The sequence below is a fragment of the Manis pentadactyla genome, chromosome Y (assembly GCF_030020395.1).
Source record: "Manis pentadactyla isolate mManPen7 chromosome Y, mManPen7.hap1, whole genome shotgun sequence".
Classification (NCBI taxonomy): Eukaryota; Metazoa; Chordata; class Mammalia; order Pholidota; family Manidae; genus Manis; species Manis pentadactyla.
The window spans coordinates 4,799,734-4,943,912 of NC_080039.1; the positions used below are offsets into that span (position 1 = coordinate 4,799,734).

The 144,179-nt window shown below is 38.1% G+C and overlaps 1 pseudogene; it reads left to right on the forward strand.

The window, feature by feature from the left end:
* The first annotated feature begins 2,159 nt into the window (after window positions 1-2,159).
* LOC130682190 (putative bifunctional UDP-N-acetylglucosamine transferase and deubiquitinase ALG13) lies at window positions 2,160-108,981 on the forward strand (annotated as a pseudogene).
* The last annotated feature ends 35,198 nt before the right edge of the window (window positions 108,982-144,179 follow it).

Genomic DNA, 144,179 nt, shown 5'->3' on the forward strand with positions numbered 1-144,179 from the left:
GCAATTCAGTAGTGGAAAAAACCCAACAAACAACCCAATTACTAAATGCGCAGAGATGTAAATGGATGTGTTTCCAAAGAACACATACAAATCGCCAATGTGCACATGAAAAGGTGCTACATATCACTAATCATTAAGAAATGCAAATCAAATGCAGTGAGATATCACCTCGTACCTGTTAGAATGTCTATTATCAGAAAGGCAAGTAATACCAAGTGTTGGCGAGGATGTGGAAAAAAGTGTTCTGTTTTGGTGCACTGTTACAAGGTAAATTGGACCTGCTGCTCTCTAAAACAGTATGGAGCTTCAATAAAAAATAAAAAAATGGAACTACCACGTGATTCAGCAATTCCACTTATGAGTATTTATCCAAAGGAGATGAAATCACAATATTAAAATGTCTGCTTTGTTCAGTGCAGCATTGTTTCCAGTAGCCAGGACATAGAAACAATCTAAGTGTCCACTGATGGATGAATGGACAAAGAAAATGTTGTATATATATATGCACAATGTGATATTATTCAGTTACCAATAAATGGAAAATCTGCCATTTATTATTACAACATGGATGTACTCTAAGTGAAATAAGTCAAATAATGTATGATATCACTTACATTTGGAATCTAAAACAAAACAGAACAAAAAAGAGAGAATTCATACATATACAGAACACACTGGTGAATAACAGAGAAGGCGGGGGTGAGGGGTAGGGGGTAGGCACAATGGGTGAAGGTCAAAAGTTACAGACGTCCAGTTACCAGACGCATTAAGTCCTGGGATGTAATATATAGCATGGTGAATATAGTTAACAATGTTGCATTTGTATATTTAAATGTTGAGAGAGTAGATATTAAAAGTTCTCATCCAAGAAGAATCCTATGTAAATATAGTGATGGATGTTATCTAAACTTACTGTTATAATCATTTCACAATGTATAACACATATCAAATCATTATGCAGCACACGTAAAATTAACAAAATACAATATGTCAATATATCTCAATTATAAAACTATTAATTTTAGAATAATCTAGCAGCTCGTAAAAAAGTACAATTGATGGCGCACCGTTTGGGCAGTGGGCACGGGCGGGTCCAAGTGGGCGCCCCGGGGCGGAGCCAGGTGGCCGCGAGGGGCGGGCGCGGGAAGCCTTCGGCGTCCGCTTGCCGCTAGGCCGCCCTGCTGGCTGTAGCCCCCTGCCTGGCGAAGGCCTTCACGGAACCTCGGCAGTGGCGGCGGCACCGGGGCAGGGGGTCGAGGCAGGCTGCCGCTTCCGGTGGAGTGAGGAGCGATTGTCTGAGCGAGGCCAGACTGGAGGCCTTCCCTCAATGGCCCCCCTAGCACGCGCCCGTACCCGCCTCACTCATCCCAGTGGCGCCGGGCGCCCGCTCCCGCTGCTCGGGGCCTGGAAGTTCCCCAAGGGCACCCAGGAGCTGGAGGCTCAGCGGCCAACGTGGCCTCGGGGTACTGAGGGTGGGAGGGAGCTAGGGCGCAGAGGGCCGGCGCGGAGCGCCACGCAGGCGCCGTGGGAAAATGACCCCAGGGGTCACCGCGGCGCGCTGCCTGATGGGGGGAGGCCCGGGAACCCTGGCGGACTGACGGCGAGAGCGCGGGAGCTCCGCAGGGCCCGCCGGGAGCTGACGCTGTGGCTGCTCTCTCCTCTCCAATCTCTCTTTTTTTTCAGTCTCACCATTATGTAGTCTGGACTATGCGGGCTTTTTTATTTTTATATTTTTTAGTGTCATTAATCTACAATTATATGAGCAACATTATGGTGACTAGACTCCCCCCATCATCCAGTCCCCCCCCCCAACATACCCCATTACAGTCACTGGCCATCAGCATAGTAAGATGCTACAGAATCAGTACTTGACTTCTCTGTGCGATACTGACCTCCCCGTGGGACCCTCCCCCACATTATGAGCACTAATCGCAATGCCCCTTTTCCCTCTTCCCCCTCCCTCCCCAGATAGTCAGCCCAGTCCCTTTCCCTTTGGTAACTTGGTTATAGGGGGAGTCTAGTAAACATAATGTTACTCATGTAACTGCATATAAATGATAAAAAATTAATAATAATAATAATAATAGATGATAGATAGACATACAAATAAAAAAATAAATAACATGAAGTCACAGTGGTGCCTCTTTCCAAGATACACAATGTGTACGCTGAGAAGAGCAGGTTTCCCCTTCAGAGCATGGTGTCCTAGACTGGAATGTGATTTCAGTGAGGTGGGCACTGGCCACGTTGACAGCATGAGGGAAAATGGAAACCGCATCCAAGGTACTGTGTGTTTCATTTTATTTGGGGTCAGTACTAAACAGTTATATGTTCACCATAATGGTTCCTATACTCCCACCATTATCTTATCAAGTCCCCACCGCATATGCCATACGAGTCACTGACCATCAGCCCAGTAATATGCTGTTGAAGCACTACTTGTCTTCTCTGTGTTGTACAGCCCTCCCCGTGCCCCACCTCCCACATTATACATGCTAATCGTAATGGACCTTTATTTCCCCGCCCTTATCCCTCCCTTCCCACCAAGCCACCCCAGTCCCTTTCCCATTGGTAACTGTTAGTCCATTCTCGTGATTCTGCTGCTGTTTTGCTCCTTCAGTTTTCTCTTTGTTCTTATACTCCATAGATGAGTGAAATCATTTCATGCTTTGTCTTTCTGTTCCTGGCTTATTTCACTGAGCATAATACCCTGTAGCTCCATCCATGTTGTTGCAAATGGTAGGATTTGTTTTCATCATATGGCTGATTAATATTTCACTGTGTATATGTGCCACATCTTCTTCATCCACTCATCTACTGATGGACACGTATCTTTGCTATTGAGGATAGTGCTGTGTAAACAGAGGAGTGCATAAGCGTTTTTCAAACGGGGTTGCTGCATACTTTTTTTGTACTTATTTATTTATTTTTTAATTTTGATATCATTATTCTACAATTAGATGAGGAACATCATGTTTATGAGACTCCCCCATCAAAAACTTACCCCACATAGCCCATTGCAGTCAGTGTCCATCAGCGTAGTAAGATGCTGTAGAATCACTACTTGTCTGCTCTGTGTGGTTAAGCACTCCCTGTGGCCCCTCCACACTATGCATGTTAATCATAATGTGCTCTTTCTTTACTCCCCCTGATTCCCCCATTCCCACCCATTCATCCCAGTCCCTTTCCCTTTGGTAACTGTTAGTCCATTCTTGGATTTTGTGTGTCTGCTGCTGTTTGCTTCTTCAGTTTTTTCCTTGTTCTCCTTTTCTATTGATGAGTAAAGTTATTTGATACTTGTCTTTTTCCGCCTGGCATATTTCACTGTGCATAACACCCTCTAGCTCCATCCAGGTTGTTGCAAATGGTAGGATTTGTTTTCTTCTTATGGCTGAATAATAGTCCATTGTGTAAATAATCCACGTCTTCTATATTCATTCATCTACTGTTGGACAAGTAGCTTGGCTACTGTGAACATTGCTGTGATAAACATAGGGGTGCATGTTTCTTTTTTAACCTGTGCTGCTGCATTCTTTTTATTTATTTATTTATTTATTATTTGTTTGTTTGCTTATTTGTTTATTTTTATTTAGTATACAATTACATGGGTAACATTATGTTTACTAGACTCCCCCCATCACCAAGTTCCCCCATGATTGATACCCCATTGCAGTCACTATCCATCAGTGTTGTTAGGTACTGTGGAATCACAACTTGTCTTCTCAGTGTTGTTGTACAGCCCTACCTGTGCCCCACCACATGTTATACATGCTAATCATAATGCCACCTTACTTTCCCCCACCCCTTACCCATACAGTCCCAACAATCCACCATAGTGCTTTTCCCTGTAGTAACTGTTAGTCCATTCTTCTGTTCTGTGAGTGTGCTGCTGTTTCGCTCCTTCAGTTTTTTCTTTGTTATTATACTCTAGGAAGACGGAAATCATTTTGTACTTGTCTTTCTCTACCTGGCTTATTTTACTGTGTATAATACCCTATAGCTCCACTGATGTTGCAAATGGTATTATTTTTTTCCTCTTATGGTTGAATAACAGTCCATTGTGTGCATGTACCACATCTTCTTCATCCATTCATCTACTCATGGACACTTAGCTTGGCTATTGTGAATAGTGTTGTGATAAACATAGGGGTGCATATGTCTTTTTGAACAGGGCTGCTGCAATATTTTTATTTATTTATCTATAATTTATGTATTTACTTCTTTATTTCTTATTAATCTACAATTTCATGAGTAAAATTATGTTCACCAGATTCCCTGCACCACCAAGTTTCACCCCAGATACCCCATTACAGTCAGTGTCTATCAGGGTAGAAAGATACTGCAGATTCACTACTTGTCTTCTCAGTTTTGTGCAGCCCTCCACATGCCATCCCTCCCACGTTATACATGCTATTCCTAATGTGCCCTTTCTTCTCACCACCTGTTATCCCTACATTCTCACCCAAACACCTCATTCCCTTTCGCTTTGGTAACGGTTGGTTCATTGGTCAGTGCTGTGTGTCTGCTGCTGTTTTATTCCTTCAGTTTTTTCTTTGTTCTTATACTCCCTAGATGAGTGAAATCATTTCATACTTGTCTTTCACTGCCTTATTTCACTGAGCATAACATGCTGTAGCTCCATCCATATTGCTGCAAATGTTAGGATTTGATTTCCACTTTTGGCTGAATCATGTTGCACTGTGTATATGCAACACATCTCCTTCATCCATTTATCTACTGATGGACACTTACCTTGGCTATTCTGACTAGTGCTGTGGTAAACATAGGGGTGCATACGTCTTTTTGCAATGGAGTTGCTGCATTTTTTTACTTATTTATTTATTTTATTTTGATATCGTTAATCTACAATTAGATGAGTAACATTATGTTTACTAGACTCCCCCATCGAAAAGTTACCTGATATAGCCCATTGCAGTCATGTCCAGCAGCGTAGAAAGATGCTGTGGAATCACTACTTGTCTTCTCTGTGTGTACAGAACACCCTTTGCCGACCCCACATTATACTTGCTAATCATAATACCCCCTTTAAGTAGCCCACCTTTTCCCTCTATTCCCACCTGTCCATGCAAGACCCTTCCCCTTTGATAACTGTTAGTCCATTTTGGGTTCTGTGAGTCTGCTGCTGTTTTGCTTCTTCACTTTATTCTTTGTTCTCCTTCTCTGCAGCTGAGTGAAGTCATTTAATACTTGTCTTTCTTTGCCTGGCTTATTTCACTGTATATAATACCCACTATCTCCATCCATGCTGTTGCAAATCATAGGTTTGTTTTCTTCTTATGGCTGAATAACATTTCATTGCGTATATGTACCACATCTTTATCCATTCGTCTCCTGATGGACACTTTGCGTGGCTATTGTGAATGGTGCTGTGATAAACATAGGGGTGCATATGTTTTATTTAAACTAGGCTGCTGCACTCTATGTGTATATATATTTATTTATATTTCCTTATTTTTTATTTATTTATCATTATCTACAATTACATACGTAACATTATGTTTACTAGACTCCACCCATCACGAAGTTCCCAACAAATAACCCATTGCATTCACTTTCCATCAGCGTAGTAACATACTGTATAATCACTACTTGTCCTCTGTGTCTTACAGACCTCCTGGTGTCCCTCCTCCCACATTATACATGCTAATTGTAATGCACCCTTTCTTTCCCCCAACCCCTTATCCCTCCATTCCCACCCATCCACCCCACTCCCTTTCCCTGTCCATTCTTGCGTCCTGTGAATCTGCTGCTGATTGCTTGTTAAGATTTTTCATTGTTTTTTTACTTCGTTATCATTAATCTACAATTACATGCTGAACACTAAGTTTTCTAGACTACTCCCATCAACAAGTTCTCCCCACATGCCCCATTGCAGTCACTTTACATCACCATGGTAAGATGCAGTGGAAATACTCCTTGTCTTCTCAGTTTTGTACAGCCTTATGTGTGCCTCACGAAACATTATACATGCTAATCATAATGCCCTCTTTCTTTCCCGTGCTCCTTATCCCTCCAGTTCCAGACATCCACCCCATTCCTTTTCCCTTTGGTAACTGTTAGTCCATTCTTGGGGTCTGTGAGTCTGCTACTGTTTTGCTCCTTCAGGTTTTCTTTGTTCTTATACTCCACTGATGATTGAAATCATTATATATATATATAGACCAGAACCAGTAATGTTTGCTAAGATGATGCAGCTACCCATGGCTGGGCCTTGACCACACCCTGGGGGTGGACTTTGCAAGAGCAGCACTCTTGCCTACAGATTCCATGATGTCACAGTGGTGCCTCTTTCCTAGAGACACAATGTGTATGCTGGGTGGATCAGCTTCCCTCTTCAGACCCTGGTGTCCTAGACGGGGATATGATTTCAGTGAGGGGGTCACTGACCACCTTGACAGCATCAGGGAAAATGGAAACCTGATCCAAGGTACTGTGTGTTTCTTTTTATTTTGATATCCATACTAAACAGTTACATAAGCAACATTATGGTCTCTAGACTCCCCCATTATTAAGTACCCACCACCTACCACACAGGAGTCACCATCCATCAGCACAGTAATATTCTGTAGAAGCCATACTGAACTTTGCTCTATTGTACAGCACTCCCCTTATCCCCCTTCCACATTATACATGCTCAGCATAATGCACCCTTTCTCCCCCGCCCTTAAACCTCCATTCCCACCAATCCTCCCCAGTCCATTTCCCTTTGGTAAGTGTTAGACCATTATTGATTTCTCTAAATGTGGTAATGTTTTGCTCCTTCAGTTTTTTCTTTGTTTTTATACTCTTTAGAAGACTGAAATCATTTCATACTTGTCTTTCTCTACCTGGCTTATTTCACTGTGTATAATGCCTTATAGCTCCATCCATTTTGCAAATGGTAGGATTTGTTTTTCTGTTATGGCTGAATAATATTTCATTTTATACATGTACCACATTTTCTTCATCCATTCATCTACTGATGGACACTTAGCTTGGCTGTTGTGAATAGTGTATTGATAAACGTACGTGTGCACGTCTTTTTAAAACTAGGCTGCTGCCTTCTATTTAGTTCATTATATTTATTTATTTATTATTTATTTTTCATTAATCTGCTATTACATGAGTAAAATTATTTTTACTAGACTTATCCCATCACCAAGCTCCCCCTAACACCCCATTACAGTCACTTTCCATCAGTGTAGTAAGATACTGTCAAATCACTGCTTGTCTTCTCTGTATTGTCCAGTCCTCCCCGTGCACTCCGTCTGACATTATACATGCTAATTGTAATGTGCCCTTTCTTCCCACACAGCCTTTGTCCCTCCATTCCCACCCATCCACCCCAGGCTCTTTCACTTTGGTAACTCAGTCCATTCTCGGATTCTGTAAGTCTGCTGCTGTTTTACTCGTTCAATTTTTTCTTTGTTCTTATTTGACAATGATGAGTGAAATCATTTTATGTTTATATGTAGGCAAGAACTACTTATATTCCCTGAAATGATGCAGAACCTCATGGCTGGGCAGTGACCACCATGTTGGGGTGGAGTTTGAAAGAGCAGCACTGTTGCCTGGAGATTCCGTGACGTCACAGAGGTGCCTCTTTACCGGAGACACAATGCATATGCTGAGAGGTGCAGGTTCCCACTTCAAATCCCGATGCCCTAGATGGGGATGTGTTTTCGTTGAGGTGGGCACTGCCCACCTTGACAGCATCATGGAAAATGTAAACCAGATCCAAGGTACTGTGTGTTTCTTTTTATTTTGGTGTCAGTACTAAACAGTTACATGAGCAACATTATGCTTACTAGAATACCCCCATTATCCAGTACCCTCCACATACCCCATAAGAGTCAGTGTCCATGAGCCCAGTAATATGCTGTAGAAGTGCTACGCATGGTCGCTGTACTTTACTGCCTTCCCCGTGCCCGCCCCTTGCCACATTATGTATGCTACTCATAATGCCCCATTTTCCCTCCCTTCCCTCCCTTCCAACCCATCCTCCTCAGTCACTTTCCCTTTGGTAACCATTAGTCAATTCTTGGATTCAGCGGGGATACTACTGTCTTATTCCTTCACTTTTTTTCTTTTTTCTAATAGTCCACAGGTGAATGAAATCATTTGAGACTTTTCTTTCTCTGCCTGGCTTATTTCACTTAGTATAATACCCTCTAGCTCCATCCATGTTGTTGTAAATAGTAGGATTTGTTTTCTTCATATGGCTAAGTAAATTCCTCTTTGTATATGTAACCACAACTTAATCCATGCATATCATGGTGGACACTTCGCTTGGCTGTTGTGTATTATCCTGTGATAAACATAGGGGTGCAGATGCCTTTTTAAATCTAGGCTGCTGCACTCTATTATTTATTTATTATATCTATTTATTTTTATTCATTCATTTATTTTTTATTTGTCATTAATCTAAAATTACATGTATAACATTATGCTTACTAGACTCCCCCCATCACCAAGATGTCCCCAGATTCCCCATTGCAGTCAATGTCCATGAGCATAGTAAGATACCGTAGAATCACTTCTTGTCTTCTTTGTGATGTTGAGTCCTTCCCGTATCCCCCTCACACATTATACATGCTAATCGTAATGCACGCTTTCTTTCTCCCCCCTCCTTATCCCTCCATTGCTACCTGTCGACCCCAGTCTCTTTCGCTTTGTTAACTGTTAGTCCATTCTTGGGTTCTATGAAACTGCTTCTGTTTTGCTCCTTCCGTTCCTTCTTGGTTCTCCTTCTCCACATGTGCGTGAAATCGTTTGATACTTGTCTTTCTCCACCCAGCTTATTTCAAAGTGCATAATGGCCTCTAGCTCCAACCATGTTGTTGCAAATGGTAGAATTTGTACTCTTCTTATGGCTGAATAGTATTCCATTGTGTATATGTACCATGTCTGCTTTATCCATTCATCTACTGATGGACACTTAGCTTTGCTACTGTGAATATTGCTATGATAAACATAGGGGTGCACATGTATTTTTTACACTGGGCTGATACATCATTTCATCTATTTATCCATCTATCTATCTATCCATCTATCTATCTATCTATCTATCTATCTATCTATCTATCTATCTATCTATCTATCTATCTATCTATCTATCTATCTATCTATCTATCTATCTATCTATCTATCCATCCATCCATCCATCCATCCATCCATCCATCCATCCATCCATCCATCCATCCATCCATCCATCCATCCATCCATCCATCCATCCATCCATCTATCTATCTATCTATCTATCTATCTATCTATCTATTTATTTATCATTAATCTACAATTAGATGTCTACCATTGTTTTTACTAGACTCCACCAATGACCAAGTTTCCCCCAGATATCCCACTGCAGTCCCTTTCCATCACCGTAGTTTGGTAAAGTAGAACCACTACTTCTCTTCTCTGTGTTGTTGAGCCCTCCCCATGCCCCCCCTTCCACCTTATACATGCTAAACTTAAGCCACATATTCTACCGCCCCCCTTGTCCCTCCTTTCCCAACCATCCACCCCAGTCTGTTTCCCTTTGGTAACTTTTAGTCCATTCTTCAGCCTGTGAGTTTGCTGCTGTTTTACTACTACAGTTTTTTCTTTGTTCTTGTACTCCAATGATGAGTGAAATCATTATATATATATATATATATATGTATGCCAGATCCACTGATGTTTGCTCAGATGATGCCACTCCCCACAGCTTCACAATTTGCTCCCTCTGGGCATCCTGGACTGGGGACCGATGTGATGCACTGGCCGAGGCCTGCGACTACTTCCCAGTGTAATTCTATCCTGTGGATAAACGTGTTCCTTCATTTGCTAAACTTGACAGCCTGCAACTGCATTTCCTATATGCGTTTCCACTAGGCAGGGGCAAGGCAGGTGGAGACAAGAATGGAATAACAATGCCATCCTGCCATCTGGGGGTGGAGTTTGCAAGAGCATCACGGTTGCCTGGAGATTCCATGATATCTCAGTGATGCCACGTTCCTAGACACAGAATGTGTATGCTGAGAGATGCAGCTAACCACTTTAGAGCCTGGTGCCCAAGACAGGGGTGTGATTTCAGTGAGGTGGGTGCTGACCACCTTGACAGCATCAGGGAAAATGGAAATAGATCCAAGGTACTGTGTGTTTCTTTTTATTTTGGTGTCAGTACTAAACAGTTACATAAGCAACCTTATGGTTACTGTAATACCCCCATTATCAAATCCCCACCACATAGCCCGTAAGAGTCATAGTCCATCAGCGTAGTATGGTAAATGCATATGCCCTGTAATATGACCTAGAAGCACTACTGAACTTTGCTGTGTTTTACTGCCTTCGTGCCCTCTCCTGGCCCACATTATGCATGCTACTCGTAATGCCCCATTTTCCCTCTCTTCCCTCCCTTCCAACCCATGCTCCTCAGTCACTTTCCCTTTGGTAACCGTTAGTCCATTCTTGGATTTGGCGTGGGTGCTACTGTTTTGTTGCTTCATTTTTCTTCATTTTTCTAATACTCCACATGTGAGAGAAGTCATTTGACACTTTTCTCTCTCTGCGTGGTTTATTTCACTGAGCGTAACACCCTCTGGCTCCATCCATGTTGTTGCAAATGGTATGATTTGATTTCCTCATATGGCTAAATAATATTCCACTGTGTATATGTACCACATGTTCTTCATGCATTCATCTACTGATGGACATTTAGCTTGGCTATTGTGAATACTGCTGTGATAAACATAGGGCCACACATATCTTTTTTAAAGACGACAGTGGCATTCTATTCATTTTTGAACTATTTATTTATTTGTTTCTTTATTGTTTATCATTAATCTACAATTACATGAGTAACTTTATTCACCAAGTTCCCCCTGCATACCCCATTGCAGTCAGTTTACATCAGCATAGTAAGATAGTGTAAAATCACTACTTGACTTCTCTGTGCTGTTCAACCCTCCCCGTGCCCCTATCCCACATTGTACATTTTAATCATAAATTCCATTTCTCCCCCACCCATTATACCTCTGTTCCATCCCATCCTCCCTAGTGCTTTTCCCTTTGTTAATTGTTATTCCATTCTTATCTTCTGTGAGTCTGCTCCTGTTTAGCTCCTTCTGTTTTTCCTTTGTTCTTACACTCCAATGATGTGTGAAATCATTTTATATATATATAAGTAGGCAAGAACCACTGATGTTTGCTAAGATGATGCATCTCCCCATGGCTGGGCTGTCCCAGCCATCTGGGGGTGGAATTTGCAAGAGCAACACTGTTGCCTAGAAGTTCCATGACATCACAGTGGTGCCTCTTTCCTGGAGACACAATGTGTATGCTGAGAGCAGCAAGTTCCCACTTCAGAGCCTGGTGCCCTAAATGGGAGTGTGATATCACTGAGGTGGTTGCTGACCACCTTGACAGCATCAGGGATAATGGAAACCAGATCCAAGGTACTGTGTGTTTCTTTTTATATGGTTTCAGAATGAAACAGTTATATGAGCAACATTATGGTAACTAGACAACCCCCCATTATCAAGTCCCCATCATGTACCATGTAAGACTCAGTGTCCATCAGCCCACTAATATTTGTTAGAAGCCCTACTGATTTTTGCTGTGTGACACTGCCTTCCCCGTGCCCACCCTGTGACCACATTATGTGTGCTACTCTTAATGCCCTATTGTCCCTCTCTTGCCTCCCTTCCAACCCATTCTCCTCAGTCACTTTCCCTTTGGTAACTGTTGGCCCATTCTTGGGTTGGGCAAGGCTGCTACTGCCGTGTTCCTTCACTTTGTTTCTTTTTTCTAATACTCCACATGTGAGTGAAATAATTTGAGACTTTTCTTTCTCTCCCAGCTTATTTCAGTGAGCATAATATCCTCCAGCCTCATTCATGTTCTAGTAAATGGAAGGATTTATTTTCTTCTAAAGGCTGTGTAATATTCCATTGTGTGCACGAACCACATCTTCTTTATCCATTTATCTACAGAAGGACACGTAGGTTGCTTCCATTTCTTTTGTATCCTGTATAGTGCTGTGTTAAATACAGCCGTGTGTATGTCTTTTTTAAACTGTGCTGAAGCATTCTTTTTATTTATATGTTATCACTTATTTGTTTGTTTTTTTAGTTTTCATTTTTCATTAATCGACAATTACATGAGTAACTTTATGTTTCCTAAACGGCCCCCATCACCAAGTACCCCATAAACCCATTGCAGTCACAGTCGATATGTGTAGTAAGATACAGCAGAATCACTGCTTGTCTTCTCTTTGTTTTATAGCCATCCTCGTTCCCAACTCTCACATTATAAATGCTAACTACAATGCGTCCTTTCTTTCCCTTCACCCCTTTGTCACTGCATTCACACCCATCCTCCCCAGTCCCTTTCCTTTTAGTAACTGTTAGTCCATTCTTGGGTTGTGTGGATCTGCTGCTGTACTGCTCCTTCTGTTTTTTATTTCTTCTTATACTCCAATGATGAGCGAAATCATTTTATATATACATATAATAAGGGCTGAACCGCTGATGTTTGCTAAGATGATGCAGCTCCCCATGGCTGGGCAGTGTCCGCCAACTGGGGGTGGAGTTTGTAGGGAGCACTGCTGCCTGCAGATTCCATGACATCACAGTGGTGCTTCTTTCATAGAGACAATTTGTATATGCTGAGAGGTGCAGGTTCCCACTTCAGAGGCTGGTGCCCTAGATGGGGATGTGACTTTGGTGAGTTGGATGCTGACCACTTTGACAGCATCAGGGAAAATGGAAACCAGGTCCAAAGTACTGTCTGTTTCTTTTTATTTTGGTGTCCATACTAAAGAGTTACATGAGCTACATTATGGTTACTAAACTATCCCTACTATCAAGTCCCAACACGTACCCCATAAGAGTCACTGTCCACCAGCACAGTAATATTCTGTAGAAGCGCTACTGATCTTCACTGTGTTATACTCCCTTCCCCGTACTCGCCCCTGGCCACATTATGCATGCTACTCATAATGCCCCATTTTCCTACTCTTCCATCCCTTGCCACCCATCATCCTCAGTCACTTTCCTTTTGGTAACCATTATTCCATTCTTGGGTTCGGCGAGGCTGCTACTCTCTTGTTCCTTCACTTTGTTTCTTTTTTCTAATACTCCACAGATGAGTGAAATGATTTCAGACTTTTCATTCTCTGCCTGTCTTATTTCACTGAGCATAATACCCTCTAGCTCTATCCATGTTGTTGTAAATGGTAGGATTTGTTTTCTTCACTTGGCTGAATAATATTCCACTGCATATGTAACAGATCTTCTTCATCCATTCATCTACTGACGGACACTTAGCTTGGCAGTTGTGAATAGTGCTGTGATAAACTTAGGGCTGCACATGTCCTTTTAAAACTTGGCTGCTGCATTCCATTTATTTATTTATTTATGTCTCTTTATTTTTTATTTATTATTAATCTACAATGTCATGAGTAACATTATGTTTACTAGACTTTACCCATCACCAATATGCCCCAGATACCTCACTGCACTCACTCTCCATGAACCTCTAAAGATACTGAAGAATCACTACTTCTCTTTCCAGTGTTGCACAGCCCTCCCCTTGACCCCCCTCTGACATTATACATGCTAATCATAATGCACATTTTCATTCTCCACCAGCCCATTATCTGTCCTTTCAGACTTACTACCCAGTCCCTTTCCCTTTGGTAACTGTTAGTCCATTCTTAGGTTCTGTGAGTCTACTCTTGTTTGGTTCCTTCAGTTTTTTCTTGGCTCCCCTTCTCCACAGGTGAGTGAAATCATTTGATACCTGTCTTTTTCCACCTGGCTTATTTCACTGAGTATAATGCCCTTTGGCTCCATCCATGTTGTTGCAAGTGATAGGATTTGTATTCTTCTTATGGCTGAATAACATTCCGCTGTGTATATATACCACATCTTCTTTATCCATTCATCTACTGATGGACACGTATCTTGGCTGCTGTGAAAAACATAGGAATGCACATTACTTTTTTACACATTACTTTTTTTACAGTCAGTGTAAAAAAAGCTCCATTCTATTTAGTTATATATCTATTTGTCTGTTTATTTATTTATTTATTCTTTATCATTAATCTACAGTTACATGGGAACATTATGTTTACTGGACTGTCTACATCATCAAGTTCCCCCCAAATACCACATTGCAGTCACTTTCCATCAGCATAGTAAAGTACTGTAGAAACACTATTTCTCTGTGTTGTAGAGGGCCCCTATAGCCCCCCCATCCCACATTATACATGCTCATCATAATGTGCAATTTCATTCCCCTCACATTTGCCCCTCCATACCTACCCATCCACATCAGTCTGTTTCCATTTAGTAACTGTAGGTCCATTCTTTGGCTCTGTGAATCTGCTGCTGTTTTGCAGGTTCTGTTTTCTCTTTGTTCTTATACTCCAATGATGAGTCAAATCATTTTATGTATATATGTAGGCCAGAAACACTGATGTTTGCTAAGATGATGCAGCTCCCCTCGGCTGGGAAGTGCCCACCATCTGGGGGTATAGTTTGCAAGAGCAGCACTGATGCCTGGAGATTCCATGATGTCACAGTGGTGCCCCTTCCTTGAAACAGTATGTGTATGCTGAGAGGACCAGGTTTCTATCCCCTACACGAGGGTGTGATATTGGTGAGGTGAGAACTGACCACCTTGACACCATCAGGGAAAAAGGAAACCAGATACAATGTACTGTGTGTTTCTTTTTCTTTTGGTGTCAGTACTAAAAAGTTTCATGAGCAACATTATGGTTACTAGAGTACCCCCATTATCAAGTCCCCAACACATACCCAATAAGAGTCATGCTCCATCACCCAGTAATATACTGCAGAAGCGCTACTGATCTTCACTGTGTTACACTGTCTTCCCCGTGCCCACCCCCACCCACATTATGTGTACTAGTCATAATGCCCCATTTTCCATCTCTTCCCTCCCTTACAATCCCTCCTCCTCAGTCACTTTCCCTTTGGTAACCGTTAGTCCATTCTTGGGTTTAGCAAGGCTCTTACTGTCTTGTTCCTTCACTTTTTTCTTTTCTCTAATACTCCACAAGTGACTGAAATCATTTGACACTTCTGTTTCTGTGCGTGGCTTATTTCACTGAGCATAATACCCTCTAGCTCCATCCATGTTGCTGACAATGATGTGATTTGTTTTCTTCACATGGCTGAATAATATTCCACTGTGTATATATATATCACGTCTTCTTCATCCATTCATCTACTTATGGACACTTATATTGGCTATTGTGAATTGTGGTGTGATAAACATAAGGGTTTACATGTCTTTTTTAACCTGGGATGCCTCGTTCCATTTATTTATTTATTCATTTACCTTTATATTAAGTCATTAATTTGTTGTTTATCATTAATCTCCAATTACATGAGTAGCATTATGTTTACTAGACTCCACTCATAAACAAGTTCCCCCCAAATACCCCATTGCAGACACTTTCCATCAGTGGAGTGTTGTATTGTAGAATCACTACTTGTCTTCTTGATGTTGTACAGCCCTCCCTGTATCCCCTCATTACACGTGTGAATCAAAAAGCCTCCGTTCTTCCCCCAGCACTTTTCCCTCCATTGCATCCTATCCTCTCCAGTGGCTTTCCCTTTGTTAACTGTTACTCCATTCTTAGCATCTGTGCATCTGCTGCTGCTCTGCTCCTTCAGTGTTTTCTTTGTTCTTACACTCCACAGACGGAAATATTTTGATACTTGTCTTTCTCAGACTCGATTTTTTTCACTTAGCATAATACCTCCTACCTCTATCCATGTTGCCGAAAGTGGTAGGATTTGTTTTCTTCTTATGGCTCAATAATATTCCATTGTCCATATGTACAACATTTTCTTTATCTGTTCATCTCCTGATGGACACTTAGCTTGGCTATCATGAATAGTGTTGTGATATAGAAATGGGTGCATATATCTTTTGGAAACTGGGCTGCTGTAGTGAAATATTTATTTATTTATTTTGGTGTCATTAATCTACAATTACATGAGGAACATTATGTTTACTAGACTGGCCACATCACCAAGTTCCCCACACCCCCCCCATTGCAGCCACTCTCCTTCAGTGTAGTAAGATGCTGTAGAATCACTTCTTGTCTTCTCTGTGTTGCACACCCCTCCTCATGGCCCCCAAATTATAATACATGCTTATCATAGTGCCCCCTTTTCCCCCCACCCTTATTCCTCCATTCCAACCCATCCACGCAGTCCCTATCCCTTTGGTAACTGTTAATCCTTTCTTGGTTAATGTGATTCTGCTGATGTTTGTTCCTTCAGTTTTATCTTTGTTCTTATACTCTAGGAATGAGTGAAATCATTTGATACTTGTCTTTCTCCCCTGGCTTATTTCATTGAGCATAATACCCTCTAGGTGATTGATACTGTTGCAAAAGATAGGTTTTGTTTTCTTCTTATGGGTATATACCACCTCTTCTTTATCCATTCATCTACTGACGGACACTTATGTTGCTTCCATTTCTTGGCTATTGTAAATAGTGCTGTGATAAACATAGGGGTGCATCTGTCTTTTTCAAACTGGGCTGCTGCATTCTTAGGGTAAATTCCTAGAAGTGGAATTCCTGGGTCAAATGGTATTTCTATTTTTAGTTTTTTGAGGAACCTCCATACTGCTTTCCACAATGGTTGAACTAGTTTACATTCGCACCAGCAGTGTACAAGGCGTCCCCTTTCTCCACAACCTCACCAACATTTGTTGTTGTTTGACTTTTGGAAGGTGGCCATCCTTCCTTTGGAAGGGATACCTCATTGTGGTTTTAATTTGCATTTCTCTGATGACTAGTGATGTGGAGCATCTTTTCATTTTCTGTTCGCTATCTGAATTTCTTCATTAGAGAACTGTCTATTCAGCTCCTCTGCCCATTTTTTAATTTCATTAATTGCTTTTTGTTTGTTGAGGTGCGTGAGCTCTTTATATATTTTCAGTGTCAACTCTTTATTGGATCTGTCATTTATGAATATGTTTCCAATACTATAGGATACCTTTTTGTTCTATTGATGGTGTCCTTTGCTGTACAGAAGCTTTTCAGCTTGATATAGTCCTTGTGCATTTTTAATTTTCTTTCCCTTGCCTGGGGAGATATGTTCATGAAGAAGATATGCTCATGTTTATGTCTAGAAGATTTTTGTCTATTTTTTTTCTAAGAGTTTTATGGTTTCATGACTTACATTCAGGTCTTTGATCCATTTCGAATTTACTTTAGCGTATGGGGTTAGACAATGATCCAGTTTCATTCTCTTACATGTAGCTGTCCAGTTTTGCCAGCACCATCTGCTGAAGAGAATGTCATTTCCCCGTTGTATGTCCATGGCTCCTTTATCATATATTAATTGAACATATATGCTTGGGCTAATGTTTGGAGTCTCTATTTTGTTCCACTGGTATGTGGCTCTGTTCTTGTGCTAGTACAAAATTGTCTTGATTACTGTAGCTTTGTAGTAGTACTTGAAGTTGGGGAGCAAGACCCCCCCACTTTATTCAACCTTCTCAGGATTGCTTTGGCTATTTGGGGTCTTTGGTGGTCCCATAAGAAATTTTGAACTATTTGTTCCAGTTTGTTGTGGAATGCTGTTGGTAATTTGATAGGGATTGCATTGAATCTGTATATTGCTTTGGGCTGGATGACCATTTTGACGTTAATTTTTCCTATCCAGGAGCATGGGATGAGTTTTCATTTGTTAGTGTCCTATTTAATTTCTCTTAAGAGTGTCTTATAGTTTTCAGGCTATGGGACTTTCACTTCCTTGGTTAGGTTTATTCCTATGTATTTTATTCTTTCTGATGCAATTCTGAATGGAATTTTCGTAGTTTCTCTTTCTATTAGTTCATTTTTAGTGTATTGGAAAGCCACAGGTTTCTGTGTGTTAATTTTGTATCCTGCAACTTTGCTCTATTCTGATACTAGTTCTAGTAGTTTTGGAGTGGAGTCTTTAGGGATTTTTATGTACAATCCCATGTCGTCTGCAAATAGTGACAGTTTAACTACTTCTTTACCAATCTGGATTCCTTGTATTTCTTTGTTTCGTCTAATTGTTGTGGCTAGGACCTCCAGTACTATGTTGAATTACAGTGGGGAGAGTGGGCATCCCTGTCTTGTTCCCGATCTCAGAGGAAAAGCTTTCAGCTTCTCACTGTTCAGTGTGATGCTGGCTGTGGGTTTATCATACATGGCCTTTACTATATTGAAGTACTTGTCTTGTATACCCATTTTGTTGAGTTTTTATCTTGAATGTATGATGAGTTTTGTCGAATGCTTTTTCCGCATCTATGGAGATTATCATGTGTTTTTTGTCCTTCTTTTTGTTGATGTGGTGAATGATGTTGATGAATTTTCGAATGTTTTACCATCCTTGTATCCCCGGAATGAATCCCACTTGGTCATGGTGTATGATCCTTTCGATGTATTTTTGAGTTTGGTTTGCTAATATTTTATGGAGTATTTTTGCATCTACATTCATCATGGATATTATTCTGTAGTTTTCTGTTTTGGTGGGTTCTTTGCCTGGTTTTGGTATTACGGTGATGCTGGATTCATAGAATGAGTTTGGGAGTATTCTCTCCTCTTCTATTTTTTGGAAAACTTTAAGCAGAGTGGGTATTATGTCTTCTCTGTATGTCTGATAAAATTCCGAGGTAAATCTGTCTGGCCCAGGGATTTTGTTCTTGGTAGTTTTTTATTACTGCTTCAATTTTTTGCTGGTAATTGGCTTGATTTCATAATTTTTGATCATTGTTTTTGTAGCCTGAGAAAGAATGTGAAGTGAAAATCGGAAAGGTTCATTTTAATTATTTTAACAATATTGTAGCTTTAGTGTGATTTGGAGAGTAATTTTTTATAAGCAGCAAACTCACATACAGATAGGATTTTAAAAGCTTACAATTTAAGCCTGATATAAAGAGATCAGACCTGTAGTGTGTCTACCACCATGCTTGGCACATCAGGAGTGTTCAGTAACAATTAGTTTTTCCCTGCCTCTAATAACTCAAGTAGTGTTGTTGCCAAACAGCTGTGTCTGGAAAGGTCTCTCCCTGTGCACTAGGTGAAGCACTTGGAGAAACCTGAACCTGGAGGGGAGCGGGTTTTTTACTCTGGTCGAGAAAGAATTCTCAAGCAGGTCAGATGAGTGTAGGTTAGGAAGGAATTCATTAACACAGAGCAGCAGGGAAGGGCAGCTGCATTTCAGGCAGCAGAGAACAGGAAAGTGCAGAGGAAAAGTTCTCGGCCTAGGATAGTTTCCCTTGCCTATCGTGAGGCCAAATCATCTGGCATCCTGTGTCCTCTTGGATCTGCATGGCATGGGGACTAGCCACTACAACTCCAGGATTTGGAGGAGCCACAGAACACAGGATGGAGTGAGACTATGTTCTGAGAACTTCCCCAAAAAGGGAGATTTCCAGGTCAGCTACCAAGAGCAGATCGCACAGTTGCAGTTTCATCCATCCAGGTCACCCAGGCGACAGAAACATGCAGGTCCAAATCAGAGCTTTCAGCACTCCCTTCCTACTTAATAGGAGTAAAGTGGAAACAGAATGAAGACTTGGAAATAAAATGAAATAGCAAGGGGACAAATTGCAATAATTTGAGCAGTGACAAAGCTTTATTTGAAAGTATGCAATGAAAGAAAGGAAAATGCAGGCATTCTCAGAGAGGAAGCACACTGAAAGTTTGGGGATTCTGTCTTTTTTACCCAGCAGGGGGTTAACAATATCACTGATCCATACAAGAGGCATATACTCAAGTAATGTTGCACTAGGAGAAATCTCAACTTCTACATAACACACTTTACAAAACTAAGTAAGTTTAAAAGAAATGTAATGCGGCAAAGGGCAGGGGGATGGTTATTGGGCATAGGCTTGACTTATGGTCTCAAGGTGTTTGTCTTTGGTGAGAGACACCATGTCTCCTCCTTTCCTTTATTATAAGTCCTCCAGCTAATTCTGCTAAATAAACCCAACACAAGGGATTTATTTATCCTGTTCTTCTCCAAGACAGTGGTTACTCTCAAGCAGTGAGGACATATCAGTTAAGACTGCTTGCCCTTCCTTGAGGTAGACTGTGGGGTTATTGTCCAATTACCAGAGAATATGTTAGGAATTTTACTTTATAACTCTCTGCTTTTGAAAATGGAATATTAGTCTTAAGATGGGGTCGCTCCTGTTCTTACAATGCTGTTTATATCTCAGCATTTTTCATCAGCCAGGAAAAGTTAACTATGATGCTTCTCTTGTGTCCTTGGCCCTACCTCATTGTTGCAATCAGCTGTCATTCATCACAGCCCATTAAAAACCCAGTTTTATACTTGTATAGTTTTTCAACCGAAGCCTAACATTTGGATCCAATTTATTTGAATTAATTGTTTCTGTTTCTTCATTTATTCTTATATATGTATATTAAATTTTATTTTGGTATCATTAATCTACAATTACATGAAGGATATTCTGTTTACTAGGCTCCTCCCTTCAACAAGTCTCCCTCACATCCCCATTCAGAGTCACTGTCCATAAACATACTAAGATGCTGTAAAATCACTACTTGTCTTCTCTGTGTTGCACATCCCTCCCTGTGCACCTCCCACTATACATGCAAATCGTAATGCCCGCCCTTTTTTTTTCCTGCTCTTGTCCCTCCCTTCCCACCCGTCCTCCCCAGACCCTTTCCCTTTGGTAACTATTAGTCCATTCTTGGGTTCTGTGATACTGCTGCTGTTTTGTTCCTTCAGTTTTCTTTGTTCTTATACTCCACATATGAGTGAAATCATTTGGTACTTGTCTTTCTCCGCCTGGCTTATTCACTGATTTATTTATTTATTTACTGAGCATAAAACCCTCTAGCTCCCTCCATGTTGTTGCGAATGGTAGGATTTATTTTTTTCTTATGGCTGAGTAATATTCCATTGTGTATATGTACCACATCTTCTTTATCCATTCATCTCCTAATGGACATTTAGGTTGCTTCCATATCTTGGATATTGTAAATAGTGCAGCGATAACCATAGGGGTGCATCTGTCTTTTCAAACTGGGCTGCTGCATTCTTGGGGTAAATTCCTAGAAATAGAATTCCTGGTTCACATGGTATTTCTATTTTCAGCATTTTGAGGTACTGCTTTCCACAATGGTTGAACTAATTTACATTCCCACCAGCAGTGTAGGAGGGTTCCCCTTTCTCCACAAAATTGCCAACATTTGTTGTTTGTCTTTTTGATGGTAGCCATCCTTACTGGTGTGAGATGATATCTCATTGTGGTTTTAATTTGCATTTCCCTGATGACAAGTGATGTGGAGCATCTTTTCATGTGTCTGTTGGCCATCTGAATTTCTTCTGTAGAGAACTGTCTGTTCAGCTCCCCTGCCCATTTTTTAATTGGATTATTTGCTTTTTGTTTGTTGAGGTGTGTGAGCTCTTTATATATTTTGGATGTCAACCCTTTATCGGATCTGTCATTTACAAATATATTCTCCCATACTGTAGGTTACCATGTTGTTCTATTGATGGTGTCCTTTGCTGTACAGAAGCTTTTCAGCTTGATATAGTCCCATTTGTTCATTTTTGTGTTTGTTTCCCTTGCCCGGGGAGATATGTTCAAAAAGAGGTCACTCATGTTTATGTCTAAGAGATTTTTGCCTATGTTTTTTTCTAAGAGTTTTATGGTTTCATGACTTACATTCAAGTCTTTGATTCGTTTCAAATTTACTTTTGTGTATGGCATTAGACAGTGATCCAGTTTCATTCTCTTACATGTAGCTGTCCAGTTTTGCCAGCACCATCTGCTGAAGAGACTGTAATTTCCCCATTGTATGTCCATGGCTCCTTTATCGTACATTAATTGACCATATATGTCTGGGTTAATGTTTGGAGTCTCTATTCTGTTCCACTGGTCTGTGGCTCTGTTCTTGTGCCAGTACCAAATTGTCTTGATTACTGTGGCTTTGTACTAGAGCTTGAAGTTGGGGAGTGAGATCCCCCCCCCACTTTATTCTTCCTTCTCAGGATTGCTTTAGCTATTCGGGGTCTTTGGTGGTTCCATATGAATTTTTGAACTATTTGTTCCAGTTCATTGAAGAATGCTGTTGGTAGTTTGATATGGACTGCATCGAATCTGTATATTGCTTTGGGCAGGATGGCCATTTTGACGATATTAATTCTTCCTAGCCAGGAGCATGGGATGAGTTTCCATTTGTTAGTGTCCTCTTTAATTTCTCTTAAGAGTGTCTTATAGTTTTCAGGGTATAGGTCTTTCACTTCCTTGGTTAGGTTTATTCCTAGGTATTTTATTCTTTTTGATGCTATTGTGAATGGAATTGTCTTCCTGCTTTCTCCTTCTATTAGTTTATTGTTAGTGTATAGGAAAACCACAGATTTCTGTGTGTTAATTTTGTATCCTGCAACTTTGCTGAATTCCGATATTAGCTCTAGTTGTTTCAGAGTGGAGTCTTTAGGGTTTTTTATGTACAATATCCTGTCATCTGCAAATAGTGACAGTTTAACTTCTTCTTTACCAATCTGGATTCCTTGTATTTCTTTGTTTTGTCTGACTGCCATGGCTAGGGCCTCCAGTACTATGTTGAAGAACAGTGGGGAGAGTGGGCATCCCTGTCTTGTTCCCGATCGCAGAGGAAAAGCTTTCAGCTTCTCGCTGTTCAGTATGATGCTGGCTGTGTGTTTATCATATATGGACTTTATTATGTTGATGTACTTGCCCTGTAGAACCATTTTGTTGAGAGTTTTTATCATGAATGGATGTTGAATTTTATCGAATGTTTTTCAGCGTCTATGGTGATGATCATGTGTTTTTTGTCTTTCTTTTCGTTGATGTGGTGGATGACGTTGATGGATTTTCGAATGTTGTACCGTCGTTGGATCCCTGGGATGAATCCCACTTGATCATGGTGTATTGTCCTTTTGATGTATTTTTGAATTCGGTTTCCTAATTTCTTTTTGAGTATTTTTGCATCTATATTCATCAGGGATATTGGTCTGTAGTTTTCTGTTTTGGTAGGTTCTTTGCCTGGTTTTGGTATTAGGATGATGTTGACTTCATAGAATGAGTTTGGGAGTATTCCCTCCTCTTCTATTTTTTGGAAAACTTTAAGGAGAATGGGTATTATGTCTTCTCTGTATGTCTGATAAAATTCCCAGGTAAATCCATCTGACCCGGGGGTTTTGTCCTTTGGTAGTTTTTTTTATTACCACTTCAATTTCGTTGCTGGTAATAGGTCTGTTAAGATTTTCTGTTTCTATCTAGGTCAGTCTTGGATGGTTGTATTTTTCTAGGAAGTTGTCCATTTCTAGGTTTCCCAGCTTGTTAGCATTTAGGTTTTCATAGTACTCTCTAATAATTCTTTGTATTTTTTTGTGGTCCATCCTGAATTTTCCTTTCGCATTTCTGATTCTGTTGGTTTATGTTGACTCTCTTTTCCTCTTAATAAGACTGGCTAGAGGCTTATCTATTTTGTTAATTTTCTCAAAGAACCATCTCTTGGTTTCATTGATTTTTGCTATTGTTTTATTCTTCTCAACTTTATTTATTTCTTCTCTGATCTTTATTTTGTCCCTCCTTGTGCTGACCTTAGGCCTCATTTGTTCTTCTTTTAAAATTTCAATAATTGTGAAATTAGACCATTCATTTGGGATTCATCTTCCTTCTTTAAATATGCATGGATTGCTGTATGCCTTCCCCTTAAGACTGCTTTTGTTGTATCCCACAGTAGTTGGGGCTTTGTGTTGTTGTTGTCATTTGTTTCCATACATTGCTGGATCTCCATTTTAATTTGGTCATTGATCCATTGATTATTTTGGAGCATGTTGTTAAGCCTCTGTGTGTTTGTGAGCCTTTTTGCTTTCTTTGTACAATTTATTTCTAGTTTTATGCCTTTGTGGTATGAAAAGTTGGTTGGTAGGATTTCAATCGTTTGGAATTTACTGAGGCATTTTTTGTGGCCGAGTGTGTGGTATATTCTGGAGAATGTTGCATGTGCACTTGAGAAGTATGTGTATCTATTGCTTTTGGATGTAGAATTCCGTAGATGTCTATTAGGTCCATCTGTTCTAGTGTGTTTTTCAGTGCCTCTGCGTCCTTAGTTATTTTCCGTCTGGTGGATCAGTCCTTTGGAATGACTGCTATGTTGAAGTCTCCCAGAATGAATGCATTTTATCCTTTTTCTTCCTTTAATTTTGTTAGTATTTGTTTCACATATGTTGGTGCTCCTGTGTTGGGTACATATATATTTATAATGGTTATATACTCTTGTTGGACTCAGCCCTTTATCATTATGTAATGTCCTTCTTTATTTTTTGTTACTTTCTTTATTTTGAAGTCTATTTTGTCTGATACTTTTATTGCAACACCTGCTTTTTTCTCTCTGTTGTTTTCATAAAATATCTTCTTCCATCCCTTGACTTTAAGTCCGTGCATGTCTTGGGGTTTGAGGTGAGTCTCTTGTAAGCAGCATATAGATGGGTCCTGCTTTTTTATCCATTCTTTGTCTTTTGATTGGTGCATTCAGTCCATTTACATTTAGGGTGATTATTGAAGGGTATATACTTATTGCCATTGCAGGCTTTAAGTTTGTGGTTACCAAAGGTTCAAGGTTAGCTTCTTTACTATCTTACTGTCTAACTTAACTTGCTTATTGAGCTATTATAAACACGGTCTGATGATGCTTTATTTCTCTCCCTTCTTATTCCTTCTGCTCCCTTATTCATATGTTGAGTGTTTTGTTCTGTGCTCTTTTTAGGGTGCTCCCATCTAAAGCAGTCCCTGTAAGATGCCCTGTAGAGGTGGTTTGTGGGAGGCAAATTCCCTCAACTTTTGCTTGTCTGGGAATTGTTTAATCCCTCCTTCATATTTAAATGATAATCGTGCTGGATACAGTATCCTTGGTTCGAGGCCCTCCTGTTTCATTGCATTAAGTGTATCATGCCATTCTCTTCTGGCCTGTAGGGTTTCTGTTGAGAAGTCTGATGATAGCCTGATGGGTTTTCCTTTGTAGGTGACCTTTTTTTCTCTCTGGCTGCCTTTAATACTTTGTCCTTGTGTTTGATCTTTGCCATTTTAATTATTATGTGTCTTGGTGTTGCCCTCCTTGGATCCCTTGTCATGGGAGTTCTGTGTACCTCTGTGGTCTGATGGCCATTTCCTCCCCTAGTTTGGGGAAGTTTTCAGCAATTACTTCTTCAAAGACATATTCTATCCCTTTTTCTCTCTTCTCTTCGTCTGGTACCCCTATAAATAGGATATTGTTCCTTTTCCATTGGTCACACAGTTCTCTTAAAATTCTTTCATTCATGGAGATCCTTTTATTTCTCTCTGCATCAGCTTCTCATTGTTCCTGTTCTCCGTTTTCTAGTCCATTAATGGCCTCTTGCATCTTGTCCATTCTATTATGAAGTCCTTCCAGAGACTGTTTAATTTCTGTAGCCTCCCACCTCAGTTCTTGCATATTTCTCTGCAAGTCCATCAGCATGGTTTTGACTTTTGTTTTGAATTCTTTTTCAGGAAGACTGGTTAGCTCTATCTCCCCAGGTTCCTTCTTGGGGGAAGATGTAGAAGATGTCGAAGCTGTCTGGGTTAGTCTTGTCTGGATCAAGTTTTTTTGCCTTTTCATGTTCATAGGTGCAGTGGAATGTTATTGACGCATCTATCAGCTGGAAGGGTCAAGACTCTTTCCACTTGGCCCCTGGCCTTTCTTTACTGGGACAACTGCGACCCCTTGTGGCCTGTGTTGGGAAATTGCCTGTAGACTGGGTCTCTGTATCTTGCCGAGCCGGTATGGAGGAAGCTCCCTTGCTGTGGTCATAGCCAGCCTCAGGCTGCTCTCTGCTATGGCGGGGCCCTGGAGGGGTAATGGACGGGGGGCTGTTTGGCTGTTTACCTCCATGAGGGGTCTCAGAGCTGTTGCCCAGGGGGTTAGTGCGCCCGGAGTTTCCTGGAATTTCCAGCTGCTGGACTGTGACCCGTGATGCTTATGTATAGCTGTGGGGTCCCTGTCCCTTTAAGACTTTCAAAAAGCACTCGCTTTTCTTTGTCTCAGGGGCGCCGGCCGCAGGACTGGCTCACAGGTCTTTCTGTCCTGCTTCCCTAGTACCCAGAACCCCACGCGTGCACTGTGTCTGCGCTCTGGTGGGGATGGCGGGGCTGGGTGTTCAGCAGTGCTGAGCTCCCTCTCCCTCCCTGCTCCGATTCCTCTCCTCCCACCAGGAGCTGGGGTGAGGGGCCGCGGGTCCCGCCAGGCTGCGGCTTATATCTTACCTCTTTCACCCGGCGCTGGGTTCTCACAGGTGTGGATGTAGTCTGGCTGTTGTCCTGTGTCTTCTGGTCTCTCTTTTAGGATTAGTTGTATTTGTTGTATTTTCAAAAATATATATGTTTTTGGGAGGAGATTCCCACTGTCTACTCATGCCACCATCTTGGCTCCACCTTCTTATATATTTTTAAATATCTTTTTGAATCTTTGTTTTATTAGCTGTTTTGCACACTCTTGGGTAAACGAAGTTCTTCATTTTACTCACTAGTATCTTTAAGAAACTAGGTAACCTAGCCTGAACTTTTAAAATACAGTTGAAATAAAAATATCGATTAGTAAAACAAAGAGGAAAAATATTTTTTGTCCCTTTATATTTCTAGGTTCTCAGCCTGAAGCCTTGCAAATTTAGACTGGCAAAAGACATATCAACAAGCAAAAAGCAAAGAGAAGTTTATTAATATGTGCATTAATGCACACATATAGGAGTACTCAACGATGAGTACCTAAAGGGGTAGTTATAACTTGAGCTTATATAGCATCTCAACAAAAAATACATTTTAAGAGAAGAGACACGAGCGGCAGAGCCAAGATGGTGGTGTGAGTAGGACAGTGGGAATTTCCTCCCAAAAACGTATATATATTGAAAATACAACATATACAACTATCCCTAAAAGAGAGACCAGAAGATACATGACAACCCCCAGACTACATCCACACCCGTGATAACCCAGCGCCAGGTGAAGGGGGTAAGATACAACCCCCAGAATGGCGGGATTCGAGCGCCCCTCACCCCAGCTCCTGGCGGGAGGAGAGGAGTCAGAGCAGGAAGGGAGGGGGGCCCTGGACTGATAAATAGCCAGCCCTAGCCATCTGCACCCAGAGTGCAGACACACAGTGTATGGGGTGCTGGACACTAGGGAAACAGGACAGTAAGACCTGTGACCGGCAGCCTGGGGACAAAGAAAAGCGTGTGCTTTTTCAAAGTCCTAAATGGACAGGGACCCCACAGCTGTACTGAAGCACCCCGGGACACTTAGCCCAGCAGCTGGGAATCCCAGGGAACGCTGGATGCCCTAACCCCCTGGGCAGCAGCTCTGAGACCCGTCACAGTGATAAACGGCCCCCTGTCTGTTCCCCCAGCACCCTGCCATAGCAGAGTAGCAGCCTGAGGCTGGCGACGCCCACAGCAAGGGAGCTTCCTCCATACCAGCCGGGCAAGACACAGAGACACAGTCTACATGCAACTGGCAAACACAGGCTGCTAGGGGTTGCCGTTGTACCCGTACAGAAAGGCCAGGAGCAAGTGGAAAGGGTCTTGGCTCTCCCAGGTGACAGACGCGTCAATAGCATACCACTGCATCTATCAACATGAAAAGGGAAAAAAATTTGATCCAGACCAGACTAACCCAGACAACTTCCACATCCTCCCCTGAGAAGGAATCTGGGGAGATAGATTTAACCAATCTTCCTGAAAAAGAATTCAAAACAAAAGTCATAACCATGCTTATGGACTTGCAGAGAAATATGCAAGAACTAAGGATAGAGAATACAGAAGTAAAACAATCTCTGGAAGGGGTTCAAAGCAGAATGAACGAGATGCAAGAGACCATTAATGGACTAGAAATCAGAGAAAAGGAATGCAGAGAAGCTAACACAAAGAGAGATAAAAGGATCTCCAGGATTGAAAGAATATTAAGAGAACTGTGTGACCAATCGCAACAGAAGAGTATTTGCATCATAGGAGTACCAGAAGAAGAGAGAGAAAAAGGGATAGAAAGTGTCTTTGAAGAAATAATTGCTGAAAACTTCCCCAAACTAGGGGAGGAAATGGCCTCTCAGACAACAGAAGCACACAGAACCCCCACAACAAGGGACTCAAGGAGGGGAACAGCAAGACACATAATAATTAAAATGGCAAAGATCAAAGACAAGGACAAAGTATTAAAGACAGGGAGAGAGGAAAAAAAGGTCACCTACAAAGGCAAACCCATCAGGCTATCATCAGACTTCTCAGCAGAAACCTTACAGGCCAGAAGAGAATGGCATGATATACTTAATGCAATGAAACAGAAGGGCCTCGAAGCAAGAATACTGTATCCAGAACGATTATCGTTTAATTATGAAGGAGGGATTAAACAATTCCCAGCCAAGTAAAAGTTGAGGGAATTTGCCTCCCACAAACCACCTCTACACTACACGGTATCTTAGAGCGACTGCTCTAGATGGGAGCACTCCTAAAAAGAGCACAGAACAAAACAACCAACATATGAAGAATGGAGGAGGAGGAATAAAAAGGGAGAGAAATAAAGAATCCTCAGACTCTGTTTATAATAGCTCAATAAGTGAGTTAAGTTAGACAGTAATATAGTAAAGAGGCTAACCTTGAAACCTTGGTAACCACAAACTTAAAGCCTGCAATGGCAATAAGTACATATCTTTCAATAATCACCCAAAATGTAAATGGACTGAATGCACCAATCAAAAGACACAGAGTAATAGAATGGATAAAAAAGAAAGACCCATCTATATGCTGCTTACAAGAGACTCACCTCAAACCCAAAGACATGCACAGACTTAACGTCAAGGGATGGAAAAAGATATTTCAAGCAAACAACAGAGAGAAAAAAGCAGGTGTTGCAGTACTAGTATCAGACAAAATAGACTTCAAAACAAAGAAAGTGAGAAGAGGTAAAGAAGGACTTCACATAATGAAAAAGGGGTCAGTCCAACAGTAGTATGTAACCATTATAAATATATATGCACCCAACGTAGGAGCACAAACATATGTGAAACAAATACTAACCGAATTAAGGAGGAAATAGAATGCAATGCGTTCATTTTGGGAGACTTCAACACACCTATTCACTCCAAAGGACAGATCCACCAGAAAGAAAATAAGTAAGGACACAGAGGCACTGTACAACACACTAGAACAGATGGACCTAACAGACATCTATAGAACTCTACATCCAAAAGCAACAGCATACACATTCTTCTCAGTGCACATGGAACGTTCTCCATAATAGACCACATAGGAGGCCACAAAAAGTGTCTCAGTAATTTCAAAGAGATTGAAATCCCACCTGCCAACTTTTCAGACCACAAAGGTATAAAACTAGAAATAAATTGTACAAAGAAAGCAAAAAGGCTCACAAACACACAGTGGCTTAACAACATGCTCCTAAATAATCAATGGACCAACGACCAAATTAGAATGGAGATCCAGCAATATATGGAAACAAATGATAACAACAACACAAAGCCCCTAGTACTGCGGGATGCTGCGAAATCAGTTTTAAGAGGAAAGGACCTAATGTCACAATTATCAAATTGGAAAAAGGAGAACAAATGAGGCCGAAGGCCAGAAGAAGGAGGGACATAATAAAGATCAGAGAATAAATAAGTAAAATTGAGAAGATTAATACAGAAGAAAAAAATCAATGAAACTAAGAGCTGGTTCTTTGAGAAAATAAACAAAATAGATAAGCCTCTAGCCAGACTTATTAAGAGAAAAAGAGAATCAACACACATCAACATAATCAGAAACGAGGCAGAAAACATCATGATGGACCCCAGAGAAATACAAAGAATTATTTGAGACTACTGTGAAAACCTATATGCTAACAAGCTGGAGAACCTAGCAGAAATGGAAAACTTCCTAGAAAAATACAACCTTCCAAGACTGACCCATAAAGAAACAGAAAACTTAAACAAACCAATTACCAGCAACGAAATAGAAGTGGTAATCAAAAAACTACCCAAGAACAAATTCCCGGGCCAGATGGATTTACCTCGGAATTTTTTCAGACATACAGAGAAGACATATTACCCATGCTCCTTAAAGTTTTCCAAAAAATACAAGAGGAGGGAATACTCCCAAACTCATTCTATGAAGCCAACATCACCCTAATACCAAAACCAAGTGGGATTCATCCCATGGATGCAAGGTTGGTACAACATTCGAAAATTCATCAACATCATCCACGACATCAACAAAAAGAAGGACAAAAAATATACATGATCATCTCCATAGATACTGAAAAAGCATTCGACAAAATTCCACATCTATTCATGATAAAAACTCTCAACAAAATGAGTATAGAGGGCAAGTACCTCAACACAATAAAGGCCGTATATGATAAACCCAAAGCCAACATCATACTGAACAGCGAGAAGCTGAAAGCTTTTCCTCTGAGATTGGGAGCAAGACACGGATGCCCACTCTCCCTACTGTTATTCAACATTCTCCTGGAGGTCCTAGCCATGACAATTAGACAAAACAAAGAACATTTTCCGAAAAACACAAGAGGAGGGGATACTCCCAAAGTCATTCTATGAAGCCAACATCACCCTAATACCAAAACCAAGTGGGATTCTTCCCAGGGATGCAAGGATAGAATCCAGATTGGTAAAGAAGAAGTTAAACTGTCACTATTTGCAGATGACATGATACTGTACATAAAAATCCCTAAAGACTCCACTTCAAAACTACTAGAACTGATGCTGGAATAGAGCAAAGTTGCAGGATACAAAGTTAACACACAGAAATCTGTGGCTTTCCTATACACTAACAATAAACTAATAGGAAGAGAAATTAGGAAGACAATTCCATTCACAATAGCATCAAAGAGAATAAAATACCTAGGAATAAACCTAACCAAGGAAGTGAAAGACCTATACCCTGAAATCTGTAAGACACTCTTAAGAGAAATTAAAGAAGACACTAAAAAATGGATAGTCATCCCATGCTCCTGGCTAGGAAGAATTAATATTGTCAAAATTGCCATCCTTCCCAAAACAATATACAGATTCGATGCAATCCCTATCAAATTACCAACAGCATTCTTCAATGAACTGGACCAAATAGTTCAAAAATTCACATGGAACCACCAAAGACCCCGAATAGTTAAAGCAATCCTGAGAAGGAAGAACAAAGTGGGGGGGGGAGGGGAAACTCACTCCCCAACTTCAAGCTCTACTACAAAGCCACAGTAATCAAGACAATTTGGTACTGGCACAAGAACAGAGTCACAGACCAATGGAACAGAATAGAGACTCCAAACATTAACCCAGACATATATGGTCAAATTAATATTTGATAAAGAGCCATGGACATACAATGGGGAAATTACAGTCTCTTCAGCAGATGGTGCTGGCAAAACTGGACAGCTACATGTAAGAGAATGAAACTGGATCACTGTCTAACCCCATACACCAAAGTAAATTCAAAATGGATCAAAGGACTTGAACGTAAGTCATGAAACCATAAAACTCTTTAAAAAAAAACGCAGGCAAAAATCTCTTACACATAAACATGAGTGACCTGTTCTTGAACATATCTCCATGGGAAAGGGAAACAGAAGCAAAAATGAATAAGTGGGATTATATGAAGCCGAAAAGCTTCTGTACAGCAAAGGACACCATCAATAGAACAAAAAGGTATCCTACAGTATGGGAGAATATATTTATAAATGACAGATCCGATAAGGGCTTGACATCCAAAGTATATAAAGAGCTAACACGCCTCAACAAACAAAAAGCATATCATCCAATTAAAACATGGGCAGAGGAGCTGAACAGACAGTTTTCCAAAGAAGAAATTCATATGGCCAACAGATAGGTGAAAAGATGATACACATCACTAATTAGCGGAGAAATGCAAATTAAAACCACAATGAGATATCACCTCACACCAGTAAGAATGGCTCCCATCGAAAAGACAAAAAACAACAAATGTTGGCGAGATTGTGGAGAAAGGGGAACCCTCCTACACTGTTGGTGGGAATGTATATTATTTCAACCATTGTGGAAACCAGTATGGAGGTTCCTCAAAATGCTCAAAATAGAAATGACCCAGAATTTACCGTAAGAATGCAGCACTCCAGTTTGAAAAAGACAGATGCACCCCTCTGTTTATCGCTGCACTATTTACAGTAGACAAGATATGGAAGCAACCTAAATGTCCATCAGTAGATGAATGGAGAAAGAAGAGGTGGCACATATACAAAATGGCATATTACTCAGCCATAAGAAAAAAACAGATCCTACCATTTGCAACAGCATGGATGGAGCTAGAGGTATTATGCTCTGTGAAATAAGCCAGGTAGAGAAAGACAAATACCAAATGATTTCACTCATATGTGGAGTATAAGAACAAATGAAAACTGAAGGAACAAAACAGCAGCAGAATCACAGAACCCAAGAAGGGACTAACAGTTACCAAAGGCAAAGGGACTGGGGTGGATGGTTGGGATGGGAGGGATAAAGTTGGGGGAAAAGAAAGGGGGCATTACAATTAGCATGTATAGTATAGGGGGGCACAGGGATTGCTGTGCTACATAGAGAAGACAAGTAGTGATTTTACAGCATCTTACTACACTGATGGACAGTGACTGTGAAGGGGTATTCGTGGGGAACTTGGTGAAGGGAGGAGCCTAGTAAACATAATGTTCTTCATTTAATTTAAATTAATGGTACCAAAAAAAAAAATAGTTGGTGCAGCCAGGGAAGGGAAGGTAAGTTTCAAGGAAAGAACTGCCCAAACTAAACCTCATCATAATCTCATTGAAATAAAATTTACATTGAAAAAAAGAAGAGAAGAGACACGACAAAGGAAGAGGACTGTGAATTTCTTGGGTGGCAAATTGTTGGAAGGTAAACAAATGGGAGAAATGGATCCTAAGTGTTAATTGGCAAAGTTTGCTATGTAGATATGTAGATTCCTATGGTATTCCTATGTAGAATTATCTCTGGTGGTTATCTTCTTCCTTCCTGGTAGAGTGTAGGGAACACCTTTATGATTACTTCTAGGCAAATAAAGGTAAGCAGAGTGTTTTTCTCATGTATCTGCTTCTTCCCAATAGCCTTCAGCTTAAAACAATCCTTATCTCAAAGCACCATATTTTGGGGTGGGGTATTTTGTTACCCTTTAAAATTAAACCATTTTCTTTATGGTTCTCCCAAAATTGACTCACAATTTTGTACTATTATTTTAATCCAAGATTTGACTTGTGTAGCCCAGAAATAATTTTGGTGTCCCTGAAAGTAAGGTAATTGGCATCAACATTTGTGAAGAGGGGGAGGAAAGGGAGAGGCAAGTTTTGGCAACTTTTCAAGAACATAATGGACCCACAAAGCAGAGATTAAAAACAAATGTTTTACAACATGCAACTTTCTGCCTGGTTATCTGATTCTATAGTGGTTTGTGTCTTTTATTGGATTTTGAAAGAGCCCTGGAAATGTTGCCTCAGTTCACTGGTATGCTCTGAACGTTATCTAAGTGATATTGTTAGGCAGAAAGACAGAAATGAGCAGGATGCAAAGGAGAAATGGCCCCCCAAAGATGACGCAGGGAGTTGATCAAATAGAACCAGAAAGAAAAAAGGACTCAGAGAGTTAATCAGATGAAGCCATAGGGTCCAAGAGTGACTCAGGAAATGTCCAGGGTCCCCCCAGATAAGAAACATCAGAAGCACAGACACAGCACAGCCCCCATTTCGCCAATCAGAACAACCTTAGAGAGCCAACAGCTCTCAAGGAAGGACCTCTCTGCCCTGCCAAAACCACATAAAAGAAGCCTCAGAATGAGCATCCTGGCCTGTCTCACCATAGGCAGGCCTGCTCTGTTACTCTATTCAGAGTGCACTGAAACTTTGCTTTCTTAACTTTGGTCTCTCATCTCACTATATCTGATTTCCCAGCGACACCAAGCCAAGTCCTTTCCTTCCTAACAAAATCGTTTCAGAACCCTGAACCCCAAGTCTATTCTTTGAAGTTCCAATCCCTTGAAGTACTTGGTATGGTTCTTTTCTATGAGGTTCTGAAACTGTTCTTTGTTGAAGATACAAATTCTAGTAGTTTATGGTAGAAGCATCAGGTAAGTTTTAGAGTAAACAATAACATTAACAGATTTAATGGCTGTAGTTAATTTATTACTGTTTCCAATGCTATGTTAATAGAGAGAAGTTAAATTCAGTATTGGAGTACAGTATATAACAGTTTCTTAAGAGTTTTGATGAGGTGAGTTGAGGGTTACCCCTGAAGGCAAAACAGTATTACCTCTGAAGGACCGGGAGGGCACTGACAAATCATCAGGGACTTCCCATAAAGCATATAATTTCTGAAATGTTTATGTAATAATATTTTGTCAAAATAAACTTAATTTAGGGGAGGTTGAATGTCTCTTGATCTGATAGCTCTTCCCATGCGACTTGATAGTAGTAATACATTAAACAAACATAACTCTTTCCCAATATCTCTCTTTATAAGGATAGCAAATCTCGGTGATTCCAGAGGCCCTCTGAGAAGTATTCATGGTTTTATGTATAAAATTGCATTTTAGGTATAAAGTATGCCCTGAAAATTTTATTTGTTCTAAATTTAGGAACTGATTTTGGGAAGGCAAAATCAAGAGTTTCCAGAGATTTGAGCACGTTATTAGACAGGCTCATGAGTGAAAAACCAATTTAATCAAAGCACAGCAGTCCCCCTTACTGGTGGGGGATTCCTAAACCTCAAGTGGGTGCCAGAAACTCTCGACAGTACTAAACCCTATATATACTGTTTCTTCCTGTATTTACATATCCATGATAAAGTTTAACTTATAAATTAGTCACAGTACAGATTAAGAATAATTAACAATAATTACAACAATGTACTGTAATAAAATTATGTGAATGTGGTCCCTCTCACAATATCTTATTGTACTGTACTCACCCTTCTTGCAATAAGTGAGATGATAAAATTCCTACATGATGAGATGAAGTGACGAGAACAATGTAGGCATAATGCACATATTAATAAACTTCTGTTTGCTTTTCTCTTGTTGATCTGTCTTTTGCCAGTCTAAATTTGCAAGGTTCCAGGAGGAGAACCTAGAAAGATAAAGAGACAAAAAAGATTTTTTCCTCTATGTTTTACTAATCAATATTTTTATTTCAACGGCATTTTAAAAGTTCAGGCTAGGTTACCTAATTTCTTAAAGATATGTCAGCAGGATAATCTGCTTCTGGACCATAATAAACAGCGGATAACAAACTGTAGAAAGTGAAACCATGGATGAGATGGGGATTACTGTACAAATAAAGATTTGAAAAGAAACAGAATAAAATACTATTGTAAGTGAAGAGCCTCTGTGCTCTGGGGTTTTCTCCCCTTAAATTATTAAGGACATGATAAAGGCAACTTATTAATTTTAATTTTTTATTGAAGTATAGTTGATATACAATATTATATTGGTTCCAAGTATAAAACTCAGTGATTCAATAGTTACACACATTAAATCCTCACCCCAACTAATGCAGTTATTAACATTGAAAGATATTACAGAACCACGGACTACATTCTCCATGCTGCACTTCCATCCCCAGGACCAACATATTACAATTAAGATTTGGTGTCCCCTTATCCCCCTTGTAAGATAAATTTTAGCCGAAGTAAGCAGGCAGAGAGAGGCAACAAAGGGCCAGGTACTTTATTTGAATGCCCTGGGGCGAGGTTCCGTGGCCTTCCTGTCACAGGCCAGGGAAGTCACACCTGGTCAGGGAGGTGGGGGCTTATAAGGGATTAGGAGGGGGAGGAGTGGGCAAACTATCCTAGGGGGTGTGGAGAGGTATGATTGGCTAAAGGTGACATAATAGACAACTAGAAACTTTTTTCCTTCCCAGAGGGAGGAGGCTGACATCCGGGTCTTAGTTGGCACTTCAGAAGGATGGAATTCAGGAAGTGCTGTCCCCTTTCCATATAAGGCACGGACCTTGGGGTCTGGTCTGTTCTCCCCCTATGGCATCTCCCTGTTCTGTTTGTATGTCCTTCTTTTTCCTTCCTCCAGCCTAACACCCTCACCCTACCCACTTACCCCAACCCCTCTCCCATGATAACCACCAGCCACTTCTCAGTGTCTATAAGTCTACTACTGATATGTTCATTCTGTTTTGTTTGTATATTTAAAGGTAACTTAAATCATAGAAAATTAGTCTTGTAAGACATAGAATCTCTATCTAGGCAAGATTACACTTAAAGAATGACCTTTCATACTGTAGGAGGAAATATTCATTACTAAATAAAGGAAACAAGACTGTTTAAACTGAGGGAGTACTGTAAACACTAATATATTTTATAGCTTTGTTTCAGCCTCAGGTATTATAAACCAAAGCAAATAAAATTCACTTTCTAAAATGTCCTTTGTCATACTCTCTCATATTCTTTTAGAGGATCTGTGAGGTCAAAATGATTTTCATTATAATACTAAAATGTTATTTGTCTTTTTGACTCTCATCCTCTCATGAGCGTACTGTATTTTCCAGAGGCTATGATAATGCAATAGATTAAGTGCAGAAGAAGATACAAGGATCCATTTCTCTTCTGTGAGCTCAGATAGTAAAGAGATTTGCCAAAAAAATGTGAAACAATGCTATTCTTTTCAGAAAAATTCTGGTTTGAATAATATAGTTATTTTTCATAAAAATTAGGTCATTTAGATTAACATGCAATGTGTTCATCATTGCTACATTCCAATGAATCAATATTTTTAAACTTTCTCATTTTTAATATCATATGGTAAATATCAATAGTTATAACTCACATTATAATACACATAACCAAGAGCTCTTTGAGGTTCTCAACAATTTTTAAGAGTATAAAGGAGTCTGGAAACCAAAACTCTGCTTTAGAAAAAAAAAGTATTCTTTTTCCTTGAAAAACCAAAGTACATACACATATACTGTTGTACTTCTCTGTCACTGTTACTGATTGAAGACCCTCAACCACCTATATTAATTCTCAATTTTAACCAATGTGACTAACTGTGGGTAAAATTGCAGGATTTCCAGAATCACTCCCCTGGCTTTAGTGCATTTCCATATCAACAGGGGTTCCTAAGGGGTGGAGAGAGGTAGTTCATCTCCATATTAATGGGTAATTATGAGGGCAACCCAGGGCTTATCTGAACCTGAGAGGCTGGAGAGGACGGGTATTTGCTTGCTTCTGACGGAGCAGGAGAGAAACGACCCCGGACCGCTGTTTGTAAACAATAAATAGGTTTTAAACTTTATTTCTCCCTTTGACTGATTTCGGTTTCAGCTAGGTATTTTGCCCCTGGATGTCCTCTCCCCGGAATTACACTAACCTTTATTATAAAAAGAAAAGTGCAGGGTACATAATTGAGAACTGTCTGATTTATGCAAGCATTTTAACAGACTAGCAGAGCTTTAGAATGTACGTGACAGAATTTTCTATAGCCACCAAATCTTTTTCATAACTTCTTATAATGGTGAAAACACATTCCTCAACTCCAAGATAATAGCTTCTCTATAGCATTTCAACGTATGAAGCAAAAGGATGTCAATTTAGCATTATGCTTTGTATAAACCAGTGTTTCAACATATTACTTACAAAGTAGCTGTGCTATGATTAACTATTAATTTACTCAGTTTAATGTCAGGCCACAACTTTTAGTTGCTTAAAGATTTTGGAAATTATCCTCAAGCTGGTATAATATAAAACAGTTGTTGTTGAAATAACTTTTGTCAGAATACTGATTTAATGTAGTTGAAAACAAATTTCTATTTTTCATAATTATAAACATTTTCAAAGTAACATTAATTTATTTGATCAGTAAGCATGTATGAGTTTAGTAAAAACACCCAAGTAAAATAAAATGCATGCTTGTATTATATTTAACACTAATATAACAGAGAAAAGACTTGCTAAAATTTTCCATTAATTATGTAATCTTGGATTCTTAAAACATTTGTGGATCAGCTTGTGCAAGATGTTTTAAGTTTGGCACATTTAAATTATAAGTTCAGTTTTCTTATTTTCTGGAAGTTGAAGCCTATTTGATTTATATATATGTTTATTCACTCTATGAGCTAATTAAAACAGTGCTCCTTTAATATTTTTCAGATATATGAAAAAATCTTACAGACACAAGAGGTAAAGGCCTTTCTGAGTTTCAGAATACTTTGGAATATTTGTTGTCTTTATAGTTTAATAAGTACTCGTGGTTTATTACTCTTATTGGGCAGAAAACATACGTATGCTTATGTTTTACTATTTAACCACAGCCTTTCTACATTTGTCATTATGAACCTTAGCTGCACTGCATCATTCGTTCTTGAAATTTGGCATCAAGAAAAGGATAGCAAAATACCACTCCTCAAAAATGCAATTAAACAAGCTACAAGATATAAAGAATCCAGCAGAAATAGACTAGGTTTTTTCAGCATATGTTTTAGCCCTAATTCACCTCCAATCCTCTTTCTCTTTCAAAATAATTTCTTCTCACAGCTTTCTTCCTGTATATCATCAGGCAGGACAAAGCATAAATATGGTTTAAAGGGAGATTTTAATCAGGAAAGAAAGAAGACATTAGAATGAAAAAGAGCACCTGATGATCTAATGCTGGGAGGAGAAGTCTTGATAAATCACCTCTCCTGTACTTGGCTACCTGAGTGTAATTATCTGTGCTGTTTATTCAGGCTAATGTATAACTTTAAATTTCATCATACTTTAACATATCCTTACATTTTAAATGGTTCAATGGATGGGTTCAATGAATGATAGATGTAGGTTTCAGGCCTTAATGCCTCTTATTTTACACACAAAACTTATTAATGGAGTTTGACTCTGCAGCTTCCCAGGGACCCCATAAGCGCTCTGACTTCTTGAGAATCACATTTGTAAGAGACCATTGCCAATTACTTTGAAATGGCATTATTTTTGGATTGCAGTCAACAGACTTGAGGCAAAACCATCACTCAAATGTATATGGGCAAAACATGTTCACAGATAAAGAATCCCAAACCTCAGCATCATTGAAAAGATTTGTGGTATCCAACCAATTATGTGAACTCTTAGGATAGGGTATGAGGCTTCACTGTTCTTGCTTAACCACGACGTTTTAAGAGCTAAATTAAGTCTGTCAGTTCCCTCCTCCTTCTCCTCCTGGTGAGGCTGCCGTGACTTATACACGCAGAGGGTTATCATCAGTGGCCGGCTGGTGGGCCATAAATAGTCTTTGACTCCACCCTCCCCGCCCCAAAGATCTGATTTCCATCGCCCTATGGCGGCCGTGGCGGACTTCCGCCTCCCGCACCCCCCGCGGCCCCTGCGCTCCTGGATTCTGTACGTCATATCCGGTCGTTGCGGTTCGGGGAACGAGCCCGCGCGACGAAGTGTTTGTTACTGTAGGGACCATCAGCTTTGACGACCTCATCGCGTGCGTATCGGCGCACGCCAGTCGGCCAGTGAGTTGAGGAGGCGAGCAGGCGGGCAGCGGCGTTGTTCGCTGAGCTCGCCGCTTGTAGCTTGCCACCGCTAGCCTCGGTAACCTCGGCCTGATTGCAGCGCTCACTCAGGTGCCACCGCCCGCTTCGCTAGCTCCTCCCCGCGCCCGGCTGGGCCCTCTTGCGGCCCACCCGGCCCTCAGGGCCCTCTGCCTCCTCAGATCGCTCCCCCACCCTTTTCCGGCGCCTTCTCCTGCCCCTGGCTTTTTTCCTCAGATTCTCCGCCTCCGCCTCTCTGCCCAATAACTTCGCCCCTTCTTCCTGAGGGCCGGGGCTGCTCTCGCCGGCTCCACTGGCTCGCTTTGGGCCGCGTGGTGGGCAGCGGCCGCCTCCGCGCGCTCCGCTGGGCCTGCCAGGCGCGTCGTCTCGGCTCAGCCCCGCCGTGCTGGAGCCGCGCCCGCGCCCGGCCGCCTGAGGCGCCCTCGCGGCAGGCGTTTTTGGGCGCGCGGTGAGTCCTGAGCGCGCCTTCTCCTCAGGGCTCATAGTTCGCGCAGCCCCATCCGGGAGGCCGAGCGGGCCAATTTCTTGGTCTCCTCACTAGTTTTCGACACCCTTTTCAGAGTCCTTGCCTGATCTCATGCCCCTCGAGTGGCCAGTTCTTTCACGGCTTGGTCAGCCAGGTCGCTTACGTCCATTCTGGCCAAGTGAGCTAACTTGCTGGGCCCAGTACAGGGAAAAGTCGTTTTGGAAAACTTACTTTATTCGGTCATTCTTTTGGACAGCCCGTGCTCTGGCCTGAACACCGACCATAGGGTTTGTTGTTACTGCTGTTTTTCACAGTGGCCTGTTGAAAAAGCCCGTTTTTTTCAGTTTTCTCTATTTAGATAATCAAGAGACTTGGTTACAACCGGCTTGTCCTGCAAATAGGTAGAGGAAAGGTGGTACCTGAGCCATTCAGTACGGAGTCATTTACTCTGGATGTTTACAGGTACAAGAATTCCTTGACAGAAGACCTTGGGAAGGCAGATCTTGTTATTAGTCATGCAGGTCAAGTGTTTTAGAATCTCAAAGAGTTCGGTTTTGGTAGACAGTCACAAATCTGAACCTTTTGAGGTACAGTAAAATCACTAGAGTAACTCACTGTAGCCCTTTTGAATGTAATGCTCGAATATAACAATTGAGAACATTTGTGGAGATAATTTATTTCTGGGTGACAGAAGGATGAGAAAAATTAAATCACCAACCCAACTTTAAGAAACCCTTAACACAGGGGAAAAAATAATTTACCTGATAACACATGCCAAAGAGTTGTCAAACTTGAAATTACTGTTTGGGCTTAAGCAGGAGTGTTCAGCCAGCCAATTGGTTGGATTGTTCATGGAGAAATTAGCTTAGAAAGATTTTTTACATATTTGTTAAGATTGAGTGTGAAATGAATGCTTTCAAAAATGTTCTTTAACGATCACATACTGTGTAACTCATTGCTAGCTTCTTAGAGAACCATCCTGTTGTAGTTAGATTGCCAGTACCTTCAAAATAACTGTTTTTGGGGAGGATTGCAGTTTTGACTGCTGGAAAAGTAAGGGAGTAAGTTTCTTGGTTTTTAAAAAGCCTAGTTTGAAGAGAGGTCTTTCAAAATAGACATTACTACTGGGTTTGGTGATTAGAAATGTATACGATACTAATAGATTTTGGTATGGTTTTGCATGATTTGTGTATATAACTTGTTGAATTCTCCCAAACAGTCCTATGAACTGTAGTGTGTGCATTTCACAGGAAGAAACTGAGACAAAGAAGTTAAGTAACTTGTCTAGTCAGTAAATGGTAAACAGTCTGCTGCTAAGAGTTTGTTTTAACTACTACCCTAGCATCACCTAAAGATTTTGCCTAGTCACTTATCAGTCTCTTTGCTCCCGCTTAAAATAGCTAAAATGATTTTAGATTTCAAAGTTGAATTGACCCAAGTATTGTATATACGAACATTAGTGGAGATTTGTTCTTGACTATTTTTAGGGTGGTACCTCACAGGCAGAATCATAAACAGTGTTAAAAATTTTTCTTTATTGGTGTGTCTTCCTATTGAAGGCTTGCTTTTTCTACTTGTGTTTGAATGGAAGTACATTCAGTTTCATGTACAGCGTGTTGAACCTGAGACTGATTTAGATTCAAGACTCATACTTAGGGCTTAGTACTAGAGGGCAGGTGGCAAAGCACTCGGTCATGGGTCATCAGTGGTGAAGAATGTTTTTCAAGTCAGTTTTATAACACTTCATTAGAGAGCAACTGATAATTACATTTTTGTCATTTTAAAGGTATATAATTAAAAGGCCGGGATTGTAGTGTTGCAACTAAGTTTTTTTTTTACTTTTTAATTTTGTTATCATTAATCTACAATTACATGAAGAACATTATGTTTACTAGGCTCTCCCCTACCCCAAGTCCCCTGCACAAACCCCCATTACAGCCACTGTCCATCAGCATAGTAACATGTTGTAGAATCACTATTTGTGTTTCTGTGTTGTACAGCCCTCCCCTTTCCCCCACCCCCTACATTACACATGCTAATCATAATACCCCCTTTCTTCTTCCCTGACCTTATTCCTCCCTACGCTTCCATTCTCCCCAGTCTCTTTCCCTTTGGTAACTATTAGTCCGTTCTTGGGTTCTGTGATTGGGTGCTGTTTTGTTCCTTCAGGTTTTCCTTTGTTCTTATACTCCACAGATGAGTGAAATCATTTGGTATTTGTCTTTTCTCTGCATGGCTTATTTCACTGAACATAATACCCTCTAGCTCCATCCATGTTGTTGCAATTGTAGGATTTGTTTTCTTCTTATGGCTGAATAATACTCAATTGTGTATATGTACCACATCTTCTTTATCCATTCATCTACTGATGGACACTTAGGTTGCTTCCATTTCTTGGCTATTGTAACTAGTGCTGCGATAAACATAGGGGTGCATCTGTCTTTTTCAAACAGGAGTGATGCATTCTTCGGGTAAAATCCTAGAAGTGGAATTCCTGGGTCAAATGGTAAGTCTATTTTGAGCATTTCGAGGAGCCTCCATACTGCTTTCCACAACGGTTGAACTAATTTACATTTCCACCAACAGTGTAGGACAGTTCCCCTTTCTCCAGTACCTTGCCAACATTTGTTGTTGTCTGTCTTTGAATTGGTAGCCATCCTTACTGGTGTGAGGTGATATCTCATTGTGGTTTTTATTTGCACTTCTCTGATAACGAGTAATGTGGAGCATCTTTCCATGTGTCTGTTGGCCACATGAATTTCTTCTTTGGAGAACTGTTCAGCTCCTCTGCCCATTTTTTAATTGGACTATTTGCTTTTTGTTTATTGAGGTGTGTGAGCTATTTATATATTTGGATATCAAGCCTTTATTGGATCTGTCATTTTTTAATATATTCTCCCATACTGTAGGGTACCTTTTTGTTCTATTGATGGTGTCCTTTGCTGTACAGAAGCTTTTCAGCTTCATATAGTCCCACTTGTTCATTTTTGCTTTTTTTCCCCTTGCCCGCGGAGATATGTTCATGAAGAAGTCGCTAATGTTTATGTCCAAGAGATTTTTGCCTATGTTTTTTTTAAGAGTTTTATGGTTTCATGACTTACATTCAGGTCTTTGATCCATTTTGAATTTACTTTTGTGTATGGGGTTAGACAATGGTCCAGTTTTATTCTCCTATATGTAGCTGTCCAGTTTTGCCAGCACCATCTGTTGAAGAGACTGTCATTTCCCCATTGTATGTCCATGCCTCATTTATCGAATATTAATTGACCATATATGTTTGGGTTAATGTCTGGAGTCTGTAATCTGTTCTACTGGTCTGTGGCTCTGTTTTGTGCCTGGAACCAAATTGTCTTGCTTAATATGGCTTTGTAGTAGAGCTTGAAGTTGGAGAGTGATATCCCCCTCACTTTATTCTTCTTTCTCAGGATTGCTTTGGCTATTCAGGGTCTTTGGTCGTTCCACATGAATTTTTGAACTATTTGTTCCAGTTCGTTAAAGAATGTTTTTGGTAATTTGATAGGGATTGCTTCAAATCTGTATATTGCTTTGGGCAGGATGGCCATTTTGACTATATTAATTATTCCTAGCTGTGAGCATGGGATGAGTTTCCATGTGTTAGTGTCCCCTTTAATTTCTCTTAAGAGTGTCTTATGGTTTTCAGGGTATAGGTCTTTCACTTCTTTGGGTAGGTTTATTCCTAGGCATGTTATTCTTTTTGATGCAATTGTGAGTGGAATTGTTTTCCTGGTTTCTCTTTCTATTGGTTCATTATTAGTGTATAGGAAAGCCACAGATTTCTGTGTGTTAACTTTGTATCCTGCAACTTTGCTCTATTCCAGCATCAGTAATAGTAGTAGTTTTGGAGTGGAGTCTTTAGGGATTTTTATGTACACTATCATGTCATCTTCAAATAGTGACAGTTTTAACTTCTTCTTTACCAGTCTGGATTCCTTGTATTTCTTTGTTTTGTCTAATTGCTGTGGCTAGGACCTCCAGTACTATGTTAAATAACAGTGGGGAGAGTGGGCATCCCTGTCTTGTCCCCGATCTCAGAGGAAAAGCTTTCAGCTTCTCGCTGTTCAGTATGATGTTGGCTGTGGGTTTACCATATATGTCCTTTATTAAGTTGAGGTACTTGCCCTGTATACCCATTTTGCTGATGGTTTTTATCACGAATGGATGTTGAATTTTGTCGAATGCTTTTTCAGCATCTATGGGGATGATCATGTGTTTTTGTCTTTCTTTTTGTTTATGTGGTGGATGATGAGGATGGATTTTCGAATGCTGTACCGTCCTTGCATCCCTGGGATGAATCCCACTTGGTCATGGTGTATGATCCTTTTTGATATATTTCTGAATTCGGTTTGCTAATATTCTGTTGAGAATTTTTGCATCTTCGTTCATCAGGGATATTGGTCTGTAATTTTCTGTTTTGGTGGGTTCTTTGCCTGGTTTTGGTATTAGGGTGGTGCTGGCTTCATAGAATGAGTTTGGGAGCATTCCCTCCTCTTCTATTTTTGGGAAAACTTTAAGGAGAATGTGTATTATATCTTCTCTGTATGTCTGATAAAATTCCGAGGTAAATACATCTTGCCCGGGGTTTTATTTCTTGGGTAGTTTTTTGATTACCGCTTCAATTTCTTTGGTGGTAATTGGTTTGTTTAGATTTTGTTTCTTCCTTGGTCAGTCTTGGAAGGTTGTATTTTTCTAGGAAGTTGTCCATTTCTTCTAGGTTTTTCAGCTTGTTAGCATATAGGTTTTCATAGTAGTCTCTAATAATTGTTTGTATTTCTGTTGGGTCCGTTGTGATGTTTCCTTTCTCATTTCTGATTCTGTTGATGTGTGTTGATTCTCTTTTTCTCTTAGTAAGTCTGGCTAGAGGCTTATCTATTTTGTTTATTTTCTCAGAGAACCAGCTTTTGGTTTCATTGATTTTTTTCTATTGTTCTATTCTTTTCAATTTTGTTTATTTCTTCTGTGATCTTTATTATGTCCCTCCTTCTGCTGACTTTAGGCCTCATTTACTCTTCTTTTTACAATTTTGATAATTGTGACGTTAGACTATTCATTTGGGTTTGTTCTTCCTTCTTTAAATATGCCTGGATTGCTATATACTTTCCTCTTTAGACTGCTCTCACTGCGTCCCACAGAAGTTGGGGCTTTGTGTTGTTGTCATTTACCGGATCTCCATTTTAATTTGGTCATTGATCCATTGAGTGTTTAGAAGCATGTTGTTAAGGCTCCATGTGTTTGTGAGCCTTTTTGCTTTCTTTGTACAAGTTTTTCTAGTTTTATGACTTTGTGGTCTGAAAAGTTGTTTGGTAGAATTTCAGTCTTTTTGAATTTACTGAGGCTCTTTTTTGGCCAAGTATGTGGTCTATTCTGGAGAATGTTGCATGTGCACGTGAGAAGAATGTGTATCCTGTTACTTTTGGGTGTTGAGTTCTATAGATGTCTGTTAGGTCCGTCTGTTCTACTGTGTTGTTCAGTGCCTCCGTGTCCTTACTTATTTTCTGCCCGGGGATCTATCCTTTGGGGTGAGTGGAGTGTTGAAGTCTCCTAAAATGAATGCATTGCAGTCTATTTCCTCCTTTAGTTCTGTTAGTATTTGTTTCACAGATGCTGGTGCTCCTGTGCTGGGTGCATATATATTTGTAACGGTTATATCCTCTTGTTGGACTGAGCCCTTTATCATTATGTAATGTCCATATTTATCTCTTGTTACTTTCTTTGTTTTGAAGTCTATTTTGTTTGATACTAGTACTGCAACACCTGCTTTTTCTCCCATTGTTTGCATGAAATATCTTTTTCCCTCCCGTGGCTTTTGGTCTGTGCATGTCTTTGGGTTTGAGGTGAGTCTCTTGTAAGCAGCATGTAGATGGGCCTTGTTTTTTATCCATTCACTGACCCTATATCTTTTGATTGGTTCATTCAGTCCATTTACATTTAGGGTGGTTATCGATAGGTATGTACTTATTGCCATTTCAGGCTTTAGATTCATGGTTACGAAAGGTTCCAGGTTACTTTCCTTACTATCTAAGACTCTAACTTAACTCACTTAGTATGCTGTTACAAACACAATCTAAAGGTTCTTTTCTATTTCTCCTCCTTTTTCTTCCTCCTTCATTTTTTATATATTAGGTATCAAATTCTGTACGTTTTGTCTATCCCTTGATTGACTTTGGGGATAATCAATCTAATTGTTCATTTGCCTTGCAATCAGCTGCTCCACACTCCCTTCCATCATTTTACTACCTCTGGTGACAGCTATCCAACCCTAGGAACACTTCCATCTATAGCAGTCCCTCCAAAATAGGCTGCAGAGATGGTTTGTGGGAGCTAAACTCTCTCAGCTTTTCCTTATCTGGAAATTGTTTAATCCCTCCTTCAAATTTAAATGATAATCTTTCCAGATAAAGTAAGGTTGGTTCCAGGCCCTTCTGCTTCATGGCATTTAATACATCATGCCACTCCCTTCTGGTCTGTAAGGTTTCCACTGAGAAGGCTAATGTTAGCCTGATGGGCTTTCCTTTGTATGTGATCTTATTTCTGCCTCTTGGTGCTTTTAACAGTCTGTCCTTATCCTTGATCTTTCCCGTTTTAATTACTATGTGTCTTGCTGTTGTCTTCCTTGGGTCCCTTATGTTGGGAGATCTGTGGATCTCCGTGGCCTGAGAGACGATCTCCTTCCCCAGATTGGGGAAGTTTTTAGCAACTACCTCCTCAAACACACTTTCTATCCCTTTCTCTCTCTCTTCTTCTTCTTCTCGTATCCCTATAATGCGAATATTGTTCTGCTGGAATTGGTCACACAGTTCTCTCAATATTCTTTCATTTTTAGAGATCCTTTTTTCTCTCTGTGCCTCAGCTTCTTTGTATTCCTCTTCTCTAGTTTCTGTTTCATTTATTGTCTCCTCCACTGTATCCAACCTGCTTTTAATACCCTCCATTGTTCTCTTCTACGATTTGATCTCTGACCTGAGTTCATTCCTGAGTTCTTGGATGTCTTTCCATACCTCCATTAGAATGTTGATAATTTTTATTTTGAACTCTCTTTCAGGAAGAGTCTCGAGGTCCATGTCATTTAAATCTTTCTTGGGAGTTGTATTAATAATTTTACTATGGGGCAGGGTTCCTTTGGCATTTCATGTTTGTATATGGCGCCCTCTAGTGTCCAGAAGCTCTATTCTGGATCTGCTCAGCCTCTGAAGCAATGTCGGGGGTCGCAGGGGAGAGGTACCAGTGCCTTGGGGGAGGAAAGAGCTGTTCCCCGCTTCCCGGCTGCTGTGCCTGTCTCCACCGCCTGAGCCAGTGGGCCGGGCACACAGGTATAAATTTTTGTCTCAGAGCAGCCAGATATGGATCCCTGCTTTCCACAAGTGGCCGGAATCCCAGTCTCCCCAGGAACTCTGTCTGTATTAACTTTCCAACCTGGTAGTCATGCGAGACTCATGAAAGCACCATGAAATGTAGGTTTGTGCTCCCAGAGCAGATCTCTGGAGCTCGGTATTCAGCAGTCCCAAGCCTTCCACTCCCTCCCTGCTCCGTTTCTCTTCCTCCAGCCAGTTAGCTGGGGTCGGGGAAGGGCTCGGGTCCCGCAGAGCTACAGCTCTGGTACTTTACCCTGTTCCATGAGGTCTGCTCTTTTCTCCAGGTGTATGCAGTCTGACACCGTCCTATTTCCTGTTGCTCTTCAGGATTAGTTGTTCCAATTAAATTTTCTCATTGTATTCATTTTTAGGAGGAAGTCTCTGTCTCTCCTCTCACACTACCATCTTTAACCCTCAAAATAGCTCTTCTTCAAGTTTTTTATCTTTTGAGTCCTAGCTGTAAAGCTTGGTGCAACACCTTCATTTTTTTAAAACTGTATTAACACATTTGATTTATTTTTGTAGGTGTGGAAAGTGGTTTGGAGACTCGTGAAAAAGGAAAGCCACTTGTGGTGGTTGTAAATGAAAAATTGATAAGCAATCAGCAGCTGGAATTGTCAAAGCAGTTCTACAAGGACGGACATCTCTTGTATTGTACCTGCAGGTATGCTAGAGACTGATGATTTGACCTATTTAATCTCTCCCTAGCTCTTGCCTACCTGCCTAACCTTTCTGTCTTTTTGACCTCCTACCTTTTCCCACTTCAACTGTCATTTATGTGTTGTATTTCTTTCAAATATAATTTCATTGCATGTGAGTATCTGTGTGTGTGTGTGTGTGTGTGTGTGTGTGTGTGTGCGCGCACATGTATGTATATTCATCTGGACATGCAAGTCACAAGAATATAGTTTTTTAATTTGCTTAGATTTTCTTTATCCAAGGAATGCATTTGCTTATTAATTGAAGTTTTGCCTTCAGTAAATGCACTGGAATCCCTAAATTAAGTTTTTACTCATTCATTAATTCAACTAAACCTAATGAGTGGCAGCCATTACTTTATGTGCTATGGATACAGGGAAATACAAGAGAAAAAGTCCCTTCTTTCATGGTGCTTATGTTCTAGTTGTGGGAGTTAGTAAACAGTTCATAAATAAGCCATCAAGATAGTTACACATGGTGAAATGTGTTGTGAAGAAAATAAGGCAGGATGATGGAATGGCTGTGGTGGGTGAAGACTAATTAGATAAATTCAGGGAAGCCATGACTTGGGTATATAACGTTTGAGGTGATACCTCAGTGACAAGGAAGAAGTAGTAATGGGAAGCTAGAGGCAGAAAGAACAGCAGCAATTGCAAAAGGCCCTAAGTTAGGAATGAACATAGAGTTTGGTGCATTTGAGGAACAGAGGGAAATTTAGTGTGACAGAAGTATAGTGAACAAGGAAGAATGTAGTGTAAAATGAGGCTGAGTGGGGACAGCTCGTATAAGAGTTCTGATTTTATTCTGTTTAATGAGAAGCCATTGGAATATTTTAAGCAAAGGCATTACTTTATGGTAAGGAGTATTATTTTCTAGAAGTATATTAGAATTCTGCAAGAACTGATCAACATCACAATAGAAGGATGAAGAAAATTGCTGTTTTTTTTCCTTACTAATGCTTCTTGAGACAGTAGAAGCTTGACAAAGGGTCAGGTCAGTAATTTCCAATTGTTTGAGTTTAAAAGCTATACTAATTTGATGTTGTAAAAAGTAAAGACCTCAGTGAAGAAGTATTACAAAATAGATAATTTTTAAGTTAAAATAAATTGAAATTAAGATAAATGAATCTTAGAAGAAACTGACTAGAACATATTGAGCTTTTCTTTTAATTTTATGTGTCTCTTAGGCAATTTAAAATAAAAATGAACACCTGTTTATCATTAAATATTTATTGCATGCCTCCTATGTGCCAGGCATTATTATAGGCACTTAGCATACATCACTGAACAAAACAGATTCCTATTCTCATGGAGAGGAGACAGATTTATTGATTGTTTCAAGAGCAGCTGTTGGTGTCCTATTCCCTATAATGATGGAGAAGAGGGAATGTCAGGGTGGTTTTATAATAATAGAAGCCATTCTAGAAAGCATTGTGAGTCAGGGGAGAAACTAGTTAATCAAAATTATGTGGGCTTCAGATAATGGACATATCTGTCCCTGGTAGTTGAGATTATTAGTGGTTAACAGGCATTTCTAAAGAGAATAAACTCTCACCTTCCTAATTGGTTTATGCAAATCAGTTTTTCCCAGTCACTTTTGATGATGATTTTCATTCTAAATGTTGAATCAGCTTTAATTTTATGTTGGTACATTAAAAAAAGAGAAAACATTGATTTCATAAACATATCCTATACTTTGGTTGAAGAGGAGAAAGCTATACAAGTCTCCACTTTATTCATTTTTTACAGTTTTTTAGAAATCTTTCTTTGTTATATTAATTTCAAGAAAGTCATACACATGAATGCCATAAGAATCAGTAATTGGTTGTATTTTTATTTTAGGTATATCATTTATTTGCCCCAAATCTGGGCTGGGTGGTTGTATGTCTATTCTAATTTAAGTGACTGGTTTAATTAAATTTCTGAATAGCTGTATGTTGTGATTTGGAACCTTATTACCGATGTGCATGGTGGCTGTGCATTGCTTAATTGTATATGTATTTATGTTAGAAAATTATTGGCAAAAGGAGTTTTTCCACAATCTTCATGCATGGTTTAGTAGTCTCCCCAGCTTATTGTTCTTATCTGGTAGCTGTTAGTTAAAGTTGCATTTATTCTGTTTTCATAAATTAATTTTACCTCCAATTACATATGCCCAGTCCTGAGAAGTGTTCCAAAGCCATGTGACCACATCAGTTGACATAAGAGAAAAGGTATGTGTTGGATTGATATCGACATATAGTCTCTTCATACTGCTTTAATCTTGGTATGTATATCTGTAGTATTAAAATACTTACTCATGTGCAGTTTGAGAAGCATCACAGTGTGCTTGGAAGTTAGATTCAGTCATCAAGTGGGTAGCAGATGAATTATGGGATTTTCTTCCATGTTACTAATATTTTTCTTCTATTGTTTTAGCACACTTCCTTGGTTATTACAGCCAATGGACTTATCAACACTGAAATGTTTTCCTCCTGGCCAGCCAAAAAAATTTTCTACATTTTTGGATAAAGTTGTTGGATTACAAAAATAAACACTTAAAACTCTGAACACTTTAAAAACACCCCACAAGTCCAGCCTATGGAATATGGTTAAGTCAAATAAAATACATAATACATGTTTGCAGAATAATATAAATTTCCTACATTTATAGAATGTATAGAAAATTTTATGGTGTAAATGTTAGCATTTGGGTCCAAATCCTAATTGCAATTTAATAAATTGATTAGATATGTTTCTCATATTTTCGTAAAAGAAATATGTAGTAAGTATTCATAGGTTTTTGTCCTAGAATCCTAAGTGGATTCAGAATCATGAAAAAAATGAACAAAGCTTAAGAACTTGGACAAGAACCTCAAAGATGGTTACTAGTTTGAATTTTAAAAATGAAATAGTAACAAACTTCTTAAAAAAGAGCAAAGAGCACCTTTAGCTTCTTAATCCAAGGAACCAAATTTTTTAAAAAAGACAAGCAAAAATGATGCATTGTGCTCTGAAATAAAAAGCTCAGTAGTTACCTAAAAGAAATGAACAAGATTAACTATCAAGTCATTTGATGTATTGTACTTGGAGAAACTCTTTTTATCCTGAAGGGTGAAGTGGATGTGTTTGTTCACTTTCCTCTAAAATACAAATAGAAAGTGACAAAATAATCTTGCCTGATGTCAAAGCTTTACTGGTTTGAGAAGAGTAAATCAGGAAAGACTTAACGCCAATAGGACTTGATGTTATTTTTTAAGGCCCTCTCTTGCAGTGGTATTGAAACATTTATTGTAACATCAGAGGAATTGATAATTTATGTGCTTAGAAAATTAGTTGTACAAATGTGTAAGTGATCTGATGTGTGTAATGCCTAAATATATCATTCAGAGTTCACACAATTGAAGATACACATATATTAAGGAATTCTGATGAACAGAGATTACCTTTAAGACCAAAAAGTAAACCAGATAAGCCATGAGTGTTCATAGTTTCCTGGTGGAAATTTTAGATATAATCCATTCATAAAACAAGAGCATTCACTATGAAGACCTACTTTCCACTGTATTATCCCAAAATGTTGAATATTCTAAACATTTGACTGGGGATGCATTATGTGATGTTTTTGTAGATTTATTTTCCTCATTGTGTTTTACTTAAGCTAATGTTTATTAAAAATAAATTCTTACTAATGGTAGAAGGTGGTGGCTAAGAAGTACTCTGGGTAGCAGGAGGAAGCCAACTTGGATTACAATTTTGCTGAGAATAAGCTTAAAAGTGAGTGAGTTGCATCTACATGGGTAGGAATTCACAGCACCATAATCATAATTGTATAGTATTTTGATGTGCTCATGTTGTAGAAAAGGCCCTATTCAAATATATGGGGATAATTTGACTTCTGTGCTTTTAAAGTGTTTCTCTGGTTTGAGAAAAACAATTGTGGCTTAAAATTTATGTTTACTCAATCTTTCATCATTTTATGTCATGAAGGACTAACCATAGAGAAACAGGAACAAGTGAAAGGTTTACTTAGAACATCAGACAGCTGAAAAGCAACATAGGGCCCCACAACCTTGGCTTTTTTAATTTCCCTAAGAATACATAACCCAGATTCAGTTTTTTTGTTTAGCAGAAGCTTAAGTCAGTGGTGTCGACTGTGTGTAATGACATCCCTTTGATTACATATTTATGAGAATTGTATCAGTTGTGGGGTTTAAAAATCAAAGGATATCTTCGCATCGATTTGATTTGGCGGGAATCCTCAAGATCGTCTAGTCCAATCTCATCATCTTCTCAGTTGAGAAAGAAGGTCAGAGGTTATAGCTTGTCTAACAGCCTTTGGCAGAGCTGCCATTAGAAGCAGCTCCTCGACTCCTACTCCTGTGCTCTTTCCACCATACCATAATATATGTTGTAAGCTTTTTGTTTCTTTATAGTTTTGTTTAGTGTTTAGTTACTTTAATCTTCAGAGGAAACTTGTTCATTTCCAGAAGCTGTTCATCTCATTTCAGTTGGAATTGAACACTTTGTGTATTTAAGTTTTCTGTTGGTGTATGACAGCCTTACCTCAGACTTATAAATCTGTCATTCCTGAGTGTTTGCAGTCTAGCAAGATGTTCTGAGTGGGATTGGTACTAGATTGAATGAGTGAGGGCTTTAAGACAAATAACTAGATTTTTGGAGTTGGAAGAGAATTTTAAATATACCAGATGGAAACCACTCATTTTACAGATAAGGAAAGAGGCAAAGATGAATTAATTGCCAAGTTTACATGGCATTGGTCCTTATGAAAAAATTAATGATAATCAAAATTCTATTAGAAATAATTTGCTCAGTGGAGTGAAATCACTTTGGTGTTATTACAAGACAGAGCTTCAGGTTCTTGAAAGCAATGAGTAAGTGGAGTGCACTTTATTTAATAGCAGCTTTCTGCTGCACGTATTTCGAGTTCCAGGAATAAGGAAGCAATAGAGAAAGGTTAGTATTTTGAGAAATTTGCATCGTGGATAGGTTCAGAGGTGGAAAAGTAATAGTTAGAAAGTTGATGTTGGAGTAGGTAAAAGATGATGTGAGGTTATAGGATGATGGGAAAGATTTTAGATTACTGTGCTTACAATTTTGGAGGAAAAGTAAGAGCTGGTAGGATTTGGTGTTAGGTAAGAAAGAGTATATGAAAGTACTGTCAGGTTTTTTTAATTTCAGGCGCCTTAGAGCACTACTTTGTATGCCTTTAATGGCAAATAATGCAGACACACAGGGAAGTGTAAAAATATGTTCATTCTGATATTTTCAGTCTGAGAAACTCTTCCTCAGACTAAGTCATTAATGACTAGCATGATCTAGATAATTTTCTTGGCCCTTTATTATGGTATAAGCACTTAATCCCACTGATTTGTTCACATATAAAATTTTCAGAGATGACCAGGAATCTTTACACAGTCTGAGAAATGAGATCTATCGGTGAATTACTAGAAATTAATTTTTGAGAACAATTTGGAATGAGTAGTCCTGATAGCTATGCAGTAATCAATTTTCTGCTGTACAATTAGTTTCACATTTCTGTGGGGGAGTAGGGAATGAAAAATAGTGCCTGTTGCGTGCTTAGTAATATATCAGGTACTATTCAGAGCACTTTACACATATGAGTACATTTAATCTTTATAATAACCCTATGAAATAGTTACTATTATCTCATTTTACAAACGAGGAGAATGGGCTCAGAGCATAATGTGAAAAAGGAGTTTCATGTTAAATGAAGTGTCCAAAAGATGGCTTTGGAATTGTAATTGGAACACTGAATTATATTTCCACCATTTGTGGGGATAAGGATAGAATATTTGAAATCCAAGAAATTTTGATGGTATGATAGCCACAGGTACTTAATATACTTCAATTTTCACATTGCTATTTAGAATTATACAATTCATGTGGAGAAATTTTCCCAGTAGGTTTACCTAGTTGCAAGTTCTTTACTGGTTCTTTTGTTTTCTCTTTAAATATTTGTGTTTTAGCTTCCATTTTTGTTCTTTAATGTACTTATATTTCCTTGGTATTGTTATCACTTCCACAGCTTGTACTACTGATTGCCCTATCTATAGTCCTCCATCCAGTTGCCTTTTGGTCTTGTTTGTCTGTTAGCTCTCTAGGCACCTTAAACGATGTGCCCCAAACTAAAATCATATTTCTCCTTTTCATCCTTCTGAGATCCTTATCACCATTTAGTGGTAATAATGGTGTTACCGTTTAGTCAGTCCCCCACGCTTTAACTCTTAATCTCCAACACTGTATTGGTCACCATGTATTCTGAGCTTTACCTCCTAAGTGTCTCATGCCCATTTATTTCCTTATTTAGTATTTTAACAAAAATGCATAGTAAGACTTTTTTGTATCACAGGACTCAAGACAGGATTCCTGGCCTGGAGGAATGCTCATACAGTGTAGTTGAGGATGAACTGTTTTACTCATTCTTGAAGCCTCTGCCTGAAACACTTTAGGCTTTCGATAAATGATAAGTGTACTTTTGTAACTTAGTATTCTTTTCTCATTATCTTGCTTAGGAGTTGGTACTGGTTTTAGGAAATACTGTCATCACGCACATACTCATTTCATACAGTCTTTGACTTGACTCCAAAGTATTATGTCTCTTGTTCAGGAGGAAGTTGTGACCCTCACATTGTATGGTGAGTTTGTAGGATCAAGCATTTACAGGAGTAGCATCTAAAACATAGCGGTGCCTATCCTGTGTAATGTCTTAATGGTGTTTAAGTGTCTCTCATAATGGTGCTTATTGGGGATATTTTGGTAAAATGTGATGTAAATTAGTTTTATTAAAAGCAGTAGCTATAGTGTTTTTCAGTAAAAGACTCTGTGGATAAAGGTTAAGGATAACTGCTGAATGACATTTAATTTGGTTCCCTGTTAGTTGATTAATTCCTGAAGTATTTTAGCACAATCTTAATATTGTATGGTCTTTTAATTCTTATAATTTTTGTAGGTGACTAGACAAAAGGCGAGCAAATCTAGTTAGCTTCCAACAGGAAAGTACAATATATGCTTCTTGATTGATACTGATTCCTGTAAAATATTTTGAGACGTTTATATATTGTTATATACCATCTATTAACATTTCAGAAACTTTTAGATCTTTATTGTCTTTATGAATTTTTACCACATTCTGGTCAAAATTATTTATTATGATTGGCACTGATTTTATTTTAATGACTACAGTCCTATTCTTTAAGGCAGTAGTTCTTAAGCTTCCTTGGGTTGTGCAGTCCTTCAAAATATTTAAAACTATTGCTCCTCTCCCTACTGGCACATACACACATTTTGCAGTGAATGACATTTCAGGGAGTTTAAAGATGCCTTGAGGCCCTAAGTAAAGAATCCTTAGACTAAGGGCAACTTCAGTAACTTCATTCCTGCTTGTAGGAATTATAGGTCATTGCTTATTATAATTATTAGACTCCTTTATAATTAAATCCTTTTGTTAAGTACATTTGAGTTTAATAATTCCCAGTTTTTAAAATAATATAGCAAATTATAAACTTTTCTCATCAAGTTTAACACATAACCAAACAACATGTTTTGAAACTAACCTTCATATTATTAACCCAGTATTTATAACCCCCAATGGCTTGTGTAGCACTGTTTCTAATTGGTGAAAGGAACTAAATGGAATTTAGTAATTAGTTTTAGGGTATACTGCATTAGGCTATTTGGTAAACCTGTACAGTAATTTAGTTATTAACTGTCAAGTGTGCTTCTAAAGTATTTGTTTCCTGAGCTGGTAGTCACTGTTGGAGCTGTCTGTGAGAAGCCACATAGTGCATCTTTTTTACTGTTCATTTTCTCTTTTGTACAGAATGTACTGGTTATTTCTCCACTGCCAGTATGAAGTGGGTGGATAATAAGTGCACCAAATATAGGAGTGAAAAACATTCCTAAATCCTTAACCTAACTAATATTCTGGATCTTAGTTTCCCCATTTGTGAATTAGTAAAACTAACTTCCTTCACTGGTGTTTTCTAAGATATAAAACCAATTATGTGGAAAGTTTGAAAATAAATGTCAAAATAAGACCTTTTCTCTTGGTTAAGAGTTTTTGTTTTAAGAAATAGGAATAGTCTTAGAGATAGTTCCCTAGAATTCACAGTAGACAGTCCTAAGTAATACACAAAGCAAAGTCCTCACTGACACCAAATTTCACATTTAAATTCATATTCAGTCTCTGGTTGGGGTTATAGAAAATTGAAGTGAATGGGCATTTCCAGCGCATCAAAACAAAAGAATGGTCTGGTCTTTATTCTCCCTTTCCTCAGTGCCCTGTCTGTCTATAGAGTGATGAGACATTGCAAATAACATAAATAAAAAATGAAACCAAAACAAAAATCCTCAGTATTTCTGTGTAAATATGATATATTTTTTAAGCAAGTACCGTTTTCCTCTTTTCTTATCTGTATAGGCATGCTTCAGGTGGAAGTGGGGAAGAGAAGAAAATGAAAGCAAGTAGTTCTTGGTAATGTTTCTTCTGTTTTGTATATCTGAGAAGGATCACTGCTTTATTGGAAATCAATTCTTCCTTGTCTCTATTGTCTTCATTAAACCTGAGGAGGAGGTTGAATAGGGCTGTGTGGCCATATTTTATTGTAGAACCATTGTGTTCCCTTACAAATAGTGCCTTACTAATTCTGTTTAAATGTCTACCATGAAAGAAAGTGACGGGTTCTAGTTGAGGGGGCTGTTAAAAAGTGTTTTTAAAGAAACTTTACCATCATATTTTTCATTAATGAAAGACATTAAAAATAAGTTATCAGAGTTGATGTATTCCCCAAATTGTCCCCATGTTTTTTGGTGCTAAAAATAATTGAAATAAATGATTTAGTATTAGTTTCTAAAATTCCGATTGTCTTCGCAGCAGGTTCTGCCACAAGTTGTTACGTACATGTGTTTGTTATCTCTTTTTTCCCCGTTTTATTTACATACAATTGACATAATACAATTGACTTATATAATTGTATCATATAATTCAGTTATATGATCAATCACCACACAGTTACAAGTTTTGTTGTCTTTTTAAAAATCTAGGTCTATTTCTTTCATTTAGTAATGCAAGATTTATTATTCATTTTTATGTGGCCGAGTCAACCCTACATTTTGCTAGAATGTTAATTCCTCTATGCGCTATTTTCATGGTTAATGTGGATCATTAATTTGACAATATAAATATATTATCCATCATTGAATCACAGAGAATCAGAGTTCCTTAGACATGAACGGGTGCTTAGAGGTCACGCAACCCATCTCCTTTATTTTACAAATGAGGAAACTCACCCAGAGAGATTGAAGGGGCATAATCAAGTTCATAACACTCTTTTCATGGTACCATGATGCCTCTCAGAAACTAAAATAATTCAAGAGCATCATGTCCCATATACATTTACAACTATACTTTGTATATTACAGGTAATACATGCTTTAGAAATATTCCAAGCGTATACCTCATTTGTTTGAAATATGAAGGAGTGTTCTTAGAGTTAAAACTGCTAGTATTCATATGTTGTACTACAAAAAAGAAATAGTTTTAGAAATTAAAAAAATTATATATTTTTATTTTGGTATCCTTACTCTACAATTACATGAGGAACATTATGTTCACTAGAATCCCCCCATCACCAAGTTCCCTCCACATTCCCCATTGCAGTCATTGTCCATCAGTGTTGTAAGATGTTGTAGAATCACTACTTGCCTTCTCTGTGTGTACAGCCCTCCCCGTGAAACCCCCCCACATTATACATGCTAATCATAATGAACCCTTTATCCCCCACCCACCTTATTCCCTCCCTTCCCACCTGGTCCTTTTCCCTTAGGTAACTGTTAGTCCATTCCTGGGTTCTGTGAGTCTTCTGGTGTTTTTGCTCCTTCAGCTTTTCCTTTGTACTTAATACTCCACAGATCAGTGAAATCACTTGATACTTGTTTGTGTCCGCCTGGCTTATTTCACCGAGCATAATACCCTCTAGCTCCATCCCTGTTGTTGCAACTGGTAGGATTTGTTTTCTTCTTAAGGCTGAATAACATTCCATTGTGTGTAGGTACCACATCTTCTTTATCCATTCATCTAGTGATGGACACTTAGGTTGCTTCCATTTCTTGGCTGTTGTGAATAGTGCTGGAATAAACATAGGGGTGCATTTGTCTTTTTCAAATGGGGCTCCTGCGTTCTTAGGGTAAATTCCTAGAAGTGGAATTCCTGGGTCAAATGGTATTTCTGTTTTTAGTTTTTTGAGGGGAACCTCCATACTGCTTTCCACAATGGTTGAACTAGTTTACATTCTGACCAGCAGTGTAGGAGGGTTCCCCTTTCTCCACAACCTCACCAGCATTTGTTGTTGTTTGTCTTTTGGATTTGTGGCAATCCTAATGTTGTGGTTTTAATTTGCATTTCTCTGATGACAAGTGATATGGAGCATCTTCTCATGTGTCTGTTTGCCGTCTGAATTTCTTCTTTGGAGAAGTGTCTGTTCAGATCATGTGTCCATTTTTTAATTGGTTGATTTGCTTTTACTTTGTTGAGGTGCATGAACCCTTTATATATTTTGGATGTCAACCCTTTATCAGATCTGTCATTTATGAATATATTCTCCCATACTGTAGGATGCCTTTTTGTTCTATTTGTAGTGTTCTTTGCTGTACAGAAGCTTTTCACTTTGGTGTAGTCCCACTTGTTCATTTTTGCTTTTGTTTCCCTTCCCCGGGGCGATATGTTCATGGAGAAGTTGCTCATGTTTATGTGCAAGAGAATTTTGCCTATGTTTTTTTCTAAGAGTTTTATGGTTTCATGACTCACATTCAGGTCTTGGATCCATTTCGAATTTACTTTTGTGTGTGGGTTTAGACAGTGATCCAGTTTTATTCTCTTACATGTAGCTGTCCAGTTTTGCCAACACTAGCTGTTGAAGAGGCTGTCATTTCCCCTTTGTAAGTCCATGGCTCCTTTATCATGTATTAACTGACCGTATATGTTTGTATTTATATCTGGACTCTCTGTTCTGTTCCACTGGTCTGTGCATCTGTTCTTATGCCAGTACCAAATTGTCTTGATTACTGTGGCTTTTTAGTAGAGCTTGAAGTTGGGAGCGAGACCCCCTCGCTTTATTTTTTCTTCTCAGGATTGCTTTGGCCATTCAGGGTCTTTGTGGATCCATTTGAATTTTCCATCTATTTTTTCCAGTTCGTTAAAGAATGCTGTTGGTATTTTGATAGGCATTGCATTGAATCTGAGGATTGTTTTAGGCAGGATTGCCATTTAGACAATATTAATTCTTCCTAGCCAAGAGCATGGGTTGAGTTTCCATTTGTTAGTGTCCTCTTTAATTTCTTTAAGAGTGTCTTGTAGTTTTCAGGGTATAGGTCTTTTACTTCCTGGCTTAGGTTTATTCCTAGGTATTTTATTCTTTTTGATGCAATTGTGAATGGAATTGTTTTCCTGCTTTCGCTTTCTGCTAGTTCATCGTGAGTGTATATGAAAGCAACAGATTTCTGTGTATTAATTTTGTATTCTGCAACTTTGCTGAATTCAGATATTAGTTCTAGTTGTTTTACAGTGGAGTCTTTAGGGTTTTTTATGTACAATATCATGTCATCTGAAAATAGTGACAGTTTGACTTCTTCTTTACCAATCTGGATGCCTTATATCTCTTTGTTTTGTCTAACTGCCGTGTCTAGGACCTCTAGTACTATGTTGAACAACAGTGAGGAGAGTGGGCATCCCTGTCTTCTTCCCGATTGCAGAGGAAAAGCTTTCAGCTTCTCACTGTTAAATATGATGTTGGCTGTGGCTTCATCATATATGGCCTTTGTTATGTTGAGGTACTTGCCCTGTATACCCATTTTGTTGAGACTTTTTTTTATCATGAATGGATGTTAACTTTTGTTGAATGCTTTTTCAGCATCTATGGAGATGATCATGTGTTTTTGTCCTTCTTTTTGTTTATGTGGTGGATGATGATGGATTTTTGAATGTTCTACCATCCTTGCGTCCCTGAGGTGAATCCCACTTGGTCATGGTGTATGATCCTCTTGATGTATTTTTTAATTCAGTTTGCTAATATTCTGTTGAGTATTTTTACATCTTTGTTCATCAGGGATATTGGTCTGTAATTTTCTTTTTTGATGGGGTCTTTGCCTGGTTTTGGTATAAGAGTGATGCTGGCTTCATAGAATGAATTTGGATATATTCCCTCCTCTTCTGTTTTTTGGAAAACTTTTAAGGAGAATGGGTTTGATGTCTTCTCTATATGTGTCATAAAATTCAGCAGTGAATCCATCGGGACCAGGGGTTTTGTTCTTGGGTACTTTTTTGATTTACCACTTCAATTTCGTTGCTGGTAATTGGTCTGTTTATATTTTCTGCTTCTTCCTTGGTCAGTCTTGGAAGGTTGTATTTTTCTAGGAAGTTGTCCATTTCTCTTAGGTTTCCCAGCTTGTTAGCATATAGGTTTTCATAGTAGTCTCTAATAATTCTTTGTATTTCTGCGGGGTCCGTCGTGATTTTTCCTTTCTCGTTTCTGATACTGTTGATTTGTGTTGACTCTCTTTTCCTCTTAATAAGTCTGGCTAGAGGCTTATCTATTTTGTTTATTTTCTTGAAGAACCAGCTCTTGGTTTCATTGATTTTTGCTATTGTTTTATTCTTCTCAATTTTATTTATTTCTTCTCTGATCTTTGTTATGTCCCTCCTTCTGCTGACCTTAGGCCTCATTTGTTCTTCTTTTTCCAATTTCGATAGTTGTGACATTAGACCGTTCATTTGGGATTGCTCTTCCTTTTTTAAATATGCTTGGGTTGCTATATACTTTCCTCTTAAGACTGCTTTTGCTGTGTCCCACAGAAGTTGGGGCTTAGTGTTGTTGTTGTCATTTGTTTCCATATATTGCTGGATCTCCATTTTGATTTGGTCATTGATCCATTGATTATTTAGGAGCGTGTTGTTTGGCCTCCATGTGTTTGTGAGCCCTTTTGCTTTCTTTGAACAGTTTATTTCTAGTTTAATGCCTTTGTGGTCTGAAAAGTTGGTTGGCAGGATTTCAGTCTTTCGGAATTTACTGAGGCTCTTTTTGTGTCCTAGTATGTGGTCTATTCTGGAGAATGTTCCATGTGCACTTGAGAAGAATGTGTATCCTGTTGCTTCTGGATGTAGAGTTCTGTAGATGTCTATTAGGTCCATCTGTTCTAGTGTGTTGTTCAGTGCCTCTGTGTCCTTACTTATTTTCTGTCTGGTAGATCTGTCCTTTGGAGTGAGTGGTATGTTGAAGTCTCCTAGAATGAATGCATTGCATTCTATTTCCTCCTTTAGTCCTGTTAATATTTGTTTCAGGTATGTTGGTGCTCCTGTATTGGGTGCATATATATTTATAATGGTTATATCCTCTGGATGGACTGAGCCCTTTATCATTATGTAATGTCCTTCTTCGACTTTTGTTACTTTCTTTATTTTGAAGTCTGTTTTGTCTGATACCAGAATTGCAACACCTGCTTTCTTCTCTCTGTTGTTTGCTTGAAATATCTTTTTCCCTCCCTTGACTTTAAGTCTGTGCATGTCTTTGGGTTTGAGGTGAATCTCTTGTAAGCAGCATATGGATGGATCTTGCGTTTTTATCCATTCTGTTACTCTGTGTCTTTTGATTGTTGCATTCAGTCAATTTACATTTAGGGTGATTATTGAAAGGTATGAATTTATTGCCATTGCAGGCTTTAAGTTTTTGGTTACCAAAGGTTTAGGGTTAGCTCCTTTACTATCTTACTGTCTAACTTAACTCGCTTGTTGAGCTATTATAAATGCGGTCTGATGATTCTTTATTTCTCTCCCTTCTTATTCCTCCTCCTCCCTTCTTCATATGTTGGGTGTTTTGTTGTGTGCTCTTTTTAGGAGTGCTCCCATCTAGAGCAGTCCCTGTAGGATGCCCTGTAGAGGTGGTTTGTGGGAGGCAAATTCCCTCAACTTTTGCTTGTCTGGGAATTGTTTAATCCCTCCTTCATATTTAAATGATATTCGTGCTGGATACAGTAGTCTTGGTTCGAGGCCCTTCTGTTTCATTGCATTAAGTATATCATGCCATTCTCTTCTGGCCTGTAGGGTTTCTGTTGAGAAGTCTGATGATAGCCTGATGGGTTTTCCTTTGTAGGTAACCTTTTTTCTCTCTCTGGCTGCCTGTAATACTTTGTCCTTGTCTTTGATCTTTGCCATTTTAATTATTATGTGTCTTGGTGTTGCCCCCCTTGGATCCCTTGTCATGGGAGTTCTGTGTACCTCTGTGGTCTGAGAGGCCATTTCTTCCCCTAGTTTGGGGAAGTTTTCAGCAATTATTTCTTCAAAGACATTTTCTATCCCCTTTTCTCTCTCTACTTCTTCTGGAATACCTGTAATTCTTATATTGTTCCTTTTCGTTTGGTCACTGAGCTCTCTTAAAATTCTTTCATTGCTGGATATCCTTTTATCTCTCTCTGCATCAGCTTCTCTGCGTTCCTGTTCTCTGTTTTCTAGTCCATTAATGGTCTCTTGCATCTCGTCCATTCTGTTTTGAAGTCCTTCCAGAGCTTGTTTTATTTCTGAATTCTCCTTCCTTAGTTCTTGCATATTTCTCTGCAAGTCCATCAGGATGGTTATGACTTTTGTTTTGAATTCTTTTTCAGGAAGACTGGCTAAATCTATCTCCCCAGGTTCCTTCTCAGGGGAAGATGTAGCAGATGCCGAAGCTGTCTGGGTTAGTCTTGTCTGGATCATATTTTTTTGCCTTTTCATGTTGACAGGTGCTATTGACTGTCAGCTGGGAGGGCCAAAATTTTCACTTGCTACTGGCCTTTCTTTACTGGGACAACTGCGACCCCTAGTGGCTTGTGTTGGGTAATTGCGTGTAGACTGGGTCTTTGTGTCTTGCCTGGCTGGAAGGGAGAAATTTCCCTTTCTGTGGGCGGAATTTGTCTCAGGGTGCTTCTCTGCTTTCGCAGCGCCGGGTGGGGTAATGGATGGGGGGGCTGCTTGACTGTTTGCCTCCGTGAGGGGTCTCAGAGCTGTTGCCCAGGGGGTTAGTGCACCCGGTTTTCCCTGTAATTTCCAGCTGCTGTACTGTGACCTGGGTTGTTTCCATCAAGCTGTTAAGTCCCTGTCCCTTTAAGACTTTCAACAAGCCCCCGCTTTTCTTTGTCACAGGGGCATCAGCTTCGGCACCCGCTCAGAGGTCTTACTCCCTGTTCCCCCAGTATCCAGGGCCCCCTGGGCACCTACTGTGTTTGCGTTCTGGCCCGGATGGCGGGGGCTGGGTGTTCGGCAGTCCTGGGCTCCGTCTCCCTCCCGCTCTGCCTATTCTTCTCCCGCCGGGAGCTGGGGGGAGGGGCGCTCGGGTCCCGCGGGGCCGGGGCTTGTATCTTACCCCTTTCATCAGGCGCTGGGTTCTCGCTGGTGTAGCTGCAGTCTGGCCACTGTCCTGCGTCTTCTGGTCTCTCTTTTAGGGCTAGTTGTGTTTGTTGTATTTTCAAAAGTATATATGTTTTTGGGAGGAGATTCCCACTGTCGTACTCACGCCGCCATGTTGGCTCTGCCTCTAGTCAAAGACACTTTCTATCCCTTTTTCTCTCTCTTCTTCTGGTAGCCCTATAATGCGAATATTGTTCCGTTTCGATTGGTCACACAGTTCTCTTAGTATTTTTTCATTCCTGGAGATCCTTATATCTCTCTCTGCCTCAGCTTCTCTGTGTTCCTGTTGTCTGAGTTCTATTCCATTAACAGCCTCTTGCACCTCATCCAGTCTTCTCTGAAGTGCTTTCAAAGATTGTTTTTCCTCTGTATTCTCCCTCCTAACTTGATCCTTTAGCTTTTGCGTATTTCTCTCCAGGTCCATCAGCATGGTTATGACCTTTATTTTGAATTCTTTTTCAGGAAGATTGGTTAAATGTATCTGCTTAGGCTCCCTCTCAGGGGTTGTCTTGGTGATTCTGGACTGGATCAGATTCTTCTGCCTTTTTATGGCTATAGAGGTAGTTGTGGGCAGTTTGTGTGTGTGTTAGCTGCAAGAGCAAAGTCCCTTCATGCTTTCTGGTCGCCTTGCCCTCCTCACTGCCTCTGCTGGTTACCCACCCACAGGTAGCAGCTTCCGGTTTTATTTCCTGAGCCGCCATGGGCGGGGCAGCCATCAGGGCATCCCAGGCTCTACAGGGAGTGGCAGGCATGCTGGGTACACTCTGATGCACGAACTGCGACCTTTAGTGCCTTGTCTCGGCTCCCTCTGTTTGTGTGTGCTGGCGGGGCCTCTGAGTCTGCCCCAGCTGGCTGCAGAGGATTCTCTGGGCAGTTGCTGTGGGCGCAGCTGCTCTCAGGCTGCTCACCTGCTATGGCAGGTCTGCCCCGGAGGGGGGATGGGCGGGAGCCTGTTTGTCGCCTTGAGGGGCCTCACAGATGCGCTGCCTCCCAGGGGGCTGGAGCGCCTGAATTTCCCCTGGATTCCCAGCTGCTGGGCTTAGTGTGCCGGCATGCTTCCATCCAGCTGTGAGGCCCCTGTCCCTTTAAGACTTTCAAAAATCACTCGCTTTTCTTTTGTCCCAGGGGAGCCGGCTGCAGGGACCTGCTTGCAGCTTTTACTGTTCTGTTTCCCTAATATCCAGCATACCACGCAACGTGTGTCTGTGCTCCCAGTACGGATGACTAGGGCTGGGTGTTTAGCAGCCCTGGGCTTCCACTCCCTTCCCGCTCTGACTCCTCTCCTCCCGCGGGGGAGCTGGGGTCGGGGGTGGGATGCTCGGGTTCCGCCGGGCCACGGTTTGTATCTTACCCCCTTCGTGAGGCACTGAGTTCTTGCCGATGTGGATGTAGCCTGGCTGTTGTACTGTATCTTCTGGTCTTTCTTGGAGTAATAGTTGTATTATTTGTACTTTCAAAAATATATATGGTTTTGGGAGGAGATTTCGACTGCCCTACTCACCCCGCCATCTTGGCTCCTATGTTATTTATTTTTAAATTTAAATATAACAAAGTATTTTTCTTTTACAGTTCGGTAAGATTTTACAAATGCATAATCGTGTAACCACTACTATACTCAAGGTACATAACTCCATATGTTCTTTCTGCCATCCCTTTTTAGTCAGCCCTTCCCTGCAGTCCTAACTAGTGACAACTGATCTGTTTACCCTTATTATGGTTTTGTCTTTTCCAATATGTCATAAAAATGTAGTCATAAAGTGTGTAGCCTTTTGAATCTGTCTTCTTTCACTTGCCACAGTGCATTTGAGATTCATGCATGTTCTTGTGTATATCCATACCTAACTTTTTATTGCTAAGGAGTATTCTGTTGTATGAATGCCATGGTTTGTCCATTTACCAGTTGAAGTGTGTTTGGATTGTTTCCAGTTTTAGGGGAATCATGGTTATGAATAAAGCTGCTATAAACACTGATGCATGGGTTTTTGTGTGGACTTAAGTTTTCTATTTCTCTTGAACAGATAGCCAGAAATGGGATTGCTGTGCCATATGGTAACTCTCTCCTTATAAGAATTGCCAAACTATTTTGCCAGAGTTCCTGTATTGATTTATAGTCTTAACAGCAACATATGAGAGTTCCAGTTGCACTGCATCCTTGGCAACACTTCAGTTGTTACTATCAGTCTTAAAAAATGTGTTTTAGTCATTCTATGATGTATGTAGTGGTATCTCATTAAAGATATGCAGATGGCCAATAGGCACATGAAGTATGCTCGACCATATTAGCCATAGAGAAATGCAAAGCAAAACCACAAAGAGATACCACTTCATATCTACTAGGATGGCTAAAGAGATAACAGTAAGTGTTGGTAGGATGTGGAGAAACAGGAACCCTCAAAATGCTGGTAAGAATGTAAAATGGTGAAGCTGCTGTGGAAAAACAGTCTGATAGTTCCTTGAACAGTCAAATGTAGAGTTATGTGATTCAGCAACTCCATTCCTAGGTATTACCCAATAAAATGGAAACACGTCCAAACAATAACTTGTCTATGACTTTATAATAGCATTAGTCATAATAGGCAAAAAGTAGAAAGGAACCCAAATGTCTATCAACTCATAAATAGATAATTAAACATAGTTTATACAAAGGGTTTAGATACTGGTAAATGCCACAGCATGGGTGAACCTTGAAACTTCATGCCAAGTGAAAGAATCTAGTTACACAGGACTAAGTACTGTGTGATTCTATTTGAAGTACCCATAATATGTATATAGAGACAAAGTAGATAGTGGTTGCCTGGAATTGGTAGGGATAGGGGGATTAAAGGTTGATGGTAATGGGTGTGTGGGTTTCCTTTTGGGGTAATGAGAATGTTCTAAAATTTGGGTGGTGAATGCACAACTCTTAAGTATCCATTACATGCTTTGAATTGTATGTTTTGTGAATTTCAAAGCTGTTAAAATTACTAGTTTTAAATGTACAATTCAGTTTTTAGTAAATATATATAGAATTGTGCAAACATTACCACAAAACAGTTTTCAAATATTTCTATCACCCCAAAAGATCCTTTGTTCCTGTTTGTAGTTAATAACTATTTCCATCCCACACCAGGCAACCAGTGATTTTCTGTCTCTTCAGATTGGTCTGTTTGGTATATTTCATATGAGTGGAATCATGTATATTTTGGAATCACACTCCTTTTGCCTCTGGCTTCTTTTAATAAGGTTCCAGTTTCTGCATGTCCGTGCTAACACTTGTACTGTTTGTATTTATTATAGCCATCCTAGTGGGTGTGTAGTGATGTCTCACTGTGGCTTTAATTTGAATTTTCTTACTGACTAATGTTGAATATATTTTTACATGCTTAGTAGCCACTCCTGTATCTTTGGTAAATGTGTGGTAAAATTGCCCATTTTAAAAATTGTTATTGTTGACTTTTGAGAGTTCCTTATATATTTTGGCACAAACTTTTTTGTCAAATATGTGATATACAAATGTTTTCTTCCAGATGTGGCTTGTATTTTCATTCTAACAATGTAATTTTCAGAGCAGTTTTTAATTTTGACAAAGTCCAATCAATTTTTTATTACATTGTATTGAAGAAATCTGCCTAACTCAAGGTCCACAAGATTTTCTCCTATGCTTGTGTTTAAAAGTTTCAAAGTTCTACAGTTAGTTCTTTGATCCATGTGGAGTTAATTATTGTACAGGACATGAAGTGCAGGTTGAAGATCATTTTTTTTTCTTTTGCATATTGATGTCAATTATTCTAGCACATTTGATGAAACTACTATCATCTCTTATTGAACTGCTCTTGCACCTTTGTTAAAAATAAATTGACAGTATTTATGTGGGTCTCTTTGTGCTTTCTCTGTTTTAGTCTCTTTTTGCCTGCTTGTCTTTTTCTTCTCTTTGTTCCCTTCTCTCCTATTAGACTCTCTCTCCCTCTCCCAGTTTTCCCTGTTATCTTCCTCATGGTGAACTATGTTGATTAGTATTGATTGAAATTTTATATATACAGCTATAAATATGCAGAATTGTATTTTTCTCTTATTGGTACATTGGTAAAAAAAAATGTCAGAAATGATTAACTTTTTATTATAACCCTTAGTTTTTCTCAGGGAATTTGTGGCCTTAAAGAAAGATGGTGGTCCCTCTTCCCAAACCGTGTTTCAGAACTTTTGCAAAAAGAGTCATTTCCCCAGTGTTACAGTTCCTTTAAAAAAGAAATTAGTTACGGTAATATCAAATTGGTATGCTGAAGGGAGTCAAGAATTCACTCTTTTTTTCTAAAATGCCTATAGTTCATCCCTTAATTATAAGGTTGATTACTGACAGTTCTCCCCTAGGCGGCAGTCATGATTACTACCGGATCCACAGATACAAGAAAAAGTTTTCAAAAAGCAGCTTAATTTTGTAACTTCTCCAAAGCCAGCTTTGATCTATGTTTTTTAACACTTAAACAAATAAAGGAATTAGAATTTTGTATTTAAATAAAAACGAGAGACTTGACAATGAAATCAAGTAATACAAGTGACCAGTCCTGGCTTTGAACCCTAAAAAGCACAGTCATATTTTATTTTGGTTTTCTCAGAATCTAGTTTTTCCAAAAAGTGCCCTGATACATTGAAACATGTCTCTTACCTAGTTTCTTAGAATGTTTGTGGGCAACATGTTTCTTTCATGCTGCTTCAGTTGAAGTTTCCATTGTTTCCATTTGTTTGGAAACACCCTCTTTTGTATTTACTCTTTTTGTTAATGCTATACAATAGTTTGGAAATACTAGTTCAGAATTCTATCAGCATTTCCTAGCATAATTAAGGAATTTAGTTTCTGTGATGCTAGCAGATGGTTATTATTAACTGTGAGAATGAAATGAGATTACATAAACCCCATACCTGAAATCTCCAGCTGCTTGCTTTTGGCACTTTGCCTGAACTGTGATTTCTGCCCCTTCAGGTTAAGAGAGCCTTTCCCCCAACCACAGTCAGTTTATCTGTTTTTTAAGATGTTCTTAATATTAAATCTTACTAGTTCATTAGTTTCAGATTTTTTTTTCTCATCTCCATGAAACTATGGATAGAGCAGGGAACTTGGCAGAGACTGTTGTGGAAAATTTGGGCAGAGATATTAAAGCAATGTAATGTGGGCCAGGCTGTGTCATAACACACCTGAGCCTTATTGCAGACCTTTCTGCCTCCTGCAGCAGTTGCCTCGAGTTAAGAAGCAAACTCGGCTTCTTTTTGGTCCACGCTCAGCTGCTTAATGCATATTTCTCAACCTTGGGCTGATTGGATTAATGTTGCCCTTCCCCTAAAAGGTAGCTCTGCAAGTACCTTCCCCCTCCCACATCTTCTCAAGTCTAACTCTCTATACCTAGGAGCTTTGGCTCTTCCTCTTCTTTTCACAGGGTCGGGACTTGTCCTGGGCAAGCCAGCCCTTTGCTTCTCCTGCTCCTGAGAAATGCCAAGATTCTACAGCGCTGACTCCCAGCTGCCTTCTCATACCTAGACTTTGGGCTGCTTTCCAGATACCTGCATAAGCAAGCCCTTGTCACTGCTACCCATTCCTACCTGCACCCTTTTTCCTCTTTGCCACCCTGTTCCTTTGTCCTTCCCTCCCACCTCCACCCTCTCGTGCACAATGTATAAAAGATGGGAAAAGTACTACGGCCAGAAGTCTCTGAGAGAGGCATCAATGGATGAATATTTAGGCAGCTTAGGGCTGTTTCGGAAGCTGACTGCCAAGGATGCCTCTTGCCTCTTTCGGGCTATTTCGGAGCAGGTAAAAGGAAAACAAATGTGTCTTCCCTATACTGAGTTTTCAGAGTTTGAGACATGGCATGGTACTGTAGCTAGAAGACCTGTAGCCCACCAGAACAAAACTCCCTTATCCCTTCCCTAGTTAAAACATCAGGTCTATAAGCCAATTATTACCTTGCTGTGTGCCTTTACTCGTTAGTCCAAATCTATTGCTTACTTTTGCTATCTTAACTTTTCTAAGTGCCACTTTGGAATGTAATGAAGAATGGGGTTAAACAATATTTTGAAGTGTATCTTGATCCTTTTCAGCAACGTTCCACTTCTTCGAAATTTTATGCCTAAGGAAAAATTTATAGGCTGTTCCCTGACAGAGTAGAAAAGCAGGGGGTGGGGGCATTGACAGAATCATCTCCCCTCATTCTCACTAAAGGAATCACAGATTTTAGTGAGGACTTAATTTCCTAATTTCCTACATATGTTCTGATTAAGGGGTAATGAAGTGTCCAGTTCACAGTCTTAATTTAGAAGCTTCTGTGTCAAATTATTGCTGACAGCTGGTCTTTCTCTTTTTTTAGTTGTTTTGCAGCCAGGTCCATCATTTGGAAATCAGGAAGGCTTGTGTTTCATATATGAGAGAAAATCCACAACCTTTTGAGTCTGTAAGTAGAAATACATACCCAAGGGAGAGTTGTGGATAGAGTATATAGCAGGTGGGAAATGAATTTTGAGCTTCTATGTATGAAAATTGTATCATTCTCTCAGTAGCAAATATTTAATTTCCAGCTGGCTTCCTTCCCCCTGGCTAGCCATGCTTCTGGACCTCCTTCTGTAATTAGATTGTTTTGTACTCCAGTTAAAAATTGAGAAGAAACAGTTAATCTGTATACTTCCAACTACTTCTCCCCCACACACCAAAAATTCCCCAAAAGTTAACATTTTGACTGCTGTTTTTTATTATCCATACCACTGTTTTCTTGCACAATTAATCATAGTTCACAGAGGTTTGGCTATGTAAGTGTATATTTAAAAATATGTACAAATACAAACCTCCTGTGCAGTAATTCTGTGCACAATGCCCTTCGGCCAGCCAACTTAATCTTATAAAACTTAATTGTAAGGAAACTAAATTAGGAAACCTATTATCATGTGACGAATTGGTAATTGAAGCACTGTCACTAATGATTGACTTTTAAAACAACTTAGAAGACCTCTTTGTGTATGTTGAAGCGTTTGAATTCTTGGAACAAAATAAGGTTTTATCAAGGTGTTTTTTGAATTGTGTCTTTTGTGTGGTTGTTGGGTGTTGTGTTTTTTTTTTTTTTTTTACTGTGTTTAGCTTTTCCAGTACTATTTGTTTTCTTCCGACTATATTTTGGGTATTTGCCTGCTGTTCGAGGTTTACTCTTAATTTTCTCAACAGGTTTTGGTGAATTTTAACACTACATAAAGGCTTTTTTACTTTAAAGCTTATTACCTTGAAATTAATTACAATCTTCACCCCACCTGGGGAAGGATTATTCCTGAAATTACTTGAAGTGCAAGACGATGGTGTAAAGCAGTGTATCTCAAGTACTCTTGTGCCTACAAATCACCTGGGGATTTTGTTAAAATACAGATTCTGATTCAGTAGGTCTGAGCAGGGCCCATAATTTCTGCATAGTTAAACTCCCAAGTGATGTTTGCTGTTGTTTGTGCATGGCATTTTGAGTAACAGAGATGTGTGTAAAATTTTAAAACTATGAGGATGAATCTCCAAATAATTATGCCAAGTGCAAGAAGCCAGAACCACCCTCCCACCAAAGTACATATCATACAATTTCCTTTATATAAAACTCTAGAAAATGCAAACCAGTCTATTGTGACAGAAAGCAGATCAGTGATTGCTTGTGGGTCGGTGGGGCTAAAGAGGGGCACAAGGAAACTTGATATTCACTATCAAGATAATCATGGTGGTTTGACATGACATGACTGCGTACATATGTCAAAACTTAACTGCATGTAAATATTTGCAGTTCATATGTCAGTTGTACTTCAAAAAGTTGTTAAAAGGGTTTGAGGAAAAATTAAAATTTGATTTCACATCTTGTGATATATTTTCATGGAACTAGTCATATATAGTCCTTGAATTTTTATTTTTATTTAGGTACTTTACATACAGTAAAATTGGCCATTTTAAGTTGAGTGTTACTAGTTTTGGCAATAATATGCAGTCATATAACTGCCACTGTAATCAAGATACTGAACAATTCCATCACCCCAGAAAGTTGCCTTGTGCCCTGGGCTTTTTTGAAATAAATTTCCTTTAAGATTCCTCAGTTTAACTTGGTAAATGCATGTCTCCTGTCAAGTATGAAATTATTCTAATTATTTGGCTTGCTTGATTCATGAAAATTGTCAGGTTACTTAAATAGGAATTTCAAAACTAAAAGGCATACTATTGGATGAAATGCACAGGTAGGTGAATAAGCCAGGATCAGTTCCGAAGATAATTGTATAGTCCATCTTTTCTCCTCTCAAAACTTTGTGTATGTGCAAATCTTCTTGAGATGCTGTGCAAAGTCGTAATTTAATACTGAGATTGTTGATTTGAACAAAAATCCACTGGGGGATAATATTGCAGAATACGATCAGATTTCGGTAATAAAATGTAATTGGTTAAGTCAAGATTTTTTTTATTTTTGAAGTACGTAGAGGGATCTTTTGAGAAATACCTGGAACAGTTGGGAGATCCCAAGGTAAGATCAAATATGGGGGTTTACACTTTTCAGAGTATTTGGAATAGTAACCTAAGTATTCATTCAGCTGTGTCACTTTAGCTAGACTCAACCTGTTTTCTTAAGTAGCTAGCTGATTTGAATCAAATAGTTCTTGCAAAAGTTTGGAGACTGGCTACAGACCTATTGTTTTGTGTCGAATAATGAGAATTCTGTGTTAAGAATTTTATCATCCATAGACTAGTAAAAGAGTACACACTGGGAACAGGACAAGCCTAAGCCTTTTCACTCTAATCGGGGAGGGGGAATGGTAATGAATGTTACTAGGAGGTTGTTACTTAGAACTCTTCTGATGTGTAGTTATCTTTTTTTGTGTGGGAGTAAGATCCACAAACACATTTATTTAAAAATAATTTATGTGATTAGTTCCATAGTTGTGGACTTAAAACACTTGTACTAAATACCCTGCTGACTTCATATTCGTACACTAATTCCATTTTTATTGTGCCTTTTAAATCTTCCATATTAATTGTCCTTGTTAATACCTAACTAAGGTTGTCTTTAGGTCTATTTTTTTCAGACTAAGTTTATGTTAATGATTAACTATCACAATATCCTAAGCCTCAAAGCAAGTTATAGAAGTTCTTCGTCTAAAGTAGTGTGCTAAGTATCTAGAAAAACAATTGTTAAACTTGGAAAAACTACCTCCTAGCAGCAGAACATTTTTAAAACTTTATGCACTATTTATGTTTAGGAAAGTGCTGGCCAGCTGGAAATAAGGGCTCTTTCTCTAATTTATAAGTAAGTTGAACCTCCTTTTTTCAAAAAGAGAAAGTGTGTGTATGTGTGTGTAAGATTTTTATTAAAGTCCCCTTAGTATTGGGAAAATTTGAGATTTGATGTATCGATATATAGAATGAAGAGACCTAAGGAAAGTCAGTTGGTACAATTTTGGGGTGGAGAACCTCTAGCATTGTGTACATTTGAATGGAAGAATAAAGGACTTTAAGAACTGCTGGTATTATTCCTGTCGAAAATCAGAATATTTATCTTAGAATTTTTATGTGTTTAACTTTGTGCCTCTTTTGCTTGCATCCTCAATGGAACAGTATCACTTCTAAAATAAATTGGTTCTTAAGGACAAAAATATTAGATATTACAATGATGGTTTGTGGTTCTTCAAAGAATTACAATACGTAAGTGTACAGTGTATCTGGTATTAAAATTTCGTAGGGAAATTAAGAAAAGCCTAAAAAGGCTTTTTAGGGAGGTGATAATGGGAAATTTGAGAAACACTGCCCTACTGCTTTTGCAAGTTCTATTTTGGTCTTTAGAACTGTAAAAGCATTTTTGAAAGCTGTGCGATTTTGAAAAATAGCTACATAATGTAGGTTAGAGGTGTGGAAATCTTGTTCATTTGAGAAGTTTAATCTGTTTTGACTCCTTAAAAATTTTTAAGATGATGAGATGGCATAAACTTTGGTAGGGTTAGAACCCTCTTCTGGGGAGTTGTTCAAGTTAGTATTTTGCAATCTTCTCCTTTCTTAGTTAAGTCCAGCAATAAGTAGTATTGAAGAGGCATTGGGCAGGCTGATGTCAGTTGTTGGCTTTTAACTCACTGGCACCCGGCTTGTAAATTGGCTTGCTTCTGTTTTTGTGTGACCCTCAGGCTAAGAATGCTTTAAAAATTTCTTTAAATGGTTAAGAAATCAGAAGACTATTTCATGGCATGTTAAAATTTCATGAAATTCAAATTTCAGTCTGCATAAAAATAGTTTTATTGGGACACAGTTATCTGCGTTTGTGCATTGTCTCTGTCTGCTTTCAGAGCTACAATGTCAAAGTTAAACCATATGGCATGCAAAAACTGAAATGCGTAGTGTCTGGTGTTTACCAAGAAAAAATTTGTCGACCCCTACCTTAAATAAATGGGAGCCCCGAAAACTCGAAAACCTACATACACTTGTTAATCTTCTTTGCTCTTTCTCCCATGTTAAGATACATATATTAAGCAATCCACTGGACTTGACCTACCTCAATTTAGCATTCTTTAGTCTTTTAAACATTTGGATTATTTTATATAAATGAAATATGCAGTTTAAAAGCACAAATACTTGTTCTTACAAGTTTCTCATTTATATACTAAGTTACCTGTTCTCGCCCACCATTGTTTTCTATTCATGTAGACGGGATTTCATTCTTTATCGCTATCCCAGAAAGCCTCCAATTTATGTCACAGATAACGGCTATGAAGACAAGGTAAGAAGATGAGTGAGTGTTTACTAAAATAAACTGAATGATACTGCTGGCTTACCAGGGCATAGGAAATCCTTTTTTTTTTTTACCTAATTAATGGAAAAAATAAGCATAGTCTAAATGAGAATTTTCTCTGCTACCAGCCTTTTCCTCTCCAGTCAGTCCTCCAACCTTAGTATACCATGCTTCCAGATAGTTTTCCTTTGTATCTCAAATGTCAATTCTCTTGAAACTTTCCCAGCTCCCCTGGAGTTATTTCCTCCCTTTGATTTCCTCTAACATGACCTGAAGTAATTATAATATTTATCACATTGTATTGTTTTCATTTCTACGTTCTCATTAGTCTGAAGAGTGTGCTACTACTGACCAGTAGGTTGCTTGGAAAATAGTAGGTTGTTTTGTTGGCTGAGAACTCTCAACAGGTAAACAAATTGCTCTTCAGCATACAATTTTTATTTCAAGAAGATTTTAAGAAAAGCCTTTTATCCAGATTATTTGATTAGTAAATATAGACTGCACAGTATTTGAGTTTTGTAAGTTGTTTCGTTCCATGGAGCAAAATTCAGGCAACATTTTTATTATGGTGAGAGAAGACTAGACACTGAGAGAACTGTTAAGATGTTTAAGTAACCTAGATAAAAGATGTGAACTACACAAATGGCATTAGGAATAGGGGAAGACCAAGTGGGCTGCAAGAGATAATTTGGAAAATAAGTATAAATTGGGGCGCATTGTTTTACTAATGGTACTTCCATCTGTTTTACTCAGCAAACATTAATCCAATGTAGTGTACCATACACTTTACTGGGCTTTGGGGATACCAAAGTAAATACAACAAAATCCTTGCCAGGGGTCTTAAGGGGTTATCAAGACAGACATGTAATAGTTAACTACAGCAAAGTAATATGTTTTATAAAGAAGTATGTACAAAGAGCATAGGAAAAAAAGCCCTTCACTCTGCTTGAGTTTAGAAAGTTTCATGGTGGTAGTGACATTTATGGGGAATACCAAAAAATGAATCCAACAAGTATGAAGGCAATCTATTTAGAGGAAACATATGCAAAGGAATGGAAGCAAGAGATCCTTTGGGACTCAAATAATTGGGTGGGGAGAGGTCAATGCTGAAAAGACAGGCTAGAGTTACATGAGGGGTGTTAGAGAAGAATTTGGCTTTTTATTGTACAGAATAGTCAATTGAAGTTTTCTTCTACTATTTTATTATTGAGCTTTTAAAACATACAGAAAACCTAAAAGTATTTTACAGTGAGCATCCATATACTCACCACCTAGTCTGCTGTCAGTATTTGGTTTCCTTGTTTATCATATATCTATCCCATCTCTGTTTACCAGTCCATCTTAATTTTTGGTGTCTGAAATGTACTTTGAAATACATCAGTACAGGTGCCCCTGAACAGTTTTTAAACAAAGGTGTGACATAGTCTGAATTGTTTGAAGAAGAGGAGTGTTATCTTTTTTTATTTTAGCAATTTTACACAGCATTGCCTGAGGAGATTTAGACATTTAGATCTTTATTAGGACGCTTTAGACCTGCAATTCATCTTTTCCCTGGACATTTTATTCTGAAAGTTTTCATATAGAGAAAAGTTTTGAAAGAGTTGAGTAGTGAATATCCATATACCCAGCCCTTAGTCCCTACAGTTACACAGCTCCATTTTCAAATGAGTCCTATACATCTTAGAGATATTACTGAACTAATTAAGGGGAAAGCATCATACATTGGGAGCCATGATACTACAAAAATGCAAGGTCTTTTGAGTATGCAGCCATGAGAATAGCATGTATAAATCTCATCCTTGAGCTGATGAGACTCTTATTAGCTTATAGAGAGAGAGCTAATACTTACCAGCATTTGTGTATTTACATGCAAAGGATTGTGTATATATGTCTAATTTGGGAGTGTTTAAGTGTGTTTGTTCATACTGAAACTTAAGAATGGAAAAGCCAGGTGGCAGCAGAGTATTTTTGTTAGGTGACACCTTGATTTGCCTTAAACTTGTACTGTATTTCATTTTAGGCTCTTAAGATTTGTGTTTGAATTGTTTGGGTTTTCAAAAATGACTATCACAGACAGTGAGCATTATCAGTGAGCCTTCCATAAAATATATTCTAGAGCAAATTCTCAAATAAATGCCTAATGGTCACCTTGGTTCCTTTCATCGTCTATATTGACTTAAGTCTGTATTTCACATAGTTATCCAGTATCAGAGAAAATGCTACTGGAAACTAGCCATCTTCACTCAGCCTATTCGTCTATCTAGAAAGAATAGAAATAAATTAATATATTAAAAACGAAATAAAACTTAAACCTGGGCATGTAGAGTAAGAAATCAAATACCCGTTCATGCTCTTAAATCTCATGCTTTAAACTAGTTTGGGTGGGTATCCCTCTGTATCGTTCTCTTTGCATTTATTTTCTAAATGTAGATGGGCTCAACTTAACATTCTGTTACTTGTTCTTTTCAAATATCTATCCTCATCAATAATGCAGATCTACTTCATTTTTTCACTACTTTATTGCCATTACATCCCACCCGCCTACCCCCAACAGACAGACCACCCACAAGTTTATATGAACGAATTATTTTATGTTGGGATACCACCAAGAACATGAAAGCCATCATGCCTAGTTTTGCCTCTTCTGTCAAAATTGAACTCATTGCTACTTGAATAGAGAAATTGTACAGTCATCTTTCTTCTTTCCTGCTTGTTCATCAGTTTTGGAACTGGCAACGTTTTTATTATGTTTTATTAGTTTATTATGTTTAGTTTTATTGTAACTACTCCTTAACAACTACCGTCAGTTATTAACCTTTCTTAGTTTGAGTTCCCAGTTCTAGTCCAAAATACAGAGGCTTCTCTGCTCAAATTTGCTTACTGTTCCTTGTGGATTAAAAAACTCCTCTTAAATGTAAATACCCCTGGGGGTGGGTAAAACTTAAAAAGTTAAACTTTTCTGTGAGTAACTTTAGCGTGACACTTGCCCTCAGTTCTCTGAATTGGATTATACTGTTGGGATTAAAGTTGTGATCTCAAACAAAAGGCTAGGGAAGAATAAAAAATCTAGAATCAGAGAATTTGATTATTGGGAGAAGTTTGCCCAGGGTAGTGTAAGAAGGTAGAAAAAAAGTAAAAAAGAAAAATAATAAAAGAGTAAAAAATTAAAAAGATTAATTTTCTGCCAAGGAACTTTGGTGGCAACATCTTCCCATAGAATCACCTTTGGTACTTCAGGTTGCTGATAACCAGAGATATCTTCAAATTAGGCTAAATCACTAAGGATTACATCTCTTACACAAGACACAGGGTTTTGAGCAAAAATTCAAAAAGGTTTTGGAGCAGTTTATAAACATATTTCCTCACATGGAACTAGGGAGCATTTTTACTGAAATAATTTGGTTAGGGAACATGGCCTTTGAATTGGTGTTTGGAAAAACTAGAAGACAAAGGAATCAACTAAGAAATTAACTCATTCTTTAGCCATCTCAGTGCCTTAATTCATTAAGGAAGTCTCTTTAGTAGTATTGATAGCTTGGTGTATTGCTATTTGATACAGTGGAAAACATATTTAATAAAACTGAAGTCCATTCCCAATCCCCCATACTGTGGGTTTGGGGTATTTGAGTATTTGACCTAATTTTTCCAGTCATTTTTAGAAGTTAAGCTAAGTCTTTTAACTTCTGGTAGGCTTTCTGTTTTATTTACCCAATTTGTAGAAGTTCCCATGTTTTGCAAATCTGTACATCAATACTTGTTTCTTGTATTTACAAGAATGTGATCGAGGCTTACAGTGAAGTCTGAGCAGGGGTTTTAATTTTAACCTCGGCATTTAAAAGTCACTGTCAGGAAAATCTCTGAGGTATAGCTTGCATTTATCTATATGTAAATTTCAAAAATCACTTTTCTTCAGCTTTATTGAGATACAATTGGCACATTATGCAAGATGAAATAAGAGACAAACACTGTATGATATCACTCATATGTATAATTTAGAAATCATTGTTTTTAAAAAGACATCAGTTTCTGATTAGCAACTTAATTTCAAGTAGTTATGGTTGTAAGATGTGTAACATTCACTTAATTGTTGTGTGTGTGGTTTTTTTCTTCAGATTCTACTCTGCTCTTCAAGTAATGGGCATTATGATTCAGTATACTCAAAACAGTTTCAGTCAAGTGCTGCTGTTTGCCAAGGTACTTGAAGACTTTATAAATGTTTTGGTGTGATTTCAGGTGATTTGTTGGCCATCTTTAAATTGAAGGACCCACCATGAATAGCTCTTTTAAAACCCTGTTGATACCTATTGAATTTGTATACTGGTTAATAGCTGTTTACATTGTTATAAAACCACCTTATTTTGATAATTTGCATTTTGGTCATTTCTTCCTTTAGCTGTATTGTATGAAATTCTCTATAAAGATGTGTTTGTTTTGGATGAAGAAGAGTTGAAGACTGCAGTTCAATTGTTTCGAAGTAGTTCCAAAAAGAACAGAAACAATGTGACTGGCAGTGAGGATGACCTTATTGACTACAGGAGTTCAACTCAGGATAGGTAATAAGGGGAAAGGGGAAGTCAATCACAAGATCGTTGATGTTCATGTTTCTATGCATCATCATTTGAAAGTGGAAGGGACCTGGAAGCTTATGCCTTAGACAACACATATGAATGTAGGTATATGTGTGTTTATAAGGATATACATTTTTTTTAATGGGGAAAGAGAAGTTTTACCAAAAAGATAGCCTGTACTGTGAGTTGCTCAGGCTTTGGGGTGTTCGGTGCAAGTTGGAATCTATTTTTTTTTTTTTTGCTAGAAGAGACTTTAGAACTATCAAATCCCATGATTCTCAAACTTCAGTTGTATACAAATTGTTTAGGGTGCTTGTTAGAAAGGCAGATTCTGGGGCCTACCTTCACAAAATTTGATGTCAGAGTGAAGTTAAGAATCTGCTTCTTTAACAAGTACACCCAAGTATTCAGATGTAGGTAAACTGTGGACCACATATTGACAAAAAACTGATTCAGAACCAGCCCCATCGTTCTTTAGAAGGTAACTGAGGTTCAGAGTGGTTACTTGACACACGTCCATCTAGTAAAGAATCTCTCAGGCTAACACAAGTTTTAGAAGCTTTTGAGTATCTGCTTTTGGTACCCCTAAGGATGTAGATTGTGGCAGCTATTAAACAGATTTAGTCAAAAACTTACATTTAAAATTGTAGTTTTCTATTCTTGATTCCTAGTTCTGTCTGGAAATTCAGATAGGTTTGGCTCCAGTAAGGTATCACATTGTCTTTTTGTCATACAGTTGTATTTCTAGGATGTTTAATGCTTGCAATTATTTTCTTTTTTTGGTAGAAGAGGGTTTTCTTGGGTGTTTTTTTTTTTAAAGCTTATATGGGAATGCAGGAGGTAGCTGCCATATATCAGGGTAAAAGTTTCTTTTCACTGATTTTGTCTTAAGGGCTTCAGGCTTACAGAAACTACAGTAGTAGGAAGTCAAGGTATATTAGTTATCTATTGCGTAGCAATATTACCACAAACTCAGCAGCTTAGAATAACACACTTATCTCTCAATTTATGTGGGTTAGGAGTCTGGGTATAGCTTATCTGGGTTTTCTGCTTAGGGTCTCACTCTAGTATGCAATGAGGATGTTAGTATTGAGTTCTTACCTGGAGTTTTGACTGGGGAAGGATCCACTTCCCTACTCACATGGTTCTTGGCAGCATTCCGTTCCTTTCAGCTGTAGGACTAAGATTTTTTTTCTGGCTGTCAGCTAGAGGTAACCCTCAGCTCTTTACTACATGGGGCTGGAGAACATGGCTACTTGTTTTCTTAGAGTCATAGAGCTACCAGCAACATAGTCATTACATTCTTATGTTAATGTAATGATACACATCCTATTGGTTAGAAGCAAACTTAGGAAGAGGGGAATCACAGAAGGGCATGATTATAGGGGCCATCTTTAGAGTGTTTCCCCACAGGGGGTATGAAATATAGGAGGTAATCTGCTGAGTATACTTTCAGAAAGGAAGCATAAAGGTAAATGTTGGGGTGAAAAAGTATTTGCCTCATTTTTAGAACTGAGCTACTTTAACCGCTAGGTGGTGCTACAGATGTCAGGCTTAAGACTTCTTAGCTTCTGCATTTATATAAAGCTCTTTGTTCTAAATCTTTTTAATTAGGACTGAAGAGTTAGGTGCCTGCTGCGATGCTGAAAATATGCCAGAGGAGTACAGTGAAGGAACAGATGAAGCAAAGGTTTGAGATTTTCTAGGGCAAAGAAATTTCATATTCTTGGCATATGGCATCATAACTTAAACTAGTTAAGGTCAAATAAGTCCATCCTAGTTAAATGGGGTGATGGAAGAGTTGATGTTTTCCTTTGTGGAAGTCTTAATCTGAAAATGTAAAATACATGCTTAATTGTTCTCTCTATTTCTATTCTTCAGGAGTTGTAGATTTTTTTTCAAAGTAAACCAAACCCTTGATAAATTTCAGCTCTTTTCATGTTACATTACAAACCCAATAGATAATTAGTTTGTAATCAGTCTTCTGATGCTAAGGTTTCTTTTTGTCATTAAAAATATAATAACCCTGTTCTGCAAAGAAAATAGTTGATAACCATGGTTGAAGAAACAGGAAAAATGTTACCATCTGTATAGGCATAAAATCAAGCAAACCTTCCATTTGAAGCTAGCTATGTAGGACATTATTACAGTAATCACTGTGCATGCTTCAAGTGCTGATAATTTGCAGAAAGAATTGAACATAGTGAAATTCTCAGAAGTAGAAGAGTAGAAGAAGGTAATTCCTTTGGAAATCATAACAAATTTTGATGAAAGCAAACTTTTCAGATTTTTTCCCAGCGATTTTAGGGTATAGAAACACTTGCACCTCTGTGTGCATATCAAGATGAGACTCGTTGAATATTTGTGACTGAATCTTTAATGCTGGTCTGTATTGCATTGATTTATATATGTCATGTCTTGAGCTGTTGGCTGCTTTAGACAAAATTTCCCTTCTGCAGTCTTTTTAGATCATTTGCATAACTGCTTCTTTAGTCTCCTCACCTTTCAGATGCAATAAATAAAATTTATTTTCGCATACATTTATTCTTTTAATAAAGAAGGAAAGGAAGCCATATGTACAAATTTTTTTTAAAAAAAGAAAAGGAAGGAAAAGAACCTAATTCTTCCTTCTTCATAGAAGGAAGACTTAAGCTAAGGATGGGGAGTTTGTAGCATGATAATTTTTATTTTAGTCTCTAGGAAACCAGTCAAAGATGCCCTTCCCCTACAAGGTGCTCAAAGCCCTGGATCCAGAAATCTATCATAATGTAGAATTTGATGTTTGGTTGGACAGCATAAAAGGTAATGACATGTCAACAGAATACTTTTGAATCCTGACAGATCCAGGAGAATAATTTCGCAGATTGTTTCTAACAAGAGATGTTATTAGATGTCAATGTACTGTTATGTTAAAAAAAACCAGCCTGGGACTTTTTAGCTTAATACATGGTTTAAATCTAAAGAGGAAACAAATAAACTTAGAAGTGAGGATGGATCTTAGAATCTGATGTTTATCTGGGACATCAACTTTGCAAAGACTGTGTGGTGATAGTTTGTAGGTAGCTAGGACTACCAGACACTTAAAACTGGAAATAAGCTTATTTAAATTGTTAAGACTTCCCTCATTAATAATACATCAGATGTCTGCAAACCATGGCCTGTGGACCGAATCTGACCTGCCACCTGTTTTTATGTGTTCCATGAGATAAGAATGGTCTCTATATTTTTAAGTGGCAGAAAAACTTGAAAGAACAGTGTATTGTGACACATGAAAATTAAATGAAATTTAGATTTCAGTATCCAAATTTCAGTGACAGCGTTGAGTAGCTGGAACAGTCTTTGTGGCCCACAGAGGTTAAAACATTTACTATGTGGCTTTTTACAGAGAAAGGTTGCCAACCCTTAAAATAGGTCATTGTTTTCTCCTTTTTAGGTAACTAAGTTGATCAAAGTAAGCCTTAAGTTCTGCCTTCAAGGTAGCCCTTAATGTTTAATATTCAACAACTTGAACTTTGCTGAACCTAGCTATTGTTAACAATCTAGAATGAGGTTATGACCTCATGGAACACAAAGTGTTGTTAACAATAAGAGACTACTTGAGGAAGCTGTGTAGTGATACTTTTTTTTACCTTTATTTTTTAATTGAGGTGTGTTACTTTTAAATGGTACCTTCTTGGTGTTTGACCAATTCTAAGATTACAACCTCCAGTTTTCACCTATTTGTGTTTTGTAGAACAAAAATATTCTGGCAGGTCTCCTTAAATTGATTTAGAGAAAAACCCATGAAGAGGAATAGTATGACTCATTAAAACTTTTTTAAAAGAAACTTAGCTTATAGTGGTAGCATTATCAAAGACCCTGATAAAATTTACAAAATCAAATGATGTAGAGCACTTGAGCTTGAATCTTCATTTTCTCTTAATAGAACTTCAAAAACTGAATTACATGGAGTATGCTGGGAGACTGTACTTTTTGGGAGACAAGTGTCAGGTTAGTTCTTTCTTTAAAGAATTAGTAATATGTTTTTCCAAATAATCTGTGGCTTTAGTTATTAATATAAAGTTTAGAAAACTAATTTACAAAGTGCTAGAAAAATGTGCCTTCTAATGTTTGTGTTAAATTTTAATTACACATGTTTGTGATTACATATAAGGCTCTTTCAGCATGTGCTGCCTCCATTGAACCAGACTGCCAGTGTTGATTATCAACTGGTTTAATAAGTACACGTCTGAACTCCATTTGGGAGAACTGATCTTTTTATTTGGCAGAAGCCAGATAATGTCTACCAACCTGAGACTAGATATATTCTTACTGTCTCTTCCCATTTCAGGTTCACTTGGATTCAGGTGGAAGATACTATAATGCTTATATTCAGGAAGTTGGAAATGAGAACAGTTCAGTAACAGTCTTCATTGAAGAACTGGCAGAAAAGTGAGAATATAAAAAGTTGTTGAATTACCAAAATCTTTGGCTCTTGATGCTTTTTTGTTGAGAATTCCCAGCATGCTAGTAAAAGAACCCAAGTTATATCTGGTAGAAGCTTAAGATAACTTACTTCAAATTGTAAAAGCATATCCTGAAGTGTATGATGTTTCAGTATACGTACTTGTATAAAAGTTTCCAAATCCTAGGCATTAGCAAACTTATTAGGAATATTAATACAACAGAATTCTGGTATAAACCTGTTCAGATGAATTAGAAAGCTGCTTTGCTAACTGAGCCTCTGCCAGTTGAGAACATTAAATTAGTTTATGCTGTCCTAACAACCAAAGAAATCTCAGGCTTAAACCAATAATGTTCATTTCTTGTTTAGCATGGTTACAGTCTGTCAGCAAAGAGGACCCAGTCCAGTAAAGTCTCTATCTAGGCCTATGTTTCCATGATCACAGTTAGGGAATGAGACCATGACAAATCATTTGAATGTTCTTCAGGTATCTGCTCACATTTTATAGGCTAAAGTGGGTTACACAGATGAGCCTGAAGTCAGTGGGGGTGGGAAAATATAATCATCTTCCAAGGAGAGGGAACAAGTATTTGTAAACTTTATATCACAATCTCTCCTCTGGAACAGGATACATGCTATAAATAGCTATGAAATTGTACAAACTATTGTTAGATTTTCTAGTCTGAATAGAAAACCTTAACGGATAGCTAGTGTCAATGGTTTAAGAGGAATACACTTGAAAATGAAGCAGGAGGGGTTGGGGTATGTGTAACTACTGAGAATCGAGTCTTGTTGCAATGGCTTCATGGTGACATCTTTAAAATTTTAAGGCATGTTGTTCCACTGGCTAACTTAAAACCAGTTACCCAAGTGTCACCTGTTCCTGTCTGGAATCCTGTGCTTGTTCAGAAAGGAAGAAGTTACCAGAAAACTTCGGGGATCTATGGCCCAGAAATGGGTTTGTATACTGAAGGTTTTATTATTTTCCCCTTCTTGTACTTGTCTATATTGTATTTTTTTTAAGGTATAACATAAGTCTTGTTCTAAGATAGGGTTTCTCAACTTTAGCACTGCTGACATTTTGGGACAGATAATACTTTGTTTTGGGACGTGATCCTATGCATTGTAGGGTGTTTACCTGCATCTCTGGCCTCTGTCCATTGAATACTGGTAGCATCCTCTCCCCCGTTGTGCCAACGAAAAATGCCTCCAGACATTGCCAAATGTGCCCCAAGTAGCAAATTTATCCCTGATTGAAAATCAGGTTCCCAGGGGATTTTGTATAAAGTTAAGCTGATATAGATTTTAGAGACAAAAGATTTCTCAAAAGAATGAGGAAAAACACCTCACAGAAGCAGCCAGGGATATTAATAGGCATAATTTCTTGGATAATAGTAATGTAAGCAATGAGAATGACTTTTTTGAGGACCAAAGTTGCCTATACAAAAGATAGAGTTGAGATGTCTATTGATAGAGATTACCTGCTCATTTTGCTCTTCCAAATACAAAATTTCCCTCCCTGTATTTATTTGGTTTGTTAAAAAAAAATCCGATAGTTTTAGGCATTTGTGAGAGTTGGGAGGAGACACTACATCTTTTGGTTTGGTTATGAAGTTTATTTGCTGCCTCTTGGTTTGCCTGAAAGCTACGTCAGACGTGAACATGAAGCAATGGAAGAAGATGTTCAAGAAAGTTAGAGGAAAGGAGATTCATATGACTATGGCTTACATCGAGGGAGACACTTCGTTCCCGCCAAGACTTCAGCAGAGTACGCATTACGGGCATAACCAGTCACAGGAAGCTGGCAGTACTACGTCTAGTGAATATTCTCATCCTCAACATTCATCTCAGAGACCCAGTTGGATATATGGGATGCCCAGGTAAGGCTTTACTGACTTTAACGATAATGTACATCTCTATTTAAATACTGTAAATCATTCCTGGACAGAATTACTGTAGAATTTAGAAATATCTTAATAGTTTACATTTCTCTTATAATATCTGCCTAAAGGGAGCATAGAGGATAGAAGTTATGTATACTTAAATTCTCATCTAATAGATGTATTGGAAGATAAGTATTCTCAGAGTCTAGGGAAATGTGGAGCAGTTGGAAGAGATGCTAGGTGATAGAATGCTATCAAGGTGAGCGCCGTAAGTGTGGCATTATATTCTTGAATGATGGATAGACCTAATACCAGTGGTGAGGAGAGCAAGGCTGTATTTGGATGATTTTAGAAAGATGTTGTTTATTCTGTTTAACTTGAAGAACTGACTTCTCAAGCACTACTGAATAAAGAATTATATTTTCCCATCCCTCTGTTCTTAGGGATTCATCTTGCTTTATAAATAGGCACGATGTGGAGGGCCCTAAAGTTGGTTTTTACTCTGGCCCAGGTAAAAGGTGCTGCCAGAGCTATGATAACTTCTCCTATAGATCTCGGTAAGTGAATATTCAGTGTTGAAAGAGAAAATGGGTAAGTTTGGCTTCATTGCTAAGTAACAAATATGTGATCGAAATTTTTTTAAAGTTTCAACATTGAAATGTTTTAATTGTTATTTAGAAATTAGAAACAAGTTACTATCATGTTCTGTCATTTTTTTTCTCCTTCTCATACTCTGAAATACTTAAGTTCCTTTAGGCGTAGTCAGCGCCAAATGCATTGTGTGAATAAGAAGAGTGAGAATAGCTTTGCTCCCGAGAATGGACAGATGCCCAGGGACTTGGAAGAAACCATTACTGTTTGTGAAGTTGAAGAAGAGAGTGGGACTGCTTATCCAACTATAGCTGTAAGTAGGTCAAAGCTTCACTCAAAAAGCTGTTTACCTTTCCCTTTTCCTTTTTTTTAAAATAAAGGCTATGTGGATAAATTTTAGCTTTTTACACAGACAACCAAATAAAGCCCTTCTGATAAACATGAGTTTTGCATCTTAGAGCTTTTAAAGGTGAAAAACTTATTTTTTAAGCTGTTCTTAGAGATTTGTTGATAGAGGTGGACAAATAATTTGGGCAGTATTTTCTGTTTTCTTGATTATTATTTCTTCATTTTTCTAATGTCCAGTACATTTAATATATTTATAACTCTCTTCTCCTGACTACAGAGGCAGAGAACTGCATGTGTATGTTTATGTGTGTGTGTGTCTTTGGTACAGAATCATGGAGGACCCTCTACAATGGTGCCTGTTCCTTCGAGACACTATGTTGCAAGGCAAGGACATAGCTCAGGCACACAGACTTTGAATTCAGAGGAGGGCAGTGACCAGAATGACAATGGTGAGTCAGTTACAATTAAATAAATTGTTTTTTTTTTTGAAGATGATTCTGTGGCATCGTAGATTCAAAGTTTTGTGGGTATATATTCTGGTTTTTGAAAGTTACCAGTTCTTGTCTTAGAGCTTAGGTTTTTGAAGATGTTTTGGTATTTTTTAGAAGAACAGACTTCTATTTCTGTAGGCCACTAAATCGTTATAACTTATTTTCAGGTCTCTGCATATGTCTTTAGTGAATTTGATTTGGTGGTACTCCAGTATGGAAAACAACTATTCCTTATTAGTAAAACACTATTCATGTTGTCCTCACAATTTGTATAACTACTGTAGGCTTTTCACATGACTAGCTATTATTTTACGAGATTTCTATGAGATAACTCTTTCATCCGAAGTAATCTGCTTTGTTTATGAACATTACTATTCATTGAATCCTATTGACCATCCACTGTACTAAGTAATTATATTGATAATTTAATAAAATACTTTATCCCTCTGATGGATGTGGTGTCCTTATTTTGTATATGAGTAAACTGAGATAGAAAGGGTAAGTGACATGGCCAAAGTCATACCCTTGGTAAGTGACAGAGATTTATATTTTTAATAATTGCTCCATTTAGATATCTGCATACCATACAATTCACCTATTTAAAGCATACAATTCAGTGGTGTTTAGTATAGTCAGTGTTGCATACCAATCATCAGCACAATCAATTTTAGAACATTTTAATCATCCCAAAATGAAACCCTGTACTCATTAGCAGCTACTCCCCATTTTCTGCCCATCTGCCTCCACCCAGCCCTAGGAAACCACCAGTCCGATGTCTGTCTGAATGGATTTGTCTATTCTGGACATTTCATGTAAATGGAATCATGTAATATGCGGTTCTTTGTGACTGGCAGAGATAATTTTGAATTTAGGTTTGTCTGGCTCTAAAATGTATACATATATGCCCTTAACGGTTGTTACAGTGCCTCTCACCACAAGTGTGCTTATTTTTACCATTTTACTGTAAGGTGGCATGACAGCTGAAGCATTTCTGGAGGAATTGGGTGATTAAAGAGATGCAAAGCAGCTGAATGACTTAATAGTCAAGTTGCTTAATTTCTTGTGATGCTCCTCTTTCTGTTACTTATGTAGAAGGAAATAGATATTTCTAGAAATTTAATAAGAAAACATATAGCACAGGATCAATCTGTGAAGACTTTGTAGGTGCATGTGCTTAAGGATATGTACTCTCTGCTCTTTTACTCAGCATGGTCCTTTTGTCTTCACCCTTTATCCTGGTGGGTACCTTCAGATGTACCGCTCACTTGTAGTGGCATAATCACAGTCTTTGTTTCTCACCTTAAATCCTGATGTTTGGAGTGGTTGCATGCATGTGTGTTTGATAAGTGATGTGTTTAAGAATCAAATCCAGTATTGACCTGTGGGATTTTGCTTGGTGGAAAACTGTCCAGTTGAAGATTGACTTTCTCTGCATTTCAATGGCATAGCAATCTTAAAGTAAAGTACCTGAGTCCACTAAGCCATCCTTTGAGAACAAACCGATTTTAAATGTATTATTTACCTGAAACAGGTGGAAAAAACAGATGAGGCATGACATATCTGTAATGTTTAACCTTCTCAAACTATGGATTATACTCAGATTACTTTGTACACCATTTATTCTTATGTCAAGCACCGTGTCCTTTTCACCCATCCCCACCTATTGATGAGCTGTTTTCCATGTCTTACGGTGAAGAAATTGAGATACAAACTAAATAACCTGCCTAAAGTAATACAGTTCATCAGGATTCAAATATAGACAGTCCTAACTCTAGAGCAATGAACTTAATCACTGGAAAAATTGGACATAGCTGTTTTTCTTTTTTTAACCTCTGCCTGACCTCTAAGAGCTAAGGGAATTTTCAGAGGAGAGATATGTATTGTTTACAGCCAATTTCTGGCTGTAATATCTCCAATCACTTGTTTCAAGGATGTATACATTTTGGCTTTGAACACGTATCAATAAAACTTGAGAAAAAGCAAGTTTTATTTGGCCATTTGGCTCTGCTGAGCTAAAAAGCCCTACACGAACATCCTTCTTCTGTCTTTTATACAATTGCAAAGAATATATGTATCCTTCAGGTCAGTGAGATCTAGATGTAATCTGACATTAATCATTATTTTATAAAATTTCAGACTCTAAAATAATGCTCACTTTTTACTTTACTTTGGCTATATTCTCTAGAACCAGACTACGAAACTTCAGATGTTCATAGCACAACTGAATCTACAGCAAACTTGGTAGGTATTTAACAGTAATGGCCAGCACCTATAGCTCCTACTGTGTACTAGGGCACAGTTCTAACAGCTATACATATAAATATATTTTAATCATAACAGTCCTGTAAGGTATTTAGGGTATCATTCCCATCCTAAGGATGAAGACACTGAGATCCAGAAATTAAGTAACTCATTCAAGATCACACCCCTTTTCCAAAATTAATCTGTTTACAGATATTCCTAATACTTGTCAATACAAGAGGAAATTAAAACATCAGGCATGATATTTTAGAGGATTTCATCGTGCTTTTGTATTAGTAGGAATGGTCCATAATCTCACTTAATATAACAAAAGTTTGCCTCTTGGTCATGCTGCATGTCCAGTGGAGGTCTACAGGAGGGCTCTGCTCAGGGACTCAGGCTGATGGAAGCTCCAACCATGATTTCCAAGGCAGGAACCAAAAGGTAGTGAATGGTGCACTGCCTCTTACAGCTTCCACCTGGAGATGCTATGAGTCACTTTCTTTGCACTTCTTTTTCATCAGCCAGAGTATGTCCCACCGAAGAATCTAACTTCTCTGTGCCTGGAAGTCAAAAAGCTGGAAATATTTTAAAAGCACTTAAGGACTAAAACAGTTCAGCTCAAACTCCCTCCTATAGGCAGAATGCTTGATTTCACCTGAAGGGTGTCAACCTCAAAATCATGTTCAGTGTAATTAAACTCAGTCCAAGGTTTCTGGGAAATGTGTAGTGCTTTCTGTATTGTGTCCACATGTGGCTCCTCTTGATCTGGAAGCCTAAAATTAAAGAGACAAAATAATTTACCTCATACACACCCAGGTTATGACAGGGGAGTGGGGACTGAAAAACTGCAGTAAAAATTCCCACTTGGGGAAAATGGGAGAAACATTACCTGCTTGTAACAAGTGTGTTATGATAGACAGACATTGTGAGGACCCTCAGCTGAGGCCTGGGGACTGCTCCCCAGAGGGGCTCCCTCGTTCACTGTTTTCTAGAACTCTTCGTTACTCAACCTACTTTTTACTTATAGGAAATTGGGGGCCCAAGGGACATTTTATCTCAGTTGCACAGTTTTAGTTGTTACAGTTTCTTCGACTGATTTACTATGCTGCTGCTTTGGTTCCTGTTAGTTTCAAGTGCCAATAGCCATACTGCTAGTTCTTTTTTTTAAATAGATATACTACTTAGATTTGCTATAATTCTTTGCTTTCTTATTCCTATGTCTCTCTCTTACCTAACTGCAGATACCTTGAGCTTATCAGGAATTGATGGAAGATCCATCTTTGGATGCTTTTTCATGAGCCATTTTGGTAAAGTTCAAGATTCATTAGGTGCTATATCCTTAGTTTGGATTCTTGCTTTGAAGCCAAGTTTTAACTGTTCTTTGTTGTTCAGAGCATTTATCAATTTTATGTGTATAGTTGTGTGTTGAAGCAGTTTCTTCAACCCTACAAGTTTCTGTATTCAAGTACTCTATTCCCTTCATTTTTGCCTGCAAACTACTTTTATATACATGTCTGTCTTAGGATACCTTATTAAACTCGTCTACTAGTAATCACAATATGAAACTTACATTGTTTTCTAAATCTCTTCCCCCAATGGCTTCAAGTTCATAATCTTCTCAAGTTAGGTTTTTGTTACAGCAGCACCCTACTTCTAGTTACCAGCTACTGTTTAGTCAGGTTAGCTGTAGTACCAACCTCCGAAAATCTCAGCAGCATCACACAGGAAAGTTTTCTTGCTGATATTGTATGTCCAGTGCAGGTTAGTTGCAGGCCTTTGTTCATCATAGTCAGTCAGGGACCCAGACTGTTGGACTTGGGCTTTCACAGTCACCTTGGCAGGGCTAAAGATAGGAAATTGAACACTGGTTCTTAGTATTTCTGCTTGTATTTCATTGGCCAAGCAAGTCACATGGCCATACCTCACTTTAGATGAGGCCAGAAGAGCAACCTACCATGTACCCAGGAGAACTGGAATATTTGTGAAGAACTTGAATAACTACCCTCCGTTCTCTAACTTTGATAGCTTCAGGTACAAGATTTTTGTTTTTACTGTTTAGGCCATCTTATGAAGGTGAAAACTATGATGTGTAATTCTTTTCCCCTTACTTCTCCTTTCCTTTCTTTGCCCCATCTAGAGAAATAGGTTTTTCCCCCTCCATCATTACTAGTCTCATATCAAGTGTCTCTTAAAATAGCCTTTCACTTAAAATAGCGACTTGCACAAAAAAATGAAGAAAACAAGTAAAAAATCTTAACATCAGGGATAATAAGAGTAGACATTTCTTTCTGTTCACTTATTTTCACTTGCCACATGTTCTCTTTTGTTCTGAATTTACTTTATCATACATCACCAGTAGCTTTCAATCTCTTCATAATGTGCTCCACTTCTACCCTCTAGTCACCAAATCCATAGCAAGTTCCTAAGTAATTTTTTCACAGCATTCTGAGGGGAGAGGACCAATGCAGAACTTAGAGATTTCTGGGCACAGGACTTCTGAAAAACTGTGAACATTTATTCTTACATCTTATTTCCATGCCCAGTTCTCAACTAAATATTTTCCTAGAGTTTTAACATTGATACTGGATCTTCAGAGCCAGGGCCAAAGATTGCTTTTTGGCAGGTGCTTTGGCTGTAGTTGAACAGACTTTAGAAACGTGCAATCTTACGTCCATGTAAGTTAGACTCACCTTTGTCACAGTGTGATTCCTCTTGTTTCCTGTGATTACTTCCCTTGATACCCTCTGAGTTATCATTATTACCAATTTACACTGCTAGTTTTTCTTTCTGTCATGACAGTTTGCCATGCATAACTCTGAGCATTTTTAAATCATTTTACTTTGACAAAGACAAGGTCTTGAACCAGAGGGGAGCAGTGTTTGCACTATACTACATCCTTCTTGGATAGGATGTGGCTGAACACCAGATACCTACCTTTGTCCTAAGTTACATCTTCGAATGGCATGCTTTCTTTTAGCAAAACTGCTGCTGGTCCTACTGATGTTGAAGCTTCTAAGGCAAGGAAGGCCACGAAGAAAGTGTTTACATTACAGTCCTCCATATTATTTTAGTATCTATGTTGGGACTAGAGTTGCATATGATCAGGATCTCTGTAGATCAGAAATAGAGCAGTCACCTCAGTCAGGCAGCAGATTGATACCTTCTGGAATATTACCTTAGTAGTCACTTCCAAATTTGAATACTTTGAGGGTATACCATATTCGCTTAATTTTAGGAGATGTTGAAACACAGCAGATTTTTTTATTAATGTGTTGTTTGTTTTCTTGATTTCCCTTCATTTAACTATATTTCTGTATTCATTAAAGTCTCTTCAGGACAGAGGACCATGTTCTATGTCTCCTCAGGACACAGTTACCTCATACAACTACCCCCAGAAGGTAATCTTCATTGTGTTATCAAGCAGTTGCAATGGTCTGTACAGAGGAGAATCATTTTTTTCCCCTTGTTCACTTTGCCCTTCATCGTACTTTCAAGAAGCTGCTTTTATTTCTATATTAAGTATTATTGTACTTTGTGGTGCCTGGCACAATGAGTAGTAAATTCATTCAACAAATTGAGCATCTATTGTGATCAAGACACGGTTCTGTGTGCTGGCATTAGACTACTCATATTCTACTCTGGATCTCTTGTATAATGAGTAAGCTAATACAAATTACCTGTCAAGTCTATGTCATTTACTAAAACTTCCCAAAACTTCCTTCCCATATAGGGTTTACATAAAGATTGACTTCTCGGTGTTTTAGTTGTCAGAATACTAATTCATGAAATTTAGGATCAGGTAAGAGACCAATATTGTTTGAAAAATTGAACTTAGAGTTTTAAACTTTCTTTCACACTTACAGGTGCTGGTAAATTCTGCAGCAGTTGCAGCTTCCTGTGCCAGTAATGTTCCAGCTTCAGTCTTATCAAACTGTGCAGCAGCTAATCAAGCTGGTAATACCACTTCAGTTCCCTCAGAGAATGTTATGCAGCCTCTATTTGTATCTCCACCTACACAAGGCAGGCCAGGTAGGTTATCAGTGGTTGCTACTTTGGAAACCTCTTTTGCTATTCACGAACATGCACATACAACAATTCTAGTAATTAGATAGGATTACTTTAATAACCAGTATTAAATTTAAGCTAGTTAATAAAGAATGTTCTATAGTTGAGGAAACCATGATATTTAAGAGCCAGAGTTTCAGTATTTTTCTTGCAGATTTGGCTTTGATATGATTTTGTAGCAATTTTGCTACTCCACTGAGAGTTTAGAGGACTTCACAAGTTTCTTAAACTTTGAGTCAAGTTTTATTGTACAGGAATTAGAGATGTTTCGCCCTTCACAGATAATTTGTAAAAAGTTTGCTATAAAATACTTGCCATATAATGAATCATTTTCCCATGAATGTTGTAATAATTATGGGTTCCAGAATTTAAGAAATCTTGGTTTAACAACATAGTAGCTGTGTAATTTTCGGTAAGTTTTTGAACCTTTCTGATCTGATAGTAACAACTTACATGTAGAATTCCATTGAGTCAATTAATTTAAAGTTCTCAGAATTCTGGAAAGGTAATGTCAGCAGCATAGGTTTTCAATCTGAGTCCCCAAATAAAAATGGAAATAGCAAAACCAAACCATGGATAATACTTACAACAAAACTAGGTGACCAAGGCATCACTCTGAACCCCCCAGATTTAAACAGGTCGGGACAAACCACAAGTCACAAGACTTGCATGCTATCAGGTCTGTGTGGGTGCAAGAAAACAGAATCACTGGGGCTGTTGTCTGATGGATCTGAGAACAGGAGAACTACTAAAGAGCTAATAATTCATGGGAAAGTGAGGCAGCCAATTTGGAAGGAGCAGCTAAGACTGGGAAGGGATTTGACCTCTCCAATACTGGGTGAGTGCTTTGGGTACATGGTAAAGGAATTGAAGGGCTTGGAACAATTTAGCCCCTAAGAACACTCAAAACTGACATTCCAAGGAGAAACTGCTGAGAGTGCAATCAAAATTGATCAGTATAGTAAAAAGAGCAGGTCCTGATTAAAGTTGAGAACAGAGTCAAGGCATCCTAGAAAGCATTCATGGTTTTTAATACTGCACAAGAAAATAAAATCCTACGAAGTTAGAAAAGCTTTCCTGTACTCATTCTAAAGTTCATGAAAAATAATTTCACTTAAAAATGAATGGAAGAAAAGTGCAAAATAAAATTCTGTACAAAGATATTTTGAGGGGAAAAAAAGAATAATCTCCCTAAAGGCATGAGGTATGTCAGAAATATGACTACTTAACTATTTCAGAATGAGCTAAAGACATTAAAAAATGGTATAAAAATAGCAAATGAGTTAGAAAAACTCATATGTGACAGACCTCAGGAAAGCATTAGAAATGGAAGAAAGTAATTTCAGTAATGAAGGCAAAACTATAACAAACATGACCAAAAATATACAACAGATAATGCTTTCAGAGAAAGATATAAGAAAGAAGGGAAATCTAAAATGAAGAAAAGGAAGATTAAAAAAATCAAAAGTGATGTATTAAACATAGGCAGAGGAGACTAAACACTGTAGAAGTCCTCCCTGAAGAAGAAAACCAAAGTAAGGAGAAAGAACAAATGGTAACACCTCTAATTCAGAAAACTTTTATGAAATTGAAAAAGCTTTAAAACTGTGTACTGAAATAGCACTCTGCTTATCTGAGAATATTGACCCAGAGCAAGCAATACCAGAACATTCTAGTAAAATGTCTGGACTTTAAAGAAAAAGTCCTTTTGTAATCTAGATGAAAGAGCCTATGGGACATAAAAAAATGAAATGCAATTCATCAAACTTAATAGCCTCTGCCAGAAGAAAATGGAGTAACATTTGAGATAATAAATAAGAATGTAAACCAAAGATTTTATATCTAATTAAACTGATTATCAAGCCTAAAGTCAGATGTAAGAATTGAGAGAATCTTAGTTGCATGAGCCCTTCCTGGAGAATCTACTAAAGCCATGCCATCAAGCAGGGTAATCACTAGCCACATGTGACAATTTAAATTTCAGTTAATTATAGTTGAGTAAGGTTTCAGTTGCTCAGTCACCAACCACATGTAAACTGCTCAAAGTCACATGGAGATAGAGGCAACTATATTGGACATCCCAGAAGTGTTATTTCTGCCATCACAGAAAGTTGTATTGAATGGACATCAGTGTACTAGAGAATGAGCTTTGACTTTAAGACTACTAAAACAATTAGAAACATCAGCATAAGATCTGATGGTATTAAATACATAATTACTGGAAGAATTAATACAAACAGGCTAGAGGTTGAGAATTTACTGTGTAATAGCAACAGCCTTATACTTAGACATTGTAGATACAGCATAGCTATTTTTAAAAATGGGGGAGTTGAGAGACCATGTGGTAAGCATTTTTTAATGCTTTCATGAATCATATCAAGTTCACTCAGATTGTTCTGAAACGAATCTTGGCTAAAACAAGAGTGAGTATGGGATATTCTAATTTTATCCCCTCATGTCCTAGCAAACCAGGAGTCTCAATATGGAAGAAAGGTAATACAGATGTGATAAAGAGGCTGAGTAAAAGCTTCTGTGGTCCTAAATTTGAAAGTATCGATATAAACTTAAGGTATTTTATCTTTAAATATATGTGTATTTTTCGTAGCTTTGTCCACAGAAAAGGCCTAGAAATGATGAATAACCTTAGCACTCAATTTGTAGTCTTGAAATACTATTTCTCACTTAAAAAAAAGGTGGGGCCTTTGTGGAGAAATGGCTGCAAGAAATGTTCAAGATTAGCCTGGATCATTTTGTCATGGCAGATAGCTAGGAAGAGTTACTAGACTCACGTCAAAAGGACTTAGGACCTGTCTTGAACAGGTTCCCACTGGCCAAAAATGGAATAATTTAAGCCTCAGCAATGATAATTACAGTAGGTTAGAACACATAAAATGTGTTAAATTTTTAAGTACTTAATGTTTTTAAATTTGTTACCTTAAGAGGATGATAGGAAACCAGTTCATTTTCTTGAACACTGCAAAATTAAGTGAAAGCAGCGTTTATCTTGCTTGCCTTATATGAACTGAACCAATGTGTAACCAAATAGTAGTTGGGGGCAAATGTGTGCGTGCATGCGTGCGTGTGTGTGTGTGTGTGTGTGTGTGTGTGTGTGTGTGTGTTTTATATATATATATATATATATATATATATATATGATCAGTGAATAAAAGGGGCAGAACATAATCATTTTGCAGTCCTTACTGAATGGATGGGTATTAAGCAGAAATAGCTGCTGAGATTGCAGAGGCAGTCACATGTTACTTACAGAAGTGCCAAGGGAATTAATCCTAGTCTGATCCAGCCTCCTGGATCCAACTGCCCAATTGCAGGAAATGTGGTAGAACATGTTGAAATGCACCAAGCGTATGTGATCAGCAAAATCCAGACTGGGAAATTTAACAGGTCCAAGGGCCCAGATTCTTCAAAAAAAAAAAACTGAAAGGAAATGACAGAGGTGGAGAAAGGACCAACAGACTTAAAAGAGATTCAAGACATAAACTTAAAAAAACTATCTAGGGATACATATTTGGGTAACAAAACCCTTAAGACCATAAGGAAATTATATTATGAAAGGATAACAGTTAATTATGGTGGGAAAGGGAGGGTTATGATTGGGATGGGGCACATGGAATTTTTCTTGAATGGCTGGCAAAGTTTTACTTGACCTTCATAGTGTCCACTTTAATATAATTCATTTGATGTGTTTTCTTTGATGTAGAACTTAAAAATTAACTGTTTAGCACAGTGCCTGGAACAAAACCATGCAGTATATGTTAATTACCATAGAAAATTTTCACTGCAAATGTTAATGTAGACCCTCTTTTACTACTTTGTGCTAATTGTAAGGAAAAACTGCTCTGTTTCTAGCAGATGCATGAGCTTAAAAACAAATGAAGTAACAGCTGAACTAAACATTGTAATGCCTCACTTACAGTCATCGAACGCTTACTTTTTAAATGCCAAATTGTGTTCTATGTAGGTATTTCTAAAAATGTATACTGCCTTCATTTATTTTACTTTTTGTTTTTTGAGTCGCTTAGGAACCTCAGCTGTAAGTCTACTAGTTCATGGCTGCTTTTTAGTTATTCTTTATCATTCCCGTCAGTCCTCTAGATGAAACAAATCATATTTCGCATTGTGTTATTCACGTGTTTCTCTGGCACCCCATTTCATCCTGTTTTAAGCCACTTCTTACCTACTAGATGCTATGATTGCATTTAACATGAGTCTCCTCATAAGCATTAAATGCTGTCAACTGAGTTTTGGTAACTTTGAAGGTGCTTGTCAGAGCTGCGACTAGGGACTCATTTGCCTTGGATGCAAGATTTAAGGAAGTGCCGAAAACCCACGATCATCAAGATAGTACTTTAATGCACTATTTAAAAAAATAAAGGTTAATGCAGAAAATATCCATGATAAAGTACTGAAACTTTAAATATAAAATCTGTGTGCCAGGCTTAGGGTGAGTTGAATGAGACATTCATTGTTGGGGGTCATGCAGGTGCAGGCTTGGATCCTGTCTTAATTTAGAATTTTTATATTTTACTTGCCATGAGTTATTCTGAGTGTTAACTTGGTGGCCCCTTCAGTTTTGCACCTCACTACACCTAGGTCCAGGCCTGATCTGTAAGAAGCCGAATCTTACTATGCATATTCATATTCTCCCCTGAAATGTCCTGAAGCGCACTGCACCTACAAAGACAAGGGAGAATAAGTATTTTTAGTACATTACATTGGTTTCCACTAATACTTTAGAAAGGTTCCATTGTCCTGGAGTTACCTCTTGAATTATATACCCTTTAAGCCTATAGAGCCCTATTAAAACTGTGCATGAGAATGCTCATGTTTCTCTAGAGAGTAGCTAGAAATTATGAAAGCTTTTTCTTAGGGGGTTTATTACATTATGTACTTAGAAGTACAGTGAGTTCAGATAAAGTTAACCTCCATATCTCTTCTGCCCTTGATCCTCTCAGGCCCATGAGAACTTACTTAGCTACGTCTGTGTCTAATACTTGGTTTTTATTTAGTGATCGTCACCACATTCTGTCTTCATCTGAGTGAATTTACTCCATTTGCTTTTTTAAAATGGTGTGATTTGAGTGCTAGTTTAAGAGGAATAAGAGTAAACATCCATGAGGTCTTCAAAGCATTTGGAGATGTTCTAAAAATTAGATTCCTTTTCCAAAACTGTACAAGTGGATATTTCTATATGCAAGACAAAACTCCAAAACAGTTGAGCAAGTTTTTAAAGTTTAACTTAGATACAATAAAATTTGTCTTTTGGTGCCCAGTTGTTTAAGTTTTCACAATGCATAGAGTTGTATAACACCACAACCAAAAAAGAAGTTTCATCACCCCTAAAGAGCTGTTTATCAAGTTTTATATTACACTAAGACACAGATTTCCTATTACTATTAGCCTGTAACTGTATAAAGAGTATAGATAAGTGTGTTATTAACATTTATGTCAGTGAATGAAAACAGTGTGGGTTCCTTCTAATACTTGGCCTTATTCCTCATTAAATTACTAGGATAACAAATTCAGCTTGTGTGGACTGTTAGTTGAACTAAGTGTTCTAAAACTGAATTTAAACCTTTATTGAAGAACAAGACTAAATTTTCTATACTTCTCAGGATTAAAATTAAAGTGCGGGTAACAATGATAAAATTTAGTACTTGACTTTCTAAGTCAGTTAAAATGATTCACTTAAACTTGAAAGGTTCTATCACTCACCTTTTGTCAAAAATGTAACACATTTTCTGGCATACTATGTATATATAGGGATATTTTAACTAGGTTGGAACTGCATTGTTTCCTTTATCATCATAGAGAAATGTATTCATATTTGAACATATTTGTATTTTAATTGTCAAAAACTGACTCCTGTATGAATATTGTTTTTAAAACATAGTAACAGGTGTAGAAAGTTAAAGGAATAAGGTGTTTCAGCTAGCCTGTTTTAGATTCTGTACATGCTTAGAAATGGAAATATGATTTAGAGTTCCTTATGTTACTCCAATGCTACAAGTAGAAACCTTCAAGGATTACTTCATCTGTAATCTGTGCAATTTAGTCTCTCTTACTAGCTTCTTAATGATCTAAGAGTGGCAGATGTCTGAAAACATCCTTAATTTTGTATTAAGCTAAGTAAAAATTTTGCTTTAATGGTATTTTATTTATGTACCTGTTAGCTAATGTTTAAAGTCTTTGGTAGTCAAAGTTCTTCAGTTTCAGTTTTTTTTCCTCTTAATTTCAAGTAATTTACAAAACTAAAACTAACCTGTAATAAATCCTAGTTTTTGACTGGCTTGTCTAAGAGAGTATGGGCAACTTACCTTCCAAGTTTTTTATTTTAAGTCAAAACATAAGAATTAGAGTTGTTCGACATATTGGGGGTGGAGGAGGAGTAGACAATGAGCTATTGCTTGTAAGGTATTAAGGTTGTGCATTGCTACTTTTTGTTTCTTTTTTAGTGATCACCTCACCATCCTGTCCATACCTCTCTGCTCCTATTCCTGCTGCCTATCTACCACCACCACCTGTTTCTCCTCTTCCTCCTCCTTTTCCTCCTCATCCTTCCTATCCTTCCTATCCTTCCTATCCTTCCTATTCTCTTTATCCTCTTGAGGTGGGGGAGGCTTCAAACTTACCACCTCCACTTCTTCCACCTCCACCTCCACCTTATTCCTGTGATCCAAGTGGCAATGATCTGCCTCAAGGTAAGTAGATTTTGAGACTTGGGTGAGGGTTATTTAGGTCTGAGATGTTTCTCCCTGAAGAACATTCTCAACTGGATATCTTTGCTTTCTCAACTGTTTTTCTTGAAAAGCAGGAGTCGATAACAAATTTTTCTTCATTTCGTAAATTCCTACCATAAGTGTATGAAACTGTTGTAATCTTTGGTATTTAGGATTAAATACCTAAATGTAATTCCAACTTAATTTCAAAGATTTGGAGAATGTTTTTGTTTGGAGGAATTGGGGGTCTGATTTGTTGTGGATTTCAGCCATGTGTTGTTTCCTCCATCAAAGTAAAGAGCAGTTTCAAATAGGAAATTCTTTGTTTTACACCTCTGTTTGGCAGTGTTTTTCAAAAGAGATTTGTAGTTGAAAATTGTAGCTTATTTATACTTTCTTTACTGTAACGTTATCTTGATTTTTTTAGCTGGTTCTCTGTTCTGTTTTTTTTTCTTCCTAGCCCCTATGGTGGTTACCAAGATCATCTTCACCTCCATTCTTTCCTTTTTCTTTGCCTTAAGCTTCATTATCACCTTTATATAGATGGTTCCTAAACCTGTCTAGCCCTGGCCTCTGAATTTTCAGGTACTTGTGTCTAGCCACTTGCTACATTTGGCTTTCTTACTTTCAAACTCAGTCTGTCTATAATGAAATTCATTGTTATCTCCCTTTTTCTTCTCTCCAGGCCATGTAAAACATGGACTCTTCTTGGTTTCCTGTTTTGTTAATAATGTGTCATTTCCGCCTAATTTACCCAGTATCTAAACCCTTACTCCTTCCTTTCACTTACGTACCCCTGCCCGGGATCTACTCAGTTGGCACATAATGCTAATTATACATATTCCAGCATTTTATTAAAAGTGTTCAAACATACATGAAAGTTGAATTTTAAAATAAACACTGATATATCCACTACCTGGATTTTATCATTAACATGTAACTGTACTTAATGTATCCATCTTTCCCTTCAATCCATCTTATTTTTGGTGCATTTCAAAGTAAATTGTAGACTTCAATGTTCTATTGCATAAAAACTTCAGCATACATATCTTTAACTAGAGTTTGATATTTATTTTTTCTTCTGATGTAAAGTTTACATATAATGAAATGCACAAACCTTAAATGTACACTTGCTGAGTTTTGACAAATACATACTTGCACCTCTGTAACCTAAATCCTGGTCAAGATAGAAAATACTACCATTATCCCACAAAGTTCCCTCATGCCACTTTCTAGTCATTCCCCACCCCTAGCTCCACTTCCTTTAAGAGGCATCACTGTTCTTTTTTTCTGCCTGTTTTACCTGCTTTAGAACTTCACGTAAATATAATCATACAGTATGTGCCCTTTGTGGAAGGCTTCTTAAACTCAGCATTATGCTTTTGAGGTTTTTCCATGTTGCTGCATATGTACCAATGGTTGTCCATTGCTTACCAGTATAATTTAATTGTATGGATATTCCACAGGTTGTCCATTCTATTAATGGACATCAGGGCTATTTCCAGTTTGGGGCTCCTATGAATAAACCTTGCATGAACATTCTCATAAAAGTCTTTGCGAGCATGTTTTCATTTCCTTTGGGTAAATTCCTAGGAGTGGAATTGATGGGTCATAGATTGGTGTTTGTTAGTTTTGTGTAAAATAGTTGAACCTTATCTCCTCCTACTTTTTTTTCTCCAAACTTGAACCTTAGCACCTACTTTACAAGAACTCTATTCACCTGGTTTTCTGCTTCTGAGATGGTGATTCCACTGAAATTCTCTCCATCCACTCAGTCATTTTCATGATAATCCCCCATTGCATTTCAAAATGATTTTTTTGAATTTTTATGGTTCTTACTGTGCCACTTGTTTTTAACAGCTTGAGCTATAATTCACATACCATATAAGTCTCCCAGTTAAAGTTTACAACTCAGTGGTCTTTAACACATTCGCAAATATGTGCAACTATCACTAATTCCGGAATGTTTTTATCACCCCAGAAAGAAACCCTATCTGCATTATTAGTCGCTCCTCATTCTCGTCCCTGGCAGCCACTATTCTACTTCCTGCCTCCATAGATTTGCCTGTTTTGGACATCTCATATAAGTAGAATCATACAATATGGGGTCTCTTGAAGTTGGTTCTTTTGACTTAGTATAGTGTTTTCAAAAGTCATCCATGATTGTAGCATGTATCTATTCTTCATTCTTTTCTGTGGCTGAATAATCCATTGTATGGATATGCTGCATTTTTATCTGTTGGTTTATTGACATTTGGGTTTCCACTTTTTTGCTATTGTGAATAATACTGCTCATGATATTTTTTTGAAGAATCATAGATACACCATCTTATGAAGGTTCCACATGAACACAACATTCACCTGTATTATCAAGTCCACACCACCGCCCACCATTGCAGTCACTGTCTATCAGTGTAGTAAGATGCTATAGAGTCATTGCTTGTCTTTTCCATGCTGTATTGCCTTCCCCATGACCTACCTATACTGTGACTGTGAATTATAGTGCCCCTTAATTCCCTTCTCCCTCTCCACCCACTCTCCACAACCCCTCCCTTTTGGTAACCCCTAGTCGTTTATCAGAGTCCGTGAGTCTGCTGCTGTTTTGTTCCTTCAGTTTTGCTTTGTTGTTAGATTCCACAAATAAGGGAAATCGTTTGATACTTGTCTTTCTCTGCTTGGCTTATTTCACTGAGCATAATACTCTCCAGCTCCATCCATGTTGTTGCAAATGGTAGGATTCCTTTTCTTCTTATGGCTGAAAAATATTCCATTGTGTATATGCCACATCTTCTTTATCCATTCTTCTACTGATGGACACTTAGGTTCTTTCCATATCTTGGCTATTGTAAATAGTGCTGTGATACACATAGGGATGCATATGTCTTATTGAATCAGGGATCTTGTTTTCTTCGGGTAAATTCCTGAGGAGGAATTACTGGGTTCAGTGGTATTTCTATTTTTAGTGTTTTGAGGAACGTCCATACTGCTTTCCACAATGGTTGAACTAGTTTATATTCCCACCAGCAGTGTAAGAGGGCTCCCCTTTCCCCTCATCCTTACCAGTGTTTGTTGTTTGTTGTCTTTTGGATGTTGGCTCTACTAACTGGTGTGAGGTGATTCCTCATTGTGGTTTTAAGTTGCATTTCCCTGATAATTAGCGATGTGGGGCACGTTTTCGTGTGCCTGTTGGCCATCTGAATTTCGTCTTTGGAGAAGTGTCTGCTCAGATCCTCTGCCCATTTTTTAATCGGATTACTTATTATTTGGGTGTTGAGGCATGCTAGCTCTTCATATATTTTGGATGTTAACCCCTTGTCAGATAAATCATATACAAATATATTCTCCCACACTGTAGGATGCCTTTTGGTTCTGCTAACGGTGTCCTTTGCCATACAGAAGCTTTTTAGTTTGATGTAGTCCCGCTTGTTCATTTTTTATTTTGTTTCTGCTGAGGATATTTGTATACAAGTTATGTGTGGCTGTGTGTGTGTGTGTGTGTGTGTATATATATATATATATATATATATATATATATATATATATATATATGCTGAGGAGTAGAATCTCATGCCATTTGTGAATTTCCTGCTATTATCTTTTCATATTTTTTAGCTAGAGCATTAGGCTTTATACTATACTCCCACAAATTAGTCAAAATACAAGCTGATTCTTCAAAGTGGTGTTATGTATGTTTTTACTTAGAGTTTCCGACTTAAGAAAGCTGTTTTCTGAGAGTTCATTTGTCAGTGGAGCACGTTACCTTATTTATGAGAATGTATATGTATTCCAGGTCAGTCAGTGAAGATAAATATATATAGAGAGAACGGGAATGCTGTGACTGTTTCCCCTCCTACCATACCATCTAGTTTTTGTTCACTTGTGAAATATTTTAAGTTCTGTGTCTGGAAAAATTTTATCGCCTTCGGGTATAACTTCTTTTGAGTTACCTTCTTAATTGCCTCCTCTTTTTGGAGTTCTAGGGGTTGCAAATTGGTCATGTTAAATAAAAGCAAGATGAATTGTTTCATACACTTATCTCAAAAGGCATCACTAATCTTAGCATTGGGAGAGCATTCATTTGTACAGTGTGGAGCTCCATTAATAGAGGACCAATATGATTGCTTATGTAGTAGATTTGTATTAAAGTAAAATTTTAGTCTTGAGACAAGCATGAAAATACCTCTACTGTATTTTTTCTAAATATTAGCCAACGTGGCACTCCTGTAATGTCTGCCTAATATTAAGAATAGAAATAAAATACGTATTTGGTAAATTAAACTTTGGATCAGAAAATGGTCTCTATAGTGATAGGTAAGTAGTCATTTACATTTACTAAGGGAGAATTGAGGGTGATGTTAATGTGTTGATAAGGTATCTACCTTAGTACTCAAAGAAAAGCTTCTAAGTGTTCTAATTGCTTATGTCATGTAATCACTAAAATTAAAATTTTTAATTTTAGATATGGAAGTTCTGCAGTACTATTTCAATTTGGGATTGCAGGTAAGAGTCATGTTAAAATTGCTTTGATAAAGTCTGTTCTATTAAAAATGAAGCTGTTTTGATAAGCAGACTCTTGAACTTTAATAGCCAAGAATACTGACAGGGGCCTAAAAGTTTAATTCCTGTCTTTCATAATGTATCTCTGAAGGTGATGCAGGTCAGTTTTCTACTTTAGCCTCATAGTGCTTCAGTTTCTCTTAAAAATAGTTGTTAAATTATGGTGAGTAGGGGCTCTAAGCACCCTAGCTTTGGCATATATTGGCCTCCACATTTAATATACGCCAATCCTTCATTATGTTGTTCTGTCTCAAAATAACAAATGGATTATTTTTCCATACTTAAAACATTTTTATGACTATTTCTGCATTTCATTGGAAAAGTAATCAGACTAATTCAAAGACATTTAAAGAGCTCTATTATTTTTAAAGTGTTCATATACATACGTAATTGCCAAACACTGATTTCACTACCCTGAATTGTTGAAGGGCGGTTACTGACTGATATGTTAATGTCACTGACAGGTGTTTCTGATTTCAGGAAAGACCTCTTTTATCATTTCAGCCATCATTTTCTCCCTGAAATACACTTGACTTCTGATACAACAAGATGGCATATTTCCTGAAAAGGAATAATACATCTTAAGGTCTGGTGAATGATCCAGTCTCCTGGATAATGTTCAGAATAGTTCATATTCCCAAACATGGATTTCTCTAAAACCTTGGACATACCATTTCCAGAAAACTATATTCTCCAATTGTCACACATTTTTAAATTGAGTAGTAGAGTTTGTTTTGTTCTTCAAGACTGTATTTCTTAAATGTAGTTTCAAGAATTGAAAAATAAACTATTTTCCCCTTCGGTTATGTTAGTTTATTATAGTCACATAAGGAAATGTAACTCATTCCACAAGTTATGGCATTTTAAAATATTCTGCATTTTACATCATGGGAATGCAAATAAATGCAGAATAGATATTTTAATGATTTTTTCATATTAAAAGTAATAGCATTCATTGTCATTAATTTCAGAAATGCTAAAACAGCCAAATTATAACCACTGTACACTGATGTTTCCTTACAGCTTATATCCTTTTTTACAAAATACGCGCTGCTATATAATCTTACAAATTTTTAAGTTAACAATGTGAGTACTTTTTTTCTAATACAGCATTTTCATATTGCCTCTATTTGAATTCATCATTCCATTTCCTGTTGTCAAATAGTTGTGTTGTTCATTGTTTTTTTGCTTTTAAATATAATGCTATAAAAGACATCTTTGTATACAGGTCATTGTGTGTATCTCTAATTAGGATGCTCTCTTAAAAGAATTTCTAGGTCCAACTATGAGATTGGGACACTGGAAAATATCCTAAAAGTTATAATAGAGAATAGATTTACTAAATGTCATATCTTTTAGGTCAAAAAGTCATTGCTACCCCACCTAAAAATCATGGCCCAACTTTTTTTTAAGTGAGTAACCATACTATTTTAAGAAAAGGTAACCGTAAAGTATGTGTGTTTTCCCTCTCTTATCTAAGTGCTATCACCACAACTACTGGCACTCCTTGGTCTATGTGCCATATATGCACCAGCAGCGGCAGCTTCATGTGCAGAATTATCCAGGCTATACTGAGACACCTTCTCTGGCAGACCAAACCAGTTCTCAGTTGTACAGTGAGGTGGAGAGCCAAGATGGCACACAGGCAGAAGCATCAGCAAGTGGTGAGTATATAGTAAGATTGCCTGCAAGAAAGACAATTAGATTTTATTGTAAATAATAGTCTTCAGGTATTTCATTAGGTCTATATACCAGAACAGTGTTTCTCAAAGCATGCTATGCGTGTCCTTTAGGGTCTGTGAGACCCTTTTAAGGGATCCATGAGGCCCAAAGTATTCATCATCATCCACAGATTTTAATGGTCTCTTTCACTGTCTTGTATTTGCACCGAGGGTGCAAAAATCAGTGGTGGGTAAAACTGCTGGTGCCTAAGCCCCAAATTAAGGCAGGAGCAATGAAACTGTGTGCTAGTGATCAGCATCTTGTTCATTCCCACACCCACAATACAAAAAAATGCCAGTTTTATTTTTTGTTTCATCAAAGATACTCTTATTTCTATTAAATGTTTATCATTGAATAATTGTACCTATTCTGTGTAACAAAATGGTAAGTAGTAATAAGCACTCTGCATATTGATGACTACCTTAAAAGGATTTGTGAGGTTGAGTTCTGATCTGAACTAGCTTTTTTCATAGAACACTATTTTTACTTGAAAAAATGATGGACTGACTATGGTTATTCAGACTTGGGGATCTGGCAGAAATTTTCTCAAATGAACAATGTGAGCCTGTCATTTCAAGTAAAACTACTGGTAGTATTTGTGGTCCAAGGTAACAATTACAGTTTTTGAATAAAAATTAAAATTTTTGAAAACTTGTCTTCCACTATGAGTTTGACAGCTTCCTAGTACTTAACTCTCGTAATAAGATAGATGGGTCTATTAATGAATGTCATTTTTTTACACTGTATAATGAAGTGTGTCAACATTTGGGATATCGGTATATCTCAGTGAAATAATATTTTCTCTTTTACCAATGTATAATGTCACCTGTGCATGATTTTGTAACATCTCTCAAAAGTACAAGATAAAACTGTATTTTAATACTGACAGTACAAAAAGTCCACATTGCTACCGACCTTTAAAAAACTACCACTTACCTAGTTTGGGTGTAGTGTCAGAAGTTATCTACAATTACCTGGAAAGGCTAGTTATTTGAAGACTTCCCTTCTTTCCAACTACAAATCTGTATGAGGCCAGATTTTCTTCAAATACTCCAACCAAAACAACATTATCATGATCGATTAAATGCAGAAGCAGATAAGAGAATCCAGCTGTCTATATTCAGCCATACCTTAGAGATTTGCACAAGTGTAAAACAATGCCACTTGTCTCAATTTTTGTTTTGGAAAATCGTTTTCTGTAAAAAAATTTTGTGTTACCAGTAGTGGGCTTATTTTTACATGAATTAAATAATATTAACTTTCTTAGTTTATTTCCTAATACAGTAAATATTGATAGTTATAACCCACACAAGCAAAAGCTATTTCAGATCCTAAATTTTTAAGTATGTAAAGGAATCCTCAGACTGTTGTACCACACCATAAAGATGGTTGCTCTGTCTATGAGTTCACAGTATAATGTAAGGAGGCAATATGAAGGATTGAGAACAGGATCTTTGGACTGCCCTTGGAAAGAGTCAGCAGGAGGTGGAAGAAAGGATGTAGACTAACCTAACCAAATCTGTTCCCCATCCAGCACTGCTTGCTTGATGGTGGCGATCTTGGCTGAGTTACTTAACCTCCCTAACTATCTGTAAAATGGGAAATACTTGATTTGCCAGGATTGTTCTAAGAACTAAATGAGAGAGATACCCTGTATTTATATACTAAACGCATAAGTATACTGTGTCAGGGTCATGTGAGGAATATGAATAACCTTCCTTCCCTTTTTATTTTAAAACATACTAATGGTTTTGGAACGTTAGCCTTATGGAATCTTATTCCTAGTCTGGTGGTGTGATGTGGCCTGTGGTAATAAAAATTTTTAAGTTTCAACCTTTAATGTATTTTTGTACCATGTACCATTTATAAATTTTCAATTGTAGTAAACCATGAGACCTTGGCAGTCTTAATTTCACAGAATGAGCTAATCTATGTTATCCCAAGTAATGAAGGACTCCTTTTTGTTACTATTTATATACTCACTATAGCAGGGTCAGAACAGCGTCTGTGTCCACTAAAACTGACTTAAGGTAGCTCAAGTGCTGTAAAATGAAACTTAGGCTAATATCTTTATGACATTCAAGACATGACACTTAAATTGTTGGTCTTTTAGGATGCTCTTTAGACCTTTACCTTAAAGTGTAGGCTAGATGGTATAGACACCCAAGTTTTCTTTATTAAGGTATCATTAATACATACTCTTATGAAGGTTTAATGTGAAAAACAATGTCATAACTACATTCACGCATTTTATCAAGTCCCCCCCTTACCCCATTGCAGTCACTGTCCATTAGTGAAGTAAGATGCAGATGCCACAGTCACTACTTTAGACATCTGAATTATTAATTGCTTAAGAAATACAGAATAGTTATTTGGATGATATGCATTACACTGAAAGCTATTGAATAACTTAATTGCAACTGACTGTTAAAAGAATTGAATTGACTAGAAGGACTCTAGAGAAAGTAGCATCTAGTCTGTTTTGGTACTTATATGATCCCAGAGAGATAGTTTTCTCTAGGTAGAATATATTTGACACATTATATACACACAACACACACTTTTTTAAGGAAATTTTCATACAATCTTCTGATAACCTCTCAAATTACCAACGCTGATATCTAAAGTGCTCCCACCATAATTGTTGTGATCTTTCCTATATTTAGTGATAAATTTTATTTTTACCTGTAAGATCATCCATTTATGTTGTTGTTTTGTGTATTTTTGTATATAAAGCATACTGTTTACATTCTTTATTTCAGATACTTTTCCAAATGCTGACCCTGCACCTGTGCCTCATGGAGCAGTCCAATATCCAGTGATGTCAGATCCCTTTGGGCAGCCATCTTTGCTTGGTTTTGAATCCTGCCTTCCTGTTGTGCCTTATTATCCTTACGGTGTCCCTTGGCATCCAGTTGGTGCAGCATATGGTGGTTCTTGTCATATTCATGGTACTATGAGACCTGGGCCAGTTGGCTATATTGCTTTACCTCCATTAGCTTCTCATCATGTATCTCAAAATATGTAAGATTCAGCAGTATGAAGCATTCTTAACACTGCCATTTTTCTTGCTGTTCTGGTTTTTTAAAAATTGTTTTATGTTAGTGTTTGAGTTAGGTTGTTAGAGTGGTTACTATTATATTTGTCTCTAAAATTATTTTATCTTCTGGTTTAAATAGTACTTTAAAATAAAGGAGTATTACTCTAGGTTGTGATTAAGGAAATTGAGGTGGATGTGCAGCTAGCCACATACTGAGCATACTTCATTGTACTCAAGTGTTTTCCTTTCAGCAGGCTTGTCAACTTTGTATTAGCTGATGGTACCAACTGACAAAAAGAATAAATCACATGAACTATATCCTTGGTTCAGATATTACATACCATATTAAACCATGAAAAGTGCAACAACTGCTTTTTTATGAAACCAAGAGCACTTGCTTCTGGGTAACTAGCAGTATTGAATTCTTTCTTAATTGTCTGAACTGAGTTGTGTTCTGTGATAACCATATCAAAGGCTCATGGTGCTCTGCTTTAGATTTATCCCATATGCTCTGTTTAATACTGGATTTATGTAAGTGTTTTACTGCACACTACTGAATTGGTGTTCTTTGCAGTTAGCAGTGAATAAAATTTGCATTTAAAATTGCTAAAATTAGTGTGATTTTCATTTCACTTTTTCCTGGAAGCAAAGAGTAACAGACATTTGATTGTTCAAGTGTGTTTTCTTCCACTCTACTTTGCTTGCAAAATAAGAAATTTATGGCAAGAATTGATGGGACCAATTGAAATATTATTTGATCGTAAGATACTGCAGTGCTTGTACTACCATATGTGGTTGATTTCCCTTGATAATGTTTCTTTTTAGGTTGCATTTTTTTAAGTCTGTTCACTTCTTTCTGGAACTTTGATCCAGACTTACTTTTTCATTCTCCTGTACTTCCAGTTGTTGTTATTATCTTTCTGTTTTTGTTTTTAGACTTGTGTCTCTCCAGGCCTGCCTTGTCTCTGACTTTGTGAGATGTGTTTCATCAGCCTTTCTGCCTTCTCCCTTTCATCTACCTAAAGACCAGAAGATTCTTCTGAGTCAGTTCTCTGAGGACTAATTGATCATGAATGCTTTGCAGTTTCTCACCTGACAAACATCTATTTAAAGTGTATTCTTTGGTTGCCACAAAAGTTATTTATATTGTCTCAATATTTATAAAGTCTTTATATTAAGATCATTAATGCTTGTCCTTTCCAACCTTGAGTTACACCCCAGGCAAAAAATATGGAGACTTTGGGACTTGAGCTGCTGTAACAGCTGAAAGAACTGGACTGGAATCCATTTCAAAAAAGGTATCATATCTTCAATGTGCTGTTCTCGAGACGAATGATATTAATGAGTTCCAAATCAGTGACCTAGTTAAGGCTTGTGCTTCATAAGACACGGAACTGGTTGTGTTTTGTTTTTGCATCCTTGATCTTAAATCCTTGTGGTACAAGTATGTGACAACTTTAGTAAAGAAAGATGGAAGGCAGTGAGTGTACTGGCTTCATAACAATTTGTCTATTAGTGTTTTAGCTTCTCTGCTAATCTCCTGTTTTATACAGGTACAAATTGTTTTATGTTTTAAGGGAAGATTTACTTTCATCAAACTTAAAACATGGAGCAGTCTCTGTCTAACATTTTTGTATGCTAATGTTTCTGAAATACACATTATTCTCAACAAGTGAATTGTCCTGTACCTTCAACTGTCAGTGATTCACTAAATTAGCTTCTAAGGGGTGTTTTAGATGGTTGTAGTCTTGTCTTGAGAACGTGGGCCTGGAAACTGGTTTTAAGACAGGCACACTTGTCTTAGGCTTCCAATTGGTTTGTTTTTAATTTTAAACTTGTAGGTTGCTGTGGTCTGTTACTAATTATTGCAATTTGATGAAATCCTTGTTAAATTAAAAACCAGGGATCAGTGGTGTTTACTAGATCAGCTTAATTGTTACTGTCACCTGTGTTGAAGTCACCAGTTAAATCATACAAGTATAGTCTACACTTGTTTATGTATTACAGTCTTCTCAGAGAAATAATCAAGGAGTATACACTGATCCTTTTATTGTCTTGGGGGTAGGGAAGATGGAGTTAACCTGTTGTCTTGCCAGTGGGTTTCATCCCTGGGCAAGTTTGCTGTGGATTCAGTGTGACCAAAGAAACTGACAGCAAAACGTTCTCTGGGGTGAAAGGGTTTATTACCCGGCTTGTTCTCTGGTGGTAGGTCGAGCACTAGCGTCTCTGCCTCCACCCAGAGCACTGGGCCAAGTTCTCTATGTAATGCAATGATAGCTTACTGTCTAAAGGTATGGAAGCAGCAGCCCAGCAACAGGCCAGTTACATCATCAGGTGGTTTGAATACTAAAAATTAAACATAAGATTTTAGAGAGGGTGACATGAAATGTCTATAGGTAGGTACCTTCTTAATATATCTGGGGGTTAAGGCAACCCTATACGGTAGGCAGCTATTGGTAAATTCTGTAATTCTCAAGAATATTCACTACATACAGGTAAAAATTAATTTTTTTTAATCCATGACATTTATTTGTAGTTAAAACTAATTGAAGTGAGCAAACCATTTTAGGTTTTACTGCTTCATTGTGTTTTCTAATCGCCACCACTCTGAGTTCACTTTTCTCCTAATGTTGCCAGACTAGAGCTTGGAAACCAAGAAATCCTTTACTGTTGAACAGCTTTTTGTTTTTTTTTATTTTACCTCTTTCCTGGTAGGTGACTCTTGCCACTGGCTAAACCTTTTGTGAAAATGGAGTGATTTCAACAATATTAAAGTTAAACTGAATAAATTCTTATGAATTCAGGCCAGTCAATAAAAATGTTAAGATCTATTTTAGCCAGATATTACTGATTAACAATATTGATTTATTGGTGTTAAGTAAGTGGTCAGTCCTTGTACGTAATCAACAGGCAGATCTTTTCTTGGAGTCCTTTTGGCTTTTTCAAACTATGTAATACAGGCTTTTCACATTATTTACAGAATTATAGAAAAGTTTCTGTTCTAGTAATGGGGTAGTAAAGTTTCAGACTTAAAAAAAAAAACTAATGTGTTTTGCAACACCATGGATGAATATAGAGGGTGTTATGCTCAGTGAAATAAGCCAGGTAGAGGAAGACAAATACCACAGGATGTCACTTACTTGTGGAGTATAACTCCCAACAGAGCAAAACAGAAGAAAAAAAATACCAGTAGGCTAATAGACACCAAGAAGGGACGAATGGTTACCAAAGGGGAGGGGTTGGGGATCATGGGGGTGTGGTTGGAGGAAGGGGACTAAGGGGCACAATAGTCCACAATCATAATATAGGTTGGTCACAGGAACAGTAGTACAGCATGGAGAATACAATGAATGATTCTGTAATGTTTTCCAGTGTTGACGAATAGCGATTGCACTAGAGGGGATGAGGACTTGATAACATGGGTAAATGTTGAACCACTGTGTTGTGTATTTGAAACTAACATAAGATTGTATGTCAGTGATACTTTAATAAACAAAAAAAACTAATGTTTTGTTTCCTTGTAGGTATATTAGCCTGATCAAAGTGATGATTTTTATCCTGATAAATTTCAGTTATGTAAGATGAATAAGTTCTAGAGATCTGCTGTACAACTTTGTGTCTATAGATAACAATACTGTATTACACTTCAAAATATGTTAAGAGGGTAGCTCTCATGGTAAGTGTTCTTAGCACAATAGAAATAAAATGTTCTATCACATGTATAGCCCTACCAAAAAGAACTCCACCATTTTATAGTCAATTGTTTTGCTTACTTCTGCAGTTGAACTTTGTTTCAGTTTTCTTTCATTCCTTTAGCTCTGCTGAAATAGTTTCAGCTACCCAAAAAAGTTTTCCTCCTAGTTGTTTTGAAGCATAATGTAGATTTGGCTTTTGTTAACCTAGTTCTTTTCCTTTGCTTACTGCTTATTTTCCAGTGTTTTATTTTGAAAACATTTAAACTTAATAGTAAGTTGAAATAATTGTGCAATGAGCATCTGTATATCCACCACATAGATTCTACAATTAACAGTTACTATACCTGCCTTATAAATCCTTATTTTTGATGCATTACAAAGAAAATTGCAAACTTAATTACAGTTCACCCTTTACTATTTCAGCATGCGTCTTGTTAACCAAAAGTCAGTGTTAAAAGGTTTTTTTTTTTTGCTCTTGTAAAGTTTCCATGCACTGCAATGCATGAGTAGGTGTTTGATGCAGTGAATTTTGAGAAATGACACATCTGTGAAACCCAAGCTCTTATCAAGGTAACATTTCCATAACTCAAGAAAATTCCCCCATACTCCTTCCCAATTCCTGCTTCCCTGATCCCCACCCCTATTCAACCACTGTTCTTCTGATATATCCCCCATCATAGATTAGTTTCTATTTTTCACAGTGTATGTAAATGAATCAGACTATGTGTACATTTGCATAAGGCTTCTTTCAGCATAATGTATTTGGAATCCCATCAGTGTTGTGTCAGTATTTCCCTTTTATTACTGTACAGCATTCATTGTAAAGATATGCCATTGTTTGTCCATTCTGTTGATGGACACTGGGGACATTTCCAGTTTTTAGATGTGAATAAAACTGAACCTTTTTGTACAAGTCTTTATTAGCATTTGTTTTCATTCCTCTTGGAATGGAACTGCTTGGTCTTTAAATTAGGTGTATATTTAGTTTTTTAAGGAACTGCAGAACATTCTTCTAAAGTGGTTGTGCCAGTTTACACTCCCACCAGCAATGTGTGACAGTTCCACTTTTCATCCTGGTCAAGATATGGTGGTGTCAGTTTTTTTGGTTTTAGCCATATTGGTGAGTGTGTAGTAAGTGATATCTTGTTATGGTTTTAATTTGCATTTCCCTGATTGTGTTTAGCATTTCTTCACTTGTTTATTTGCTAGTTGTGTATATTCCCTTTTGAAGTATATTCAAATTGTGTTCTTATTATTGAGTAATAGGAGTTCTTTGTGTATGTTGGTTGCAGATCTTTTTCAGATATTAATTTTTAATTGTCCTGAATTATCTAACCAATATATATATATGTTACATACCCAATCATGCTTAAAAGAAATTAGGCAAGGACTTGGAATGAGTTATTTGACTGAAAGGGAAATAAGCTATTCTTGTATGCTAACCAGTGCTCTGGTGGGCTAAAAGTTAATATTGATTAGTAAAATAAAAGACAGTAAAACTTAAGGAATCTAAATTAATGAGGGGAAAGCTAATTGCTGAAAAGTCTATTACTACAAAATCTTAAAAAGAAATGTCAACTGATACTTGAGGAAATATTGCCCAAATATACCCAGATTATACTAGTTTAATAATTATCTGCTTGATCCAGTTTACATGTGTTCTCACCCACAGATTCAAACTGTTCTGTATAACATGTGTCATATTTGGGGTACTCTTTTAAGAAATTTCCAGGAGAAGGCCTGTAAGTTTTCTCCGTGTTGTAAGCTATAGCTTTATAGCTGTATTGGTCCTATCATATCATCATCTCCAAGTTCTTTATAAATGCTTATTCAATTCTTAAATATTCAATAGTCACAGCTTGGTTTAATGGGAAACACAAGTTAGAATGATACTTATTTTCAATCATCTATTTTTTCAAATATATTGGAATGGGGAGGTCTCCTTTAAGTGTTTCTGCTGTTTCAATGATAGTGTAAAATGCATTGTTTATAAGTGTTTATTAATAATAGGTGGCTATAAATGATTACATTGGAAAAGGAACAAAACACCTTAATCTGAGCAGCTGTGCATTTAGGGAAAAAATGAAATGCTCTATTTCTGTTTATACTGAAGCTAAAAATACACAAAATCATTTTATTGAACAAGATTGTTTTGAACACATTTAAGGATGACACTGAATTTGCACTTCTTACAGAAAGTATTTAAAGTTATAGTTACTCAAGGAGGTTTTAGATTTCAAAATGGTATTCTGCAAAACCAAAGTGTGATTTACACAACTACATTTGAAATTTTCCATGTTCATGATTAAACTCAGGAGATACAATTTTAACCTTAAGTTTGATGCAAACATTTTCTGTATGGTGATTTGTGATTGAGGTCTCCAGCTAGGCTAAGAAAGTGAATGAAACACCACTGGTTTTCTACTCTTCTTTATCGTCTATCAAATGTTACCTCCAAACTACATTGTTTGTTTCAAATAGGAAAAAACTCTTCATCCTCAATTTCAACCCTGTGGAGGAATATTTGAAACAATCCTGTGAAAAGTTTAAATACTGATATTTTCTTGAATACTGCCGCTGGTGCACACTCTTATAAGAAGGACAAAATTCTTCACTTGAGAAGGGTGTGTTTGTTTATCCTTGTCTGAATTAAAATTTCCTTGAAAAAGTCTTTGTGTTTAGGTTGAAATAAGAGAACATACGGCTTTACTTTTACTATCCTAAAAGAGTAATTTGAACAGTTAAAATTTTTTAAATGAATGATTTGTCAAGTTGGATTGCCTTTAACATTAAAACCACAGACTAATTAATGTGTTAACCCTTTGGGTTTCGAGGTTTCCTCATGAACTGACACAGCATTCATTTTAAGTGCCATTGGTTCCATTGGTCCTATCGGACACTTGAGAATTCTGCCTCTCTTGACCAAGTATACTAAATACAGTTACCACTCTCCTTGTTGGGACTACAGGCTACATTGCTTTAGCTATTTAAATTGATCACTTAATACATGTTGTAAAAGGAAGTCCTACAAGGTGTGACCACAGAGTGATCAAGCTGTACTTTCATGTGACTAGATCGTATACAGGAAATACCTCGTCCAAACATGTGATTTTCAAATGACCTGAAAATTCAGCTGCTGCCGTCCTCCTACTAGAGTAGCAGCCTACTTCTGCTACCAAAGATTCCTGAGTCCAAAACTCTCCCTTCCATTTTTCTTTGACAGCTGGGCTTTTCTTCCTGCTGGAGTCTAGTCACACAGTGTCATTCCTTATGGATCAAATAAGCTTTGGGTTGCCAATTCTGGGTTTGTTTACAACATTAGCCTTTGAAACTGGGAATGTGTTTTACTGTTAAACACAGATGTTTCAAGGGTTCACTCAGGGTCCTTCCCAAATTAGTGGAGGTTCTATACCTAAATACCATGTTATCTCATGTCTCCTCCTTGGGAGGCTATAAACTTACTCTGGTAAGGCTCCCACATTTCAAGCATGTTTGATACTAGCTAGATTCCAGACTGCAAAGAGGAACAAGGACTCTTAGGGGTGTTGGAAATTTTTGTATTGTGATTTTTGTGGTGATCCCAGGGATATATATAACTGAAAATTCACTGAATTATACCCTTTTAAATGGGTAAAGTTAATTGTAACCAGTAAAGCTAAATAAGTTTGATTTCTCAATATTAAGTTGAGAAAAAAAGGACTGGATGTCTCACTGTTTTATAGTGGTGCCTATCAAAGTGCCTTTTGTGTATTATCACTTGAGCCAGAAAGAGTAGCACTCATTTTGATCACCCAATTTTTTACCTAATATGGATCTAAAATTACTTTTGACCATTTCTAGAAATTTAATCTTACAAGATGATGATTTTCTACCATAGAGGATACTCAGAGGTTATATTGTGGATTTTGAAAGTCCTCCCAAAAGCAGAAGTCCATGGTGATTTGAGTAACACCAGAATTTGAATATGGGTACAGCTTCAGGTAAACTGCTCTAAATAACAACGTTCATCTGGGTGTGTAAATTCTGGCATATTTATGAAAATATCAGTCTCATTTATACCCTCACTTCATGTGTTTGTTTCAAATATTTGAGGCTAAAATATGACACCAGATGTAGAATCTAGATTTCTCTCATACCAACCAATTTTCCCTTTTGTTTTCTCTCATAGAGTTTTGGCAAATTCATTTACTAGATAAAACTTGGAGAAATCAATCCTTCCAGTAATTGCTCAAATGTGCATATTTAGAAAAACAGGTCAATTTTTCATAGTTTAAAATGTAATCGTATTATGTGTCTGATGTGTTCAACTAAGAAATATGTGATCACTATGGGAGAACTTGCTAAGATATGAAATTCAACCTAAATATTAACAATTCATAGCTAGTTTTCATATAATGTTACACTTCTGGGTTTTGTTGAGGGGGAAAATGATGTTGATAATATTTTAATCCAGAAACATTTTTTCCCCGTGGGAAGCTCCATGTCATTTTGGTCAGCTAAAATGTTTGACAGTTTTTTGGCCTTATGTTTTAAAGTGCCTATCCGTGCTTGTCCTTACTTTGAAAGCTTTTCTGTTTCTTTGCTACCACCATGTAAGTACATCTAGTTCACCCCGCAAACATCCAAAGGCTCTTTTTTATCTTGTCTTCCAAAAGTTAGTTTTAAAGGTTGAATAAGACCAGAGAACTACCAAGAGAGTTTCTAGGTTGGAAGGCAACCAGTGGCAGTGATTATTTTGGGAATATAATGAACTTTGTGGGAAAATACATAAAATGGCCCAGCCTTTCTTAAATGTATGTGCAAGTGGTTGGCCACTTCATGCTAAAATAAAAGTCACACTGCCATACAGTCATTCAAGTGCCACTAAGGGTGATGCCTTTGTATGTGTGTGTGTGTGCATGTGCTGAGGTACAGCTCCTGGGATGTTAGGTTGCCTTGAAAACTGCTCATAGATAAAGTCAAAAGGCAAAATATGCTGCAAATTGGTGAAAATGACCTTCCCACTGCAGGCCATTCTTACCTCTTCATTTCATCTTTTTTTGTTGCTGCAAGTTTGTTTGGAATTGTAAAGTCTTTTTGACAGTAAGTGATGACGGTAAGACGGATGTGCAACAATCATGGATTTATAAAGGTTAATTATAATGGTCAAATTTACAGGCACACTGTTATTACATAAATTGTTTGCCCTTCATTTGTGTAATAACAGGAAGCTTCTACAGAGCTTTCACAACTTTTCACAGGTAAGAAAACTACCTTTTGGTATAAGGGCATTTCACTTAACTTTATATTTAAACAATTATTAATATGTTCATGTCTCAAGTACCATAAGCACTGATGGTATAGCTTCAGAAAAAGACCACAACTTACAGACAATAAATGAAAACATATACAAATCCACTCTAGAGTGGGAATAAAACAAATATAATGAGCTTGAAAATCCTAGAACATGGAGGAGCCAAGATGGCGACATGAGTAGGGCAGTGGAAATCTCCTCCCAAAACCATATGTATTTTTGAAAATACAACAAATACAACTATTCCTAAAAGAGGCGCCAGAGAATACAGTACAACAGCCAGGCTACATCTACATCTGTGAGGACTTGGCATCTCAGGAAGCGGGTAAGATACAAGCTGCGGCTGGCGGGACCCAAGCGCTTCCCCAACCCCAGCTCCCTGGCGGGAGGGGAGGAGTCAGAGCAGGAAGGGAGTGGAAGCCCAGGACTGCTCAATAACCAGGCCTAGTAATCCACACCGGGAGCACAGACACACATTGCATGGTGCGCTGGATACTGGGGAAACGGGATAGTAAAATCTGCGAGCGGGTCCCTGCAGCCGGCTCCCCTGGGACAAAAGAAAAGCAAGTGATTTTTGAAAGTCTTAAAGGGACAGGGGCCTCACAGCTGGATGGAAATGTCACGGCACACTTGGCCCAGCAGGCTGGGAATCCTGAGGAACTCCAGGCACCCCAGCCCCCTGGGAGGCAACGCAGCCCCGAAGCCCCTCACGGCAAAAGCAGCCTGCTGTTCATTCCCCCTCCGGCTGGCCCCACCACAGCGGCTGAGCAGCCTGAGAGCAGCTGTGCCCACAGCAGCCGCCCAGGCCAGTCCCAGGGCTGCCAGTGGCGAGCAGCTTCTTGGCACAGAGGCACGAAGGGGTGCCATTCTTGCAGGAGAGCACACTTGGCGTGCCTCCTCTCCCTGCAGGGCTCTGGGCTACCCAGAGGGCTGCTCCGAGTGTGCGGGGAACCAACACAGGCAGCAGAGAGGGGCAGGGCGGCCAGCAAGCAGGAAGGGACTTTGTTCTCCCAGCTAACACATGCACAACCTGCCTACGACTACCTCTATCGCCATGAAAAGGCAGAAGAATTTGGTGAGTCCAGAATCACCCAGACAACCCCTGAGAGAGGAGGGCCTGGGGAGACATATAACCAATCTTCCTGAAAAAGAATGCAAAATGAAGGTCATAACCATGCTGATGGACCTGCATAGAAATATGCAAGAGCTAAAGGAACAAGTTAGGAGGAAGAATACAGAAATAAAAGACTCTCTGGAAGGACTTTTAAGAGCAGACTGGATGAGGTGCAAGAGACCATTATTGGAATAGAAATCAGACAACAGGAATACAGAGAAGCTGAGGCAGAGAGAGATACTAGGATTTCGAGGAATGAAAGAATATTAAGAGAACTGTGTGACCAATCCAAATGGAACAATATTTGCATTATAGGGGTACCAGAAGAAGAAGACAGAGAAAAAGGAATAGAAAGTATCTTTGAAGAAATAATTGCTGAAAACTTCCCCAAACTGGGGGAGGAAATAGTCTCTCAGACCATGGAAGCTCACAGATCTCCCAACCAAGGGACCCAAGGAGGACAACACCAAGACATAATAATTAAAATGGCAAAGATCCAAGACAAGGAAAGGGTATTACAGGCAGCCACAGATAGAAAAAAGTTCACCTACAAAGGAAAACCCATCATGATATCATCAGACTTCTCAGCAGAAACCCTACAGGCCAGAAGATAATGGTATGATATACTTAATGGAATGAAACAGAAGGGGGCCTTGAACCAAGGATACTGTATCCAGCATGATTATCATTTAAATATTAAGGAGGGATGAAACAGTTCCCAGAGAAGCAAAAGTTGGAGGGATTTGCCTCCCACAAACCACGTCTATGGGATATTTTAAAGGGACTGCTCTAGAGGGAAGCACTCCTAAGGCTAAATAGATGTCACCAGAGAAAATAAAATCACAGCAAAGAAAGAGGATCAACCAAATACTAAATAAAGGCAAAATAATAAAATCAACTATTCACAAAAGCAATCAAAGAAAAAAAGAACATAATAAAACACATAACATGAGGAATGGAGGAGGAGGATTAAGAAAGAAAATAATCATCAGTCTGTGTTTATAATAGCTTAATAAGAGAGTTAAATTAGACGGTTAGATAGTAAAGAAACCACCCTTGAGCCAAATTCAAAAATACATCAAGAGGATCATACACTATGATCAAATGGGATTCATCTCAGGGATGTAAGGATGGTAGAACATTTGAAAATCCATCAATGTCATCCACCACATAAACAAAAAGTAGGGCAAAAACCACATTATCGTCCATGATCATCTCTATAGATGCTGAAAAAGAACTCAGAAAAATTCAACATCCGTTTGTTATAAAATCCATTTGCAAAAAAAATAAAAAATTTTTATTACAATATCTGAGTTCTAATATCTAATATCTGAATTACTAATATCTGAATTCAGCAAAGTTGCAGGATATAAAATTAATACACAGAAATCTGTGGGATTCCTATACACTAATGAACTAGCAGAAAGAGAAACCAGGAAAACAATTCCATTCACAATTGCATCAAAAAGAATAAAATACTTAGGAATAAGCCTAACCAAGGAAGTAAAAGACTTAAACCCATTACTCTCAACAAAATGGGTATAGAGGGAAAGTACCTCATGATAATAAAGGCCATATATGATAACCCACAGGCATCATCATACTTAACAGTGAGTAGCTGAAAGCTTTTCCTGTGAGATCAGGAACAAGACAAGGATGCCCACTCCACTGTTGTTCAACATAGTAGTGGAGGTCCTAGCCATGGCAATTAGACAAAACAAAGAAATACAAGGCATCTATAAAGAAGACATCAGACTGACATAATTTGCAGAAGACATGATACTGTACATAAAAAAACACTAAAGACTTCAGTCCAAAATTACTAGAATATCTGAAATCAGCGAAGTTGCAGGATATAAAATTAATACACAGAAATCTGTGGAATTCCTATACACTAATGAACTAGAAGAAAGAGAAACCAGGAAAACAATTCCGTTCACAATTGCATCAAAAAGAATAAAATACTTAGGAATAAGCCTAACCAAGGAAGTAAAAGACCTATACCCTGAAAACTACATGACAGTCTTAAGATAAATTAAAGAGGACACTAACAAATGGAAACTCATCCTATGCCCTTGGCTAGGAAGAATTAATATTGTCAAAATGGCCATCCTGCCTAAGGCAATCTACAGATTCAATGCAATGCCTATCAAAATACCAACAGCATTCTTCAATGAGCTGCATTCTTCAACAAAATGGAATAATTTTAAAATTCATATGGAACCACAAAAGACCCCAAATCACCAAAGTGATCCTGAGAAGGAAGAATAAAGCAGGAGTGATCCTGCTTTCCAACTTCAAACTCTACTATAAAGCCACAGTAATCAAGACAATCTGGTACTGGCACCAGAACAGACCCACAGATCAGTGGAACAGAATAGAAAGTACTAATATTAACCCAAACATATGGTCAGTTAATATATGATAAAGGAGCCATGGACATACAATGGGGGAAATGACAGTCTCTTCAACAGATGGTGCTGGCAAAACTATACAGCTACATGTAGGAGAATGAAACTGGATCACCATATGACCCCATACACAAAAGTAAATTCGAAATGGATGAAAGACCTGAATGCAAGTCATGAAAACATAAAACTCTTAGAAAAAAACATAGGCAAAAATCTCTTGGACATAAACATGAGCAACTTATTCATGAACATATCTCCCCAGGCAAGGAAAACAAAAGCATAAATGGACAAGTGGGACTATATCAAACTGAAAAGCTTCTGTACAGCAAAGGACACCATCAATAGAACAAAAAGGCATCCTACAGTATGGGAGAATATATTCATAAACAACAGATCCGATAAAGGGTTGACATCCAAACTATGTAAAAAGCTCACCCACCTCAACAAAAATAAAAGAAATTAATCCAATTTAAAGATTATCAGAGGATCTGAACAGACACTTCTCCAAATAAGAAATTCAGATGGTCAACAGACACATGAAAAGGTGCTCCACATCACTAGTCATCAGAGAAATGCAAATTAAAACCACAATGAGATATCACCTCACACCAGTAAGGATGGCCACCATCCAAAAGACAAACAACAACAAATGGTGAGGTTGTGGAGAAAGGGGAACCCTCCTACACTGCTGGTGGGAATGTAAGTTAGTTCAACCATTGTGGAAAGCAGTATGGAGGTTACTCAAAAAACTCAAAATAGAAATACCATTTGCCCCAGGAATTCCACTGCTCAGAATTTACCCTATTAATGCAGCAGCCCAGTTTGAAAAAGACATATGCACCCCTATGTTTATCACAGCACTATTTACAATAGCCAAGAAATGGAAGCAACCCAAGTGTCCATCAGTAGATGAATGGATAAAGAAGATGTGGTACATATACACAATGGAATATTATTCAGCCATAAGAAGAAACAAATCCTACCAGTTGCAACAACATGGATGGAGCTAGAGGCTATTATGCTCAGTGAAATAAGCCAGGAGGACAAAGACAAATATCAAATTATTTTATTCTTCTGTGGAGTATAAGAACAAAGAAAAAAACTTAAGGAGAAAAACAGCAGCAGAATCACAGAACCCAAGAATGGACTAACAGTTACCAAAGCCTAAAGGACTGGGGAAGATGGGTGGGAAGGGAGGGATAAGGAGGTGGGGAAGAAAGGGGGCACCATGATTAGCATGTGTAATGTGGCGGGGGACACGGGGAAGGCTGTACAATACAGAGAAGCAGTGATTCTACAGCATCTTACTACACTGATGGACAGTGACTGTAATGGGGTATGTGAAGGGGCGTTGGTGATGGGGAGTCTAGTAAAATATTCCTCATGTAATTGTAGATTCATAGTATCAAAAAAATCCTAGAACATCCTGGTGTGCTGCCTGAATCATTCCAGCAATTAACTCCTTTACTTCTTGAACATTCCATTTTTAAAAATCATTGCAGCAATTAACTCTTTTTCTTATTGAACATTCCATTTTCAAAATGCCCTACGAGCTCCTTTTTCACTGGACCACCATGCAGCATACAGATAGAAATCCTAGGCCACATATCAGCATACATACCGTAATATCTCAAGTATGCAGTAAGCCTAAAGTATGCAGACTTAATTCTCCAAAAATATTTATATTTTTACAGGTAGGTTCTTCAGACCTAAAAGGTCATTTTATCTTCAAACCAGGTACCCCAAGTCCTGTGAACTCTCAATATTAGCATTGCATTTGTGCCACAGGGGATGCTGTAATGACAATTCATTTTAGCAAATCCTCACATCTTGTGAAGTTTCTTTCCATTGAAGTTATTCCTGCTCCTGCTCCCTTCAAAATGATCTTGTAGTTACCAAAAGTTATGAAGGGCCATGGCCAGAGCAACCAAATTCTATCAAGTTTCATTGGATGAGTTCTCACTTTTACAAATATCCTCCAAAAATCTATGCAAACCAAATCCCACAACTGTTGGAAAAGTTCATGGGAAAGATCACCAGAAATACAGTGAAGATAGCATTTATCTGTACTAAAGTATATCCACATTGAATTGGGGTATTGGGTATTTGGTTCCCAATGGCTGGTTCTATACCAACAAAATGCATTTTTTGGAACAACTTTCTAGATAAAGCAAGCCAAGGAAACCATCTAAAATACCCATAAATTTTAGGCTCAGACTCAGGGCATGGATTGGAGGGAGCTGACAAGTAGGTATAATGAGGTTACTTAAATGATGTGAACAATCACATCAGCTTCTATTGGCTATGTCTATACAAGCAATGTTTATTAGCACTGTTTTGAAAACTCTGTCACCAAAATAATATCAATTTTTCTTATGTCCTTTTTAACAGGAAAAACACATCTGCTCTTAAGTACTTTTTACCAGATGAGCTAACAATCTAAGGTCTGGGCCACTTAATACCACTTGAGTTAGTCAAACCATTTGAGTCTCACCCACAAGGCAATATGAACATCAAATGATTTTATTTTTCTTGCTAATTTATCAACTCTTAATTTTCACTGAAATTCTCAGCTTTGCAGGAGAGGTTTTGCACTGTAATAAGAATTATAAAGTCCTTATTGAAAAAGTATTTGATTATTATTTAAGTCATTCAAAAGGCAGAAGGTCTAGTTTTTTGTAAGTTGTTTAATCAAATTGTGGAGATACTTAGATGTTTAGGACTTCATTGAAATAGCGTAAATTAGGTCATAGTGGAATGAAAAATGAGTATGGGAAGCAGAAAATTTCCAAGATTCCCGTATAAGCGGACAGAAGTATAACCTGGAGTGTTTATCTCCCTGTAAAGTTTGGCATCTTCCAAAAATGATTGAGGTTGCAGTCTTTCCCTTGTGTTCCACAGGACTTAAAAGTAGAGGAGATATTTTAACAATGGCCTTTTTCTAATACAGTTAAGACATTTTCTTTGTAGCATTTTTACCTTTATTAATTATCAGGGAGTCTTTGATGAAGCATATGAATACAGGTGTCTAGAAGTGATAAAGCCAACAGTAATGGAGGTGAACCATGTTACAGACATTTAGACAAAGAGTAAATAATTTTTGTGCCACTTACCATTATATTTGGTGGAGTACATTTTAAATTTGCATTTAAATGCATATGTCATTTTGAAATTTGCATTTCACAGCATTTGGGAAAATGAACAAAAATATATGTGTTGGTCATTCCATTGCCACATCTGTTATGTATAACATATATATGCTTACTAATGTATAAGTTTATGATATAGAAGATTTGGGTTTATTGGCAGCTGTGTGACTTGAGCAAGTCATTATCCTTTTCTGGGTGTTTTTTTTTTCCTATGTGTAAAAGAAGAGCTTAAATAGAGTAGATCCTCTCTAAGGTTCTCTTTTAGCTCTAATTTTTTGTTTATAAATTTACTCTCAAGGTGGCTTATAGTCTTTCTGGGGTCCGAGGGCATACTTAAACATAGGACTTAAAATACGTTTCTTGATAGTAGCTGATCCAGAGGGTGGAGAATGAGTTAAGAGTTAATAAAAATGTTGGAATCACCAACATAGATGTTAGGACAGTACCTGTTCAGCTTTAACAACTAACTGGCCCAGTCCCCAACATAGCTAGACCTCCACACAGCTAGTGAAGTTTTAAGCCCAAGTTACAAAGATAATCCTGAGAAGATGTGTAAAGGAATGTACTGCCCATGAAATATGGCACTGCTTTCAGTAGTAGAGACTGGCTGCTGTGATTTGTATACATTCTCTCTTTAGAACATAACTGGGAGCATGACTATACCTAGCTACCCTTTTCTGACAGGTTGATAAGCTGCCAGAACAATTATACTTAGGTTATCATAAGTATATTGCATTCAGGAGAAAGACTCATCTTTCTCTTTTGATGAAATAGGGCCATGTATTAGGTTTTGGTGCCATCAATATTAGAAATGTAATCCAGATTCTATTTATTATTCAGAGTGAATTTTCCAGTTGGAAAAATTGGATCTGTTACTTTAGAAAACTTCCTTCTGGAAAGTAATCTGTTTTTTATGTCAGGGAAATTTATGATAGCCCTACTTAGCAAAGCAAGAGAGAAGTTGTATTTTTGAATAAATGATAATTCAGATATGAGCAAGAAATTATTTTGGGACCATGTCTTGCCAAATGGGTCTTGATTCAGCTTTTTCTCTTAATAACTTTTCCCTGGATGGATCTTATCTTTACTTTTCAACTCCCTCTCTTCTCCGACCCCTGCCCAATTTGTCTCTTTTTCATGTGGACTATTTTGACCATCAGTCGATGAAGCTAGGGCTGGAAATGGGAATCAAATAACAGAAACTACACTGCCAAAAAATATGTTTTGGAGGCATATTTACATTGTTTTAAAATGATTCATTTCACTCTCTTACTAGAAAGTAAACATGAATTTAGATGGATTTCTATAGCTGTTGACATTTACAAGAACAGAGTCACATCTAGCTTTCCTACTCTTCTCAGCTTTACACTATTAATTTAATCTCCAGAACCCAGACCTAGGGTTGTTTCAGGTCAAATGTTAGAGTGTAAATTGGGGATACTTTTGTGCTAACGTTGGAAAAGCCACCCCTGTTCAGTAGGTTATCACACAGTTGTTACTAGGTCTAATGTGATGACCATACACATTACAGACTTCATTTCTAACCTGCATTTTTATATACTGATGAGGTACTCTTAAGCTGTAGAAAACAGTTTGTTTGGATGTATAAATGCAGAATTCTTTGAAGACTGAATTTGGATCATGTTTGTAGTTCTAAACATGGGTTTAGAACTATAGGGTTCTTTGTTGTCTGGGCCACTTAATACCACTTGAGTTAGTCAAACCATTTGAGTCTCACCCACAAGGCAATAGGAACATAGGGTTCTTTGTTGTCATATATGTAACATAAGTTTACACATGCAATTCCACTGTCTCCAATGAATATTAGAAGTGCAACCTCAATCAGGTTATCTAGATGTAAAATTGTTTTGTTGCTTTTATCAGAAAGCAATTAATTAAAATGAAGATGCTCTTTTTAGGTTTCAATACCTCAACAGGATGTTATTTTTCTGATAAAAAATTTTCAAATCCAGGCTTTTAGAATGCTTTTGAAAGCAATAATGATTAAAACTATCAACAGTAGATAGGACCCTATAAATATATCAGCTAGTTATTTTTTCTTGCCAATATATGAAATGTAGTGACTACTGGTTAGAGTACAGAAGTTTTTAAAAACAGTACACATCCTAAATACTAATCTCAATGCTATCAAAATGTACAATGTAAGTTAACTGAAATACAGAAACACAGGAGAGGAATTCAGTAATTAGATATGATATATAGTATGGGTAAACATTCATTGGCACACATTTGGAAACTAACATATCTTTAAGAAACAAAAATTCAAAAGTCACAGCCACCACAGTAAGGAGAAGTTGTAGTGTTTAAGAACAAAAACTCAAGAAGGCCAGTTATACCAAGAAACCACAAGTTGACAATTTTTGGAGTCTGTTCAGTGAAACAGAATGGGCAGCATGGAGCACTGGAGAGCAACAGAAATAGGAAGGTTAGTTTGCTTTATCTGATAGCCAGTGGGGACTGCACACCACATACTTCAGCCCTGTGGGGAAATGGTGTGAGATCCTGAGGAAGGTCAGAAATCTGTGTGGCAGCAACCGTAGCAAAGTGGCACCTGGTGCTTCAAGGAAGCAGGGTAAAAAGCAAAGCCAAAGGGCTAAGCACCCAACTGCACCTCTGCTGATTAGGGGCAAACACCCTTTCAGTTGGTTGTGAAATGGACTTAGTGTTTATAGGTATAAAAAGGCAAATAATAGCAATAATAATATAAGAACAAAAATTAAGAATGTGGCTATAAAAGACAGTGAAAATAGGAGTTTCACTCTCCTTTCTTGGTGGTTGAGGGGGTGCAGTAAGGGAATCAATGTCACCTTCAAGAGCAAGGAATTACAAATTTCTTCCTGAGTTCCAGAACACATGATAGGGGCTTGACTTAGAGCCGAGTTGTAAGTTGTTCTTCCTGTACATCACCCCATTTATGCATGAGCAGGTCACAAGCCTCTCCCCAAGTTTCAAGTACATCCTCTGAAGAGTCTAATCGTTTCAAATTCGAGGAGCAGATGCTGGATACGCAGTGCAGAGAGCTGGAACAGGCTAGAGGGCATTCATTGCTCTGAGCAGCACCCTGGGCTTCACCTAATTCTATCTCACTGAGATTCATTTCACTTTGAGAACAGGCCCCTGCTTTCCCTTTCTCCATCTGAGAATATCTGATGTGCTGCCACATACAGTGCTGCTGATCAATTCCATCAGAAATTGTGTACATTGGTTCTGAACTGGGTTCAGACATATGACCATTAAACTTGGAGAACCGGAGACCCAGTTTCTTGAGAGGAGGGCCCACGAAGGAGCGTTTGCTCGATGACTCAGCTTTGACTTCCCTTGAGTACCGCTGGCTCTTGGCATGGTTCTGATAAGAGGTGGCCCGTGGGAGGCCTTTTCCTTGCAGCCTAAGTTGAAAGAGACATCTTGGATTTGGCCCGCGCCCCACCACTCTCATTGGTACCATCCCTTTGGGAGAGTTCAGTGTTGCCCCTGTGGTGTTTCCTATTGCCTAAGAGGTCAGGCGCTTAATATCAAAAGCTGGGGATGTCCTGTTTTAATTCCTAGGGCAGGAAAGAAGACACATTATGTTAAGAAACTTGGTCTTCTGTTCAAAATAGGCACATTTAGTATCCTTTGGAGTGTTCCAGATTTTGCCTAATACCAAACCATAAAGTACAGAACTACCAGAAAATCTCACATTATTCCAGCACATAAAAAGTATCAATAACTGTAGGCAGGGCTGGCCATTGAAGGAATTGTGCAATTGTAAAGTTGACTTCAGATGCTCACGTCTGCAGAAATGTTGCAAAACTTGTACAGTGAACACCCAATACCCTCCTAGACTCACAATTGTTAACATTTTGTCACATGAACACTTTGTCTATAGTGTATGCACACACATTATTTTTGCACAATTAAGAGGAAGTTGCAGAAATCATGACACTTCATCCCTTGTATATCCTAAGAACAAGGATTTCCTATTACATAAACATTGCCTAGCAACTGCTACTGATCCTAACATCACACTAATATCTTACTATGTTGATAGAATAGTAACCGCAGTACAGAAGGTGAGGATTTAATAATATGGATAACAAATCACTGTGTTGTACATTTGAAACCAACATAAGATTGTATATCAACAATATTTGAATTAAAAAAGGACACCCAGACATTATATGCTTCCTGACGATGCAATAGGAAGTGAACAACACAACCTGGTAAGTATCCTTGCCAAAAAAGCCACCTGCTTTTGTGAATAAAGTTTGGCACACAGCCACACTTATTATTTTACATATTGTCTATGCCAGCTTTCCTACAGAGCTTAGTGGTTGTAAATTTTTACCATCTGGCCCATACAAAAAAAAATTGCTGACCCCTGCTCTAGCTATAACTACCAGTTTTCAAGGAAACACAGAAAATAGAGTAGTAACGTGTTAAATGATACCACAGGATGTAATAAGCCAATACAGACCATTTGAAGCTCTACCTGATCAATTGGTTTCTGTAACAAATAAATGGTAAGAAAAGAAAAGAGGAGAAATTGTCAGATTAAAAGAGACAAGACATTTCAAGCAAAAGCAATTTGTGGATCTTGTTTAGAGTATGTAAGAAAGATAATGAGATGACTGGGAAAATCTGAACACTGAGTAGGTAGGCATTAAGGAATTATTAAGGGGTTTCTTGGTGTGAAATGCTATTAGGGTTATGTTTTTAAGACTATCTCTAAAACTGACATATTTATAGAAATTCTGTATCTAGAATTTGCTTGGAAATAATCTAGTAGTGGCAGGGATTAGACAGAGTGGAAAGAAGGTTGGCCACAAGATGATAACTGTTTAAACTGGGTGATGTGTACATCATATAATTCTCTGTTCTCCCTGCTTTTGTGTATGTGTGAAATTTCTATGAGTTAATAAAATGACCAAACGAAGACTGAAAAAAACCTGCTGATAAAAGTTCCCCTTTAAAATTCTATGTAGAAGCCAGTAGCCAAGATGGCGGTATGAGTAGAGCAGCAGAAATCTCCTTCCAAAACCACATATATCTATGAAAATATAACAAAGACAACTCTTCCTAGAATAAAGACCAGAGGACACAGGACAACATCCAGGCCACATCCACACCTGAGAGAACCCAGCGCCTCGCGAAGGGGGTGAGATACAAGCCCCGGCCACGCGGGAGCCGAGCGCCCCTCCCCCCAGCTCCCGGCGGGAGAAGAGCAGGCAGAGCGGGAGGGAGACGGAGCCCAGGGCTGCCGAACACCCAGCCCCAGCCATCCGGGCCAGAGCACAGACACAGTTGGTGCACGGGGCGCTGGATACTAGGGAAACAAGGCAGCAAGAATGGTGAGAGGGAACCAGAGGCCTGGTGCCAGAGGACATAAGAAAAGTGAGCGGCCATATTTTTTTTTTTCTGTTTGGTTTTTGCGAGCGCTTTTTGGAAGTATTAAAGGGACAGGGAACCCAATACTAGGGAAACAGGGCAGCTAAACCAGCAAGCGGGTGTCGGAGCCTGGCGCCAGAGAACAAAAGAAAAGTGAGTGGCCAATTTTACTTTTTTTTTGCTGTTTTGTTTTGGCGAGCGCTTTTTGGAAGTCTTAAAGGGATAGGGACCCCAATACTAGGGCAACAGGGCAGCAAGACCAGTGATCAGATGCCTAAGGCTGGCACTGGAGAATAAAGACAAACGAGCGGCCATTTTTTATGTTTTTTAATTAAAAAATTATTATTATTTTTTTGTGATCATTTTGTTTTGGCAGGTGCTTTTTGGAAGTCTTAAAGGGGCAGGGCAGGACACTTAATCCAGAGGTAGGGAATCCGGGGATCTCTGGGCACCCTAACCCCTGGGCTGCAGGGAGCAGGGAGGCCCCTTACAGAGATAAATAGCCTCCAGGCCACTCCTGCTCCAACGCGACTCCACCATTTTGGAGTAGCTGCCCGAGCCAGGCCACGCCCACAGCAACAGTGGAGATTAACTCCATAGCAGCCGGGCAGGAAGCAGAAACCCTGTCTGCGCGCAGCTGCGCAGCACAAGCCACTAGAGGTCGCTGTTCTCCCAGGAGAGGAGGGCCACAAACCAACAAGAAGGGAAGTTCTTCCAGCCGTCACTCAAAGTTCTGCAAACTATTTCTATCACCATGAAAAGACAAAATTACAGGCAAACCAAGATCACACAGACAACACCAGAGAAGGAGAGAGACCTAACAGTCTTCCTGAAAAAGAATTCAAAATAAAAATCATAAACATGCTGACAGAGATGCAGAGAAATACGCAAGAGAAATGGGATGAAGTCCGGAGGGAGATCACAGATGCCAGAAAGGAGATTGCAGAAATGAAACAAACTCTGGAAGGGTTTATAAGCAGAATGGATAGGATGCAAGAGGCCATTGATGGAATTAAAATCAGAGAACAGGAACGCATAGAAGCTGACATAGAGAGAGACAAAAGGATCTCCAGGAATGAAACAATATTAAGAGAACTGTGTGACCAATCCAAAAGGAACAATATCCGTACCTTAAAGGGGTACCAGAAGAAGAAGAGAGAGGAAAAGGGATGGAAAATATCTACGAAGAAATAATTGCTGAAAACATCCCCAAACTGGGGGAGGAAATAATCGAACAGACGACGGAAATACACAAAATCCCCAGCAGAAAGTATCCAAGGAGGACAACTCGAAGATACATAATAACTAAAATGGCAAAGATCAAGGACAAGGAAAGAGTTTTAAAGGCAGATAGAGAGAAAGAGGTCACTTATAAAGGAAAACCCAAAAGGCTAACATCAGACTTCTCAACAGAAACCCTACAGGCCAGAAGAGAATGGCATGATATATTTAATGCAATGAAACAGAAGGGCCTTGAACCAAGGATACTGTATCCAGCACGACTATCATTCAAATATGATGGTGGGATTAAACAATTCCCAGACAAACAAAAGCTGAGGGAATTTACTTCCCACAAACCACCTCTACAGGACATCTTACAGGAACTGCTCTAGATGGGAGCACTCCTAGAAAGAGCACAGAACAACCCACCGAACATAGGAAGAATGGAGGAGGAGGAATAAGAAGGGAGAGAAGAAAAGAATCTCCAGACAGAGTATATAACAGCCCAATAAGCAAGCTAAGTTAGGCAGTAAGATACTAAAGAGGCTAACCTTGAACCTTTGGTAACCACGAATTAAAAGCCTGCAATGGCAATAAGTACATATCTTTCAATAGTCACCCTAAATGTAAATGGACTGAATGCACCAAACAAAAGACACAGAGTAATAGAAAAGATAAGAAAGCAAGACCCATCTATATGCTGCTTATAAGAAACTCACCTCAAACCCAAAGAGATGCACCGACTAAAAGTCAAGGGATGGAAAAACATATTTCAGGCAAAAAAAAGGGAGCAGAAAGCAAGGGTTGCAGTACTAATATCAGACAAAATAGAGTTCAAGACAAAAAAGTAACAAGAGATAAAGAAGGACACTACACAATGAAAAAGGGCTCCATCCAATGAGAGGATATAACCATTCTAAATATATATGTACCCAACACAGGAGCACCAGCATATGTGAAAAAAATACTAACAGAACTAAAGGGGAAACAGACTGCAATGCATTCATTTTAGGAGACTTCAACACACCACTCACCCCAAAGGACAGATCCACCGGGCAGAAAATAAGTAAGGACACAGAGGCACTGAACAACACAGTAGAGCAGATGGACCTAATAGACATCTACAGAACTCTACATCCAAAAGCAACAGGATACACATTCTTCTCAAGTGCACACGGAACATTCTCCAGAATAGATCGCATACCAGGCCACAAAAAGAGCCTCAGTATTTTACAAAAGATTGAAATACTATCAAACAACTTTTGAGACCACAAAGGCATAAAACTAGAAATAAACTGTACAAAGAAATCAAAAAGGCTCAAAAACACATGGAGGCTGAAAACCAAGCTCCTAAATAATCAGTGGATAAATGACCAAATAAAAATGGAGATCCAGCAATATATGGAAACAAATGACAAAAACAACACTAAGCCCCAACTACTGTGGGACACAGCAAAAGCAGTCTTAAGAGGAATGTATATAGCAATCCAAGCATATTTAAAAAAGGAAGAACAGCCCAAATTAATGTCACAATTATCGAAATTGGAAAAAGAAGAACAAATGAGGCCGTAGGTAAGCAGAAGGAAGGACATAATAAAGAACAGAGAAGAAATAAATAAAATTGAGGAGAATAAAGCAATAGCAAAAATGAATGAAACCAACAGCTGGTTCATCGAGAATATAACCAAAATTGATAAGCCTCTAGCCAGACTTATTAAGAGGAAAAGAGAGTCAACACACATCAACAGAATCAGAAAAACGAAAGGAAAAATCATGACAGAACCCACAGAAATACAAAGAATTATTAGAGAATACTATGAAAACCTATAGGCTAACAAGCCGGGAAACCTAGGAGAAATGGACAACTTCCTAGAAAAATACAACCTTCCAAGACAGACCCAGAAAGAAACAGAAAATCTAAACAGACCAATTAACAGCAATAAATTTGAAGCGGTAATCAAAAAACGACGCAATAACCAAACAACTGGGCCAGATGGATATAACTCAGAATTTTATCAGACACACAGGAAAGACATAATACAAATTCTCCTTAAAGTTTTCCAAAAAATAAAGGAGATGGGGATACTCCTAAACTCATTCTATGAAGCTAACATCATCCTAGAAACAAAATCAGGCAAAGACCCCACCAAAAAAAACTACAGACCAATAAAGCTGATCAATGTAGATGAAAAATACTCAACAAAATACTAGCAAACCGTATTCAAAAATATATCCAAAGGATGATACACCATGACCAAGTGAGATTCATCCCAGGGATGCAAGGATGATACGACATTTGAAAATCCGTCAACATCATCCAGCATATCAACGAAAAGAAAGACAAAAACCACATGATCATCTCCATAGATGCTGAAAAAGCATTTGACAAAATACTACATCCATTCATGATAAACACTCTCAACAAAATGGGTATAGAGGGCAAGTACCTCAACACAATATAGGCCATATATGATAAACCCACAGCCAACATCATACTGAACAGCGAGAAGCTGAAAGCTTTTCCTCTGCGATTGTTAACAAGACAGGGATGCCCACTCTCCCCACTGCCATTCAACATAGTACTGGAGTTCTTAGACACAGCAATTAGACAAAACAAAGAAACACAAGGAATCCGTATTGATAGAGAAGAAGTTAAACTGTCTCAACTTGCAGATGACATGAAATTGTACATAGAAAACCCGAAAGACTCCACCCGAAAACTACTAGAACTGATATCGGGATACAGCAAAGTTGCACGATACAAAATTAACACACAAATATCAGCAGCTTTCCAATACACTAACAATGAACCAATAGAAAGGGAAATCAGGAAAACATTTCCACTCACAATTGCAGCAAAAAGAATAAGATACCAGGGAATAAACCAAACAAAAGAAAGGCCTATTTTCTGAAAACTACAAGTCACTCTTAAGAGAAATTAAAAGGGACACTAACAAACGGAAACTCATCCCAAGCCCGTGGCTAGGAACAATTAGTATCGTCAAAATGGCCAGTATCCCCAAAGCAATATACAGATTTGATGCAATCCATACCCAATTACCAGCAACATTCTTCAATGAAATGGAACAAATAATTGAAAAATTCATATGGAAACACCAAAGACCCCGAATAGCCATAGCAATCCTGAGAGAGAAGAGTAAAGTCGTTGGGATCAACTCCCCAACTTCAAGCACTACTATAAAGCAATAATAATCAAGACAATATGGTACTGGCACAGGAACAGAGCCACAGACCAGTGGAACAGACAAGACACTCCAGACATTAACCCAAATATATATGGTCCATTAATACTTGATAAAGGAGTCATGGACATACAATGGCGAAATGACAGTCTCCTCAACAGATGGTGCTGGCAAAACTGGACAGCTACATGTAGAAGTATGAAACTGGGCCATTGTCTAACCCCATATACAAAAGTAATTTCAAAACGGATCAAAGAGCGGAATGTAAGTCATGAAACCATTAAACTCTTGGAAAATAACATAGGCAGAAACATCTTAGACATAAACATGAGTATCTTCTTCTTGAACATATCTCCCCGGGCAAGGAAAACAACGGCAAAAATGAACAAGTGGGACTATATTAAGCTGAAAAGCTTCTGCACAGCAAAAGACACCATCAATAGAACAAAAAGGAACTCTACAGGATGGGAGAATATATTTGTAAATGACGCATCCGATAAAGGCTTGAAGTCCAAAATATATAAAGAGCTCACACGCCTCAACAAACAAGAAACAAATAATACAATTAAAAAATGGACAGAGGAACTGAACAGACAATTCTCCAAAACAGAAATACAGATGGCCAACAGACACATAAAAAATGCTCCACATCGCTAATTATCAGGAAACGCAAATTAAAACTACAATGAGGTATCACCTCACACCAGTAAGGAAGGCTATCATCCAAAAGACAAACAACAAATGTTGGCTAGGCTGTGGAGAAAGGGGAACCCTCCTACACTGCTGGTGGGAATGTAAGTTAGTCCAACCACTGTGGAAAGCAGTATGGTGGTTCCTCAAAATGCTCAAAACAGACTTACCATTTGACCCAGGAATTCCACTCCTAGGAATTTACCCAAAGAACGCAGCAATCAAGTGTGGAAAAGACAGATGCACCCCTATGTTTATCGCATCACTATTTACAATAGCCAAGAACTGGAAGCAACCTAAATGTCCATCGGTAGATGAATGGATAAAGATGATGTGGTACATATACACAATGGAATATTACTCAGCCATAAGATGAGGGCAAACCCAACCATTTGCAGCAACATGCACGGATCTGGAGGGTATTATGCCCAGTGAAATAAGCCAATCAGGGAAAGAGAAATACCAAATGATTTCAATCATCTGTGGAGTAGAAGAACGAAGGAAAAACTGAAGGGAAAAAACAGCAGCGGAATCACAGAACCCAAGAATGGACTAACAGGTACCAAAGGGTAAAGGACTGGGGAGGATGGGTGGGTAGGGAGGGATAAGGGGGGGAAGAAGAAGGAGGGTATTAAGATTAGCATGCATAATGGGGGTGTGTGGGAGAAAGGGGAGGGCTGTACAACACAGAGAAGACAAGTAGGGATTCTACAACATTTTGCTATGCTGATGGACAGTGACTGGCAAGGGGTTTAGAGCTGGGACCTTGTATAGGGGAGAGCCAGTAAACATAATATTCTTCATGTAAGCTTAGATTAATGATAATGAGGAAAAAAAAGAAAATGTAAAGAAAGAAAGAAAAGGGGGATAGGTCGCTGATAGGACAAAACTAACTGTAAATCAAAAATTAATGCAATACTTAAATTTCCTTAATATTGATCAGATAAAGTGTGGCAGATGATCGGTATGGAGGTACAGTTTTCTGATAATATCCCTTTGTATTAAAAAAGAAAAACAAGCAGTTCCTGTGTGTTGACCTCCAATGAGTTCTACACAATGGTATGAAGGGAATATCAAAGTGTGGGCAAAGGGTCTATTTGTGCTTATACAGAGGATTAAAGCCTAATTGGGCTACCCAGAGAATGAACTAAGATGTAATATGAAGAAGAACTTCCAACATCAGCACTCTCTGGAAGAGTCATTCCAGAAGATGATCATCAAAAAACCTCAACAAAGATCCAGGCGCTGCTACAGTTGGAGCTGCATTCGTCCCACCAGTTCCTGGACTTGCCATGTGAATGAAGAAGGAGATATCTAAGCTGGGCTGTGCATACAGGAAAACAAGAAATTTGGCTGGGTCTATAGTGTTGGAACTCAACCAAATATTAGGAGAAGTGCAAGTTGTAGGGCTCCAGGATCTTACAACTACAGACTATCTACTGTTAAAGGAACAGATGGGATGTGAACAGTTCCCAGGAATGTGTTGCTTTAATTTGTCTGATTTGTCTCAGAGCGTTCAAGTTCAGTTGGACAATATGCATCATATCATAGATAAATTTTCACAAATGCCTAGGATGCCTAACTGGTTTTCTTGGTTTCACTGGAGATGGCTGGTAATTATAGGTGTGCTTTGGTTATGTAACTGTATTCCTATTATGTTAATGTGTGTGTGCTATTTAATTAGTAGATCAAAACCTATACATGCTTAAGTTACTCTACAAGAAGATATGTCAAAGAAATAATCAATCTTCCCATGTTTTCGTCCGTCTGCTACTTCTATAGCTTTTCTTCTTCCTACTTCCTAATTAAACCCTTAAATAGAATTCGTGCCTCATATCGAATTTACCGAGAATCATAATTCTTCCAAGTGGTAAAGATACCTCAAGACAAATGCTGGGCATAGAAACCACAGGGCGAAAATCTGCAAGGAAGTTAAAAGCTAACCTTTTCAAACAGTATTGCTTCTCTCTCACTTACCAACTTAACATTTCCCTGTATGGCCCCGGAAGATGACTGGTTGGCCAGAGACGGGTAAGATTCCTCAAGGGAGGAACAACCTAAGGCAGGCACAGTCACAGGGGGGCCATCAGGTGAGAAATTGGGAATCAACAGAGGTGAGGCTTAGAACCTCAACGCCCCTGTTTTGAGATAAATCTTCTGCATCCCTGGATGCTTTATTGCCCTTGTCCAGCTTGGACTAACTCTTAGTCTACAGGCACACACATGGTTAATCTACATGTGCTCTCTTACAGCACTAACCAATGTTTTCTAACTTTATCTTGCATCTACCTACCACTTCTCCTTTTATTTAAAAAATATTAATAATAACTATAATCATAACGAGGGAGAAATGTGGGATATACATATAAATCAAGTATAAAACTCAAAAAAAATTTAAAAAATGAAAGAAGCAAAGAAGGAAAGAGAGTAACTAAAGATAAAGAAGGACATTACATAATGATGAAGGGCTCAATCCAACAAGAGGATATAACCATTATAAGTATATATAGACACAACACAGGAGCACCAGCATATGTGAAACAAATACTAACAGAATTAAGGGAGGAAATAGAAGTCAATGCACACATTTTGGGAGACTTCAACAGACCACTGACTCCAAAGGACAGATCCACCAGACAGATAATAAGTAAGGACACAGAGGCACTGAACAACACACTAGAACAGATGGACGAAATAGACATCCGTAACTCTACATCCAAAAGCAACAGGACACACATTCTTCTCACGTGCACATGGAACATTCTCCAGAATAGACCACATACTAGGCCACAAAAAGAGCCTCAGTAAATTCCCAAAGATTGAAATGCTATCAACCATCTTTTCATACCACGAATTCATAAAACTACAAATAAATTGTACAGAAAAGTGAAAAGGCTCACAAACACATGGAGGCTTAACAACATGCTCCTAAATAATCAATGGATCAATGACGTATGTGAAATGGAGATACAGCAGTATATGGAAACAAGTGACAACAACACAAAGCCCCAACTACTGTGGGGTACAGCAAAAGCAGTCTTAAGAGGAACATATATAGCAAACCAGACATATTTAAAGAAGGAAGAACAATCCCAAATGAATGGTTTAATGACACAATGATCGAAATTGGGTAAAGAAGAACAAATGAGGCCTAAGGTCAGCATAAGGAGGGACATACTAAAGATCAGAGAAGCAATAAACAAAATTGAGAAGAATCAAACAACAGAAAAAAAATAAATGAAACCAAAAGCTGGTTCTTTGTGAAAATAAACATAATAGATAAGCCTCTAGCCAAACTTATTAAGAGAAAAAGAGAATCAACACAAATCAAGAGAATCACAAATGAGAATGAAAAAATCACGACAGACTCCACAGAAATACAAAGAATTATTAAAGACTACTATGAAAATCTATATGCCAACAAGCTGGGAAACCTAGGAGAAATGGACAACTTCCTAGAAAATACAACCTTCCAATACTGACCCAGAAAGAAACAGAAAATCTAAACAGACCAATTACCAGCAACGAAATTGAAGCGGTAATCAAAAAACTACCAAAGAACAAAACCCCGGGCCAGATGGATTTACCTCAGAATTTTATCAGACATACAGAGTAGACATAATACCCATTCTCCTTAAAGTTTTCCAAAAAATAGAGGAGGAGGGGATACTCCCAAACTCATTCTATGAAGCCAACATCACCCTAATACCAAAACCAGACAAAGACCCCACCAAAAAAAACACTACAGACCAATATCCCTGATGAATGTAGATGCAAAAATACTCAACAAAATATTAGCAAACCGAACTCAAAAATACATCAAAAGGATCAAACACCATGACCACGTGGGATCCATCCCAGGGATGCAAGGATGGTACAACATTCGAAAATCCATCAACATCATCCACCACATCAACAAAAAGACAGACAAAAACCACATGATCATCTCCATAGATGCTGAAAAATCATTCGAAAAAATTCAACATCCATTCATGATAAAAACTCTCAACAAAATGGGTATAGAGGGCAAGTACCTCAACACAATAAAGGCCATATATGACAAACCACAGCCAACATCATACTGAAAAGTGAGAAGCTGAAAGCTTTTCCTCTGAGATCGGGAACAAGACAGGGATGCCCACTCTCCCCACTGTTATTTAACATAGTACTGGAGGTCCTAGCCACGGCAATTAGGCAACACAAAGAAATACAAGGAATCCAGATTGGTAAAGAAGAAGTTAAACTGTCACTATTTGCAGATGACATGATATTGTACATAAAAAACTCTAAAGACTCCACTCCAAAACTACTAGAGCTAATATTGGAATTCAGCAAAGTTGCAGGAGACAAAATTAACACACAGAAATCTGTGGATTTCCTATACACTAACAATAAACTAATAGAAAGAGAAATCAGGAAGACAATTCCATTCACATTAGCATCAAAAAGAATAAAGTACCTAGGAATAAACCTAATCAAGGAAGTGAAAGACCTATACCCTGTAAACTACAAGACACTCTTAAGAGAAATTAAAGAGGACACTAACAAATGGAAACTCATCCCATGCTCCTGGCTAGGAAGAATTAGTATCATCAAAATGGCATCCTGCCCAAAGCAATCTACAGATTCAATGCAATCCCTATCAAATTACCAACAGCATTCTTCAATGAACTGGAACAAATAGTTCAAAATTCATATGGAAATACCAAAGACACCGAATAGCTAAAGCAATCCTGAGAAGGAAGAATAAAGTGGGGGGGGGGATCTCACTCCCCAACTTCCAGCTCTACTACAAAGCCACAGTAATCAAGACAACTTGGTACTGGCACAAGAACAGAGCCACAGGCCAATGGAACAGAATAGAGACTCCAAACATTAACCCAAACCTATGTGGTCAACTAATATTCTATAAAGGGGCCATGGACATACAATGAGGAAACGACTGTCTCTTCAAAAGATGGTGCTGACAAAACTTGACAGCTACATGAAGAGAATGAAACTGGATCACTGTCTACCCCATACACAAAAGTAAATTCGAAATGGATCAAAGACTTGAATGTAAGTCATGAAACCATAAAACTCTTAGAAAAAAACATAGGCAAAAATCTCTTAGACATATACAAGAGTGACCTGTTCTTGAACATATCTCCTCGGGCAAGGGAAACAAAAGCATGAATGAACAAATGGGACTATATCAAGCTCAAAAGCTTCTGTACAGCAAAGGACACCATCAATAGAACAAAAAGGTATCCTACAGTATGGGAGAATATATTCATAGATGACAAATGCGATAAAAGGTTGACATCCAAAATACATAAAGAACTCACACACCTCAACAAGAGATTCAGATGGCCAAGAGACACATGAAAAGATGCTCCACATCGCTTGTCATCAGAGAAATGCATATTAAAACCACAATGAGATACACCAGTAAGGATGGCTACCATCCAAAAGACAAAAAATAACTAATGTTGGCGAGGTTGTGGAGAAAGGGGAACCCTCCTACACTGCTGGTGGGAATGTAAATTGTTCATCCATTGTGGAAAGCAGCATGGAGGTTCCTCAAAAAGCTCAAAATAGAAATACCAACAACATGAATGGAGCTACAGGGTATTATGCTCAGTGAAATAAGCCAGGTGGAGAAAGACAAGTACCAAATGATTTCACTCATATGTGGAGTATAAGAACAAAAGAAAACTGAAGGAACAAAACAGCAGCAGAAGCACAGAACCCAAGAATGGACTAACGGTTACGAAAGGGAAAGGGACTGGGGAGGACAGTTGGGAAGGTAGTGATAAGGGTGGAAAAAAAGAAAGGGGGCATTACAATTAACATTTATAGTGCGGTGGGGGGCACGGGGGAGGGCTGTGCAACACAGAGAAGACAAGTAGTGATTTTACAGCATCTTACTATGTTGATGGACTATGACTGATAATGGGTATGTGGGGGGCACTTGGTGAAAGGGGCAGCCTAGTAAACATAATGTTCTTCATGTAATTGTAGATTAATGATACCAAAATAAAATTTTTAAAGAAAGCAAGACCTATATATATACAGCTTACAAGTTTATCACCTCAAACCTAAAGAGAAACACAGACTAAAAGTTAAGGGATGGGAAAAATATTTAGTGCAATAATAGGGAGATTAAAAGTGAAATAATAAAATGGAGGTCTTGCAGTACTTGTATCAGATGAAACTGATTTTAAAAAAAAGTTAGTAACAAGAGATAAAGAAGAACATTACATAATGTTAAAGGGTTCAGTTCAAAAAGAGGATATAACCATTATAACTATACATGCACTCAATATAGGAGCACCAAATTTGTGAAACAAATACAAACAGAATTACGAAGAAATAGACTGTAATGCATTCATTCTAGGAGTCTTCAACACTCACTCCAAAGGGAAGATCTACCAGACAGAAAATAAGTAAGGACACAGAGGCACTGACAACACACTAGAACAGATGGACCTAATAGACATCTACTGAAGACTACACCAAAAAGCAGCAAGACACACATTCTTCTCACATGCACATGAAACATTTTACAGAATAAACCTCACCCTAGGTCACAAAAAGAGCCTCAGTAAATTGAAAAAGATTGAAATTCTACCAACCAACTTCTCAGATGATAAAGGTATAAAACTAGAAATAAATTGTAAAAGAAAACAAAAAGTCTCACAAACACATGGGGGCTTAACAACATGCTTCTAAATAATCAATTTATCAATGACCAAATTGAAACAGAGATCAAACAATAAATGGAGACAAATGTCAATGACAGCATAAAGCCCCAACTTCTGTGGGATGCAGTGAAGGCACTTCCAAGAGTAATGTATATAGCTATTCAGGCCTTTTTAAGGAAGGAAGAAAAATCCCCAATGAATAGTCTAAAGTCACAATTATTGAAACTGGAAAAAGAAGAACAAATGAGGCCCAAAGTCAGCAGAAGGAGGGACATAGTAAAAATCAGAGAAGAAATAAATAAAATTGAGAAGAATAAAACAATGGAAAAAAATCAACGGAACCAAGAGAGGATTCTTTGAGAAAATAAACAAAATAGATAACCCCCTAGCCAGACTTATTAAGAGAAAAAAGGTATTTATACTCATTAATGGAATAAGAAATAGGAAAGGAAAAGTCATGGCGGACCCTACAGAAAAACAAAGAATTATTAGAGAACACCGTGAGAATCGATATGCTAAAAAGTTGGAAAATCTAGAAGAAATGGACAACTTCCTAGAAAAATACAACCTTCCAAGACTGACCAAGGAAGAAACAGAAAATCTAAACATACCAATTACCAGCAACAAAATTGAATCAGTAATCAACAAACTACCCAAGAGGAAAACCCCGAGGCCAGATGCATTCACTGCCAAATTTTATCACACATAAAAAGAAGACATAATACCTATTCTCCTTAAAGTTTCCTAAAAAATAGAAGAGGAAGGAATATTCCCAATGTCATTCAATGAAACCAGCATTACTGTAATATTAAAACCAGGCAAAGCCCAACAGAAAAGAAAACTACAGACCAATATCCCTGATGAACATAGATGCAAAAATACTCAACAAAATATTAGCAAACCAAATTCAAAATACATCATGAGAATCATACACGAGGATCAAGTTCAATTCATCTCAGGGATGCAAGGATGGTACAACATCTGAAAATCCATCAACATCATCCACCACATAAACCAAAAGAAGGACAAAAACCACATGATCATCTGCATAGATGATTAAAAAGCATTCCACAAAATTTAACATCCATTCATGGTAAAAACTCAACTAAATGGTTATAGAGAACAAGTACCTCAACACAATAAAGGCTATATATGACAAACACACAAGTAACATCATACTTAACAGTGAGGATCTGAGCACTTTTCCTCTAAGATTGGGAACAAGACAGGGTTGCCCACTCTCCCCACTGTTATTCAACATAGTCTGGAGGTCCTAGCCATGGCAATCAGGCAAAACAAAGAAATACAAGGCATCCAAATTGGTAAAGAAGAAGTCAAACTGTCACAACTTGCAGATGACTTGCTATTTTACAAAAAAACCCTATAGACTCCAATTGAAAACTGCAAGAACCCATATCTGAATTCAGCAAAGATGCAGGATACAAAATTAACACACAGAAATCAGTTGCTTTCCTTTACACTATCAATGAATTAACAGAAAGAGAAATCAGGAAAAGAATTCCATTCACAATTGCATCAGAAAGCAGAAATTGTGTAGGAATAAACATAATCAAGGAACCGAAAGACATATACCCTGAAAACTAGAAAGACACTCTTAAGAGAAATTAAAGAGGAGAGTAACAAATGGAAACTCATTCCAAGCTCCTGGCTTGGAAGAATTAATATTGTTAAATGACCATCCTGCCTAAAGCAATCTACAGATTCAATGCAATGCCTTTTGAAATAACAACATCATTCTTCAACAAAATGGAAGAAACAGTTTTAAAATTCTTATGGAGCCACAAAAGATGAAGAAAATAACCAAAGCAATCCTGAGAAGGAAGATAAAAGCAGGGGGCATCTTGCTTCCCAATGTCAAGCTCTACTACAAAGCCACAGTAATCAAGACAATTTGGTATTGGGAGAAGAACAGAGCCACAGACCAGTAGAACAGAACAGAGAGTCTAGATAATAACCCAAATATATATGGTTGAGTAATATATGATAAAAGAGACATGGACATACAATGGGGAAATGACAGCCTCTTCAACAACTGGTATTGGCAAAAAAGGATAGCTACATATAAGATAATTAAACTGGATCAATGTCTAACACCATACACAAAAGTAAATTCGAATTGGATCAAAGACATGAATGTATGTCATGAAACCATAAAACTCTTAGAAAAAAAACAGGAAACAATGTCTTGGACATAAACATGAATGACTTCTTCATGAACATATCTCCCTGGGCATGGGAAACAAAAGAAAAAATGAACAAGTGGGACTTATTAAGCTGAAAAGCTTGGGTATAGCAAAGGACACCACCAATAAAAC